Genomic DNA, 144179 nt, shown 5'->3' with positions numbered 1-144179 from the left:
AAACCACTGATATTGTTGGTGAGAGGCAGACTTTGCTTCCAAAAAGCTTTTGTTCTCACTTTGAGTGAAATTGTTGATAGCATTTTAAATGTGAACTACAAACTAACAGTTTCTCCTTAGCAACTGCTGTTTCTGCCAGTGCATGAGCTGTATTCTGAGATTTGAATATGCAAAAGACTAGGTCAGACTGTCTTGAGGATATAAAAAAATATTGGATGAAGTAAAACTTTGTCTGAAATTAAATTTGCGGAAAATCAAATATCTGTTGTTTGGTTCTAAGCAGATGTTGAGAAGGTTTTTCCTGGATGCCATCCTTATTGATAGTATGTCTTTTGATCTGAAGCCAAATAAGAAATCTGGATGTTAGTCTGGATTTGGAAATTTTCTTTAAATAAACATATTAGTTAAGTATGTAAATCTGCTTATCATCACTTAAGGAGCCTTGCCAGAGTAAGAAACATCTGGAGCTTGGTATCAGCTAACTTATTAATGCACTTATTTTAGTATGTTTCATCCAGAATATTGTAGGGTTTTTTTATCTCAATTGCTTAAATCAGCTTTATCTGAAACACCATTAGCTGTACATTCTGGTGTTTACAGTTGGACTTGTATAAAACCCACCCAGTACAGCTTTATGGGCCTAGTTACTCAGTTTTCCAGACTTGTTCAGAAGTAGGCCAATACACATTGTTGTACAAGAACATCAGAGATAAAACAATCGTGGCTTTGGAACACCAGTTCTTTCTTTCACAGGAGATGGATTCCAAAAATTAATTGTTACCATTTAGGATTATGAATTTCACGGTCTGGTTTATTTATCTGAACTCATCACTGTGTAATTCCATGAAAGGACTATTTGAGCTGTTCTTGATAAGGACGTAAGTACAGATATCAAACAGCTTTCTGCCATAAAGCCTCCTCAGCTTAACCTCCGTAAGGTTAGAAAAGGTTCTCAGTCTCATTCAACTCCTAAACCTACAGCAAACTGTAGATGTGGATGTTAGGATTTTCAAAGCTACTGGATGCTGAATGTGTTACAGGATGCTTTTGCTAACACAGGTAATAGGCTTCATCAACCCATGACATACATCCTGCTAATCATTGAAGTGAGAATGGCTAATGGTTGAACCTGTACATGTGAAAAGCCTAGTAAATTAAGGGAACATACTGTTTAAGGAAATATTACTTGTTGGAGAAAAAATACTATAAATCTTTGCATGTTGAAACTATGAGTCAAAACCTTAGAGCTACACAAGCAAGTAAGGAATTTGCACTTCTGTATCATTATTACGGCTCACACACTGCGGCTGGCTGGGCAGCTAAGATGAACAAAAAGCTGTATAAATTTATCTGTGTGTGAATTGCCTGCACATAATTCTTGTTACTTAGAAATACTTATTTTAAGAATAAATATCCCTTTGTTTAATTTTTCAAGGAGGCTTAATAACTGTATTATTGCAAAACTCTGCAGACTTGCTGGAATTTAGGAGGTGCATGAGCTCCAGTTAATATCCTAAACAGGTCTAGCCCTTTCCAAAAACTTGGTAACAATGTAAGATAGTTCAGGTTTGTGCATGTTAAACTTAAAGGCTGTTTTAGCTAACTACTTTCACTATTTATGCCTTTATTCCCCCAGAGGAGGAGTTAGGCTCATACCAAGGCATTTTATGAATTCACTTTTCTCAAGTACTGTATTTCAGTGAAGTCAGCCCATAATTATAGATCAGAAGTGTTGATCTCGTGTCCTTGCGCAGATTATATAACAATTTATGATTGCTCGATATGGTATCTGCTGATTAAATGCAGTCTTACAGACAGACCGTAACGATCAGTATTACTATTTTTAATAACTTGATTATGTGTGATGTCTTTGGAGCAAGGATTACTTAGCTGTTGTTTGTACAAGTCACTCTGCAAGCAAATACTGATTCAGACTTTGATTTCCTTGGGGCTGCCATAAACTGAAAGCTAAATAACAATATTTACAATAATTTGGAAATATAAGTCAGTTAGTGTTTTGGTTTCTTTTTAAGTTTCTAGAGATGATTTTCTGTCTTGTTCTCATTGCTGTTCTGAAGATGGACAGTTATAGGAGGGGAAAAAGTTCACCGGTTTTTGATATACAAAAAGGAAATCTGAAATATGGGGAATACATGAAAGAATTTTAATATTAAATGAGCAAACAGAGCTCATGGGGGAATACTTTTGTTATTGTTTAAATGATAATTATATTTCTATCTTTAAATAAGTGAAAGTTGTGCCACAATGCGCCTACCCTGTGAATGAAACTGTTCCAAATCTTTTTTCTGACTCAAATCAATTAAGAATATGGTGTTGGAGAATATGATTGTTTATGTACTTGTAAATACAGTTGCAGTCTCCCTCTAGAGAGTTTACATTAGAAGAGAAATTTTCTCATAAGAATAGAAAAAAATAGAACTGGAGGGCAAGAAATTACTAACAGTGTTGAAAAATTGTTTCCTACAGTAAACACAAAAATTATTAATTTGTACCATATCCAGTAATTATTTATTACATTACTGAGAATGACATGTACCTACTTGTTTTATTTCTTTCTAATAGTCTGTGCTTCTATATAATAGATAAGAATTTTCCACCAGTCAAGATGAAAAAACAGGGGGAATATAATAATCTTAAACAAAAGCAATTTTTCCTTGTACAGAAATTTCTAACCACTTATTTTTCAAAGGAATCTCAGTGTTGGAGTGAAAGAAGCCTATCTCATGTTATTTAAAAACCTTTCACTTGCATCTTGACATCAGAAAAAGCAGTAGAGTCAGAGTAATCTTCATACTGTCTTCTTATGTACAGAAAGAATATATTTAGCAAGGAGCATTACTGCCATTTTCTGTTGTGATTTCATTTAATTAATGTTATTTCACCTGTGTACAGATGACATACTGGTTGGGCTCATAATAAGTGTCAGTTATTGTGAATCCATTACCTTCAGGTGATACTGATACAGCAGTATGCACAAGCTGAAACCTGTTCTTTAATCAAATTACACCCACACATAAGCCTATTTGTATTTATGTTAGTTTGGACTCTCTCCTCTTTCTCCTGTCTTCTATTTCTTAAAATACGAGGATGCTTACCCAAACTATAGGGGAAAGCTAATAAATATTGTGTAAAGGGGCTGTTACCTGGAAACAAAGAAATCTGTGATGTGGTGAGTAGTTTTTCATCCACTTTGGGTGAAAGACATGAACTGACTGGTGTTCTCCTTCCCTTACTTGTACTTCTGGAAAGATCATGATAGGAGAATGTGAGTCATTAGTATGTTATATGAAAAAGCAGCTCAGTAGTATGCTCTCTTTTTGATGTAGACTTACTGAAAAACAAGACTTACTGTTAGGAAAATACTATCACATAGGCAGTGAAAGGTCTAAGAATACTTTTCCAGCCCCTAAATGATCAACTGTGTGTGTGTGTAAATGATTGCCAATGTAGAGCTTTTAGCCTGAAAAGTTTTGACAAAGGTGTTCTAACAACTTCCATGGAGCACTGCAAAGACAAATATTCTTCTTAATGTCTTTGTGGGATACAGATTGCTATTTGCTGAATGAAAATTAAAACATTTTTACTTGCACAGAACACAGAATTTCATCACATTCATATATCTTGAATAAGCTGTTGAAAAGGGTGATATTTACTGGAATTCAGAAAGAATTTTCTGGAGTTCTTATGGTGATAATAGGCCCTCTTTCTTTGATGCATCACTCAGCAGATGTCAGCACTGAAAACGAGGGCCTAAAATTTTGGCATGGAGATTTTGCTGTTATATTATTATTATTTTTTAGAATAATAAATAGTGTTTTTCTATTGAATCCAAGAAAGAAATTTGTGGAGTATGTAGAATGTGATTCTGTAGAGGAACAATGTGTAGTAGTAAATAGCCAATGAATCATACTTCCCAAACAAAAAACAGTATATAAAAAAGATCAAGGTTTATTATGCCTCACTTACCATCAAAGAAAAATGTACTGGCAGATGCAATGTTAGCAAATTCATGGTGCACTGTTCACTGTTCCACAGCAGATGAATGGCTGTCATTGACAGACTGGTCAGACAGACTAGAACAAAATCACATTTATCTTCTGTAGATCAAGGATTCACCTGCTTTCATTTCCAAGAAAAGCATGAATGCTGGAATAAAGTTTTATTGGAAGTGACACACCTGCATTGTCAATAGCAGACAAATGAGTAGTGGAGTGGCAGAAGGTAAACTAAAGTGTTTGTATTTAATATTTTGGAGATAAAAGGCATGGAATTCTTATGAGTCACTCATATTCTTAAGAGCAAGATTGAGCAAGTCTCACTGTTCTCTACCAAGTGATGAGGCCATATGATTTTTCAAAATTTACTTCATGGAACAAAATCTCTGAACTGCTCGCTGTATCTTGGGGTGTGTATCATGGACTCAGCAATACGACTGGAAAATCACTGTGAAGTCCTTCTTCCCTACCATCTTTTCTTTTTTGTGTTGGATTAATATCAGGCATTTGTCTTTATTAGTATACCTGTATTCTTTTGGTGGATATTCTTCCATTTGGTTAAAATGTTCTTGAAAACCACAGCTTGTCTTTGTATGTTGGAGACAAAGAACCTGCCCATATCAGTACAAAATATTTTTGTTTGTTTTTTCTTTCTCAGATTAAACTGTACCTTTTTAGTACAGTAGGAATACCATAGTAAAATATTAGTGTAACACTGGATATTGTGGACTTTCTCTTCCCATCTCTCAATTTTCTTGACATAAAGATACTCAGCCTACATAATGTACTGCTTCAGAGAAGATCAAAAACAAGATGATTTATAAAAATAAAAATCAGAGAGCTAGATCTCTGTTATGGCTTAATTACAGAAAAAGTTTTGTTTGTTTGTTTTAAATCTTTGAGTTCCTGTTGTGCAGACTAACTCATCCTGTTCACATTGGTGCCTTTGTTTTACAATATTAAATGTAAACAAGTGTTGGAGAACTGAATCCAGTGAGTGCTCGAATGGATGTTCACCATATTTGTAGAAGAAAGAGGAAATAATTTAAATCTATTTGAAACAAGAAGGAAATAGGGTTGGTGGTTTTATAGATCTAGTTCTATCCAAAGATTTCCAATTCAAACAACAACTTACAGAACAAAACATTCTTTAAACAAATAACCATTTAAAAAATAAAAAAATAATAATATAAAAAAAAGGAAGTTAATATATGAGGGGAAAAGACTTTGCTTGCTGCCACGCTAACGAAAGTGCATGGCCTTGGCAATGAAGTTATTCAGTATACAAAGCAACTTTTCTGATGAGAGCTTGAATAAACAATAAGCTAATTGTGTTTCATTTGCAAATTATTAAATTAATGACAACCCTATTTAAACACCATGATTCTAATTTGTACTTATCTGATATAGTTCTTTCAGTATGGCCACATCCTTTCAATATGTGTTGTCACATCTCTGATAAAATGGGGATAAGAGTGATGACAAAACCAGAAACATCTGGGAAATGAGAGCAGAGAAGCTAAGTGTCAGATAGCAATCAACGGATCACTTAGGGCAATTATGCTTAGGAAGTGAAAGTAGTTCCTGTGATGCAATTTGCAAATGATCAGGCTGGTGAAGGGAGTCAGTGCTGCTTCCCTAAGGCTGTAAGGGAGATGTCTGTGCAGATGTCTGTCCCAGAAATGCCACACATTCAGGAGAAGCTGTCAACTCCCTGAGGTGCTACCCACTTGAGACGAGATAGAAGAGGGCACATGCCCTGTGGCAGTGCAATCCATTAGAACGATCTCTGTAAGCTATGCTGCAAAGAAATGAGCAAACTGGAACAGAAAGCAATGTGAATTGTAAACCTCAGAGCTCTCCTTCCAGTCACTTTAAGCTTCCTGGCTCACTCCAGCCTCAACACCTCTCCAGTGAGACATAACTTACTCTGTTTTGCCAGGTCTGTCTTTTCCCATTTGTCCAAGTTTACTTTTTTGTCATTTCAACTTAGCCTGTTCTCCTTCTATATGTTTTCTAGTGCAGTTAATTGAGTGATTTCACCCCCTTGCTTTCCAGATCATGTCAACTAATTGCTTTCCTGTATTTCTCCTGTCTCAGTTGGGCTAACGTTTCTCCTATGCAACAATTCAGCTTTATGCTCCCCTCCTCTCCATCCCCCCATCATTATTTATTGATGGATTGTACAAGACTTCACCAAGAACCTTGACTTATCTTAAAGACATTCAATAATTACACCTCACAATGAGTCTATGAAGGATGCAATTATGTTATCTATTTACCAGATGGCTAACCAGGAACAGACAGAAGTTAGGTAAATTGCCCTGGGTTAAAAGTTGGGGAAAGGCAGCACTGGGAATAGAATCCAGAGTCAGTTGAGTTTCTTTGCCAAAAGCTTGTAGTACTACAAAGTATATGTACCAGCTGTTGGCAAATCACTGTGCTGGCCCAGAATCGTCCTTCTCTAGCTTAGAGCATAAGATCTATTATTGAATAGGTTTTCAAGCTCTGGCCTTGCCCTTTTCTTTCCTAAAGGGACAATGGAAACATGAATTTGTGAACTTAAAATAAAAGCTTGTGTATGTTTTCAGGTCACTCCTGTGCTAGTTCTATAGATTATTAAGGTCTGTGCATACCTTGGTGTTTTATTCTGAAGTGTGTATTACCAGCAAAACTATATCAAGAAGAGAAGGTCATTGTCTGTCTGTCTGTCAATCTATCTATCTATCTTGGTGTGAGCCAGTCAGACAGCCTGTCCATAGCATCAAAAAGCCAAGCTAGATTTGTTAGCTGTGCTACCATCTGGACTACATACTGAATTATCTGTCACCATTAAACAGATGAATCACACTTTGTAAATAGTGACTTTAAGTTTTTTTTTTTTTTTTTTTCTCTAGAGTTACTTGTTTTGCAAGGCTGGAAAATTCTTAAGCAGTCTTTGTAAGATTAGGTCTCTATGTCCATCCTATTATCACACATCCGAACCTGTTCAATATGCAGGGTATTGAACAGAAAACAACCTGTAGAATATTCCAGTTGAAGGGTTGCCAGCACATTTATGGAAGCATTGACATGGCTCTTTAACTATTTTCATGAAATGTTTTAAGCCTTCTGTGAGTAATTGTTGAACTGCAGACTCATAGTCATTGCATGATCAATTAATACACTGTGATCTTTAAATCTTATTTGATAGTAGACAATATTGACACTGTGAGTTAATCTACACATGATAATTCTTATGAAGTACTCATCCCTCTGCTGCAAGAGCTGCAGGCCAAAGCATAATCACTTCTGTAAGGTTGCTCCATCCATCACCAGGCATCATGTTCCATCTCTCATCATCCTGAAGTGCATCATACCTGTGAGGGAGAGCTGGTGTGCAAAATGTTTTCATTATTCAGTTATAACCATGAAAAAATGCCCTATGGTTGTTTCGCCTTCTGGTTTCTTGCGCCTGACCTGGGATATTTGTGGGTTGCTTTCAGGTATGAACACCAAGGGCAGTAGACTCCAAGAGGTTGGCATCTGTAGCATACTGCCAAATCCCCAGAATTTGTGCTCAAGGCAGCACCTTGCAGTAGGGCTGGTTGTAGTACCTGCATAAACTCAGTGGGGTTGCAGAAGATCTTTTGGGGCCATTTGAGGTTTTGGCATGAGAAAGATTGAATGCTGCAAAGTAGATAGCCTTTTTATTTTGTGGAGGGAAAAAAAAAAAAAAAAGCCCATCCATATGAAATTGTGCTCATTACTGAGGAAAATAAATTCCTGTCTGTCAAGCAAATGGCCAGCCTTTAGAACTGGTTAGGCTTCCACATCAATTACTACGGAAAAACAACACCTGTGTACACTAATTATTTCTTTAATGGAAGGTTTTCGGATACAGGGTCAAATTCTCTACTTTCATCAATAGTATGCCAGAAAAATTCCATTGTTGTCAGTGGAATAACTCCTGATTTTCCCTGGTACGTGTTAGAGTAAATTAGGTGAACAGTATGTTATGGCACACAACAGGAATGTTGTGACAGTTTTAACTTGTAAATATATATTTTATATATTCTTACGTGATCAGTGTCCCTTTAAATACTGTTTGATTTAAATTGAGTAGTTTTGTTTCTTGTCTGTCTCATGTTTATTGACTTTTTACTATCCTTATTTCTGTCAAAAACATTTTGATGCTATAAATAAGAGAATAGATTAAATACATTCTTTGTGACAAGCAATGTGCACTGTACTCACTTCTTTCTTCTAGAAGATACATTATTCTTTTTATTATTTTGAATCTGTACGGTTCCATTATTCTGAAGATCAGTAGAAGTACATCTGAGACCCAGTTATGAAAAAAATAATGTCTGTGTATACACACACACACAAATATATATCCTGCTTGTGACAGATGTATGCCTGGACCTAAAAATATCCAGTCATACAAAGTACAATTTCAATAAAGTTGCAGACTTTATTTTCTTATTCTTTTTATTGTTATTATTTTTTTTAATTTATGAAATGAACATATGCTGTGATGCAAAACCTTGAGCTATGAGATTGTATATGATTAATCGGATGAATCAGTTAGTCTTGAAGTTTTCCTTCTGGCTTAAACAGTAGGTGTAGGAGAACAAAACCTGAGAGGTCATCATGCGTTGGTTGTACCTCCCTGTGCCCAAGTACTTGGGGAGTTGTGTCCTAATTCCCACTGCAGCCAAGAATTCTACAACAAGTCTGATGTTCAGGCAGGGTTTGTTTGATTTACACAGATGTGGCCAAATCTTTTGCAGGTGTAAGCTGACTTGAGTGAAGCTGTGTCTGCATTAAAGGAAAGCTTCACCCGTGGTGTGTGTTGTACCCACTGTGCAGGGAGACTGGTGCTTTTTGAAAATCTGACCTTGTCACTCTCTGCAGTGCATGGTACAATGGGAATTCACTTTAAATAAAACTGAGACACACACAGGAGGAAATATCAAGGACGGTTAGGTTTACATTTTAGGTGCAGATAGCAGACATTGTTATATATTTTCAAGTTGCATATTTGCACAGAATACCATGTTAGGCCAGTGATTTGCAGGCAGGAGAAAGATTCTTTCTCTGTTAAGTGTCCCATAGCTTGCAGAAGTCCAGTGACTGTGAAGTCTAGTCCAATCTCAAGCAATTTTAGTTTGTATTTGTCTTAATTATTGAGCATGCTTCACGTTCTCTTCTTCAGCTCACTGCAGCTTCATTTTTCCACTTTATGTATCAGGAAACTGGATGAAGTCAGCTCAACTGGCGGCAGGATTTATTATTAAGTCAGAAATCATCTCACTCAGTAATCTGGAAAGATGGTGAGAATTTGTGGGTTTGGCATGATAGTCTTTTTAAATTTCTGTGGATTTCTGTTCTTATACATTTCCCTGCAGTATAGCATCTAGTTATGAACTTGCAACATGAGTGTCAAACTCCCCTCTAGTGGTTGCTCTACACAGAGGATAAACATTAATTTAGCTCGATGACAAGTATTTAACTCTGGACTGAATAAGATGACAGTTCGCATGAGATTCCGATGATTGCGCATGGCACATTTATTTAGTTTTTATTTTTTTCTTTCTCCCTCTTTTTAATTATTTAGTTACTTCACATGTTGAAATACTGTAATTAAAACATGAATCATTGTAAAAGCAAACAAACAAACAAAAACAAACAAACAAAAAGAACTGTGACACTATTCTCTGCAAAATGCAAATGTGCCACCTATTGGTGATGGCTTTGCACTTCTTGATCGCTCCTTCCAACAGGTCAGCAGCAATGTCACGACGAACAATGTCATTTGTGCCGCATGATACAATAGATCCACGCACAGCTCTGCGCAGAGCTGTATTAAAACAGTACCAGTACTGCCATAATATAAAAGCAAGAATTGAGCAATAAGTGTGAAATAAAGAACTGAGTGTTAAAAATGTGCAAAGAATAGAGTGATTCATTAAGTGTCATTAAGATTAAAGAGTTCCATTTCTTGCTAACAGAGTTCTCAGCAGCAGATTGTGAAACCAGAAATATACTCTACAAGGCAGAAGTTTTTTGCTATGTGTGAAGAAGAAAGATATGGTGAACTTGTATGTTTCTCAGCCATCTGAGCTGTAAATTTGCACCTCTACAATCCTCTCAGAGAATCTGTTAATAACTTTTTGGAAGCCATTCTGCTAGAATCTTATAAGGCAGGAAGATTGGACCCTGCCTGCACAGGGTCTGTGTGTGGAAAGGAAAAAGCCTCAGGACATCTGACTTTGCAAACTCTTTTGTGAAGGTTTTATTCTCCTGTTTGAAAAGGAGCCCTCATTCACCCTTTGTGTGTATTCAGTACAGTAGATTTGTTCATCATGTTTTACACAGGTACCTCTGGTCTTCTGTAAGTGCCAGTAATTACATTTGTATGTGCGGAAGTGGAGGTTATATTTTAAAACTGTAGTTCTTCTAATTTAATTTTCTTATGGTTTACATAGCAGTTAACAATTTTGCCTGCTCACCAGGAAAGCATTAGATTACTGCTTGTGGTACAGTATCACCTTGACTTCATCTTATTTAGTAGAGAAAATTGTAGTGGTTATGTTAATAGTTTCCTCACCCTTATAAAAAAAAAAAAAAAAAAAAAAGGCACATTTGTTGACGATTTTTGAAGCATGCTTTTGCTCATAATCTTGCTGCTTCCTTAGTGCTTAGCTTTGGTTGGTGTTTTTGTTGTTGTTTTTCTTTTGCATGGCTCAGCTTAGTGAAAGGACAGAGTCAACCCTGGCTGGCTGCAATAAGCTAAGCACTGGTGTGTGACATTAAATGTACACACGAGAATGTAAGATGTCAATGAAAACAAAACCAGGTTTGGAGAGATAAGGTAATAACAATAGCTAGCTTACTGCAGTCCTGGTTAAAATACACCATATTGCAATATTTGACTAATAGTTTAAAAGTATTGGTTTTCCTCAAATTTAAGATTTTCCAGAATAAGACAAGCCAGCAACCTAGATAAAACTTGGAATGAGGAACTAGAAAAGCACATTTGAAAATATGGGGTATGTTGTTAAACCCATAAAGATCATAAAGCAATAGCTGTGTCAGGTCCTCTTAAAAATAATATGCTTTCATCTTATGTCTTAATGTAAGACTGTCTTTTATAGCAGATGTTCTGGGAGCGCTCCCTCCCTTACGCAATGACAGAAGCATACCAATGCTCCTAGAGAGGTTTACCTTTCAGAACTGACAAGTGTTAAAAGAAAAGAGGGGTGTGAACAGGTTTACAATCTACATCACAGATATGTGGGAAAGGGTTTTAAAATATACTGTGTAAGAGAGGAGAAAAATCAGACACATTAAATAAAATCTATATAAATAGTAACAGTGAAGTCATACAATGATCTTTAGCAAAATAAGCCCCACTAAAGCGGGCCATGAGCAGTGAGAGCCTGCTATTTCTTATGGGATGCAGTGATAAAGAAATTACATACTTATTTGAGAGGAACATAAATAAAGATTAATAGGTTAATGAGTTATTTTCCTTTCATTACTATACTATTGTACTTTATTATAATTGCTTTGCACTCATTTAATTAAATTTGAACTAGGGCCAACACAAGATAATTTGTTTTCCCTGTACTAAACAATGAGTATGCAGATTGGAAGTACTGAAGCAGTAATCAGCCCTCTGTTTGCAACACTTTTCTACTCTGAGTAGACATTATAATTGATAATTTGATTGTTGCAGCACTCCGTGCAATATATTTTAAAGCAACATTAACATAATGGAAATTATGTTGTGTGCCTAATCCGAGCTTTTTACTGTGTAAGTATATGAATCCCATTCTGTAATAAATTAGGGCACTATCCACTAAACGTTTGTACAACCTTTACGTGCCTCATTTTGGAATAGAGCTATCTGCTTCTAGTCTCCATTCAGTGCCTTCTCTATCAGGTTCTATCGCTTAAATTGTGCACAAAAAGAGCAAGAGTCACAACCTAAAACAGCTAAGCTTTTCAGTAAAACTAGATTTATTGACTTATATCTTTCATTAAAATTAAGTAGTTTTTGTATAGTTCCTTTATAATTCTTGTATTATTTTAAGGGAAGATGCTAGTCCAGTTCATTAGAATTTAATTTTCCATTGTCTCTTTCCAGCTGCTGAGAAACCTGGTAGCAATTGACCTAAATAGTGAAAAAATAATGGTGTGACTCAGCTATGGAGGTAGGACTTTTCAATGTCTGTAATGTAAGCAAAATTACTGCAGGCTCTCTTTTTTATATTTTTAAATATATAGGGGTCATATAAGAAAAAGAGTAGTATCATTTGTGTGTGATCTACCTAGAGGAAAAAAAAAAAAAAAGGCTGGGCTTTGTTTGACCTTCTCTTTATTCCAAGCATGTGCCCAACATGCAACGTGCCTTGCTTTCTGTTGCCACCAGTACCTGCTGAGGTGCTGAGGAGTTGGCTTCCATATGTCCTGACCCAATGAAGTCCTGAGGGCTGTGGGACAGTTTTGAGCAGCTGCGTGGGACCTCAGCAGTCACCAAGGTTACCTTGCCTTTCAAGTTTGGGTTGTGAAAAAGAAGTGGAAAAACAAAGTGAAGTGTGATGGATTATAAAACTCTGCCAACAGTGAACTTTGTTTTCTGACAAAATAAGAGTGGTTTTGCTTGCGTAAATGTTTGAGTCACCTCACTTAATATTTGCCTATTTACTTTTATGGACTGAAGTGTCCCTGTACTAAAAAAGCGAGTTGTGGGTTTGCAAAATAAATTCAACTTGTTTGAGAAAAGCATTGTAGAGAGTCCTTTAGGACTGAGTCTGCAAAGCCTCCTGTGATCTTCATTGTGGAAGGGATCCTGCTGAAAATAATCACATGATTAGTATTTGAGAGAAGATGTGCTGAGGTTAAATGCGCACGTTGGTCTGGATGGAGGATGCTGCCAGTGAGCATGGGGTGGTCCAGGCTGCCTGCAGAGGCAGGAGACATGATGATAGGCTTGACTTGAGGAGATTTCTAGGATCCACACAGGTTGCTTGAGCCATTTGCTTAGGAGAACGGCTGGTTTACACCTGAAGCAGAGCAGCAGAAGAGAAATCCAAGTTAGAAGACCAAAAGCCTATGGGTGGGTTTCTTTCACACAGATAGGAGCAGAAAGCAGAGGACTAACCAAAAAGTTATTTATAAAGGTTGCAATTGTCCTCAGTGAGGTTCAGTATTGCAATAAGGGCTGGTGCATCTCAGTCACTTATGAGTTTCCCAATAACAGACTTTGCCCGAGTGAGAAGACATGAAGATGGGGCATCATTCAGCCTTCCTCTTGGGGAGCAGTGTTTTTTTTGTTTGTTTGTTTGTTTTTGTACTACCTTGGAATTAGCTACAGTGGGTTATGTCTTCAGAAAAACTAATTTATATGCCTCAAGTAGAAAGTGGATCTTAAGTGCTCTCTCTTTTTATACAGAGCCACTGCTATCAGCCCACAAGGCAAATCTAGGGAGGTTTCTGTTTTCCATTTATCGTACTTTTCAATTGATTGGTCAGTGGTGTGTATCCTTTTTCAGTTTCCTTATTCCCTCTCTTTCAGACTTGGAATATCACTGCCTGAAATCCTGAGGGTAACATTATAGATTTCTTTTTCTTTCACACAGAGAACTTTAAACACACAACATACCTGAATTGCCATTCCATCTGGCTTTAATTCAGTCTGGGTGTGTAGCCCAAATCACAAATTGAACACTGTAATATTGCTTCTTTACGCAATTTAAAAGGATACACTAAAAAGGAAACAATCCTCATCATAGATGTGCATAATAAATATAGCATGACAAGAGATGTAAGAATGTGAAAATATATTGATATAAGGTGTTACAAGCAAGTTAGATTTATAATTAAAAATTGCATGAAGAAAGAAACTATATAAAGCAAGAGGATCATGGCAAGGTATATATGGGAAAATAAAATTGGAGTATTCAAATACAAAGTTTTGTAGCTGGAGAATTATACCTGGTATACCAAAGATATTTATTTGGGATAAATAAAAGAGCAGTTGAGACTGTTGAAGTGCATGTATCAATCATCTGTAAAATAAAGCTGGTTGGGAAGATTGAAAGATTAGAGAACAAAGTGAAGGGTGTAAGCAAAAAGGTACAAAATAAGTCTGTGCAAAGGGGTAGGATAAAAGATTTTCTGAATACAAAAAGAAACAAGGTCAACGGAGAAAGCAGCAGAGTTTCAAACATAACAAAGGTAACTTACAGAAATGTATTTCAGATGTTAAACATTTTGACTCAGTTTTCTCAATGAAGATAAGGATAATACAAATAAAGGAGACACAGAAACAGGAAAAAAAAATAAGGAGTTATTGTAGTTTCTGAATACTGACAAAATCCAGGACATTAAAAGATCAACTCAGATTTCTGGGAGAAGTTAAAACATGCAGGGGGAGACGTGAAGATGCTGAGCATGTCATGGGAAACAGTGGCTTGCTGGAAATGCCTGATGACTTGAAATATAGTTGAAGTCTTCTAATTCTTGGCAGATTTTAAGTCATGACGTGTTTCATATAGTCTGTGGTTACAAGAGCATAGTTATGCCTCCTCAGTTTCGGACGAAGCAGTTTCCATTATCCTTGTGCACTACGTTCTTTTTCCTAGTTTGTTGTAGAGAGAAGGGCACAAAAATGGGACTGAGTTACGGCTGGTGCAGAGGTGTATTGAGGGAGAGGACACATCCTCATTGCTTCTAAGTGGAATACTTAATGACAAATTTAACAAGTCAAGCAGTCCAAAAGGAGAAAGATTCTGCCAAACAAGATCACCCAGTGCTTTGTTAGTGCTCATAGTGTTGTGTTCATTGCATTCATTGTGCCATACATAATCTAGCCCATATTCTTCCATTGTAAAAAAAAAATAAAAAAAAAATCAGACATATGGAATTTCTGTACAGGCAATTTTGGATTGTATAAACTGTTTACTGATTTATATCCTATGATCCCGTACAGTTTTCCATATAGTCGATATATGTTAATCTTCCCTAAGAAAGAACACAAAGATATGTACAATTACTTTTTTTTTTTTATGAGTAATTTTCAGAAGCTGAAAGAAGACACACTGAACAGTACTTTAGAGGACAGAAAAGACCATGACCTCACAATTAAGTAAAGAAAGTATAAAATATGTTTTTGGAGACCAGGCAAACCAACTGGCAGATGTAAGGCTGAATAATTCTCAACAACAATAAAAACAAATAATGTAGAATCAGGGCAAATCATGAAATGCAAATAAAGAGGCTTCACCTCTTTTGTAGTTTGTTATCAGTGAGAAATGACAGTATTGTGATAATACTGAAGAGACCAGTCTCCTATTCTAGTTGTTAAAATATAAAAATAATAAATCGTACAAACAGCCAAGGTTCAAAACTGGTACTAGTATGATGCAAGGGCAGAGAGACCTTTGTTGTTTGTTGAAGTTAGAGAAAGCAGGTCTGTAAATTAAGAGGTCATCTCATTGAGCCAAAGATAATTCTGAAAGGAACTGGCAGAATAAATGCTACTAGGCTACTTGAACTCTTCTGAGATGCAAGAACAAGGGAGTGTGAACTAAGAAATGTCTGTCAAAAATATTTATTTGGAATTTCTTACACAAACAGGGAACAAGTACAGATATAAAATAATTCACTAATGACAGCAAGAGGAAGAAATAATTAAAGCAATACTTTAAAGGTTTAAGGTACCTACATTTTAAATATAATGACTTTTAACATTTGCAGTTCCAGTGAGCTGTTATCTTTGTAAAAAATTATGCATGTATATATGTATTTGCAGTACAGCTCTATTTTAAGAATTAGTAAAAGAAGGGAGAACAACTTTGGGATAGGGATTTTAATTTAAAGGTGGTCATAATTCTGGATTTTGGACATTTTCCTGCCACAAATTCACTAGCCACACAAATGTGTTGCGTGGAAAGAGGGAGTAAAAATGGCTTTTTGCATCTACTATCTACCCTGCTTGAAAACATTTATAGCAAAAGGGATTACGTGATGTCTGGGTCATCAGATTATTTATTTGTTCTTTTTAAATTTGAAGTCACACGTCTGTGCATACAAGTACACAAATGCACACACCCACTAAAACACAACCCAGGAATTTGCCTGTTGTACCTCTGAGGAAAAATGTGCAAGCACTTCAGAGAGGGGTGCTTCCTGAGAGCCGCCCTGTTTAACACTTTGCTTCAGCTGTTGTTCTCTTTGGTAGCACAGTCCTTACTGGAAAAGTACTGACTGACATTTGAAATAAAAAGGGAGACATATGTTAATCATATAAGAGCAACAGACAAACTCCTGTTTAAATGACAAAATGGAGAATTCTGTCTGTATTTGCCACAGACTGATATGTGTGGTATTTGTTGTTACACTCAGGAGATGATCAGAAGCTCAGATGAAGCAATAGCATCTTGCCTGGCAATGGGAGCCTTTCCACCACACTGACAATGGATCATCAGATTCAGTTTTTTAGAAATCTTGCTTTTGAATAACTGAAGCTCAGGTATTGTGGAAGACCACTTCTGTTCATCCAAAGATGAACGTTAGCATAGAAGCTGTCAGCAGAGGTCCCTACGGTCTGCTGAAACCTGCATCTTCCATTTTTCTTGTCCTTGAGGATATGAAGATGGGCAAAAATGTAAGTTAATAGCAAATTACAAAACAAACTGAAGAGTGGAGAGTGGCGTGTTGTTGTAAAGATGAATTAATATTGAATTGTTTTACATTGATGTAGTTTGGAGCGATGATTACTGTTGGTTTTAAATGTTAGAGGGAGGGGCATCCAGTACTCAGGACCTGTGCTTCTAGTATGTTTGCCTGAAAAATGAAATAAATGTGCATAACCCTAGAAAACAAAACAAAACAAAATGAAAAACATAGACTCAAAGCCATTCCTGAAGCATGCGTGGTCTGGGTTCTGCTCCACTAAACTCAAAGAAAAGATAGGGTTCTCCCTCCTCTTGCTTCTCAGGCAAAGTGGGCCCCAAATTGGTTCAAATCCTGGGAATCCAGCCTGAAGAACTAAATATTCCTGAAAAAAAGGGGTATGCTGCCTACTATCCCAGTGCTATCCCAGGGGCTGCCGCTTGTACAGGCACATCCAAGCTGGCTTTAAATTAGGTTGCTCAGCCAGTAATGTAGCCACAGCAGCACAGAGCCAGTACAGGGCAAGCTGTTTACCCAGTTTTTCAGCCATGGAACAACATTCACATCAGTGAATGCAGCGAAGACATACCCAGAATAAGAATGTGATTTATTCTTTCAATGTGAGAAGCAGCTATATGTTCAACAAAGGCTTTCCTGAGACTAATGGCCAAAGTAGGCCCCAGTGCAGCTCCTCTATAGAACGAGAAGAAAGGATTGTTTGTTGAGGCCCAACTGTCCCCAAAAAATAGTCTGCTTAGTGGATTCCGTCATGTATGAGTTCTCTGCTCGCTTCATTGTCAAGGGTGTTTCCGCAAGTTTGCCATGCACAGCATAACTGGGGAATTTACTATAGCAGTAGCTGATAGAGCAAATAATTCAAAGTCCTGTCACATCTTGAAAAGAACAGATGACTACTATAAACCAGTTTAATATATATAAGATATTGTTTACCGATAGAATACACTACAATGTGATTTTCTGTAAAACCTCTCCTTCTCAAGGAATGGCAAAGCATTTAATGAAGGAGTGAGTTAGAGTTGTGGTTGTTCCGGCCACAGCATGGCTGGTTTAGCGTTTCAATGCAAAAATCATTGTGTGCTCGGCAGTGGCTGTGGCTGGTAAGGGCCGTCGTGCTGAGCCAGGGGACACTGGCCCTGACACTGTCTTTGTCCTCTTGAACTGTTCGTGGTATTGCTTACCCTCTGCTTTGATGGGAACCAGAGAAAAGAAGGAAACTTGTTAATTCTTAGCATTTCCCTAATACTAGTGGTGGTAACTTTGTTAGTATAGCACCTTTAATGCGTAATTGCAAGGGCAGAAATCGGCTGAGCCCCGGTTTCTATGTAGGAACTCTGTTCTCCAGAACTATTTTCTTGGTCAACATGTGCCTCCTGTATGTTTGTGAAACACGTATGTGCTCTCCTGCTCCAGTGCAGGATGCTACCTTTCCTGTGTGTAGTTGAAGCAAAGAAGTGGTAATAGTACGCAATGTTTTTCCTGGGGGACCTGACTTCAGACAAATTTGAAAGGCATTTATGCATCTAATTCATGCAAACTAATGCTCCTGAAAATTGCTGCTTTTTAAACCAAGTTTATAATATCACTCATTTTGGACGCTAATCATTTCCAACCATTTGGAATGCTGTTTTTATTTGCATATCTCCATGTATGCATGCTGATCATGACTAGCATTGATTCTTGGATGTAATACTGCTGTGTTCTTTGCCTGCCTTAATATTCAGTTTACTGTTACAGAAAAGCCAGACCACTCTTCCGAGCAATGAGGTGTGTCTCACCGATGTAATGCAAGGACATTCAAGTAAGTGGTGCAGAGCAAGAGCTGTGCTTGCACAACCAGCTTGCATGTCTGAACTGCACATTTAACATGGTTTTGGTGCTTGCACAATCTGCAGTGTGCTTGTCTGCGGGTGTAGGATGGGAGTAATTTGTCTAAAATAAGGGTGATCAGCTGAAGAAGGCAGCACAAATCTGGGAAGCTTGCAGAAGAGAAAAAATGCATGTACTGTTGTATTGGGTGAAGCCTGGTTCTAAAGCACAGGCAAGAGCATAGCGCAGTGCAAAAAGGGGTAGAGCTGCTGAGCCAGATCACACTGCTTATGTGTAACATGGAAAATGACTTTGCTCTCTTCTACTGCCTGCCATCTCTAAATAGCCCATGCAAGTTTTCCACTAGTGTGGAAACTTTATTTAGTTGGACTAACATTGTTATTCTTCTGTCTGTAAATAATATCAAGGTGGCACTGAAGTTATTGGGTTTAGCCTTTGGGATCTATGTGGCTTGAAAATAATGGAAATCGCTTTTTTTCCTGTGCTGCTGGTATCAGGGACACTCAAATCACTCTCCTTAGCCTGTGATAGACTGGATAGTTTTTATAAGACTCTGGGAGACTGAACCACTGCGGTGTGGGTTCAGCAAAGCCTACCTAAGCCTGGCTGAGCAGATGCACAGCCTTGCATGTGGCAGGCAGTGTGGCAGAGTATCTGTGTGCATTTAGCCACGGGATGTCCCTGTAAGGGCAGCTTGGCTTTCTGTTGGCAGCATGCTGTAGGGAGGTGAATGTTGGGTTTCAAATGGAGGTGGCTGGAGGCAGAGTTTCAGTCCAGAATGCTCTGCAGCTTCTTGTAGTTGCTATGGTCTTAGTGAATTATTAATTAGTGCAGTATCAGTTTTCTGGTAATTGTTTAAATACAAACTAAAAAAAAAAAAAGAAAATGCTCCATTCTGCTTTTTCTAACGCTTCTACTCACTGATCTTTCAGGCAGTTTGCAGGTATCGTGGAGCTTTGTCTTGAACAAATACATAACAATATAGTATTTACAATATTCTTTTACTCGTTTAAATCATCATATATTGAGGTTGTAATAAAGGAAATGTGGGGGAGCTAATAGACTTCTGTTAAGAGCCCTGAATTTGTTCTGCCAGGAATGAAATGCTTTTTAAGCTCAACTTCCACAAATGCTTCAATGAGTAAGTTTGAGGACAGATACTAAACATGTAAATTTAAAGCTGCTTGTTGGAGAATATTCATCTAGAGTTTATTCTGAATGGCTAAATGTGAGACTTTGCAGAAGTCAATCGTTTCCACTTATCCCTCACAAAGAGGAGGTGACTACTGAAGTCATTAAAAGCCAACAAAAGGAACCCAATCTAGGCTTTTCACGATAGACAGTCATATGAATATTCACAATTTATAGGTCAACAAGGTCTCATACCTTCAGCACGAGTCACGTTAATGGATCCCCAACTTTGCTCTCACCATCCTTGTACACGTGTGCTGGTGGCTGGGATGGAGCCACAGCCCTGCTCCACTTGCAGGCCCACATGTGCTAGCCCATGGGGTGGGGGCTCCAGGCTCCACAAACCAGAATTTCTCCTGGCTTTCACCAGCTCTCAGGGTTGGTGTGCAGGTTCTCTTCCTCCTCCTGGTTTGCCACGCAGGGCCTCACAGGTCAGGGTTTAGAAATGTGAGTGGTCTGGTTTCGATCCATGGGGGCAGATCCAGGTTTATTGAGGAGACCATACTTGTAAGTGCTCTGATGCAATCAAACGTTTGTGCATATCCCTACCTTCAGCCATGTGGGCCATTTAGTTTTAATAATCCATACATTTAAAAAAAACACAAGCTGTTCATGACGCTTCGTGAGCACAAAGTGAGGCAGTGTTCATCAACTATTTTTCTGCTGGAAATTATTCATTTAGGTCAACCTTTTACTGTAAAAGTATGGGAACAGGCGAGCTGCTGAATCAGTACAGGTGTGGAGTTGCTCCATGGCATACGGAGCCTCTCCTGTGTAGTCCAGGGGAATGGCTGGGAGGAAATGAGCTGCTCCATCCTTGCAGCACGGAGTCCACATTAACATGCTCCCATTGCTGGCCTGGTGGAAGAGACTGACCTCACTGTACCTCTCTGACATTTTTGCCTGCCTTCCCTGTGCTGTCCCATGACACCAGCAGCCCTCGGTGCTGCCCTGCGGGTACTGCAGGTGGAGCTGCCCTCCTCAGCCCCCTGCCCCATGCACTTCGCTGGGAGCAGAAGGGACATTTGTAGAGCTGAGGTCCTAATTGGCATGAAGGGTCTTGCAGCGTGCGTCAGCAGCTGGATGGATGTCATGGAAAGTGAGAAAAGGGGGGGAAAAAAAAGGCAAACAAGTTTTGGAAAAATCCTTGTCAAACAATACCTGTTGTGGGCACTGCTTTCAGTGAGATGCAAATGCGTTATCCTTTCATTTCTGCAACGGTTCTGAGTTGCATCATTAATAACAGACTTGTTTTAGAGAGTGACAAGATGGGAACCAGCACTATAATTACACACTGTTCTTTTTGCGAGGACTGCCACAAAAACAACTGTATGGTCTCATTACCTCCAAAGACAAGCAGTGAAACAAATTTCTAACACCTTGCCCTCCATTACAGCTGGACACTGTTCCACAATGACATGAATCATTCAAAAGTGAAAATGTAGCCCATAGAAATGTTATTCAGTAGACTTTGTACAAAAGAAGGTATTTCTGCTTGCCTAATCAAAGGATAATGATTTTTTTTTTTCCTGTAGTAGTTGTGGAAGTACATTACTTTTTTATCAAGTCAGATCATCATAGCACAAAGGTTTTGCAAAGGAAAAATGCTTCCTTGTCTTGGAATTGGGTAATTAAATGCTTTTTTCCTGACCACTTCACTGAACACCGAAGAAGACATTTTCCATGTCTCTTTAGTACCTGGAATTCCATTTTTTTTTCCAGTGGAAAAGCCGTAATATAGTGAACTAACACACACACGACTTACCTGTGCTCTTTAAATAAAGCAGTGATAATCTTTATCATCGCACTCTTGACTTTGTTTCAACATGCTTTTTAATGCAAATTTCCTAATCTAACTTGTAAAACATTTAATATTTAGAATATACTCCTTTAAAATCCATCAAAAGAGGCAAAGCTGCATAACAATGCCTGGTGCTGGCGCATTGTGAGCCTGCTACAAAGGAATGAGGTGATTCTTTCTTTCAGGTCAGAAGGTCAGGCTTCACTGCATTAATTTTGCTGAGTCTCTTTGTTATTTATAACAAACAAGGTCATTTATTTTCATTTCCTTGTTTCTAATTGCATGCATCTCCTTTGGAGTATGAACTCAGTAAACAGGTGGCTGAAATGCTGGGGAAAATGCTTGAAGCTGTTCCAGAAAAAAGGGCATGTCCCACACTGGTAAAGCAATTTGATGAGTTAGAGATTTAGTCATAGCAGGATGTGCACCTGCTTGAAAGCAAACACGCTTCTCTTTGGCACACACAGATACATGCAAATTAAAAGAGATTATTTTATTCTGAATAGTGGGTTGATATTTGATCAAATTTAACATTGTATATTTTAAATAAAGCCTTGGTGTATATTAGTGAAACACAATCTCTTTTCAGCTGCTTTTGATTTTTTTCCACTTCTCTTTGATGAGTATTACAAATGAATGATATTTCTTCACTAGCTGAGCCTACAAAAAGAGTACGTCTCCAGAGGAGAACTTTATCAGAGAATCTTTATGATGAGAACTAACTCTGTGCACTGAAAAACGGAATAATGAAAAGCTGCGATGTTTGACTGACAAGGAATAAACCAGACCTTAAATTTTTAATTCTAAAATGAATTCCCACAAATTAAAGGGCATTCTACTGGTGTGAAAGTAATATGTCTTTTTAATCCAGTAAGAGCTACGTTTCCCAAACAGAAACCCTAAATATATTCACGGGCAGCTTTTGCATAGGTAGTTACTGATTTGGCATTAGAAAATACAGGCCCTGTAGAGATAAACTCGTGCTGCTTTGTCCTGAAAGATGAGATAGATTATGGACTACCTTGATTTCAGTGGCAGTTGAGAATATAGCAGGAAGCAGTAATTGTCTGGCATGACTGAGCTTTTGTTGGTGGTAGTTGAAAATGGGACCAGGGCTGAATCCACAAGGGAAACAGAGGGAGCTTTTTTAGCAAGATCTGTTTCCCCAGAGAAGGGGGGACACTGTGCCCAATGTCCATAGGCTTTGCACAGAGCTCTGGGGCTTAAGAAACTCCCCCTGAGGAAGGGAAAAATGTGGGAGGAAAGCTGGAGAGGTGGACGTGCCACTCCACAGGACAATTGTTTTGTCCATTTTGCAAGATTGGGCGTTGGGGGGGGCTGGGGGGGGGAGTTTGGAGGAGGCTCTGCAAGGTCACGAATCCCCCTGCTCTCCCTGTCATTTGTCTGCAGATTATTTCCTAAGAGTGGGGCAGGGAAGGCAATTTGGTTGTAAGGATTATGCTAGAGCTTTCATTGTTTAGGATGCATACTGTAGCCTTTCTATGAGAAGATTACTGTCCCAGGTTTCTCTTTCCATGCATATGAAAATACACTTTGTAATTTCAGGGAGAAAATGTCTTTAAAAGGTACGTTGAAGGAAGAAAAATATTTTGTATCTCTAAAAACAGATAAAAATCCCAAACCTTTCTTTGAGCAAAATATTTGTTTTTTGAATGTAATTATAAATGTCATTGTACATTCTTCCTGACTTAGATGCTTATCTTGAAGAGTTCAGTGAAAATAAATTGTTTTCATGAAAGCAGAGAAGCCATTTGATAAACACTCTGTCTCAGAAAATTGTTCCTGAAGCAGAGGTCGTTCTCTCACTTTAGAAGAAAGAGAATATGTTTTAGAAAACAAGCAAGGCAGCAGAAATAAACATTTTTTGTTTCAGTCAATTCATTTTAAAAAGCAATGTGTAAATCACATGGAAAATTCCGCATTGATTATTTCGACTGCTGTAGAACCCTGGAATAAATGGAGTTGAAATGGACATATATTAAAGAACATTGTATTCAGCACCAAGTTGGAGTGTTATTTTAGTACTCCTTTGTAGATTTGGTTTTGTGATCAGATCTTTTATTAAATATTATTCATTCATGGCAATGAGGGCTGATTCTTTAAGAATCAGGTTGGTACACAGCATTTATGAGCTTGGGGAAATAGTCTAAAGAACTGGATGAAATCTGTTTTTCAGCCTTTGACTGCTGAAAACCTCATCCATGGAAGCATCAAAAAAGGGAGTTCAGCTCTGTAAACTGAGCTTAAGTCTCCTGAATAAAAGCATAGCAGTTCTTTTTGGAGATGATGGTGTGGTCCCTAGATCATACTTGTAGGAATCTGTTTGTTAATTTTTAATCTGATGAATTTATGTATGTGTCTATCATTAAGTCCCAAACTCTATTGTACAAGTACTTACAAAAATGTTTTATTTTCTAATTCTCAGCTAGAATCATGCTGCTGTAAATACTGGAGTTACTAATGCACTCTCAGAACACTACATTAATTAGGAGACCTGGAGGACAACTTACAAGTCCTTTGAAAGACTAGTTCCAGTTATTGTATGGATCTGATCCATGCCAGGAAAGCTGTATGTCTGCAGTCCTATCAAATGTAGGTAAATGTTTGTATATCTTCACATGTTCTCTAGCACTGGTCACTAATTACACGTAATTACTAATTACGTGTGCTGGTGAAAGGTGACGTGAATATCATGATAAGGCAGTGTCACATTAGAAAGGGACATGAGATCAGCAGCCTTACATTTGTTACTTCTTCCTACAACACAGGAAGGAAATAATTATATATTATTGGGGCAGGAAATAATTATGGGGAGAACGAGATGATAGCAAATGTCCATTCCTGCCTAAAAAAAGTCCGTGAGACATGTCATCCCTCTCTTTCCTAACAATGTTGGGGCTCAGCATCTCACAGCACCTTGTTTTTATCTGCAGCACTCCCTACTTGCCTTTTAACATAATGACTTTTATTTTTAAGGAATGACCTCGCCTTTTATGCTGAATCTGAGCAGTGTCTCATCGAGTCCTTCAGTGGCTTCCAAGTGATGACCAAAAGCCCAACTCTTCCCCACCTATCAGCAAAAGATGCGAAATGTGGTCACTGAGAGTATATGCACCTGCTTCCAGGAGACAACCAGGGCACAAGCTTCTCACATCTCCCCAGGGTCCATGCAGGATCTTAAGGGTAAGTTTGCCCTCTTTTGGGGGCTACTGTATGGGAGTTATAGTATTTTTGCATCAAACCCACAAAAACACCAAAAGCTGTTCTCTCAGTTGTTCCAGGCACTCCAGCATCCTTGTTTAGTTGCTTTATAATGAAATGTGTACACCTGAAAATATATTTTGGGTCATATGCTGTATTTTTCAACTAATTACCTAATAGAACATTGGATGAAATTAAAACTGAAAAATATGTATGAGCAAATCTGGTGCAGAGACAAGGATTAAATGTAACCTTTGTCATTGGGAAATACTGTTCACAGTATCTCACCAAGACTTTTCAGATAAGTTTCATTAAAATAATTCTTTCAGTAATTAGATTTGGTTCTACTGTCAAATGAAAGTTTCTGTCTGACAAATTCCTTTAGATTAATGCAGAAATTCAAAGAAGAATTTGAGTTGCTTTTGATGAGCATCTATATTTTTCTGTTGATGTTGTACTCGTATATTCCCTTTATAAAGTGGATGCCAGAAGCCTTTTTTCCCCTCTTTTAATAAATCTTTTAGTTTAAATTCAAAAAGTATATGAATGTGAAGTTGGCCAGAGGGGAAAAAAGAAACCAAACCACCCTCCCTCCCCTCCAAAAAAAAAAAAAAAAAAAAAAAAAAAAACACAACAAAATAATAATACTAATAAAAAAACAACACACACACACACACAAAAAAAAAAAAAAAAAAAAAAGAGAGACACATACCAACAGCTTGATATCAACAGGTGATACAAATGAAAAACATACATACAGAACCATCTCTAACCATTTTTTTCCATTTTGCTTAAAAGTGGTATCCCAAAAAGAAAGAAATATTTTGCAGCATTCTCTTAGTTTCAGTTAAAGCTTTTATTTTTTAATGCTTATTCTAGAAATTACACTGTTTCTGCCATTGTAGTCTTAATTTTTATATTACTGGACATTTCCTTTTCTGTTTTCAGTACTGCAATCAGTTTGTTTTTCAACGTGGTCTTTATCTCACAATAGCTGTATACTAGTATGTCAGGATACTGTAGCTCTGCAGTCAATAGCAACAGGATATTCATGCTGCCAAAAAGTAATCCTATATTATCCATTACACACAGGTTATTTTGGAGGGTTGAGGAATACTTTCTTTAAAGCGACAGAAGCCTTTTTGCTTTTGCACTTCAGCAGCATTAGTGGTTGTCCTTGCTCTGTAAATGGCTAATAAATTTAAATACTTATTTTTCTGTTAGAATAAGGTTAAATTTGTTAGATATGAGTTGAGGTGGTAAAATACTTAAGGTAAAATGAGACTTCAGTAATGCACAGAAATATCAAATCAGGTACATGTAAATGTCTGAAAAGCTTAATCATTTTGTTTTTCCCTTTTTCATAAAGTCCTGTGTTTCCTGACTTGGGCCCAAAAGAAATCAAATTTTCACAAACCAAGAACTTTCATTTTTGATTTTTTTTTTTTCCTGCAGCACTCCATGTTTGTATTGTTAAATAATAATTTGTATTTTTAAGGAATGACTATAAAAATAGATTTTTCTTTGTTATTATTCTTTGATCTATAGTTTTCTAGCTGTGGCAACTGAGACAAAGAGAAGGTAAACGATCAGCTGGCAGACAAGTATGAAACTCCAGCTTCCCAGATTACTTGGCTGCTCCCATCTGCTGGCTGACATTCTTTCCTTTACTGCAGGAAACATGGTCAGTGACTAATAAGTATTTATTGATCTCTGCTGGAGATACTTGCTGAGAAATGTAGATATCAATGAATATTTGATCTGAATTAATGCTAACAACAACAGTTTTTCCTTTATTGCCTCATTTATGTAGGACATTCATGCCTGCATGATCACTTGTAAACAGTAGCTGACCCTACAATCTGAGGAGAAGGGTATATCAGTGGGATAAACTCTAATGAATTAAAATGCATTGCACTATTTCTTAGCCAAAAGTTACCATTGTAGTTGTTGTTTGAGGGGCAAGTCAAAATATTATTGATTCTCAGCAGCTGTACTTGATAAGTAGAATATAGGTCTAATTCAAAGCCCATTGCAATCAATTAAAGGGACTTCCTATTGATTGTAGGAGGCTTTAGATTCTTTTCTAAACCAGACCTGCTTGCTGCTCTATCTCTTTCTCCTTCTGTGTTCCATTCTTTTTGTTTCGTGCCCTTTCATTCTCCACAGCTGCTCTGGTGGGAAGGAACCAAGGCAGTGTTCCTTAGGAGGTAACATTAAGGATGCTGTGCTCTCCCACCTCATCTTGTTCCTCCCAGTTCTCCGAGGAGCCATCAGATGTGGAGCCTGCACCCTGAAAATGAGTGGTGGTGCTTTATTTGTGTTGATTCCTCTGACTGAAGGATCTCAGTCTAACCTTTGTTCATCCCACCACCTCTCCCCTTATTCCTCATTTTTCTGTCCCCTCTCATGTTTGTTGTCTGTGTCTGCCAGCGTTACTACTACTGGTTGCTGCTATACTAGTACTTGTGGCACACTTCAGGGGCTATCTGAATGTTTGGATGTAAGGGTGCTGGTGTGTCTGCTCTTCTCTCTAGGGTTACTTCCCAGCTCTGCTGTTTGGAGGAGTAAATCTCATCCCAGTGCTTTTGGCTTCTCTGTAGTAAAAAGAAAGAAAATATTACTGAGTCTGTGGTGCTGTATCTGTATTACATCCTGGGAGCCTGACACAGGGTTTGCAAAGTAGTTTGCAGAGGTTTTAAGGGTAATAGCTGAAGATCACTGGATAAAGCAATTCAACCATAACCATTGAACACATTCCCTTCCTATGTCCTGGTCCTTAGAAAAGGACATGCCAGGCCTGTATGGAAATTAGCAAGACCTGAAATGTTGGTATTTACCTATGCAAGTTGAAAGGTTTCTGGGCAGCAGTGAGAATTTGTGCATGCACATTTTCAAGTTTGTATATGACTGATTCACTCCAATACAATTTCTGCTCTTACATCAGAAAAGCAGCTTGAGTGTTCTTAATGGCTTTTAAAATTGAATTGTGATGATGACTCAGAAGAGAGTATAGCTGAAGATGGAACAAAGTCACAGTTTGTGTGTTACTGCCTGAATCATAATTGTTGGCATTAGTAGGCATACATTCAAATCTTTATGGAACAGGGCTTTTCAAAAAGTTTCTTCAAAATCAAGGCTACCAAGGAAACTATTGGAATACTGCATGTATAGTAGGTAGGTGCTTACTTTTATTAAATCAACAGAAAAGAAGGGAATACTTAAAGTTGAAAATACTTCATTTTTCCAACTGCCCTGAAAGAAAAAACAAAAGTAGAATTCCAAAGCCATAGTTTTATTGAAAGATCTGCAAGTGAATAGCTTGAGAGAAGAAATTGTTGGATTCCTTTCAAGTGATATGTACAGAAAGATATACATTCTTTGGCTCCTATTCCATCTTTAATGTACTCCTGAGATAAATACATCGTTATTAACAACCAGATTTGACGTCATGTATATGGATTTAAAGTGTAGCAGAGATTACTCAAGTTTACTGATTTAATAAACTACGTTGAAGAGGTTTCAAGAAAAGCAAACACGCTTGCCTGATTTTTTAGATTGTAAAATTCCCTCTGGTGCATTATCACATCGAACACAATATTTTGTTTAAAAAGAAAAAAACAAATTAGCACATATATCCCAGTTTCACTTCTGTTCCTTTTCAAATCACTCTTTAATTTCACTGCAGTCTTATTACTTTTGCGAAAGACTGAATTTTGGCACTTGGCAGAGATCTCAATTATGGTCAGGAGAAGGAATTTTTTTTTAGTTGGAAAAATCACTAAATTTTTACATTTTAGTTTCATAATTGTAAAAATAGCCAGTATTTCAAAGCCCTTCACCGAGTAATATTTTGGAGATACCATGCTGGAATTAAAAAAGCAAATAAATACATCTTTTCTTCATTTCAATTTTATATGAACTCCCTGCTCCAGCGAGGACAAGATGGAATATTTTGGGTTTTTCCTCCTGTGCTTGTTCTTTTAGTTCCTGAAGAAACTGTGCTGGGAACAGCATATTGCACTGCAATACTTCGATTCATCCTTTACCATCATCTGCTTAGCTCCTGAATGAAGCCTTATAACCTGAAGACCGCCTGCTGCCCTGTGTGCTCCTTTTTCTGCCTTCGTGTCAGGGGCATGGGATGGGAGAGAGGAGCTAAGCTGTTCAGACTGGGTAGCACCTTGGGGGGCACCCAAAGCACCCCTCACCAGCCACACCTGGAGTCCTGCAGCAGCCTGAGTGCTTTAGAGGTTATGAGTAGCCCAGGAGCCATAGGCTGTGTAGGGCTGCAGCCCTTCAGGACCTCCTTTCAGTAAGACAACGGGATCAAGTCCTAAACTTGCAACCATTTGCTGTTTGTTCCTTGCTCAATTCCCCTCTGAATTCTAAGGGAGCGTGCTTTCAGATTGCATTAAAAGAGTAGAGAACCAGAGCAAGGCAGTCTGGAAATGCCTGTATTTATGTAGCGGAGCACATCAGGACTCAGTGCCAATAATTTCTTCCTGTACCTGAGAATCTGCTTATTCTAACTTGTACACTTGATTTCAGAAATGTTTGCCACCCAATGAATAAAACAAAGCAAGTATTACTTTATTAACCTCAGCTGGAATGTCAAAAGGAGTTTGCTGTGCCTGTACATTACCGCTTTTCTGCCACTGCTGTTGGAGGAAAGCAAAGTTGTGTTCTGATATGGATTCAGTGCTGGGCTGTCTTTATTTCTGAACAATTTCTTTCTCTAAGAAGTATAAATAATTTTTGCCATAGGTATGGGATGTGCCTGCAAGAACGCTCTGAAGTGTGTGCTCCTCAACTGTTCCCCTTCTAGCAACAGAGTCGATTTCTGCAGTTTTCCCCTTTGGTTAGAAATGGTTGACAGTGAATGAATATGAAATTGGATTAAGTATCTAGCTGAATATGCCTGCTTTCTTTTCTACTTAGGCATTTACCAGTTCATACACATTTTTCTAGAAAGCTAGATTATAAATACTCCATGTAAATACAGATGTACATCCACGCTATGTTTAATTCTGCTCTTAGAGCAAAATGTCACTTCAGAGATCTTTCCTGGCTTCAAACTACGACACTTGGGTACCAACACCCTGAACAAAGGCATTACTGATTCTGCGATCTGGCGCCTCCTGTGCCAGCAGGAACCTGCCACAATATTTGTGCCACAAAAATCTGCAAGACTTCTAGGAACGGAGTTGGGAAGATGTTCCCTTTCTCCACACGTTGTGATTGTTGACTTGGAGTGTGCTCCCCCACCTATCTACCCAGTGCAAACTCTCGCGGGGCAGGGCAGTGCAGGGTGTTAAGCCCCTGGGGCAGGTTTTGGGCAGAGGTGGGACTGCAGCGTTGGTCCCTGGCCCCTGTTGCCACAGCAGAAATGTGGGCAAACAGCCTTCGGAGGTCTTGCTGGTGTTATTCAGCTAAACCTGGTATAGTTCTGTTGTCGTTGGTGTTTTGGAGTAAACCAGAGACAGTCGAGGTTGGGACACAGCCCTGGGCCCAAAGGACAGGTCTCTCCCCAGCACAGAACTTTTGAAGCCTTGACTCAAGGGCGCTTCCATCCTTTTTCTCCCTCGCCCCTTGTTTGCGGGGCACGGGTGCGAGGCCAAACAGCCTTTCCTCCTGCCTTAGCGGTTCTCTCAAAAGTTCTGCCGCAAGATGCCGGGACTGGGCAGCCCGGCGGCTAAACAAACGTGGCTCCTCGGTGCATGTTTTGCACGGGCACCCACCGACTTGGCGCCTTCGGGACGGTGCCCGCAGCCCGCTACAAAGCTCTCCTCCGCGCCCCCCGCCCCGCCGGGCAGCGGGACCGATCGATAAGGCGCCTTACGGAGAGCCCGAAGGAGGGCAGGGAGCCGGCAGCGGGGCACATCTCCGCCTCACCGCCCAGCCAGGACGGCCATGGGCAGCGGCTCCGGGGCTCGGGGCTCCGGCACCGGCCGCGGGGGGCGGCAGCGGGCGGGCGGCGGGAGGGGCGGCGGCGGGGCGGGGAGGGGCGCGGGGCCCGGCCGCTCCTCCCGGGGAGCGCTGCCAGCGCCCAGCCGGCTCCTCCGGCACTTCGCACCCGCGCAGCCCCCGCTGCATCCAACTCCGGGGGCGCTGCCCCTCTTTCTCCCCCTCCTTTCCCCAGCCCGCATCGCGTTCCCTCTGTTCTCCCCCCGCCCCTCCCCGTTCCCCTCCGGTTGGAGCCGCTGGGGAGGTCCGTGTGGCTGGCTGGCTGTGTGTCTGTCCGGCCGGCCGTCGGTCGGTGCTGGGCGCGTGGCTCCTTTGTGTACGGCAGCTGCTCCTGAATGCGGAGGCAAAGCCTGTGGCTTGGCACCGGGCTCTCCCAAAGCAGCAGCCCTCCTCCCGGCCGCCCCGGCGGACGGGCACCCACCTGGGCTCCGCGCCCGCCACCCCTGCTCCCCGCTCCTCTCCTCTTCTTCCTCCTCCTCCTCCTCCTCCCCGTTTACCTGCACTTTGCCGCCGCCTCTCCCCCTCGCAGCCCCCTGCCGCCCCCCGTCCGTGCCCGCTGCCGGCGAAGGCACCTGAAGGTGGATCTATCAAAGCCCCCGGCGCTCTCTCCAAGTGCACTTCTGGGACCAAAGCACCGGCATGGATGTAAGATTTTACCCGGCTGCGGCGGGCAGCTCGCTTCCCGGAGACCCCTCCAACCTGGACTTTGCCCAGTGCTTGGGTTACTACAGCTACAACAAGGTGATTATGCCCGCGGTCGTTAATTGCCCGTGTCCCGCCGGGCCGGGGATGCTCTGGGGGCTCCCGGCGGTGGGGAGGGCTCGGGGGGCGGCAGGGACCCTCCCGGGCGCCCCGCTGGGCTGCGGAGCCCGGCCCCGGCCCGCCGGCAACTTTGGGGTGCCGCAGCCCGGGGGACACGGGCAGGGGCTTCCCGGGCCGGGCATTGCATGGCTTGTCCCGGGCTGCCGTCCGGGTCCGGCAGAGCCCCGGCGGAGCTTGGGCGACCCCGGCAGGGATCGAAGGGGGCGGCTGCCCCCGCTCCGCACCTCCGGGTAGCTCCATCTCTGCCCCGGCCAGCCCCTAACCCCAGCGGAGCGGAGGGTGGGATGTCTGGAGGGGCACCGGCTGCTAGCACCCAAGGGTAACGAGCGCTTTAATTCCGCCAGGGCTGTCGAAGAAGTTGCAGTCCCACTTGTGTTTATTCACACCTTCTCTGCGGCGCGTGTAGTTTATGGAGCAAACGTTACAGTCAGGCGCTAGGCATTCCCCGGTGGCTACCTTCATTTACAGAAAATATGTTTTAATAATATGGAGATGATTTGTTCCACAAATTACCCAAATCTGGGAAAGGCGAAGTTAAGAATGACACTGTGACTCATGCTATTTTGAAAAAGCCTTAGCTGTTTGCACTGTGATGTGTCAATAGCACATTGAGCTATTAGCACTGGGCCCTCACACATGCACATAAAGATCCCTTTCACACTGTGTTTTTCCTGGTGCTATGTTTGTCCAACCTCTGGGGCCTTTTGTGAGGCACTGTATGAGATGCTGGGGAACAGAAGGGTGCTGCACAAAGTCTAAGCTTATGTTAAAATCAGTTTTGTTTTGTTTTGTTTGTTTTTAAGAATCCTTTCCAAATACCTAGATAAAGTTTGCTGAAACGCAAAGATCATGTTCAGAGAGAGAAATAACGTGGGTTCAAGTAAAGAGGTTTAGTAGCTGAACAAAACTTTCTCCCAGATAAATTGTTTTCAAGTAGAAGTCACGAGTGTCCTTCTCTGTTGTTATTTACGATCATCTTTATGATCATCTTGGTCTCAGCTGCTGCAACGTTCAAGTTTGTCAGTAGTGACTTAGAGCCTGCCTCCCTTTCCAAAATGCACAGATCTACTCTCAGCAGAGATGCAGAGCCGTGCTCCCGTGGAGTGTGCACAGCCGAGCCCTGCGCATGCTCTGTGCGGAGGCTATTAGCATGCTGCTTTGTTAGTAGTTAATATAGAAAGACACGGGAGCATGAATTAAAGATGAAATGTCAACCTTAACTTCGAATGCTGCTAAGGACTTCAAGAGCTCTAAAACACGCAGTAAATATTCACTGTTGTCTGATATGCCAACTAATTTAGGAAACTTACAACACTTACTGACAAACAGCATGCTTACTGTAAATTTCACTTATTCGGTAACTTTATTGTTATGCATGGTATGTATTTATTTCAGGAGCCGTTACAGTTTGCTGTACAGGTTCTTTCTGATTTTCTTTTTTTACATCCAAAATGTGAATGGTTGCAAAACCAGAAGTTTATTTTGACCACTAACTTGCAGCAAATGCATAGAGTTAGATATAACCTTTTGACTGTATTTCCCTTCCTCATACAATGAGAACAGAGCACACATTCAGAAGTCAGAAGTAACTAACTTTTGACCTATTCAAAAATGCAATTCAGTTTCTGTGCTCCTGAACATAATTTTGGCAAGTATCTTGTAGGCCAGGCTTCCAGTGTGTGGCAGAAAATATTTTAATTAACAGAGTACAGCTCATAATGCATGTGGCTTATAATAGATGTCTTTGCATGTGGAAGGCCTGATCCTGAGCAGGCTGCCACAGGCGAAGCTGTGTTGCTGTTGCTGTGCTCAGTCAGGAAACCAGAGTGTGGTGTACAGGTGTTTCAAGGACAGAAGGGGAATCTGCAAGTGAGTTCCTAGAAAGATTCTCAGCTACATTGATCTAACCTCTTCTTCTGTATTGCTTATAATCTGTAACTGTAGCAATTATTGTTAGGCTTGTTTTTTTTTTTATCCACAAAAAGAAGAATACATTTATTTTGAAATAATCTTCCCTCTCTCCCTGCTTTCTTCCCTCCCTCACTTTCCATCCATTCTCTCCTTTTCCTATGTTCCTAAGAAAAAATAAATGATTACTCTGGTCGGCACTGAGACGACCAGAAGGCACAGAAAAAAGAGCTGAAATATTTACTCCACTGAAGTAAATGGGAGAACTGTTATTGATTTCACTGGGGACAGTATTTCACCTCAAGTCTTTCTGAAACTCATTTGAGTATCCTGCCCGCTCATCCATGCCCGCCTCATCGTTACACTCCGAATCCATATTCTTCTTGTGACAGTGACATCGCCTGTGACGAGTGCCGGGCAGCAGGAAGCATGATGGCACGAGTAAATGTGTTGCCTGTTTGTGTACATATGCAAAACCACAATTGTTTATCTGAAAACGTTCTTGGGATCATCAAGACGTAGAGTTGGTGGCACGTGGTCTACCTCTGGAAAACTGCATGCTATATTCAATTGTCTAAAAATACTGAATGTGAGGCCTTTTGATATCACCGCCCTGCACCCTATGAATCAATTCTGCCTTCCAGCTGCCTTCTGGTTTTCCTAGGACTGCCCCATTTGTGCCTTAGGGGCTGCAGCCCCCCAGCAGGGTGCAGTCCCACCTGGGCACCCCGGCCAGGCCTGGCCTCTGACAGTGCTGGGATGGGAACAGGCCCAGTGACCGCAGGACGTGGGGACCTGTCCGAGCCCTTGTGCAGGTATCCTGCAGCCGGGGTCCCTCCCCAACGCATGTTCTTAAACTCAAAGTTATGATTTTGAGGTCTCTTGTCAGTACTGGATAAGTACACCTAAGGGTAGGGGATGTCATTGTGATTTTGGGGGGGAACGTTACTTCCAAGCATGTGGTAAGCAGTTGAAAAGGGGCCAGAAGGAAGTATCCCTGACATTATTTGCAGCACAGTATTTTCCAGAAGATTCCAGATTGGGATTATTTTTGTCTAGATAGTGTGCAATGCCGTAAACATGCAGAAAGTGCGAAAGAGGAAATAGAAAGACAGCGATTTGTCCAAGGTTACGCAGTCGGTCACTGACATAATCAGGGCTGCAACCAAGGTATTCTGAGACTCAGCCCAGTGGTTTATGCTGAATCTCATTTGCTCTAATAGGATTACTTACATGTTTAAAGTAAAGCATGTGCTTAAGTGCTTTGCTGGATCAGGGCCATACTTGATAAGTTTTCAGAGCTGGTGTGAGAGTACAGAACTTGACCCCGCGTGTGTCTGGCTGGTGGTGGTTTGGGATAGCAGCGATCCACCTCTGTTTCAGAGTTGCATGAGCGAGATCACGGTCTGCCTGTTTCTAGAACTGCCTGCTGCTCTGTATACAAAACAAACAACAAAAAAAGCCACCATCAAGAAGTAGCTATAAAAATTACAAAAGTTGAAAGAGAGCAGCTGTTGTAAAACATCCTGCTTCTGTTTTGAGCCCTTCTATGGTTCTGCTGATGGAAAGTAATTTTGGACATTTGCTATAGTTTAGTAGTGGTGTGTTGTTTTTTTTTTGTTTTTTTTTTTTTTTTCCTAAACAAACTTTTTCACTTATTGAGTAAATTACTTGTCTTGTACTAAAAATATTTGAGAACTTCTATTCATCATAGCAAACACATTTCTTTTTTGTTAGAGTAACCATCATTTTCATAATGCAATTTGCAAAAGGAAAAAGAAATCTCCAAACCCTAAACACATACAGCTCAGTGCTTGAGTTATCATTATATTAAATTCCAGAATCTTTACTTCATTATTTAGCTGTCTACATTTTATAATGTTTATCTCTTCTGCACAGATTGTCCTTGAAGGATACAAATTTCAAACATCCATACCTTAATTTAGGCACCAGCATACATATGTGAATGTCAGAGCTTGAAGTTTTTGGCTGAAATATTTTGCATTTTACAAAGGAAGCTCCGGAAGGTTATCTTGTTCTTCCAGAGGTAAAGCATAGATAGCAGTAGTTTAGTAGTATGCTAAACTGGGCTATAAGCCATTCCTATTAGTGTGTGTTAGTAGGAAAAATGGATTAGAGTTATGCAAAGGATTGAGAATTACTCTTCTCGCAAATTTAGAGTGGCTATATATGCATAGGTTTTTCTTTCATATAGCAGATGGTGAGAGACAATGGGTGCATGTATGCTGTTAAGACAGAAAACTGCGCACTCACTCATCATCTGCTCTGCATATATGCTGCTTCACATCTGGGCTCTGCTGTGGTGCAGACGGGGTGGTTTTTCTTCTGATGAAACCAGGCTGTGAGCTGGAAGCTGATGCATGTACCTCCAGTCTGACCCTGGCAAGGCTGGCCCTCGCAGTTAGGGTTCTTGCTGGAGGCAGTGTAACCAAGGGATTGGGAACTTGCTGTTGTTTTGAGTATCAGCTTAGTAAATGCCATTTTACCTTCGCTATTTCCCATTGATCTTCTGGCGCACGTGACAAGTGTGCTGACCTGATTCTTTCTCAGAACTGCCCTCCCCTGCCTCTCGTATCTCAGAACCTCAGGACTATACAAGCAACTACTGCTGGCAGAGGAAAAAGCTCTCCAAATATTTGGCTGTCCATTCCAGCACTAAAAATGTTGGATATATGATTCCCTGTGCTTGCAAGAGGAAGTGTAATGATGCGATGACTATATCTGCAAGAACACAAATTACCCTTTGTATCATCATCACTGCTTGCGTTATGCTGTTTTACAGAGGCAGTCATCCCACAGGTTTTGTGACGTAGCTCTCTTGAAGAGCTTGCTTTGAAAGGAAACCCATGTATGCCAAGGGCAGCGATCGTGCAAGAACCCACATTGTCTAGAATGAGATCGTATAATGGAAAAACAAATTGGATTGTGCAGTGCAACTTGTCCGTTGTTCTAATACTGCAGATATGGTCCTGATTGCACCTTTTTGTTATCAAGACATGAGGAGAAATTGGATGTGTATGAAGTTTACTTAGGGGAAGCCATTTCATCCTGGTGATTAAAAAAAAAAATTTAGCTGCTTTCTTTACGATGGATTATAATTGTATTAGGGAGATACTTGTACTAATATACAGCAATAGCAATCTGTTGGAAGAGTTTGAGCTTAATGCTTAGAGGTAATCTAAGCATTTGTACTTTTGGTAGGTGTGGAAATAAGTGTGGGTATTCTTAAAATAATGATAACTTTTAGCAACAGCAATTCTGAAGCATGCATGTCAGGGACAGGGGCAGCTGCTCACACCTCTGGCTCTAGAGCAATAAAATACTCAGCAAATCCTCTGAGATGAGCACAGCCTCATTCCCACAGCTCTGCCTGCACCCAGCACCGTGCATTGTATGAGGTACCACGTCTAGCCTGAGCCTATAATGAATTATCATGAATTTGTAATAAAATCTAAAATAGAAACAGGGGAAATAACAGCTTACATTCTTTGGCAGATACTTGAAGTGAGAGTAGGTCACATAGAATCCAAGTTCTCTGTGACTCATTTGTCACAGTTTCGTACAGTGTCTAGCAAAGCGAGGCCCATCAAATTGTGACCTTTGGGTTGTGCTGCAGGCTTTTATTAAATTTACGGTTAATACATGCCTATGTATTTGTCGAATTCCGACACTCCCAAAATACCTAACTAATGCTATTGAGTGATGATAATCTAATTTAAGAGGAAAAGAATTTGTACAGCACTAATCCTACCTTTTTATCTGTAATCACATTTCTCCTGCCATAAAATTGAGTACTGTTATACAGACCTAATGGCAGGGTTGAATTCTCAAATGCTTCAAACTCTTATCTGATAGCCGTCTTCTATACTGTTACCTGTCTGTATGATGTATTTATAGAGTGCCAGTCACCATAGTATCTTTGCGATGATTGCTACCAAAATTGAGAACTCTGAGGTGAAAATCTAATCAGGACTTTAGATAACAATGTCACACAAGAGCCTTCTGGTCTTTGCCACTGTGCTGTGTTAAGATGAAGACTTTGATGAGATCATGCTTGCAGCCACGTTTTTCATTATTTATTTTAGTAACAAGATTACTATTTCATATCTTCTCCACTGCGTGTTAGCACCTGTCAAACCGATCTAAATTCTGTTTTGAGTGCATTCTCTGTTTGTACCTGAAACAATATATTGAAAACCATAAGTGTTTACAGGACTGCTGAACTGGCAGAAACAAAAGGGGAGGCTGTCATTTCTGAGTGGCTTCTGAAATATGCACCTTGGGTATCTGAATAGCTGTTTTCATGAACTTTTTCAGATGTGTCATGCTAATGGGCAAGCAGGCTGAAAATATGGACTGTTTTCATCACATTAAAAATAACTGAGTTTTCTGAGCAGAGTACTGTAGATACGACTGACCATGGCTGCAGCCTCGGTTCTGTTTGAAAAGGTGCTCTACTGAAAGTAGCAAATATTGGTTTGTTATTGAAAATGAGAAATGTTTTAAACAAACAGTTCTTTCAGTTTGTTGTTTGTTTGTGTAGTTCATGTGCCAGCTATTGACATCGATGTTCTCCATTTCCTCCTCCATGGCCAGTTTGCCCAGCAGCCTGTGTTCTGTTGAAAATCCCTGTATAAATATCAAGAGGGAAAAGAAAAAAAAAATCTTTAGAAAGATGAAGAAGCCTCCAAATTGTCATCTATACTTGAGGATATGCTATCAAAACAAAACAAGATTTTTAAAGCAAGTCATTCTCAAAAACAGACACTTGAGAGTATGTCTTAATGTCTTCTAAGCTTGATTTAAAAAATAAAAATCTTGGATAGAAATTATTCTTTCTTTCTTTCTGTCACTTGTTTCTCGGTTTTGTTTATGCTCATTGGAGATCGAATCAATGTGGACATCTTTCATTTACTTATATGGACATTAGATCAGGCCAACCCTTGGCATTTAATGGGGGAAACTGTTAGCAATTCAACACTTTATTTTTGCTATTGTGAAGTTGTAATCATTCTTACTGTCTGGGTCACTGTGACCATATATTATCGCTCCTGGCCACAGGCTTGTGAGAGCTAAGACTAAATCTTAAGCAGAGGAGTGAGTTGTGACATAGCGAAGGCAAAAATGAAAAGGCCAGGATTAGGACTGTCAACCTCTGAAGCAAGGGATCTGATTGTCTTCAGATTTTTTTTTTTAATTTTTTTTTGGCATGACATTGTTTATTACAGGCAAAGAAACTGGAGATGAGTGAAAGCTGCAGAAGCACAGCTATCTCCTCACTTTCCTGTTTGGTTTTATGAAGTATGCAATTGGTGATGATGAAATAAATCATTAGTTAAAGCGGAATATTGCTTTCAGAGAGACACTTGCATTTGAATTTTCTGTAGATTTAGCATTGTAATGAGTTCAGATCAACTGGACAACCTAATAAGAGCTTGCAAGTATGTAAAATTACCAATAGGGTAGGATTTCTGGAAGATGAAGACTACATTTAGATGATTTGGGTCACTTGAAGTAAGTTGCCTTCATCTGTATGTAAAAGATCAACCCCCAGATTTTGGAATGATTACCTTCTAATTTTTCAAGAGTCCTTCAGCATTGAACTTTGTTGGAGTTATTACTGTGATTCGGTAGACTTGAGTTCCACAAAATTTATAGCAATAAAAGTAAGGTGCAGTTTTCAATCTGAAAAAATCTTTTCCACATCTTCATTGTGATATTGCCTTCTGAGAACTGATGCCAAGGTGACATCTCCCCATTTCGTTTTCTGAACAGAAAGAGAAACTTTGAAACATTGAAAACAACATAATTTACACTACAATTCTGTAAGCAGGAAATACTGGAGAAATCAGATAGGGATTAAAGAATGAAATAATTTGTTAGATATGTAAATTATTATTGGCTTCTTGAGGTTTGTTTTGTTTTGTTATTGCAAGGAACCCATGCATGGAAACAACCTGAGCTGTGTGAAGCATCCTTTCTGTCCCAATGGGGCAACTCTTATATTTAGTCAGTGAATTATGTAAGGGTTTGTAGGTTCAGGACATATTTAAACACCTCCGTATTGATTAGCTGTCTAATTTTGATATGAAAAATTGTGTTAAAACCATGCAAAAATCAATTGCTGCATAGTGGAGTAGCTTATTTTCAGAGCAGATCATATTTATCTCCAGTTCTGCTTTTTATACTACTCTTCATAGTCTTTAGGCTTATACAAATAGATGAATTTTGAATGGTTTTGGGGACTGTATTTCGGTATTATTGTTATTCACAGAAGTGCATTTTTTTAAGCTGTACTTTTATCAAACTGATCAAGAGTTAGCAATCCTCTGTATTTTTTTTTAGCAATTTGTTTTATTAAATAAATAAAAATTTGATTAGGCATAAGAAAATAGTCATTCTGTTTGCTTTAGTAGGTTACTACAGTTACTTTTGTGGGTTCTTAGTAAATGTGTGGATGAAATGATTATATTAGGTGGCCATGTAAATACGGGGATATCATACTGTTGATTTGTTCAAGTGAAAAACTTTGATAGCTGTGGTTTCTTACCACAACCCAATGGGGCTCTTTTTCTTCTATTGTTTTTCTTGATATGGTTAGAAATACACTAACCTTACAGTTAAAAAAAAAAAAAAAAAAAAAAAAAAAAGGGGGGTGGTGGTGGTGGTGGTGGAGGAGGGCAGCTCTAAACATGAGGCAAAATAAATAGAATTTTACAATGATTTTTCTGCACTTTTTCCACAGGGGAGCTATAGGTAAAAATAAGGTTGGTTTCAAGGCTGTACACTGAATGTACCATAAAGCTAAGCATATTATGAGGTGCAAACATGAGAAGTTTATTTAGATGCACAAGTGAAAACATTTGTACTAAAAGTAATCATTGAACCAAACAATGTGTTTGTGTGCACGACTTCGCGTTTGCGATTTTCTAAGTGTCCAGTAACTGTATTTCACATGATAAATCGATACAAGTTGCTTCATTTTATTCTGTTCTGCCAAATAATTTACAAGTGCAAGATATATATATATTTTTTTAAATAAACGTATTGATCAGATGCTTTGTGCTGAGGTCTTGGATGCTGCTGCTGTAATGTGCACAGGTATAGTATGGCTTGTTGAAAATAGGTAATTGTTGTTTCAAGGATTTGACAAGCCATATGGACATACTTTCTCTGTGCTCAGTTTTGGATGGTTTTCATACTTTGGTCTTTTAAAAATGTTTGAGTCAAATGTGCGCGTCAGTGGCTTCCATGAAGTGTGATAGTACCCCATGCTCTCCCACTAGTCATGTCATGAGATGACGACTTGCTTCAGAGATTTGGCCTTTGTGGGATCAGCTTTGTGGGTGCCTTTTCTGTGAGAGCATCCCTGGAGCTTGCTCAGTCAGCACATTCCTGGGGCTGCTTTCTTGTGCCCCCTTGGCTCTGCTGCCTGCTTTGGCTTGGACTGGCTGGCTCAAGTCATTGGAGCCACCCACAACAGCTGACGTGCAGTGAAAGGTAGGCAGTGTAATCTAGGGCTAAACATAGCTCAATGAAAGGAAAACATCAGTTCTGTTCATTAAATGCATGCTTGAGTAGACAAAACAATAGTGCTTCAGAATTTTGCATACACAGATTTGTGTTATGCCCAGTGTACAGTTTAGTGATGAATACTGCTCTTTTTACCTGTAATTCTGCTTAAAAAAAAGGCAAAACCAAAACAACAACAACAAAAAACACCAAAAAAAAAAAAAAGCTATTAACTTGTATTGTAAGATCCTGTGCATATTTTGTCTCAATCTGCAGCCATAGTTTACCCACTTTAAGTAGCAAATTATTTTTTCTAAATTTAGTCAGCAAACAACTTGTGGAAGGATAGCAGCCTTTTTTTTTGTCTTCTCTGTTAGAAAATGTTTGAGAAAGGATGGCGAGGCTTGGCTTTGAATTCTATCAGCACAAATATATTACTGGCGATAACATATCACGCAAGTGTGCTGCCTATCTTCCTGTATTCTCATCTCTAGTAAATAGCAGCTTTTTCAGGGAAGGTCTGAGAATTTGCCCTTTTGTTAATAGTCTGGTGGAGAGTTTACATACCAGAAAATAATCCTGATTCTTTACTTGATAATGTAGTAAAGAGGTTTTGTGAGCTTTGTATTGGTTTTTGTAAAGAAAATTTGGCAGCTGTTACTTGTCATACATGTAACTAATAAACATTGAATCGAAAATGTGACTCTTGTACAGCCACACATTTTTAAAACATAGACAACAAGTATTGGTCTGAATCAGTTGTAACAATCTTCCACTGCTAGAAAAAAGGTGGGAAGAGGCTTTTTGTTACTGTCCAGGATGTATACATCAGGATACGTGCCATGCGTCTACTGTTGAGGTCATGGGTCTCCTTGTCATTGCTTCTGCTTTCACTAATTAACTGAATTCTGCTATCACCGTCTCTGCATCGTGTACCATGTTGTTTGACTGTATGCTTATGCAAAATTACTTATAAACAAAATTTTTTAAGGTTATCCTATCACAAGAAGTAAGTGAGAGACAGTGGTGATAAAGAGCTTGATTCATATTATGACTAACTGCAGGTGAACATTATGTTGTTATGCCTCACTCTGTTTCTGTGACTCAAAAATGATATTAAACTCCATTAACATCTCATGACATCAATAGAGTAATTAAAATGCATAGGAAAGGATAAAGTCTAGAAATCATAAGAACATAATGGCTTTCTATAAAATTTTAGACTATATCAAGTATTTATAGGGCTTTTGAGTTTCATTTATACTCTGCATGGGAAGGAACTGATACCAAACATACACCTTGCTCTCTGCCCCCCAGGTGTAACCTTTTTCTTTTAAAATAAATGTGAAAGTAAAAAAGACAGAAGAATTTCAATGGAGGAAAATCAGTCCTGGTCCTTCAGAATCATGAACTCAGGTTGATTCTTTGCAGCTGCAGTGAGTACGAGCAATGCACAGCATAGCCCTGGCACAGAATTTTAACAGTGAAAAATTGTCCATCCTACTTCATTTTAACTACATCTTTTCAATTTATTCTTATTTAGATGAATCTTCATTCCACACTGCTATGGTAGGAAGCAGTCATTGCATTCTCTGGTGCCAGAGGAAGTAACCGTTTGTTAATTTAGGCAGGGAAGAGGGAAGAAATGCATGCTCTTTCATTTAAAGATTTCCTAAAAGCTTTGGAGAACTGATCTTTGGTCCTCATTTGGTTAAAAAAGTGAGATTCTTCTCTTACTTTCCCCTTCCACTGCCTTATGGTATCCAAGTGAAGGATCTATCTCCTATCTGCAGCCTTTTTCTGATGCTCCAGTTGCCTGGGATCTTTGAATGTAGAAAGAAGAAATAACAAGATTTTAGATGATGAATCTCAGTATGAATGCTAGAAAGAGGGCAGTTGCTTTATTGATCCCAGCTGCTGAAATTTTCCCTGTGAAGATGATTTATGTTTATCTTAAATAAATAAATAAATAAAAATCAATGAGAAAAACAAGCAAACTGAACTTCATATAAGAACTGATTTGAAACATACTCAACATTTTCTTTCTCATCCTACTTTCCAAAACCTTCTATAGATTCAAAGAAGCGGGTGCAGTCCTGCTCTTGCACATACCCTCTTTGAAGAAGAGAGATGTTTCTGCTTCTCAGTTGAGCTTCATAAACTTGCTGGAGAAAATTCAGCTTAGCGGATGTGTTTTGAAGTCGTAGTTTCTTGGGCACTGAACCATTCATTTCCTAAAAGGATAAAGTCAATTCTTTGTACCTGCTGACAAAACAAAAGAAGCAATTCTAATAATATGTTATGTGTGGATGGGCTGTAGCATTGGTAAGTGTTCCTCTGGCTGCTAAAAAGCACCAGCTTTATCCAGCCTCTCGTCTTTACCAGAAGAAGCATCTGCCTCACTAGAAAGCATAAAAATGGTCTCCAGTTGGTTTTGTCTGCATTTTTACTAAACAAATGAATCATCATGATGTTTTCCTCCAGCTTAGATACCGACTGAAAATGAAGCTACATTCAGCTGCCTCAAGTTGGGAAGGTGTAGATAATCTTCATCTCTGAAGTGTGAAAGAACTGACACATAAAATTGCAGGTCTGGCAGCAAAGATTTATTTATTTATTTTTTAAATAAATACCTTACAATTGGAGAATCGATTTTCCTTAAGAAAAGAAGACATAAGAGACCCAAAGTATCAATGCTTTAACAGTAATACTGGTAACATAGCAAAGTGAGAGGGAAGACAGTGTTATTACAGGCATACCTGTAAAAATGCCGGCTGTGAGCTTAGGCTGGGAATGAGGGGGAAAAAAACCTTTCACTTCTGGAGTACGATGGTGAAGCAGCCTTCCCATCCGAGTGGGAATAGATAAAGGAATGGCAGGTACTTCTAAGGCTCTGAGTTAATGCTAAATGTTATGTGGTGTGGTTGGCTGAAAGAAAGAGGGACCCTGAGGTTGTCTGTACTTTCAACCTTGTTCAACATGGTTCTTTTAGATTCCCTGCTTATGTTCTTGTCCATATGATATAGAAGTTTTGTTATGCACTCTGATCTGAAGTGTGCCTCTGAGTTGGACAAAGCAGCCATAGATGTGATAGTTAGAGTCAGCAAAGATTTTGGAGTAATGCATGACAGCTAAATAATACTTGTCTGAAGTCTAATTTGGCAGTGGAAAAGTGTTATTTCTGAGATTTAGGCTGGGGAATTATCCAGTATCTGTGAGCATGGGGGAACCACTTGTTTATTCCATGAGGAATGCTTTTTCCTTGCTTGCATGAGGAATGCCTGCTTTTCCTTGGTGGTGGTAGGGATGCTGTGTAGGGGAGGAAAAGGCCTTTATGCATCTGGAAGAGGTGATGGAAAACTCGCATCTAAAAGTTTGACAGACTGTACAAACGTGATATCAAGTTATCGGATGATTTGTCTCAGTGTGAGTGTTTGCAAAGCATGTGTCAGATAATCATCTCCTTCCTTACCTCCATGCTCTGGTAACTGCTGCACTTCCAAGGTTCTGAAAAATAATCTGGTCTTAGGGGTCTGAGTGAGAACTTCATTGTTGTTTGGACAATGGGGCTAAGCAGCCCTTCAGATAGGTATGCAGAATGCTGGCAAAATTTTGCAGCCTGTCCTAGCATCCAGTTGTGTTCACGAACAAGTCTGTTTCTCTTCTCTAGCGGGCATAAAAACTGAGACTGATCATAGTTGGTATCTGTGGTTTTCCTCTAGACTGTGAATGAAGCCAAGGTATGGCTTCTTGTCTGTATAAAAAGTGCCATCTGCTATCACCATTGTAAATATTCCAGCCTTGCAAGAGCAGCTAGTACAACCAAGGGGTTCTTCGAAGCTCTGCTCCTTCCTTTCCACCCCACAAGTTGGGACACTGAATTCCTCATAACCTGACCTGGCTGGTTTGTGTGGCAAAGGCTCAGATTCCCTAATGTAGTCAGTAGTTTCTGCCATTGCAGAACATAGCCTCTACATTTTTAAAATGAAGCAAAACTGTTGACAGTACCAGATGTTTTTACTGTAATTCCACTTTCATCATATCTATAGAGTAAATAAAGGATTAGAGGTAAATTATAGATCAGTGGTTAATATCAAAGGTACATAGGAGCAGCATAATTCCATTCTTTTGATCTTTCCTTGAAAAGTCCAGTTTATAATCCTATTTAGGTAGGAAATTGATGCATTTTATATGACTCTTTATATCATTTTATACAGTATTTGTGCTTGCAACCGTAGTGATGAAATGCATGTTTTTGGCTGGAGTTGCAAATTGCAAGGGTCCTTCTATCTTAGTTTGATTTCACTAAATAAGTATGTTAATTGAAAAGGAATTCAGTTCAAGAAGAGCCTTTGTATCATTTTTCTGCAAGCAAATCTGAAGTTTTTCATAGTGCAGCGTTCTCATGAAATATGCTTTATCCTATAATGTTCATTTGCATCTGTTTTTAGTACAGTGTACAAAAATAACAACATAATTTCTTACCCATATAGGAAAATTTCTTCTGTCCTCTGTGATTATTAATATGTCCTTCTAATCACTCTTAGGATTTTTTTTTTTTTTTTTTTTTTTGGCATATTTCCATTCCTGGCCCATTATTTGATAGAAAAATATAGGTGGCATATTTGTTCATTTTAAACTGAGATTATCTGATGACTTCCTGAGAGGGTCACCTGGTTGGAGTATATAAAATGAACTTCTTCCAGTAACTTTCTTTGAAAAGATGCACTAAATAAACGTAAAGTTGAGCTGAACTTCAGTGTTTACAAAAAGTATCTTGACAATTCACCAGGGGTGGGATTAGTTTAGTTATTGTTTAGAAAAAAGGTGGATTGAATGTCTGGTACAATAGTCTACAACACAGGTAAAAGGCCTGGTAAATCATAGTTCTCTTGACACCTTCTTATCTGTAGCACTGCATTCGGTAGCTAATTTTTTTTTTTTTTTGTACACAAACATTTGTTTTTAGCTGGTTTTGGGTCTCAGACTCCAGAATTCTGGAGAGAAATTTAAGAAGTCCAGAACAATTTAAGCAGCAGCACATATCCACTAGCTCTGAGTTTTTAAGGATTGGCTGGTCTTCCAGTAGCCTAGTTTTTCAGGGTGCTGATTATTTGCAGCTGCAGCACGATTTCCTGGGAGTTACTGAACTCTGAAATGTACTTTGATGATCTGCTGTTATAAGTCAGTTTGGGTGTAAAAGTCTTATTTTCAAGTTTTATTGCTGTTATTTCTTAATATGTCTTGGGACAGGTACATAATTTTGTGCAATTAAAGTGTCAGTAAGTATACTTTGTAAAAATAGGGTTCCAGGTTTGTCACTTGTCTGAATTGTGTTGTTCGTTTGTTGCTGGAGTTAAGCTTAGAAGCAGGTGGCTATAGCTGGTGTAAAAGTTTTCTTCAAAGCCTCAATTACCCAAAGTAATGGTTCTTCCTACTTTTGTTGCTTAATAATAACAGTATGATTTTATTTGCTTACTCTCGCATGTCAAATTGGGAATTAAGTATTTTCTATGGAGGAAAAAATAATTTGTTTCTTTTTCTTGTAAGGCAGACCTTAAAAAACAAACAAAAACCAAAACCAAAACAAAAAAGGCCTGTGAGATCTGTGAGAGCTCTTGAGGGTCGTAGAACACTAAGGTCCTGTGTCAGTGCTTCCCTTCTCTTTGTTGATTATGTAGGGTGCTTGTACTCCAAAATTATGTCCTCTGCTTCACAAGTACATTAAATGCCCAAGGAAATGTCTTTCAATGGTGGTATTACCCCTCATAGGCTTGCACGTTTATCCTTAGCCTAATGTATCAAAACCCTTCCATGGTATATTGGTTTGATACGGGCTGGGGTCTGACTGGCTGGTGAGCAGACCTGTTGAGGAGCGCAGGCAGGTGCTAGTGGCTAGTTGGCTGAATAAACTGTCCAGAGCAAGTTCGTGGAGGGCCAGCAACATGGGCAGTGTCTGGAGCACTTGCTCTGCGAGGAGAAGCTCAGGGAGTGGGACTGAATTCAATGCTGCCTGTGCTCTGAGCAGAGGTTGGATTGGAGATCTCCCTATTTCCTTTCCAACCTGAACGACTCAAAGATTGCACAAAGTGAATAGGTAACTGAGATTAACTTGCTCCTCCCTGTACTAGGAAAAAACAGATCTGTAGCAGGAAAACACAGATCTGGAAGAGTGGCAGTGTTTCAGCCTTCAATTGGAAGGTCCATGCAGTGTGAAACCAGTGCTTGGTTTTCTCATTCTGGATAGCTATCCAAACGCTGTTGGTAAAAGAGTTGGTTTCCAAGTTAAAGAATGAGGATGGGAATCCCATTCTGCAGGTTGTGCATGTATTGGTGCAAGTGAGTCCATAATTATGACCTGTCTAAAGCATATGGATTTAATACAGCCAGCTGGATAGCACTGCCTTTGTAGTTGTGTCTTAACTTGTGACATCCTAAAAGCAATGATTTTTGTTTAGCTCCACATCATCTTGGTTTAAGGGATTGCTAGTTGGAGCCCATCAGTTTGAGCTGGCAGATGTAACAGTGTAGAAAATGACAATGTGTAAAGCCTGTATCTGTCAAACTCCAATCTGGAATGCATGTCCCTGGTACCTGTTAACTGTTTGTATGTGACTGTTGCTTCTGTAATTAAGTTTTAGAGTTTCTTCCTTCTTTTTCAGAATTGTAGTCATGTGGTAATGCAATTTCTATTCTCATAGTACTATTTAGAAAATTTCATCCAGAGCAAGGCAGTTCAAGCAACAAAATTTTCTGGAAACTGTTACTTTTTACACACAGAAGAATAAATCACAGTGGTTTAGCAAAAATTTGGAGATGCAAAGTAGTTCTAGAAAATAAAACTGTTTGTTGTGCACAACATTTGTGGAAGAAAGTGTTCTGAATGGAGCTTTGAACTTACATGAGCACTAATTACTGCATTCTTCTTCTCTAATTTGGTGCCAGTCTCTGGTCGCATAGAGGCTTAAGTGCCCTTGGGTGAGAGGAATGGGGAGTATGGTGACCTTTCAAATTAGTGACTGAATAAATTGATACCTTTTCACATCCTAATTCCAAATTAAATCTTTGTGGTACCTAATGCTACTGAGGTGTGGTACCACAAATGACTGCATATGTTAGGGTATTTTGGATTCTGTGTTTACAACACTAGGAATTTATCCGATTTTTCAGAGAACTAGATGTTACAGTTATGAAAGTGAAACACTTGAAAATGAAAAATGTCTGTGGCCCGCTCCTCCCCAGCCTCTCGTCACCCTCTCTGTGGTAATAAACTAAGCGTTGACCATTTAGTGCAGTCTGTAAATAGGAGGTGGTAGTGATTCAGGTCCCTTATTGCAAGAGTGTAACCACGTTGCTTTATTTGGGCGAGGGGGAACCCAAACAGTAAAACTGAAAAGAAATTGTCATTTGTCTTCCAAAACCAAAGTCATGGAAATCTACTTCAAACATTTAAAGGAGCAGTAGGTTGGAAAGAAACTATTACCACTTTTATTTCTTAGTATGTTTCAAATCAGCTTCTTAATTCGTACTAAAGTATTTTATAGTCACATCCATTTAATCAGAAATAATGAGCATTTCCAGATATAATAGACTTCAGTTACAGAAGTCCTATATGTATCAGGTTTTCTTACATCTGGCAGAAACATGGCACTACCTTTCTGGAAACGGAGCTTTCCTTGTGTTCTTTTGTATTAGTTAATAGAAACCCTCCTTGAAAAAGGATACTCATCAAAGAATGTTTTATGAAACAGAAAACAGTGCTCATAAACCCCATTGGATTCCAAGAGTTATTACATTTTACATCATATACGGTTTATTTTTCCAGATGCCACAGTTCAAAATAATGTATTTTTAATACTACTTGCAGAATTCTACAGATTCATAATAGCACATGACATGTTAATATCCTCTGTGACATCCTACTGGTCATATCCAACTGTGATAAACAGTTGTATATGCTGTAAAAATGACATCTATTATAAAAATAAAGATAATGCAAAAGGATACAAACAATCCCTTAAATTTGTAAAGACTGTTACAAATCTTGAATGTTAATTTGAAGAAAAAAAGTACATGCTAATGCTAAGTTTATGCCTTCAGTTAATAATCCTTTATTCCTTCAGGAAAAAAAAATCAAGCAGCTATGCTTTAAATGAATTTAATGAACTGCAAAGACTGACATTTTCACTATAAAAGTCACACTTCATTTAATGAAGTAGTTAAATATTGATGCTATATTAAAATACAGGCCGAATAAAAATGGCAATATGGTTTTCAAAATAGGAATGTGAACTGTTTTGTTTTTTTTTTCTTGTTATATTGAAAATTTCATGAACTGAGAAAAGGGAAATATAGCAGAATATTTCCATAATAAACACAAAGCACTGTTGAAATAACATTAAAGTTGAGAGACACAAACCCATAAAAGCAAGGAAATTAAGTCACTCTTACCTCAGTGGTCTTTGTGCTTAAGCACTGAATCTCTTAAATGAATGGAACCAACACTCAATGTTCAATATTTCCTAAAATTCACAAAAATGAAGACAGATTGTAACCCTGTAGTACAGGTGGCACATAAAAGAGCTAGCCATGTGTCCACCTAGGGTGACTACTTATGCCATGGTATAGTGTGACCTTAATTCAAGTAATTGTGTTTTAAATACTGTGATTTTGCTGGCAGTATTCTGGCATGTTGACTGTGGTTTGCATATGCTTCCATTGATATAATTTGGATTTTTAACTTCCTTTCTATTCCTGCACTGTAACTGTAACAATATAATATTGATAATGGATAAAGGAACATTGGTGATGAACATGCCTGAGGTTTTTCTCAGGTCAAACACCTATGTGATGATGATGGGAAAATAAAGCAAGTGTCTTATAGATGTGGGTGGGAGCCACAACTGAGTGATGGCATGATCGGCTTCCCTGTGATGAATTGAACTACGTTGTATTGTACTTCGTAAAGCTGTACTAATTCTGACATCAGGCCTCCGTGTATAGTAAAATACTGAGAATGACATCTTTGGCCCATTGAAGTCAATGGCAAAACTCACATTAATTTCAGCAGTCTGTGATTTCATCCTCAGTGGCTGACTTGTAAAACAATGGTAAATTGATTTAGCACATTTTTTTTTTCCCTTGGGAAAGATCTCTGCTTCATGTAAAATGACTTGTCTTTTGACTTATATGCTCTTACTGTGAAAATGTGAATTTTAATTCAAGATAAATATAGTCTGATTTTTTTCCCCACACCTATCATTATTTAAGTATCAAAAAAATGGGAGAAAATGGAGCTACTTTGAAAGTGGTAGGTTGTATGCACAGTTCTATACACAATTACTAGCAGAAACCAAAGATAAGGAATGCAGACTTCTTAATGAAGACTAATGAATCACTTCTGTAAGTATCAGCTGTCAAGTATGGTCTCTGTGTGCATCATTCGAAATGTGTGTTTGTTTTTTTTCTCATGCAGAGTGTCTCTTTAAAGCAAACAACAACAACAACAAAAACACATTGGAATCTGAAGAAATAATTGTATAATGTATATATGCATTTAGAAGACATGTCATATTCCTAGTGGTCCTCCAAATTCTGTATAACGTGGCAAGATCACCATCTTTTTGTGTAGTCATGTCTCCTGGTATTTTGCCACAGTAAGCATGAAAATGATCTACTTAGTAGAACATACAATTTCGTAGGGTGTTATGGAGGCTCACCAGAATTTATCTAGAATTAATAGAGCATCGAAGAATTTCTTCCTTTCCCTGCCATCAGAAGTAAGAAGATGGATGCCAAGTCTATGTTCATGCTAACTGTGGTCTGAAGTGAGTTCTGGTTGCACAATGGCAGTGGCCCCATTGACTACAAAGGATCAGGGGTAACCCTAGAGAAACTGTTGGTGGCATGTTTAGCGATATGTGCCCTCGAGTGGGTTCATTTTTAAACAATTACAAAAGGTACCTGAAAAGGTGTTTGTATACTTGTAACATTCAGTAGTTAGATATCAGAATGCCAGACCAATGTTCCCAATCAGAATTGAAACCATAGCAGTGCTGCTATCTCCAACAGTAGTATAGGGAAAAATGTTTTATTAAACACTAATTTCACTTGTTATTTAAGAAGTAGCTGGCTTTGCACACATTAATCTCTTTTTCTTTTTAATTCAAGGTTGATGGTCTAGGTCTTAGACATTGTATTTATGAATAGGGCACTCAATAACTATGCAAAATATCTATTTCTCCCATGGGAATTTGTGCTTTGATATATTCTGATCCTTATTAAATTTAAACAGGATCAAATTTATACAGCTTTGGCAGAGATTTATTAAAATACACTGAGTGGACAGCTTGTGGGAGTGCAGTGTGCTGTAATAACATATGCCTCTTACCAGAGAATAGTAATTATTGAGAATCAAATAAATCTGTAGGAGGTTAAGTATATATGGAAAAGATATCAATTGTAGTTTTCTACAGCTAGACAGAAGTACTGTCTGAAGATTTGTTGCCGTATAAAGAAATGAACCACATCCTTTTAAAACCCTAAATATTCAATGTCCTTTACTAACAAAGCCAATATTCATTCAGTCTTCAATAAAAAAAAAAGGCATTTGCTCAGTAACATTAAATTAATTGTTTAGTGCTTTTCATCTACATAAGGACTTATTTACATTTATACCAAAGGTTTAATAAAAATAGATGAATTTATTAAATGAAAAATGTTTGCTTTAAAGTTTTGTAAATTAATCAGAATCATCCTATCCTTGGAAAGGACAACCCAAGTAATGCATGCAGATTAACCAGAGAATTTTTCTAAAATTACAAATAGACTGTATAACATCCATTATTCATCCAAGTTTCAGCAGTGGTCTGTGGTGGTTCAGCAGTGGCCTTTAACCTTTTAGTTGATTGTATGTAGTAATTTCACTAGGATAAGAATTGAAAAAATGATAGTTGAGTCAGTAAAAGCCATACCTTCTGGAATAGTTGTGGTTTGGATGAAGCTTCTGTATTTTGTGATAAAATTCTTTGGGCTTTCAAAGCTTGAGACATGTAAAAATGGTAATTTTGTCACTGAACACAGAATAAGGACAAACAGTATGTATCTTATCCCTTTCTTCACTGCTCCTGATAAAAAGATTCAGAGTTATTTGTTAAGACAGGAGGACTTAAAGGCAAGTGTTCAAGTTTGTAAGTCTTGAGGTTGTCCTATGCCCTCAGGGAACTTATCAGAAACATTGAGGTGGTTTGGGGTCTTTAATGGTTTGGATATTTCACATTTTCTTTGGAAAGCCAAAAGACACCATAGTATTTATTTATTTATTTATTTATTTCAGTTGTGTGGATTTCACTGCCTTGTTTTTCCATCTGAGTCTTCCCTAATGACAATGTCAATGTAGAACAGATTTCTTTGAGAAGTAGTAGTTGAAAATCTGTAATTTTGCTTCTGTAGTAATATGTAATAAGCCATTATTACCATTTTTAAGGGTTAAGAATCTTTCAAAATTAGTAGTATCCATGTAGACTATGTGGTATGTTTGAGCCTGTGTATGATTCAGCACTGATGTGACCTTCGGGCTCTGGCTTTGCTGGAGACTGTAAGCAGAACAAGGAGGACTATATGATATGCACTTCTCCTTGTCTTATGAAAGGAACAAGTCATTTCAGCAGGAAATGTATTTCTCAGGGCTTCTTATATTAAGAAAATGATCTTTGTTTATTTTTAAAAAGAAAATGTGTTTAGATTATGATTGTAGTTAACTTAAAATTAGTATCAGAATATGTCTGCATTTTATCATGAATATCTCATGAAAGCTGTCTACTTCTTGCTAAGCAGTGTAGAAGATATTTATTTTGGTGCTAATGCTTAGGCAATTATATCCTTAATTAAAAAAAAATGCACTGATTCACATTGCTCTGAATGTGATTCAAATCCATTTCACTCTTTATCACTTTGGTGGTGGATTGACTTTATTAGTAGCCTCAACCTTCTTTCATCCTACAGTTCTAAAATAGTTCTAGATTTTTTTTTTTGAAATAAACTAATATAACCTGATTATTTCAAGTTAGCAAGAGTATTCTCTTAAAATAATAGATATTCTTAAAATAATAGATGTTCTGTTTCTGTCCTTTATTCTAACAGAAGAAACACTTTGTATTTGTTAAAATAAAAGTCAGGGTGTTTGGGTTCCAATCCCATTTTGGTTATTACACTTCTGTATGACCTTGGGCAAGTTGTTTATTGTGCCTGTCCCTTGCTGATTTTTTTTCTATGAAAATAGAGATGATAATATATAGGGACCTCTTGGTAATGCTCAACCTTAATTCATTGCTGTCTGTGGAGGGCTCTGGGAGACCTGTCTAAGGCACTACTGCAGACGTTTCTATCCATACGTGCATATTATGACAGCTCATAATATGTATTTTTAGATATGAAGTAGATATGAATATATAATGTGTATCAGCATGTTTGACTACTCTCCTGTATAATTACAGTTTATATTAATGAGTCATGCTGTGACACTACTGATGATTTTGTTCCCATTCATGACTGTAGTAGAAAGAGATGTTCAAAGCAGGAACTAATTCTTTTCTTTAGGATCACAGGTGTTTTAACTCAGAATGTCTGTTTCTGTGGGGTTTCAGGATCTCTTTTGGTACATGTAAAAATATATACATAGATCTTAATGTATACTGGGTTAATAAAAACTGACTAATTTTGCTGAAAAGAAGAATTGCAAAGTAAAATCACTAGAATAAGTCTACTTACAGTGTGATATTATTTACATGTAGATAACAAAGCTATCTAGGTAGGTATCCGCCCAAGTACCCTACATTTTTGGATTTAGGGCTGTGTAGAATCAAGTAATTGGAATGAAACTCAGATTATGACGTACTGCAGTTCAAAGAAAATCTTCATCTCATCTGTTAAATATTTCTAGGTCATACTTCTCATTTTCTCTGAAGCAATTCAAGAAAATCCAGTGTTTTGCAACTGATTTCTGTTTCTGTGTTGTCTTGGAAATAGACTAATTTTCTTTGGTGTAATATAGATTAAGGAGTCCTTTGCTTATAAACAGACATAAAGCAGTTCCTAGTTTAAGCATGGAAAATTTATCATTAAGTAGATAGTTTTATTTGTTGATGCAGACTACATAATGTGTCTGCATTATGCTGTTTTGTATTTACTTTTATTAATTCTTTTATTCTTCTTTTATTATTTAATTCTTCTTTAATTTTAATTATTCTTTTTTATTACATTTATTACTCTTAATATTTTATTATTGTTAATTATTCTGAGTAATAGTACAATTGTATATATTTGTGTTTTTTAAAGTATTTAATAAGGACACATCTTTTGAAATTATTTTCTCTTTTAACTTCTCATATCAAGTGTTGTGACAAGCTATTAGGTAACAAATTTATTCATCCATCACAGCAAATCAAGTTGGCACAGTGGCTTATAAACGATCATCATCTGTACTGATATCTTCAGGGTAAAGCAGTCAGATCACTTCTTACCTTTAGCTGGTGCTACTGCTTGTGAACTTTGCTACAGGCCCTCATAGAAGAATATTCTTGAGTGTATCGAGGGAATTATTAAGGATTTTTAAAAATACCTATACATTTGCTCTTTCACTATTTTTTTCTTTACTGATGTACTTTGATATTTTTGTGTAGGGCAAGGAAGAATTGTTTTAGATGCAAAAAGCATGTTTGTAATATTTATTTATTTATTTATTTATTTATTTTGTGCAAGGACAGTGTAAGCTGAAGGTAACATTTATTATTTGAAGGAAGCTAAATAACTGCTCTAAAATGTCAGTGGCTGTGACATTCTAAAAACACTGACTTTCTCTTGAATGATGTCTGTTCCCTCTTAGAGCTGCATTGATTAATTAATATGGCTCACACAGTAAAAGTTTTAATTTGAAGATAACATATGAGGTACAAGATATTAATTGCACCAAAGATAACATGCTAATTAAAAGGTTCATGCACAGTTGTCTGAGGTTAACAGCATGTATTGAAATACTTGGAACAGAAACCTAATTATAATCTAGTATCTGCTGTATTTTTGCAAAGGTAACATCTTTTGTATTTCTCAATTCTCTTTTTCCAGGGAAGAATTCTTTGTGTGATGTTCCTTTTGTAGTGAAGCTAGATCAGTAAGAAAACAAGCATTGTAAGCCAGTGATTTAGAGCAATGTAAATAATTCTGCATTGAGCGGTAGTTCCAAATGCTGTTGCAAAGATTGTGTCAAAACAAATGCATTTGAGCTTTAGAGGAGAAACAAAATGCAAACTTCTCACCTCTATAAAGCGAGGAAGCTGTTTTTACCTATTAAGTATTCTTTTTTTAGGTGGGCGAATAGTACGTGGTGCCAGGAAGCTTGTTGATAAAAGTCTTAGATATTAGTGCCTACAGTTTATGTGGCAATCTGGAGTCAGTCTCCTGGGCCAACCTCTGTCACATTCTCTTAGCAAAAATGGAAAGGAGAAAAATGCAACTCCTGTGGCTCTCCTATGATTTATTCTGTTGCAGTGCAATTTTCCAGCACAGCAGTTTCTACATTTCCTTCCTCTGTCCTCAGCAACCTTTTGGAAGTTTCAGTGTCACCTTATCTAGCTCACAGGAGCGAAGCAAAAGCTTCTAGCTCTGGAAAGCATTGGCCTTCATCTACGAGAAGGCTGCATGTCAGTGCTGGCTTCAGGTTCAATGAGATGTCTGCTACTTCTGTTGTGTGTAATATAAATAAATAGAGTATGTAATGCAAATGTCATAGTTTAAGATACAAAGATTATCTCACATTGAAAATTCATGACTTTTCTTATGTGTTCTCCACTCAGGGCAATGCAGAGGAAATGCACCTTTATGTACTCCCTAGATTAAAATAAAAACAACTTCACACCATAATGAAACCTGATTAAATGGTAGTGAAGTGGCTTCTGAATCTTTACCTATGTGAAGGAATGGCTCCAGACATTGACTGTGATCTCACGCCAGTATTAGCATCGATTGTTTGTTGGCTCTGAGGGAGCAGCCGTTCTTCAGCTTTATAAACCGTTCATAACATTCATTAACTCAAAATGCAGAGGAACTACCACTTATATTTTAAATCACCAAAGGGGGGCGGGGGGGGAACACTGCCTCTCTGTGCAGTATAATTAAGCAAATATTTAAAGAACATTGGTCTTAAGTCTTGTTTCGGTGCTGCCATAGAGAGCAGCAGTTGCTGCTCAGTGTAGTTATGTTCATATGTAGGGGGAGGTATTGAGTTGCACAAGAATAGTATGTGTACAGCTGAAATAGCTTCGTAACACTAATATTCTGCATTGTACAGTCATTCTTGTGCTAGGAAAAAATAAGTCTTTAAATTATTTGACTCAGCTAGCTGAGTTACCAGAATAAAATCCATCAGTCACTTCTTAGGAGTGGTTGTTTCATTATGTGGTTCTGCAGGACCAAGAACTAATTCAACAAGTAATATTTCTGTCATTTCAAAACCTAAATAGTTTAGAAGCCTATAGCCTGGTGCATAGGTCTAAGGTCTAGACAGAAAATGTCTAAATCCTGAAGTATGAGGTTTAAAAATGCCTGCTTCGGTGTTCGTTTCCCTAAAGCCCGTATGAACCTGAGCTTTTCTCAGAAGTGTTAAATACACAGAAAAAATTTCCCTTGTTTCTGCAGGTAGCCAACAATACCAAAATTTTGCAGAGAGCCTGGAAAAGAGAAGACCATAGGTTGATAAGACCTAGATCAAAGATAAACTTTAAGATTCTGAATCCTGGCTTCGTTCAGGGCTGCAGCCTCTGCTCTTAACTCGAATGCCTAAAAGCTATGTGCAGGCAAGATTCAAAGCACAGTCCTTTGGTGATCTAGCCCTCAGCCAATAAATGGGGACCAAATGTTTTTAATTTGGCACTGTTACACTTACAGAGTTAACAAATGCCAGGATATCTCCAAAGGAAGACCACTATGTATTATCTCAGGCTGTGTCTGGACTTCTGCTGTTATTTTTGGTTGCTTAACAAACTCTAGGAGGAGGTAGAAGCAAATACAGAGAATTTGTTTCTAACCATCAATTTTCTCTAAATTGAGGCAGGATGAATATTATTGCCTTTTTTTTTTTTTTTCCTCCTAATTTAATACTCAACTGGATATTAGCATATGGCCTGATTAAATTTTGAAGCCTGATGTAGCCTTTATCCTTAGGTTTTCCTGCTTTCGGAGCAACAATCCTTTAAATTTTCTTGTTTATACTCCTGTGTTACCTAAAAATCTATTCCCTGTGGGGCAACATGCTTTTTACTCTCATTAGATGCTCAGAACTAAGAGCTCTAACGTTAAGTAACTTAACCAAGGTCACACAGACTGAACTTGCAGAATTGTCTTGCGTGTGTTTTATCTTGGCTGTAATGCCATAGAATGGGTTGGGTTGGAAGGAACCTTAAAGATTATCTACTTCCAACTCCTCTGCCATCCTTCCTTTCCTAGTAAGTGTTTCCTAGCAAGATGCAGAAGCCCGTAGGTAACTCCCATGGGACTGTTCCATGCGCATCAGTGGCTCCCAGGAAAGAAGTTGAAAAGCTGCATTGGGCTGGAATCAGTAAGCCTCCCAGGCTGGTTTCGGTTCTCTTGGCACATGGGATTGCACTGTGGCATCAAAAACAATTCCCCTCCACCCCTTTGGCACAGGTCGGGTTTTCCTGGGATATCCCATTTGTGTGACTGAGGCCTCCCTAACTCTTTGGGGAATTAAGCTAACGAAATAAGTGACAGAGTCTGTCTTCCCAGAGTAGTGTTTCCAAATCAACTAGCAGATGTGAAGATAACTTCTTGTGCCAGAAAAATAAAGAATTCAGGAATATGTTCCAACAGGAATATGTTCCTGTTGGTTATTGCTCAGGGATAGACAATTTCAGATTTGATCTCAACTTAAATGACACATACCATTGTTCAAAAAAAAGCTCAAAATGAAGATTTGGCTTTCAGCTATGAGTTCAACCAAAGCTCCTGCACAAAGCATACACAGATACAAGTTAGCAGGTTTTTGTTTGTTTGTTGTCCATAGGGTATTTGTACTTTTAGTAATGTGCTTTTACTTGAACTGGGCATTGTCTCAGTGCTTTTCATTTTCTTTTTTCTTCTACTTTCAAGAACAGACCTTACCATCCACTAAGATGCAAATTAATTTATTTCAAAATAAAAAGATATCTGAGCTACCAGTTATTTACCTAAGTAATGAAAGACCCTTTGGAAATCTATGTTTTTGCTCATGTGTTTTCTTATGTATATTTTAAAATACACAAAGCTCTCTCTTTAAAAATAAATAAATAAAAAAAATATTTTCCTGAAAAGTACTGAAATACGTGTTCTGCATCACACAAAATTCAATCATTTTCTTATCATTCCAATTACTGGTTTTGTTTTTCTTTTCCAAGACAGTTCATTTGTAGTGCTGGGGTTTTTGAACATAAAGAATCCATGTTTCATAGGCAATAACATCACAGGCCTCACCAGCCTGTGGATAAGTGGGTAGCAAAAACATGGTGAGGCTTGTGCTTCATTTCAGCAGCTGCCAGAATTCTTCACTGCTCATGATTTATTTATTTATTTTTAATTATTGTCATTCATTGTATGAAGGTGCTCTTCTGTAGAGAGTGCTTACCATCTTCCCTACAGAACTGAGTTTAACATTCTTTGAAAGAGACTTCAGAAAGAGTTTATTTGAGTGTAAGAGGCCGACTTGTCCTATCATATCTAGCAAGTGATGTTCAGCATGTTTCCCAATGGTGTGACAGCTTGAAGGCTTAGAAAAGACAGCCTTTAGGGCAGTTTGTCTAACTGCGGTAACAGCAGCAGTTAAGGCAGTTATCTAAAAGCTCTGTCTTTAAATATTTCACAGAGGTTATTATTTTGCCATCATTGCTATTATTCCAGAGATCATCATTTTGTTATAACAGAGGTTCACATCAGCAAATCTGAAAGAAGATACTTCCAGCAGTTCTGATCCTGGCAAGTCATAAATGGATGTTTCATTTCAAAGCTGGTGAGACACCAGTTAAATTTCACGTGAGAGAATATTGAGGGGGCAACAGGAAAAGGACCTTTTGCAGCACCTTTTGATCGGCTGCCTCTGAAAAGAAATGTTGTTACAAGTACTACTGAAAACAATGTGTCCTAGAAGTGGTCATCAGCAACTCCTAGCACAGCAAATTATGTCAGAAGTAATACAGACAGTGTAGTAGGTATTAGCTACAAAAACTGTCTGAGAACAGTTTAAACAAGCTGTAACAACAACAGCAGATAAAGCTACTACACCAAATGGGAAAGAGGTGCTGAATGAAATCCTGAGGACATTGGGGTCAGATGCAAATATATTACTGCCTCTAAAGGAAAGCAGATTTATTTTATTTCAGTTTTAAAATTTGCATAACTGTTATATAAATTTGACATAACTAACTGGATTGGCAATTCAAGGGTGATTATTGGGGTGAGGAAAAGAACTTGAACTGTAGTATCCTACTTGTAGCACGGCTGCACAGAAGACAGAAGCTGCATCATCTGTGTCTGATGCAGTCATTGCTCCTCTTGAGGTTACAGCACTGTTCCCGTGGAAGTGGCTGAAATAGTGGACAAACACTTGTCAAAATCTGCGCTTGTCTAACAAAATCTGGGCTTATCTAAATGATACCTGTAAACGAGGCTGATGCAGACTGCTTGAAGGTCAGGAGAATTCCTTTTCCTCCATAGCTAAAGTTGTTCCAAGCATACTGAATGTAACTTGGAAAGAATTCCTCCTTCTGCAGGAACTGGAGGTGTACACTTCTGCTAGTAAAGCTCTCAAAGAAGTCAGTGAGTTGTTAAGCATGATGTTGTGACGTGTGTAAATTTTGAACCTAGGCATTGAGTCTTTCCTTGCAGGCTCTTCTATTGATGCAGATTTCATAACTGAATGGGTTCAGTGTCACAATTCAGTGTCATTGGATTTGGTGAAAGAGTTGGTGTGTAAAAGTCCAATTTTGAACAAGGGAAGGCTGTAGCTGTGCATGCATAATGGTTTGAAAGTCCAAGCCTGCATTGTATGTGCAGTCTACTCTGACAGCAAGTGTTATTGTTCACTGGGTAATTAGTCAGCCTTATACCTTGCATGTACTACTTATTCTTTTTAATGTTATAGTTACTATTAAATGTACTCCTGATCGGTATTTTTTGATGCCCTGCTAATATAGCACTAGTATATTCAATTTAAATTATAAATGTATTTCTTTTTGTTTTTCTCCTGTAATATCACCTGGTGTGTCACAAAGTGGGGGGGGAGAGAAGAGAAAAGCTGTGATAGCTTATATTTTCTACTACTTTGTATTGTACAGTGCTTAAAAAGTATTCCAAAAAGGACAAAAAAAGGCGTTGCAATGAAAACATGTTCCTCTATATTTATATGTTTGAATTTCTATTGAAATAACTGCATCAAGAGGGAAGAACAAGGGTCTTAATTTTTAATATATTTTCCTATGGTAAAAATACTTCTCTTCAGATTTTCTGAAGTTATTGTAATATCTTCAGATGCTGCATTAAATTTCAGATTTTTCCCATTGTTATAAGCTCTGCTAATGAAAATGTCCATTAAAGTGCCACGAATATTTTAAATACATATTCATGCTGTGCTTGGAATCTTGCACATCATTTTCTAAGCTAAGCCATTAGCATCGAGATAGATACTGTTATTTTGCAAGTCTTCACTTCAGCAATTTGTACATGTCAAATTTAACCACTGCACAATACCTATATAGAGTAATAAAAACATTTGAGTTTAGTGCTGTCTGTACACACAGCTCTCACTATCTCTTTTGATGGTTGATAATAATCATGCTGCTAGATGTTTTTCACTGTATAATGCAGAACACAGGTCACTGTTGGTAAACCTATTCTAATCATGGCTTCTCAGAACACAAATCCATTAACCTATGGTGATAACCCTGCTGCAGAGATTTGACACAAACAATGCTGCACTATAAATGATAGAGTTCATGACTGAACTGCATTTGAAAGAGCATTCTGAATAAAGTTAAGAAAGTAATGTAGAAGAAAAGTTAATGAAATTTAAGATGTCATCTTCTGTCTGTGTACAACTGCTCACTGAGGTTTCTGCTCAGAGGAAGGCTAATTCCAAATAGGATATTGCACTGATGTATGCATAGCCTAATTCAATCCATGTAGAGTTTTTTGTTGTTGTGTTGGTTGTTTGTTTTTTAAAGGTGCTTAGCAAATACTTTTTCTGGTTGCTTTGGAGTTGCTCAGTCTTGAAGAAGTGAAGAACTTCTATCATCAAGAGCTATAGAATAGTCCTGGCATGACAGATAATGGTGGTGGTAGAGCTGACATTATCGTAACACATCATCATCACTTTTGATGAAACATTTCACAGCAAACATCAGCTAGCTGAGGTGAAAATCTGCATCTCTTCTTGTGTGACGCCACTTCTTGGAATATCTACTGTTTGCTTGTCTTTTTCCTCTTAGCTGTAGCATATAGGGCAATAGAGATATTCTTTCTCTAATATGGCTTCTTGGAAGCAGGGGAAATTACATTTTTTTTTCTTTTTTCTTCCCCCTTAGTCAGGTCTCCTGAAACCTGAGGGTAGTTTCCCTGACATACCTTCTTAGACCTGTAAAGTTACATCTCTTGCTATGCATGGGATCATCTCCGGAGCTGTGCTGAGATCTTTAATACCTTAACACCTTAACACCTCCCCCCCCCCCCCCCCCAGGCCCCTTGAAAACTGCCTCAGGCCTCTCTTTTTCATTGTGTAGTGTTTTCTCACTTTAGACCTTGGCAAAACTCTTGTTTTAATCTTGTTGGAATCAGGTTTCATTCACAAACTGAATTTTGTATAACACTAAAAAGTCTTTGTCATATTGTATCTGGAAATTCAGTTTAGGGCAGTTTGTTTCATTATTAACTTAGGTATTAATCTTATGGCAGAAGTCAGCTCAGACAAACTGAAGTGGTAGATGATGGACATGTGGCCTATTTTGAGAACCACTGGATCCAAAAGCTGATCTTTAGAGGATGCTTTATGTTGAGAATAAACTGCTGCAGCTGTAGACTGACCCACACCTGAAAACCACTTGTGAGGTTTTTTATTCTCTCTGTCATCGCAGAGACATTCATTCATTCTTGAGAAGAATCCCTTTGTATGAAGAAAATGGCCAAGGCCTGTGTTGTCAGCAGTGAAGAAAACATGACACACTTTGAACTTGGAATCAGTGTAGAGGGCCTGAAATCTTCAGCATCTCAGACAAGCAAGTAAGAGAGAACCCATTTTGTTCACTTCCAGAAAGGCTCAGATACCAATGCAGATAATACTACTACAGCAAGATGCTGGATTGGCTCAGGTGAAACCTACTGCCACGGATGGCGTTCTTGTGAATCGTTCATTGTCTTGTAAAAGCCTGATGAAAATGTTGCCAGTGATTGTTATGTGACTGCTTTAATGCAGATGTGAGAACATATAATTATATGATTACAAAGAGAATTGGATCAACATTTAAGCTCATAGACCAGCATTTATTGTGTTGTGCAGGAAAGCGCACCATGTTATTAGTTAATACTTCCTTACTACCTGTAACAGTTGCTGTAGTCAAGAAATTATTCATCTATACCAGATCTTGATCTTAAATTTTACGTCATGTTAATAAATTTTCTTGGCCATGCTTTCAGAAACGTACTCAGTATTTCAGCACAGTCTTTGATATTGCAGAGATCTGTAAAGTAATGACAGAAAATAAGATGTGTTCTTTGTTTTCCCTTGAAGTCAGTTGCAATCTGAATGCATTTAAACAGAAAAGTAAAAATTTTAGTGCAATAAATCCAGTCTAGCATAACGGAAATATCCATTCATGAAAGGACTGTTTGGTTTGCATAGAAGTCATCTCTGTTCATTTTCTGGTGATCACAGTGAAATCCATCTTACCTCTATCTATCATACTTTCATGTTTTCTGTTTGACTCTGCAGTCTTTACTTGTATTCAGTGATGTTTTCCTGGATGAGTAAGTCCCTGGTGTGCTTAGCAGCTGTATGGAACCACTCATGTAAGACCTGATCAACATGAAAAAGGGTTGAAGAACTTAATGCCTAAAAGGAATCTATGTGGGTGTATTTTAATTGCTACATTACCATGACAGTCTGCACTATTTATAATTCTAAAGACTTCTTTAAAAAAGAAAGATAAGAGGCTTGTGTGCTATAGAAAAACATAGTTAATACATCAGATGTTTGTCAGATAAGCATTGTAGATCTACCCTAACTAAGGTATTGCAACTGCATGAATGCTTGAGATGGTTTTAATGTCAAAAGCTTAATGCTTTTTGGTGCCTTCAGCCTTTCTGATTTCCCTAAGTGATCATAAAGTTATAAACAGTCTTTCTAGGAGGTCTCTAAGAATCCTGTTAGGAGCTTTTTATTATACTGGCAAATTCATATTGAATTGGTATTCATTTTCACTATTACAGAATAATCAAATCAGTGCTGCTATTATTGTACTGTTGAAAAAGAAAATAATGGGAATGTAATGTAAAACTGCTAATGTGATGAAATGCTCTTATTATGGTAGGTTAAGAATGCTATGGCTGCTTGTTCCAGCTTGCTTCAAACAGTGATTGAGTGAGGAAATGGAGGGTGTTTCATTTGTGGCAAGAGGTTATGTACAGTCTCATTTGAATGTGTAATTGTCTTTCGATGGCCAAAAGGGTGATTTGCTTTTGCCTATTTGTGGTTTCTTCTAGGCTGTGCATTGGTTTTGGACTTCTAAGAACACTACTGTGCATACTGTCGCATGTACAGTCCTGTGATTTCTTTTTTTAAATCATGACTAACATCTGATGGTTCTCTCTCCAGAAAAAAAATGGCTCTCATACTCTTTCATGTTCATCTGAGCCTTTTTTCCAAAAGGGAACGGAGCTTTTAGAGTACATTGTTAGAAAGTACAACCAGCCCCCTGAAGGTTCAAATTTGACAGGGATGTTAGGAGGCAGGTCAAGTGACTGCCTAATGAAGATGAATGGAGAAAATTGCTGGTACAAGAATCACGTGGTGGGCGCTTAGCCCAGGTTGCTGAAAGTGTGATGGAATCTCACAGCTTCATTTATCAGTGTCATATTTGGGCTAAAAGTGAGCAGTATTGTTCTCATTTCTTCCAGATGGATAGGTCAACTTTAATATTTATTGCTCTTGTAGAACATTTGTTTGATGTATTTCCATTAGCTAGGCAATAATAGAAAAGCAGTGGAGAGAAACATAAAGCAGCTCCCTTCCTCTTCAGCTGAAATATGGCGTACAGTAACGTGTAAATATTTCTAAGACTGTCACTGACTTTTTTCCTTTTTTAATTTGATGACACGATCACATATATTAAAAGAGTTTTGTAGAAATAATGGGAAACATCATCAAGGAAATATAAAATATTTGGCTTCTGGTGTGTAATTTTTAACCTCTTCATAAGCTTGTTGTGCCTTTCAGGAGTGGCTTTTGCATAAGAATGTCAACTTTTACTGTGATACACTATGACACAGTAACACTGTATTTGAATGACTGTTAAAGGAAGAGAAGCACGTTTTAGCAAAATCAACATACTGTTCTGGATTGCTTAAGTGGAATATAATGATGGTTGTTTCTGTCATCTTTTTTTTCCTTCAGTTCTGTTGTTGCCAATTACTTTTACTATGATGGGAAAAGACAAGTTGATGTGGTTTGATGTTAAAACTTAAAATAAATAAGGGACCTAGCCATTACAGAATGGTGGCTTTGAGCTAATAGTGGTAACCTCTGGTTAATGTTTATTAACTGATTTTTCCCATTTATAGGAATCAGATTTAAGGTGTTTGACATGTATTATTTTATACTGTGGAAGGAAATTTAGCTGTTTGTGAAGCAGGTGTTGTGTTAAGTGCAGTGCAAACATCCTAGCCATATGTTTCTATAATTTAAATTAATTTGGTACAGTCATACTGTTAATCTTTAGTGACTTGTTGATTGGCATTTTGCAGACATATTTCTGGAAGGCACCCAATACCATTTTCTGTAGCCTTTCTGGCAGTAGCAGAGAGTAACATTTCCACAAATTGGAATCTTGTACAGCTCTGGGAAGTGAGCCAAGATTTAAATTAGACAATAACCTCTGCTCTGTATATAGCTTCTATTCTTCAGCTGTAGGGAAAGTGATTTGTTTAATACAGTCAGCTCTGTAGCATATAATAGACTGATATATGAGTCACTCCTTGGCAATGTGTGTTTCTTAAATTTATATAGATTGAACAACTAGTTGGTAATGTACTTAGTTACAGTTGTGCAAACAATAACTATTAGCAGAGCTGAGCAGACCTAAAAAAAAAAAAAAAAAGCAACCTGCATTTGGTTGGTGTTTGTTAAGGATTCTGCAGAGTTTTAGAACAATACTTCTCTTCAGGTGAAGAAGAAAATTTTGTAAACATGACTACTCTTAGAGTCTTAGAAAATCAATAATAGCACTTTCATATCATAGCTTTATATTTATTATGCTTTGCACATGGACGTACATGTAGGTACACAATGTTTCTTAAAAATTAACCTTAGCATCAATCTGTGTTGTAGCTACACAATTAGGTTGTGGCTCTTTTTGTTTTGCCCTTGTATATTTTTTTTCTCTCTTCATGTTAAAATGTGTTGCTGTCAATTGATATCTGTGAATGTGAAGAATGCTTTTCTTTCCAAACTGCAAAGATCTTTTCTTAAAAGGGAGCTCTTTACACCATTTGGTTCATGTTTATTTAAAAGCTTAAAATCATTAGACCAAATCTCACTTTTTGTCCAACAGAAAATTGATTTTGCTAGCAAAAATGGTGTGGGCCTGAAAGAGAATATTCAGAAATATGCAAATAAGCAGAGATAGAAATCTGTTTGAGCAGCTGAACAAAGCAATCATATTTTTTCCGTTGAAAGTTTATTTAGCTTCACCGTGAACATTTTTGAACAGAATTATCAACTGCTGTTAGTGAAATACTTCTTTTTATAGGGAAAAGGGGATTCTTTTTAAACAGAACTATTTTAATACTCAACTTTTTTACTTTTTTTTTTTTTTTTTTTTCTTTGGCCAGGTCTTATATTTACAAAATAAAGCACACTGTAAATATTGAACAATACACAGATATATTTCCTAACAGTTTCTAGTACGCTGCATATTCTGGATGGGTTCCAAGCAGTAGTTAGTATAAATGATATGCCAATCAAAATTATTTTTGCAACTATAACCTGTTATAATGCAGTCTCTTATCTGAAGCGTCAACTTGATATAAGCCAGATCTCTTTTCTTAAGCTTTAACTCTTACGTGTATAATTTTCCTTGTCCTGAACTAATCCTGCTTCTGTTCCATAAGCTTCTTGGTAGTGCATGATAGCAAAGGATAATTTATCTACTTGTTACATAAATTTTAATCATTGCTGCTTCCATTAGGCCATATGCATTTTATTCCTTAGTAGGAGTGAATTGTGTATAGAATATCTGATATATTTTAATGAGTGAGTAAGTTTTGTAAGTGTCCAGCATCTCCCTTCAAGGCAAGTTTTCTCATAATTCAGCTTCTGTATAGAATCTGACTTTTTCAAAAAACCTCCATGTAGTCAGCAAGTTGGTTACTGAAAATTTGACCATTTGCATCGGTAAGTAAATATGTGGTTTCATGATACAAAAGATTTGTCTTTATAGCTCGCCTAAGCTAAGGAGTTCGTTCCTCAGCTCTTTATTCATGCTGTATGTTAAATCGCATTTACCCCCAAATCCCAATGAGTTTAGTGTTTCATTTTGCAGTGTGACCTCAGCAAAAGTTGTAATGGCATAAGCAAGGGTTTATGAATTACAGAGAGAACAGAAAATGCACAGGAGGTTTGAAGCATGATGCAAGATACGAACCTCTTGGAACCTGGGGTCACTTAACAACATGGTAGCAGGTTCCAGCGCTGACATTGTAGTCACTAGAATGTCCTTTAGTTTGGTCGTCATTGCTGCTGATAGCTGAAATCAAACCTCACATATAACCAGTTTTTGGAAGCTGGAGATAGGTTGTAAATCTCATTCACTGTTGTTGATGCTGAGTTTAAATGTTGAAGGTTGTTTAGACGACTTGGGAACTTCTGGTGTGAGAGGGGTGTGTGAAAATGCCGGTTTTTAAGATCCTGATAATAAAAGTATCCATTAATGAGGCTGAAGTACTGTGAGATTCACAAACTGAATACCATTCTATATCTCTGAAGAAGACAGGTTATGGAGCCAGCAACATGAGTCTTGCTTCAGAGAGGAGGAAGGGAGCAGAAAGGGGCCTGACTTCCCCAAATCTGTATTTATGGAGCAAAACATAAGAAGAGTGAACACAGCAGAAAGAGAATTAGCATTTGAGAATGCTGCAGGGTTTATATAGGGAGCGTAAGACTTGCCGTATAACAGAGACAGGCTTTCAATTTAGCATTCTTTTTATGAAGCATTTAGTGTATACGTCTGTAAGGAATGTAATCAATACATGCACACTCACTCCTCATCCCCCTTTCACACATGCATAGTTAAATATTACAACATGGCAGAAACTTATCCTTTTCCCAGAAGGTAAAATATTTATATGTCAACATGAAAATTGATAGCCCTTTTATTTTTCTTATAGTAGCTAGTTAGATACAGATGATATTCCACTTACTGGAATATAGTGCACAACCACCACCATCTGAATCAAATCGAAAAGCTGGATTCATGCTGGCAAATAACCTTTCACCATTTTTCTCCCTGGTAAAGTACCACTACAGAGCTCTTGTTTTCCTACTGTTCCTTGGTTTCCTAGATAACCCTTACACAAATTTCTGTTTGCTTAAAAACAAACAAACAAAAACTTCACCATAATGTTGCACAACACAAACAATGAGGGTTAATTTATATCGAATGGAGAGAGCCTGCTCTTGTCAAATATCCCAGGGGTGCACAGCATAGAAGTGGAGGTGTTTCTTATAACCAATAGTTTGTATATGTGATTGGATGAAAGTGAGATTATAGCACTGAAAGACATTCCGGTCTCCCTTGTAACCTACCTGGCCTGGGTTCAGTATTAGTAAGGACAGGTCAGCAGACAGAGATGTGTGAAGGACTATCATGGATATGCTACCCAGAATTTTCTCTGTGCTTGAGCACAAGGTTCCAAGGTTGCGAGGAGGTGAAAATATATAATGTATGTACAGGTATATGTATAAATAAGAGATATGTACTGGAGATGAAAGAAAAACACATTTTTCTTTACAAGTTCTAGTTGTCTGGAATTAGCAGATTAGTTTAGGTTTCTATTCAGTGTTACAAGCTGTACATTCTTTCAAATTATAAAAAAAAACCCACAACATTCATATGAAAGTGTATGAATGCTTTGAATTGCTTCTAAATGCTTTCAAAATCATTTCTTTTACAACATATCACGAACTGCTGTTTTTCTTTTAATTTTGAATGCTGAACTGTCCTTTGCTGTGAATTAATTTCCTCAAAGTTTTTCATTCCTTTGTTCTTACTATTTTCAAGTTTCTTTTCTTATCTTCCTGCTAAGCTAATTTTTATTAACCTGTTTTGATAACCATTGTCTCACTGTACCTTTGTGTGCCTCTCTTCCAACCTTTGTCTGCTTTCAGCACTTGTACAGCATCTTATAGCAGTGCTGTAACATTCCTCTCAAAAGCAGGCTATATGTGTATATATGTATATATATATATATATATATATATATATATATATATAATATTTCACAACTCAGTTCTCCCATTAAAAATATGTATATATTTTATGTTATTCTTAACAAATTCTGGAAGAACCACTGAGAAATCTTGTTTTGATCAGCAAAGGAAATGTCTTACTGGGGAACTGTACTGATGATTCCAGGACAGATCAGGCAAAGCAATTAGCTTGAGGATGTTGGTTTTTTTTTTTAATTATTTTATAAGACATTTTGTGTGCGTGTGTGTGTGGTGGTGGTGTTTTAAGTTTTAAGATCACTGGACAATGATATTACCAGAAATGATTGTAGATGCTTGTACAAAATAAGAGAAAATAATTATTTATAATAATACTCGTTTTTTACTGTGACCAGATAGGTGTTGCTTGGTTGGTGTTTTCTTCTTGTAGTGGTGAGAGAACTACCAGAGCATCATATTCTATTCCTCTGCTTCTGCCTTTTCCTTTGCATTCATACTGATGCTGTACAGTGTCTTTCAAGTCAGGTCAAAACCAAACAAACAAATAACAACAAAAACTGGGTAGTGCAAAATCTCCCATTTTGCAGACAAGGAAGCAACCAACCTTTGTGGATTTACTGTGATTTGTTCTTACTGTGAACTCATTAAGCAGTGTTTATGTTTCATGCTCCCTTGCATTGTTTAGCATTATTTCACTTGCTCACCAGAACTGGACGTTGGAATAGTAGTTCTCAACTCTTATGCAAGGTAAGAGTTTGATATCAGGGAAACATAATCTGACTGTCAAAAAAAAAAAAAAAAAAAAAAAAAAAAAAAAAAAAAAGGGGTGGGGGTTAAAGTTATTATATGAGGCAAAATATAATAAGGTAATGAGACAGTTTTTGCCATGGGGAAAAAAAAAAAGAAAAAAGTTATATGTAGGACTTTTCCAGGAGTGCACTCAGAGCAAGTCTCCTTTTCCTTTACAAAATTTTCTGATGTCTGGGCAATTGAAAGTGGGATCAAAATGGAAGAGAAATGTGAGAGAACTCCTGGTCTTTTTTAGCTAGTTGTAGCAGACTACTGTCTGCCAGAAGCATGCTGTTATGGCCCAAGGTATTTTTCTGTTCTCATCAGAATGTGAAGAAGATACTGTCTTGGAGACACAAATGTTTCTGTAGAGTTCAGATCACCATCAGGTAATGAGGAACAGCGAGGAGTGCTACGTGAGTATAAGCTTGGGAGTTCTCCCATTTGACCTCCAGTTATTTGACCTGACATGTATTTAACAGGTATTCCTAGGAATATTTGTCATAACTTCAACATTCAGGCAAGGCAGGTTCATATAAATCTCATGGCAAGATTTCAGCTAATTTTGTAGATACAGTTTGAATTCATACTAAAATTAAATCTGATGATTTTAAATTCAACTAAGAAATATTCAACTTTTTTCACATCTTTAGTGTGAATAGCATAAGACACTGAAATGTCTCAGTCCGCTAAACTAGGAGAATATTTTCAGAGCATGAGTTGTGAGCTGTGGAACAACTCTGCAGAGGAAATGCCACTGTGATCTGGTGTCTCTTATACTTCAAGAAAAGAAACTCAAAAATGTACATGTATCGAAGTTCAGATTTACTTATATCAAGACATTAAGAGAAGCACTTGACTGTTCAAGAGAGCTTTTATTACCATTTTTGGTCTTATATAGCAACCAATGTTTTTTCTCTGGCATCTGAGAATTATGAGGCCAAAATACATTACTCAGATGCCTGGTGTGCTACTTAATATGCTCTTTAATGCTAATTAGTGGTTAGCATTCTGAAACACTGGAGCTGAGTATCACCTGAAAACTCGCAAGGCCTAGCTTTTGTGTGGTGCAGCACACTCCCAGCCTGTGCGGGTGAGGCCATCAGTCAGGATGCATTTTAGATAAGATTATAAACAGAATCACCTGAATTTTCCTAACTGGCATTGACCTGTATAATATATACTGTTAATATTTCAATGTTAGGAATTTTCATGTTCGTTTCGTTGGTTTGGTTGTTTGTTTATTATTACCGGAAGTGGAGGCTTTGAGGGAAACTGGAATCTTTTCACAAGTCATAAATGGAGTTCGCAGTGTGTCCTCATCTCTCAGCAGAACCTCAGGGGCTGCAATCAATATCAGAAGTAATTTCTGTGCCCACTTATAAGAAGAAATAGTGACCCAATTAAGTGAAGAAAATGCTAGACTTTTAGTAGTGGATGAAAATGCAATTAAAGTAGGTTACTCACCTACAAAATAAGTTTGTGCTGCCCAAAACATTGCCTTTAGGATGGAATGGAACAGTGGGAAGCTAAAGATAGATAAATTAAGCCTGATTAGTCTCAGTGGCATAAATTAAGAATACAAGCTAGCATGAGGGATTATTCCACTCTTAAATTTAATTCTCCTCTACTGTTATTGCAGAGCATTGCATCCAATTCAATCTTGCATGTTTAAATAAAGTTAGTTGTTGCTGAAGACTCTCCAGAGGCCTCCCTGCTGTGGGATTTGTAATCCAGCCCCAACTAAAAGCAGTGGAGAGATCTACCAGGTTTAAGGTTGATATAAGATGAAGAAACAGGAGCAAGTGATGTTATATTCCTGTTTCAAACATGCACCTATATCGATACTATATCGACACATAATTTTTGCAAAACTGGAAAACCTCTTTACCTCAGCAAAATTCCTGAATCTTTTGACTGGCATTCAGTTTCTTGTACAGCCACTTCATGCTTTCTCTTATGAGATTATCATAGGAAATCCCTGGGCCTCATCTGTGCTTTCCTGTTTGTTCCACATAGAGCGGCACTGTTATTACATACTGCAGCATAGAGGGGTGACACTCCCCCTAGTTTTAACACAGCTTGGCCTGGGTATTGCAAGCAGCCGAGTTATCACTGAGCAGAGCTTCACGAGAGATGACAACCTGGTGTTTCCCAGGTCTGCCTGGTAAACGGAACAGGCTTTATGTACTTATTATTATTTTATTATATATACTTTTTTTTGCTGTTGTTTCTTCTTCTTTTTCCTGTATCTGCTTGTGAGATGATTCTTAATTTATGAGGCCTACAAAACAGGGATCATCACTTTTTCAGAGCTTAGAAAACATTTGTCATGTAAAGAATGCTTTGGAAATCAGTAATAAATAATCAAGTGAGAAATCTCCCTTAGGAAGCTTATGAAGGGACAAAGAAACCAAGTGTAAAATTCCCTTGCTGCCACCAACCCCATCGTGGCTGAGGGTAACAACCACTGGAACAATTGGTTGGAACCACTGGTGTATTTCTGGGTGGCTTTTCTCCAGTTCTCATTCAGAGAGTGAGAGCAATGTTGCATTTTTCAGGCTGTCTTTGCAATAGATGGTATTGCTTTGTACAGCCTTGCATATAATGAGTAGAATTAATACTTTTTAAAATGCTTTTTGTGTGTGTGTGTGCTGTTTGATTTTAGTTATATTTTCTAAAGTGGAAAGTGTTTAGTCTCAGAAAAAAATGCTTGAACCAGGGGTATCAACATGGCTGCAAGTTGAGATACTTATGAATTCATGCATGTACTGACTTTATCCTGAAAGTGTCTTGAATAATCCTCCATTATGATTATTATAAAATGTCTGCATCTGCTTCACCCTTTCTCTATCAATTTTATATTTAAAACCTGATATAATTTGCTAATGTAGTAGAGCTGAATCACAGTCTAGAATGGAATTTATGATTTTTGCTGGAGTGAGTGAAATTTGATATAAGATTCAAAGAAAAGCTACTTATAGCCCAATTGCAGTATAATCACATCACTTTAAATTTCGTGTGAGAAAATGTTACAGTAATCTTGAATATAGTGATATAAAACTATTTCTTAGGATTCTAAGAATAAAATGTTGTCATTATGTTAAGAAATGCTTAGATTCAATGCTTAGACAGCTTATATGAAATAAATATGGGGGTAGACATGATTAACACATTGGCTGTATGAACTCAATGCCTGAAAGAAGAAGGTGAAACAGAAATGTTCATATGGCAAAACCAGTTTTGTATTTGTGAATTCTCCATCCCCTCTCCCCCTATAAAAGTATTCCTTACAGCAGTTAAACTCAAGCTGTTGGGTAGAGAAAGGGACTCAGTGGTGTAGCATGGTTTCATATCCCTGCTGGGGGGAGTTAAAGAAGGACCCTTAATGTTGTGTTTTGGGACAGGAGGAGGATGTGGCTGCTCTCCCTTCAGTCCCCAGTGTGCCAGCGGGCTCCTGTCCCTTAGAAGGACACAAGGTATGGGCCTCTATCCATGAACCAGGAGCCAGCACCAGTGCTGCTATTGCAGTCTTGGGGCATGTGGGAAGGTAGTCTGGCGGGAAAGTCCCAAAATTTGGTTCACAGATTTCATTTGGGTCTTCCTGGCAAGCTATTTTGTCCACGTTTGAGGCCATTCTGAGAGGCTGTTGATCTCCTCCCGTTTGGTAAATGTCATGGAATATAGAGACATTTCAACTGTCTCACAGGGCCGTGGAAAGGGAGCAATTATGCTTTAATCTTGCTGTGGTTCTTTAGAGCAGTTGTGGAAAAAAATGTAATTCATCTTCCTTCTAGCCTCTGATGTTATCAGAAATGAGATCTTATGTATAATGTGAGCTGTTTAGATAATTGTAACTCATAAAATACATACATTGAATAGATGCTCTGAAACTGCATGTTTGATGAGACCTTTTTCATTTGAAATCGAAATTGCTACAAAGTAGTAAAAATTAAACAAAAAATACACATATATATGTAGAAGCAAGAGACATACCTCTATAAGTAAGTTCTTTTTGCATTTTAGCAATATATTCCTTCCATGGTATTTGCATCTGATCTGGTTTAATTCAGCAACATGTATGCAATCATGAAAATAATTTCATAGCTTACCACCACAAACAACTCTAGGTTAAAAAGCAAAGAAAAAAAAGTAATATAGTTTTTAGCAAATACTTAAAATTACATTTGCCTCTCCTTGCCTTTGTTAATGGTTGTAGTTATCTTAACATTCGGACTCTTGTATTTTTAACCTTCAGGCAACAACAGGGTACGGTGATAGTGATTGCACATCAGAACTCTTTGAAGTAACATCTGTAGATCTTGTGGAGCTCTTTTTTTTTTCGTGGAAATTAGTGGGTTGGTCTAAACTTGATATTTTTATTAGCCTTCTACAGAGGAAAAATAGTCTGAATATATGTAGGTGGATACAGAGAGATACCCAGAATCCACGTATAATTCTCAGTTTTACTTTCTTTGAACCAAGGTGGGTGGAATGGAAAATACATCCTTGTCTACAACTTGCTAACATGGTAAATTGGAGCTCTGAACATGTGACAGCAAAGCATTTGGTATGTTTGTCTTGGAGAGAAATGTCAAGATTCAAACTAATTTTATAACACCTTAATCTTGTATGAATATTAGGGCCAGTACTGCACTTTAGACCACCTTTTAATATTTATGCATTTAAATATGGAATAAGTAGCATTAAGAGTCTGGAATAAATTGAATTACCCTGACTGTCAGTCAACAGAATAATAATATCGTGTATATTCATACAAAGTTATTTCTTGCATATAAAAACTTTTATAGACTGTATCCTTCTTAAGAGATCTGAAAATGTCTAACATGAGACCATTAAATATTCCTTTCATTACTGTTCCTAAGATTGCACAGTATCACACTTGGCAAAATATCATTCAGTTACTGCTTTTGGCCATGGAATTCACTGAAGGAATTCATATTAAAGAGTTTGGCTGGAATTAGAGAGATTAAGTCAGTGCTTTTTATTGTTATTGTTGAAGTTTTTATTTGTTGGCTGAAAGCTTTTAAAGTAATTTCAAATATTTTCATTCTAATTGCTTTCCTAAAACTTTTAAATCTGTAATATTTGCAAACAGTGTGTGTGATGGAGATTTGAGGATATATGAATAAAATATAAATGTCTGTTTTCTTTAGGATCTTGCTCAAGTATTTCATCCCACTGATTTTTTTATATATATATATATTTTTTTTTTTTCTGGTGGTAAGCAAACAGTACAAGTGTGTGTATACATACATTCATATGTTTATGTGTAAAAACACACATATATGAAAATTAGTGTGGCAGGTGTTTAAGACTCAAATCAAATTTGAATGGTTGCCTGAATTAAAGGTTTTTAAGAATTAAATATCAAAAGACTGTCAAATATATGATGGTACAAACACTTATGTAGAGATTCAGTAATTAACGAACCACTAATGAGATTATTCATTTGCCCAAAATTCAACATTGGAGATGTGATTTCAAAACTGGGTACTAAAAATATTCATTCTAATATTTTGTGTTCCTGTTTGTTGTTGGTTGCTCATCAGCAATGTGTTCGTAAGCAAACGAAGCTTCTAGAAACACTGTAGGAACTCCTTTTGTTTTCAGTGGGACCTGCGTTTCCTCGTAAGTATTAAGCAGTTGATTAAAGGTTAGGAATCTGATGTGGTGTTTTAGGGAATCTTTAGGAGTTGGAAAATAATAGAAATATCTGTAGTGTAGTAAGTTCTGGTGGGTGAAGTCACTAAACCTAGCACTTCCCAGGTAGTTTTTCACACATGCACTAGGATCTTTCCTAGAAAATTTATAGCAGAACGTAGCAGGAATTGAGCCTACTTCCAGAAGGTACTTCTGGAAATCTTCTGAAAAAGTCTGGAAATAAGCAGAATGTAGTAAGCTGATTTTTATTGTGCTATTTTACAGTAATCACTGATCATAATTTTGCTGTAAGAATATGAATGCAAAGGCTCAAGTATGAATGTGGCATATTAACAAGTGGCCCACTACATCATGATATTCATCTGAAAGTGTAGCTTTTATGTATTGTGTCTGTGCATATATAAATACCCTATGCACACACACCTAGTGACTTGTTCTTTAATGTAGTTGTGGTACCTCATCTACTTAGGCATTTGGTCAAACGCTGACCCAAATGCAAGGCCTTTTGCCTGCATCTGGTCAAACTGGCCATCTCTTTTCAACTCAGTGAATCAGCACAACCTCCAATGCCTACAACTCCAGTAGCTACTTGTTGGCTGTGGTAAATAATACATTTTGTAATTGGCAGAAAGTGGTGTTCAAAAACATTAGAGTTGTGCCAGAGAAGTTCAGATATTTCTAAGCATAGCTATGTAGCATCAAAATTGAGTATACCATTTTGTATCCCTTCTGAGGTAAAATTAGTTCTCATCTATTTACAAGGTTTTAAATTTCATGTTTTAAGAGATGCTTCATTCATTTATGAGTATAAATCCCTAGTAGATTTAGTGATGTTACATCTGTGAACCAGCCTTATAGTTACTAGTAGCAAAAATAAAATAGAGTACTTGTATTTTATAAAATAATATGAATGCCACCTACTGTTTCTGAAGTATTGAAACTGTCGTGAAGGACTTGCTCTTCCAGAAAAGAACACTCTGCTCCTGCTATGAACGCATCACAGTTAAAAGTAAAGCCTCTACAGAGATTAGCTGGAAATCTATCCAGAATAGAAATGTTATTTTTACTTTCACTAAGAAAATAAATTGTGTTTCCTGAGGACAAAAACCAGTATTTAATGTAATGCATCTGATGAAACACTTGTTTGTAGATGCTGATAGCTGATGATTTAACCCCTTCCCCCCCCCCCCAAAAAAAAAAAAAAAAAAAAGCTTCCTCCCACTCCATCTACTTCTGTTGCCAGAATAATTTTAGTGTATATTGTTTTGTTTGGAGTAATCAGGCTGAAGTAGCATTAGTCCAGCTTCTCATCTTTTAATTACAGACAGTTTATTGTCTATGCTGTCCCACTTTCTGCATGGTTCCCCACCAGTCAGCTAGACTTAGCAATCTCCATTAATTTAATTTGGCATTTCATTCAATCAGACGGGCTGTGAACATGATGATTTTTTTTTTTTTTTTTTAAATAACACAATGCTCATTCTTAATTGATGTCCTTATCAGGCATTGTATTTGCCAGAGCTGTAATTATTGGTCAGGCAGCAAAATCAAATCTGCCCAAATGCAGTGAGGATGTTCTCTGGTGAAATTATTAAGATACAGTACTTAGACCTGCAAAGTAATTTAGTTTTGGTCTGTAATTACATCTTTTGGGATCGTTATCTTTCTTTTCACTCATAAGGATAGTGTAACCTCTGAGGAATTAATTTGCCAAATCTGAAGATAGAACTGAGATTCTTGCCATAATATATATTTGTGCAAGTAGATATTATTCTATATAAAATATATATGTTCACACCATAAAAGAATGATTTGTATTAATGGCTGTATTTAAAAAACAAAAAATATGTCTCTTAATATTATTGCAGAACTGCTGGAAATGTGATCAGTTGAGTCTCCTGTTTTCCTTAAGCAATAAATTGACATTAAAAATGATAGAATTCAGGTGTGCAACTATCTAAAATACATATCCAAGTGAATATGTAGTGCTGTGACATAACTAATTTAGCACTAGTTCTTCAAGCAGGAGTTGAACATCAAGCCACTGAGAATTTTTGTCTGAAGATACTATCCTGAGAAACTTTAAAATATTTGTTTTGACTAAACATTAACTAATAATTATGTAAGGATTCTTAGAGTCATGGTAGCCAGGTCCGAGTTCTGTTTTGAAGTAAGGGTTGGGATAAGGCTTTATTTAAAAAACAAAACAAAATAACAAACCCAAAAACTACAGGGGGAGGAGGGGAAATCTGTAATCATTTATAATGAATCTTTTACTTATTCTCAGATTTATGATTTGTAATCTTTGAGTAAGGAATTACAATCTCAATATTGAGTAAGGAATTTAATCTCAATATTTTATAAATCTCCTGGTATGTTCTGAGAAGACAAAATGTGTTTCATTTGTGTGTTCTGTAAATATTTTGGTTGTTTTTTTTTCTTTTGTTCATTTGGAACATTTATTCACATTCTATGGTTTTGCTCTTATTCTGTGCTGGAACAATAACCCATCCAATGGTTTCTTTTTGATTGCATTATTAAAATAACTAGCATTATTATGAAAGGAGTTATTTAGAAAATGTTTTGTAGTTGCCCAATGAATCTAATTTTACTGTGAAGCATAAAATAGCAGTTCTATAAAAATTCTTGTTTGTTCCATTGAGATGCTCTGGGCTCCTGTATGTTTTAAGTTCCATAGGTATTTCTCTATTTGCCTTGTTTTGGTAATGAGTAGCGGGGCTCTAATGTTTTTCAAATTAGAGTAGCATCACAATTGGGTTGACTTAAAGGCAGAAATGTACAAAGCTTAAATAAACAATACTGATTAAATATTGCAAGTAAAATAATCCCTCCATTAAAATTAGTGGCAAAATTCCCATTAACTTTTATAGGTTCATAATGTTATTCTGTGTGTCCATAACATCTTCAGAATTAGTTATTAGCTTTAGTCTTTATACTTCTGTTTATTGTGGCTTTGTGATGTAAACTTCTGTTGCCTATTTCTTGCTGTGGCTTTTGACTCATCAAAGTTGCAAAAGGACAAGAACTCAGATAGTAGCTCCTATTTAACCTTTTGGGATTTGTCTGAAGATATTTTTTGGCAGTCATTAAATGTCCACAGAGTCTGAGTTCCTGATCTGTATCTCCAGCTGCCAAGGCTTTTTTTTAATGAAGCCCACCATCAGGTTTCTTTCTTAAAACATTGGTTCCTTGATTCATGTGAATTCATTAGTCTCAGAGCTTTCATAACCAAACAATTTTTATGCTCTGGTAGCTACAGAGGGTAGCTTGGAAACCCAAGTAGCATTCTACTTTGATTAAACATGCTTAATTCCTTGATTCACAAACAGGAGTCATAATGTCTGGCCTATGTTTGGTCAAAGAAAATGTGCAGTTTGCTGAAGTGGGGCAGTGATGTGCTTTTTAAAGCTTGGCCAGAAGTTGTTTTGGTCTTCATTTGGGCATGTGATAGAATAGAGGGCATGAATTCTCTTTTGGCATTACAAATACAGACCCTTCCTACAAAAGAGGTCTAGATGTTGGACTTTGGTTTGGGTAGTCAAAGCTAACAGAAGAGCTTCAACAAGTGATTTTAGAATCAATCAGCTTTCTTGACATTCTTTATACAAGGTGTTAGTAAGCAAACACTTGGTCTCTCATAACAGCCTTCTTGTTAGTGCTTACAGATTTCAGCAGAGACAGTTCAAGGGCCTTTCAAAGAGTATAGGACTGAACTGTCATACTTTTAGTGCAACAATTTTCATGAACAGCAAAAGCTGTATATCAGAACAAGTTCAGAAGAGTATTCATTTGTTTGCAGTCTATTTTGTGCAATCAGCATGTGTGTATGGTTCGCATTGATTTGCTGCAGCAGAAAGTTATGGTACTCAGGTTTAGTATGTTTATTGAAACTTAAGATAGAGTCTGTTGAATTCCTAGAAACAAAGGAAACGAGTAGTTTCTTAGCGCCTCATTTTTGTTGATGTTGCAGATATTACTTGAAAGGCCAAAGCTACTTTTGTATAAATGGGTTGATGGTATATGTTGCCAGAGGAAGACGGAAAAAAAAAGTCTGCTTTTGTAGTTACAGACCTGGGATGCTCTAGGATCTTTAGATACAAAAGTTTATGCAAAACCTTGCTCATAACTCATTTAACTAACTCATTTGCAAAACATCACAAAGCCAGCATGAAATTAAAAGATAGCTGGACTACGTACTGCATCTTAATCTTGTTCTGTCCCAAGGAAACACAAGAGATGGAACCCCACAGGACTGTACCTGGGCAGACCCAGTAATTGGGGGATCTAGCCTTTAATTTGGATGTCCGCTGTCAAGTGTCGGAATGCGCCGTCATGTTTATGAGGGGTCTGGGCAAGTGATCCTTCAGAAAATAAATGGAGAAAAGTGTTGATTGTAACAAGAGTCATTTCACAGAAAACATCTTTCCCAAATTATTTTACTAAAATAGACAAGAACCCTTTGTTCTATTTAGAATGATTTATAACTGTTCCCAGCTGATCACAAAGTGTTTCTAAATTAAAAGCCATTAATTATAGCCTTATATAGATACAAAGATATGCAAGGGGTGCTTTGTAATTCCAGCTCCGCACTTCAGGTGAGAGCTTTTTAAATTACTTGGACCATTGGAGCCACCTGCTTGACTAAATGCTGAGGGCCCTGTGTTTCAGTACTCATCAGTGCATTGCAGTGTTAACATTGTTACTGATTTTTCTCATTTCTCCAGGGCAAATACTAATTAATGGATACAATTCACAGCTGATTAGCTGTAGTTTCTTCAGTAATTACATTCGCAGACTAACTGTTCAGAAGAGGATTTCTAACCCAGTTCTTATTTCACTCTAAGCTTAATTTGTTTTTTGAATTGTTTAGGTCCTTAAGATAATAACCATTTTATTTTCTTTTGTTGTTATAGGTACCATTAGATAATAAGGAAGTTTAATCTTAGCAATACTCACTGATAATTGTTGTGTGCCTTAAATGGATTTCTAGTTCAGAGAGAAAAAATAAATTTCAGTGATATTAGTTGGGACCCACACTAACAAAAGCTTAAATGTGCCAGGCTCTGACATCAGTGCCTGAGTCATATACAATAGAGTCCTAAATATTGTACTCCAATAACAGAGTGAATTTAAGGGCATATAGTTGCAACTTCTAGCTATGACATTCCTCATTATATAATTTGCCTCCACAGCCTTAATAAAATGGAAAAGTATGCTGTCATAAGTTAAAAATGGTTGGCATTCAAACCAGCAGCAGTTGTGATGTGAGGAACACATGTAGATCAAAACATTATAGAAGTTTACCCTCTGAGGTAAAAAATAAAAAATAAATAAAAATCAGCTGCATTCCCATTTTGAGGTTCTGGAGTCCCTAAGACTCTAAGCTCATGAAAATAGGATTGGGTTTGTTCCAATTTATTTATCCAGTATTAGAGCTAGTGCAGGTTATGCCTTTGCATTTGGGTATTATTTGAAAAAAATAATATATATTTCTTGTTACTGTAGAAAGAACAGCTCTACTGGAACCATTGGTGTGCCTTCTTAGTTTGCCACTGTCTGACATGAAAAAATCTATCCTGTCAACCTCTGTGTTGAGCTGACGTAGTATATCTTTGTGCCCCAAATCCACACACACGCATCCTTCCATGCCAAGACAGTAACTTCAATATGCAATTTCTTTTTTTTTTTTTTTTTTAATTCTCCCCAAAATGGGTGACATCTGGGCTTTTAAAGGTGGATGACATTATTTCAGTAGCTGAGGATAACAGTTTAAATAATTATGAGGCAGCCTACTTATCATTTTAAGGCCTCTGTTGCTTTAATGCGTGATACAGGTTGAAAGAATCAGCATTTTAAGCATATATTAAGTATGGAATTTGATAGAACTTGATCTCTTCGGTTTTGTTGATCAGGACTCAAAGACAGTATATTCGCAAGGGACGTGAGGCTCCAGTTCTGTGTGTCCACGTTCCTTTTTTCATCCTCTGTCATTACAGTTTCCTCAACTTCTCTTTTTTCATTCATTTGGCTTTTAGTCTTATTTTGTGAAATGGATTTTGGAGTTTTCAGGGAAAGAACCTCTCTTGAAAGGATCACTCTCTGGCCCCCCACTGCTCCAGGATGCTGCAGGAACTGGAGAGAGTCACGGTCTGAAACATTTCCCTGCTAAAAACAGTCAGGCATCAAGCACTACAAGAGCAAATTGAGCTGGAGCAAAGTGGTTTTCCTTTCAGGACAGGTTCACCTGCTCTGGGAGCACAACAGGGTTTCTTGCTTGGAAAGAAAAACAATCTCTGCAAGTGTATGGTTACCAATCATCAAGTACTTGTTGCAGAGCTTCTGCTGCTGCTGGTACTCTTTGCTGTTGTACTTAGTTGTTGTCCTTTGTTTGGTTTGGGTGGGGGGAGTTGTGATTTTTTGTGATTGGTATTGTTTTCTCTGGCAAGGGCTGGCAAGATAAAAACCTCCGAAAAAGTTTGCTTTACAGAAGTAAAAAATGAGAGCTTAGGGAAGAATGCTTAGTGTGGTTCAGCAGCAGTAAAACACGGTAGGGCACTGTAGCAGCAGCACTTTGCTCTCATTTGATGCTCTTGCAATGTGCCTGACACTAGAAATTTGAAAATGCAAAAAATTTAATTTAGTGTCTTATATGGTAGCTGCATGACATGCATGGTGTCTGTTCCTTGAAGCAAGGACTTGAGGCACCTGCTTGCCTTTGGAAGTGCCATTTAAGGGAATAAGGCACGCTAACTACCAATTAACCAAATGCTGATAATCTCTTCCTTTCTGTGCTCAGTCTGTAGAAGAAAAAGTACTTATCCACATCCACAAATGTTCATACTTGGGCGTTTGGAGGAAATGACTTAATGGCATCTGTGAGGATCCTTTCTGATCACTCATTTGGGAGAGGAGTTGTACCCCAGCAGGAGCAAGTGGTCACCCAGCCCGGGTAGATCTTGGAGTCTCCATGTGATGCCATTCCTCTGATGTGAAAAATCCTCAGCAAAGTCTTCTGGCCTTAAAGATCAGTGGGGGTGGGAGCTCAACTGGAATGAAGGATAGACAAAGGGGGATTGTTTGGCTTTTTAATTTTATGGAAAGAATGGGATTTTAAAAGCAATGCTGCAGATGCTCTTTCTTCTCCTTCTTACCTTCATCTCTTTTAAGCCAGCTCTGCTTGGAACAGTAATACAAAAGCTACTTCTAGCTACAGCTGTCCCCAAGATCAAGATCATCTGCAGAAATATAATTATGTGTGTCAGGAGAAGTGTAGCAGATTTGAAATGCCTTTTCTGGGAAATAGTCTATTTGTAATGGGCACTTAATTTCCAGACATCCCTAGGCCTGTGGGATGGCTTTGTGACACAGAAAGTTGAAAAGGTATGCTTGGAGATCGTCCACGTACAGACCTGGGGATGCAGAAGATATAATAATAATAATGTTAAATAATAATGTTCTGACTTCAAAGAACACCTGCAAAATCACATCTTATCTGTTTTGCTTTTCTTAAACTTTTCTATGCTGATGATGGGGTAAAGAAAAGTTTATTGTGGCATGCATTAAAATCTGAATATTTATTTTTCTTTCAGTTTGGAAACAATAACAACTACATGAACATGGCAGAGGCAAATAATGCATTTCTTGCTGCAAATGAGGTAGATGTTTTTCTTTTTTTTTTTTTTTTTTTTTATCTATGCTCATATTCCGCTGTTTGCTTTGATAATTTAACAGACTTGGAATGGATGAAGAGTGAAGTGCTGAATTTCTGTGTGTTTTATGGAGCACAAAATAAAGACTTTAATGAGAAAGAAAATAACCTGACAGCTCTCCATTACTAGTCAATTTAGCTGTCCATAAGGCTGTTACTTACATAGCATGTCAATAGAAACAAATCTGCTTTACGTATGAAAAAAAAGTCATAAACAGAAGGAAACAAATAAAAGGCACAGTAGGTGTACATTTTCAAAACAAGCTTAGTACTAGTCAATAGCAGCTAATGTGCTAATTTCTATTATAGATACAAATATTTTGATTTGGGTTCTTAATGCTCATATAAGTTAGAAAAGCAAAGCCAACTTTGTTGCCTAAAGTGTGCTGGGTGAGGGAAATGTCTGATCAGGATTAAGAGCAAACCTGGGCATTGGGCTGGTGGAGGCTGGCTGGGCTGTAGAGGTGATGGATTTGAGCACTGGCTTTTCAAAGGGAAACAGGATAAAGGTACGGCAGCTGCAGTCTGTGTATTTGTTGTTACAGTGGTGCCTTCTTCCAGCCAGTTAATAGACTATCAACATGCTAATATTGACCCCAGCTCCAGTTAGAAACACCTTTTGCTTGTCACTAAAAATCAACAGCTTTTATTCCAAAGGGAGTGGGAAGGATGGAAAATGCATGATGCACTGCCTAGCAGTGTGTGTGGCAATATAAAGAAAAAGAACTCAATATTTATATCAGGTGTATGCCATAAATGATCTTCCAGACATAAGAAAAGGTTAAAACCTGGGCAGCTTTGACTTTACATATTGTAAGCGGTGATTCAGCCAGAGGTATTCTTATGCACTTTTAAAAAAATGATCTTGGAGAAAATAAGTAGAAAGGTGTAACAATAAATACGAAGGTTAGAATTAGGAGTCATATTTTATGAATCATTTATACAATGGTCACCATCTCTTTTTACCCAGCAAGACTGCTTAGATAAGGGAATATTGTTTGGCACTAGCTCCAGTGTTATTTGTGATAATGAACACAAACCCCATCTGTAATGACAACATGATGTTTCTTTCTGTAGAATTTCTTTCCTACATTTGAATCAAACATTGATGAAAGCTCTGCTGCCAGCAGCTGTTCAGAGACAATTTAATTCCAGCTGTGATAATTCACCGTGTCAGACATTGGCTGTTATATGTTGATACAACAGTTCTCCAGATTTGCATTTTTATCAAAAGGAACAAATGTTTTGAACATTTCAGTACAGATGGCATTTAACTGTGCACACAGTTTTGTTTTTTTTTTTTTTTTAAACATGTAAGATATAAATATTTGAAAAGTTAATAACTTAAAAAAATATATATGATTGGTAAGATAAATCCCACAAATGTTAGACCATCTCTTGGTCATAACAGCACCTTTCTGCAATCCCAAATTGCATACTATTCAGACCATTTCTGCAGGCTGAATAGCTCAGTGATTTGGATTTAAGACTACTTCACTAAGGGGCTTTCTTTTTTCTTAGATTACGTCTATTTCATCTTCGTTCTTAGGCCCTTGATATGTTTTTAAAAAAGATATACACACACTTGGAAAAGTTATATTGTAAGAATTAAATCTACATTTAAAAAATGTTATGTTATACATCAATTTGCTCTTCCATTTGTAGTAAGCCATGACTATTAAGATGAGTGGGGCTTCTCTAAATAAAATATTGTATTATCGTGCAACTGTGTTATATATTTATACAGATGCCCTAGATTTATTGTTAGATGAGGAAAGAAGATCCAATTCTTTTAATTACTACTATCTTATAAACACAAGTAAAGAGAGGTTGAAGCGCACTGTAATAATACTGATTTCACTGACCCCCTTTGCTTGAACAAGGAATAGAAATATCATTAAGTGTTACTGCTTGCATTAAAGCATGAACCTAACTTTGCAATTACTGCATTACAATGTATTTAATTATAGTGTTTTTACATTAACACGAATGTAGCTTTCCTGCTAGGATTTTGGGCATGATCACTGCTGAGCTAGAAGCCCATTTTATTCCTGTAAATAATGCCTTAAGAGAGTAATCCTAGAGCACATTCAGGCTAAGAAGCCACACATTTGCTTTATGTTTTCTGTCTCTATGTCATGATTACCACGACCCATTTTAAAGCACCTTAAATATTTATTGAAATAATATTTCAAGTGTTAATTACAGTGGTAATGAAAACAGCCAAATGCCACATATCAAGAATGAGTGTTTATCCGTATTGTTAATGTGATATGTTAGATTTCATTAAGCAGTAATGGGGTAGCAAATGAGTCACAAATTACAGTTGCATCTGTTACTAGACCACATTAGTGCCAAAATAACTGCAAATGCAGCCATAGGGTTATGTTCATTAGCCAACCACTTCTCGTGGCCAATCCATCCTTTGTGTTTGTGAACTAAGGGATACACAGGAATCAAAATGTACACCTTTTGTGATATAGCAGAGGGGAAGTCAAATGGCTCCCTGTCACTGGCCCAGCTTTCAGGTCCAGAATTAAGTTACAGTATTGCACCTCGTGTCTCGGCAGACTGACAGTAGTGCAGACTGCAGCAGTCTGGGACCTCATCATTTCTGGTGTGAGACCAATAATGACAGCTGACAGGTTCTATATGCAAGCAAAGGTTTTACTTGTGTTTCAGTTTCCATCTTTTCTCAAGCGGTTATTAATTTGTATCATCATTAACAGTTTGAAGGATGACAATTTGCAGCAGTTAATGAGATCTTTCACTGAACATATCATTTTTAAATTAACTGGCATTAAGTCACTCTTTCAAACAATGTAAATAATATATAAAACAATTTCCCCTGCTCTCAACTAGGATCCTGAACTAATGCAAACAAACAAATCCCAGAGCAGTGTTGCATGTCCAGAACAAGACAGAGTGCCTATTTTGGGATTGCCAACTGCCTGACTTGATCAAGACTGTCCTGATTTGGGTACATTTAAAATGGCCTAATTTCAAGCACTGGATTTCTATTATTAAGTAGCAGTGGAGCCGAAATAATATATGAAAGTTAATTTGACTCACAAGAAATTTGAATCAGCACAGCTCATTTGTTTCCCAAATAAATATCGGCAGTGTTGAAGCCAGATACAGACTCTACTTGAATAAAGATCTCTGACAGACACATGCACACGTACAAACACGCACAGACCCTGAAGATAACTGGCAGTAAACGTTTTGCTCAAGGCATCTTAACAGGTGTTTAGTTCGTAACAAACCTACTGTTCAAACAAAGCTGGCTGGCTTTAAAAAGCACTGGAAGCTGCTGTAATCACCCACACTCCTTTGTACATTTCTCTTCTCCAAATTATAACGCCTATATAGAAGGATGCATTGTACTTTGGGGATGGAAAAGAAAAGAAATAAAGACCAGAATTATAGTATTTCATGTTTATTAGTGGATAAAATGGAAACAAAAGATGTGAAATGGTCAGTGCTGAATTAATGTTGTGTGTGTGATACAAAATTGTTAGTATTTTATGAAGCATGAGAGTAATATAAGCTGTTTGTGCTATTTTACTAACATATCAATAAAGTGGTAATTTGTTATACAGCCAAATCCAATGTAGCTGATATTCAGACTAACAACAAAGACAGATGTTGCTAATTAAGTACGCATTAAAAAACTGTTAATACTGATACTCCATTAAAGCCATATGATAATGAGACTTAAATCTTTAATCAGTATGTATCAGTATACAAACTCCTTTAGTATATGAAACTTTTTTTTTTATTTATTAATATATAGAGTTTGCATTTGAGAACAAAGCAAGATTTGGATGGCAGGTCCAAAGATGACTTTGGAGAACAGTGTGCCCTAACATGGTGCATGTTGTCCTGTCCTTTTTTAGCAGACGTTCCACACACCGAGCCTTGGGGATGAGGAGTTTGAAATCCCACCCATTACGCCCCCACCGGAATCAGACCCTGCACTAGGGATGGCAGATATACTGCTGCCCTTTCAGGGCCTTGGCGACCAGCTGCCTGCACAAGGAAATGAATTTACGCCTCAGTTTCCCCCACAGAGTTTGGATCTTCCCTCTATTACGATATCCCGAAATCTTGTGGAGCAAGATGGCATCATCCACAACAATGGATTGCATATGGTAGGTGCAGTTCTTTTTGTGTTTTGGTTGCAAAATATCGTTTGTCAAAGCATAGTAACGTAGATTTGTGTCGTGTATCAGTTTTAATTGACTTCTCCAAAGATGTGTGCCATTTCTTGGTATTATGGTCCGACCAAGCATTTGCCAATGTTCTGCATTATGTGCAGCCATATTCTGTTTGAATGATGACACATGTTGTCAGTGTTGCACAGCGAACAATGATATGTTATTATTTAGTTCCCTAAGGCAGTTGGCAAATGTTTAAGGGTTTAATATTGGTGGATTCAGGAAGATAAACATGGTTGTTAATGTACAGTGCAATGCTATACTGTGTGTAAACAGATCTCTTGTAAAAAAGCAGTCAGGCTTTATAAACATAGAATTTTAATTTTGGGAACAGAGTTGGAAGCCCATGTCATTGGCATCACGTGAATCCTGACTGGTGTTAGATTTCAAGAAATTGTTGTACAGTTGATAATGGGCAGCATGAGTTGAAGCACCATGGTGTTGGCCAGGGTGAACTATGGCATTTAGAAGGAATTGTTTGACCACATTTCACGTATAGGACCCACACTTGACGGCCTGCAGGATATTCTGAAAGCACATTATTGAAAGTAGTTCAGAAAGGGATCCAGACACCTTATACCAGCAGTAGTATACATATATATTTCTGTTTTCTTTATACTTCATGGGCTAGATCTTTATAATTATTATTATTTTTTAACTACTAACAGAGTGGTGGGGATTAATTAACTGGACATATACTCAGAAATACAGGGCCATAAAAAGACTTGTCCAGTGCTCCTGTTGACCCGAGACTGTGGCAGGTTGAGCCTCACTTCTGTGTTCCTGTGACATTTTGGAGCCCCCCAGAAAGGGGAGGAATGATCTGACTGTGGGGAAGAGATGAGGGATGGGGCTACTAGGCCAATTTCAGTGATAGTTCCTGGCAATTAGAGCACTAAAAACCAAGGCTGTATTAAGTCATCTCCAGAATCTGTTCACACTGTGTGGCTGCAATTGTGGTGGGAGAGTATATGGGGCAGTTTCCACTTTCTTGGTGCATTACCCTTTCAGCTTTGGAGGGTCTCCCCACCTTTGGAGAGTCTTCTTTTGTGAGTTTCTCTAAGGTTCGTGCAGTAACATTCCTACTCCCAGGCATGAGACATAGCTGTGAGTCAGTTTATCATACTTAGCATTTTAAACTCAATGGTTGCCATTAGAATTAGTTTCTGTATTGCATATTAAAGCCAGGGTGGATGTTTAGCTTCAACAGTTAAGTTATTCTGTTTCATAGACCTTTTGCTAAACTTGTTGAAATGAAAATACAAATTTACTGCTGGACTATAATAAAGCCCACTATGTTATTATAATTTCATGTACTTTTTTTTTTTTTCTTCCTTTTTATTATTCTGGCGAGTGACAATTAATTAAAGAATTACAAATCAACACACGGCAAATTTCTCAGGATTTTTCCAGGCTTCTGGCTCCATCGCAATGTTTAATATTTCCTTTGAGGTAATGCAGAGTAGCTAGCCCTAATACAGAAATAAACACAAACTGCTCACTCTTTAGGAGGTACAGAGTTCAGTAATTCCACAGGCACAAAGCAGGGACTGCCTGAAACAAGCCTTGAAGGATATGATACTTCTTTTCAGATCTCATTATGCATGGGCTTTTGTATGCCCTGGCCATGTTGGGTGACGTACTGAGTGCCAAACACAGAAAAAAAATAATAAAACTTTAGAGTCGGGAATGTATTGCCTGAAAACTAAAGCAGTGGAGTGCATGTGTGCTGAATGCAAAGGAACTTGTTCAGAAATATGTAATAAATACCATAAGCTGGATCAGTCTTGTGTTACATGAGAGAGTCCCCCCAGTGTTACCAAGTGGTTTGTAACCTGACCTTGAGTTGCCTTGTCATTTTGCATATTTTCACTGAATGCCATTCTTCCATTAAATCAAGGTTTACATTAACTGCAATGGTAAGAATTTCTTCCCATAGCGGTCAAAGGGAAGACGTAGAGAAGCTCCAGCCTTCATATCCCAATAATCCAGTGATATTTTCGAGGGTGACTGCCAATTCAAAGCTGTGGGTTTGGGACTTGTGAGCAGTTTTGTCAAAGAGAATTGATGAGGAATGGGGGGATTTGATACAGAGGAGCCACGCGGGGAGGTTCATGTGTCAGACACTTCCTGACAACTGCTAGATTTGTTTTGTACTGTGAGATGGAGTGACCCCTACCACTGCATTTTAGTCAGTGATCTTTTTCTCCTCTGCTCATAAATGCTGGGTGACATCAGGAACTTTAAAAATACTAACAGAGGGTCCATGCATAGGTTTCCCCTGAACTCATATAATGCTCCTTAGTTCTCAAATTTTCCAGCCATTAATCTGTATTTTAAAAATAGAAAATGAAAACAGTACATCATATTTTAGGTGAAAAATGTGCACTTTATTAGACTGGTAAATATTTATTAATAATATTAGAATTCATCTTTAAATTAGACATTTCATGAATTACCTTGCCTTGGAGCTATAAAAACTTTATTGCAGCAATAAAAAAAATGTAAAGGAGGCATTTTGACTATGAAATTTCATTTCATGGTCAATTGAATTTACTATATCAGAAAGAACTAAAGATGAGGCTGTAAAATAATTATGATGTTCGTATACACTTATAGAACAATGTTCTTATCCAGCGATACTAGGATAGTCTTATTTAAAGACTGTATTAATAATGTATTGCTAATCACTAAAGCTTCTTTAGCTGAATACAAACTTAATTTTTTTTTTTTTTTAATATGAACTGCATTGAGTTTATTGGTTATCTTGTGAAGCATTAGAGAGCTTTACTGTAAGCCATATTTAATTTAGATAAATGTAGTCCTACCCTGTTGAAAAGTCCAGTAGAAGAATTTCACCTTGAAGAAATGTCATGAGATTTTAAATCACAAATGTTGAAAAAATAAAATGGGCTCGGACAGAATTATGATTAATACTGTGTGTCTTTGGCTTTTTGCTATGTACTACCTGACATGTTCACCTATAAACTTGAATGCAGAATCACCAGAGGCATGGTTAAAAATAGGTTATGTCAAGGTTTTCCTATGTCTCCCTTAGGGTATGGAGTTGGCTAGCTACTTCATAATACTTCTGCAAGTATCTCACATATTTCCCACAGGAAGACAGACAAAAAAAAAATAATAATTCTTTTTTAACATATTCTTTGTGCATTGTTATATTGAAAAATTCATTCACAGTGCAAGGAAGATATTTATTCACTGTATAAAAATGTGTCCTAGCAATTATTAAAAGCTTGTATTGATGAATTAACAATTGCTCATACTGTTAAGAACAAGGCAGTTCTGGACACAGAGAAGCTGGATCCAGGCATGCTGAATTATACTGTGGAAGGAGTGTCAATTTGTCACAATGCTGATTAACTTCATTATTATTGGCAACAAACACAACACATTTATCTTACTTAACATCATTTTTTTTACGTTTAAAAACAGACAACAGCAAGAAAAAGAAAGGTGGAAAATGGAGGAAGGTAGATTCGTTTTCATATTTTAATAACATACAAAAAAATCCTTATATTCAAAAAAAATCGCTGAAAAGTGAAGTGCTGATGTACGTTTGACTCCAAAGAACATACGGATTTAAATGATGCAAATATTATTCTTGTAAATGCTTGAATATAAGTAAATAGAAATCAACAGGAATATCCTCATTAAAAATCAACCCCCAGTATTTTATATTAATGCTCTGTTTTCTGTTGAGCTGACCATAGAAAAATTATTTTAATCTGCAAACTGTGGCAATTCTATATAACTACAACTTGTGCTCCTGAGGGTTCCTTTTTTTTTAACACCTCTCTATAATCTGCCCAGCCTGCTGAGTAGCATTGACATCAGTAGTACATCAATTTCAGAAAGTGGATTATTTTTACTAGACAGCTATTGTGACATATTGGGTCAGTCATAAATGAAAGATATTCATGCAAGCATGCAATACTTGTAATGAAGTCTCACTCTGACCTTCTGTATGATTGATTCTGTAATTTAGTTTTCTCAGGCAGTGCCTGAAATGAAATGAAATCATGTTGAACAAGTTTTGAATACCCACAGTGCACCAGGAGAAGAAAAATCTGCAGCCCCAGAGGCTTGAGAGAGAGCAGCTGAACGATTTATCTCCATGCTATTATAGCCTTTGCCAGCATTCAACATTTCTTTTTTTTTTTCTTTTCTTTTTTTTTTTTCTTATTTGGCTTAAGTACTTAATTCTGCAGGTAGCTGTAAATGGGAAAATAAAATGCTGTTCAGATTTAAAATGACAGGACAGGAGTATGTGCAGGGGACTGATAAAATATCTTGAATAGAACTGACCTTTCATGTAGCTGAAAGTTACTGGGGGATTCATCCTCATAATTACCATATAGATTATTTTTATTTCTTTCCTGCAATGAAACATTTCAGAGAGCAGTAGTGCTGATTGAATGAAAATTGAACTTGTTAACATTCTTTTCAGCTTAGCCTGTTGTACATAACAGAAGGTTAGCTTTGATGAATTTCAAAATTCTCTTTCTGGTATCTAAGAAACAGTAAAAAAAAAAAAAAAGACAGTAAAATAATTGTCTCTTTTCAGTCTGATTTTTCTCTTTTATTCAAAAAAGTACAGATGTTACAAAAACAGACTGATAATTTTATATGTATTGCTCCCTATATTCCTTATGCTGCTGGAGAAAATGTGTTTCCTATTTGATGAAGATTTGAGCCTGTTTATATTTTATAATTGTTGCAATGCTTTCAGGGCATTCAGGATTCTGCACAGATAAGGCTAATTCATAGTGGAATAAGCTCATCTTTAATTACATTACTACTTAAGAGTGGCGCTGTGCTCAAACTAAAGGCATGATGGTGGCTATTGCTTTTATTTCAAGAAGACTTTTTAAGTAAACAGCACAATGATGTGGCTTTAAAGATCCAAGTTGCAAATTTCAGCTTATTAAAGGCTGCATAAAACAGAAATATTATTAATGTTTCAAAATAGTGGTACCTTTTATGTAAAGGTCAAAATCTTACAGAGTTTATTCCCAGATTATTAATTTAACTTTTCAAGGAACAGATTAACAGAAGATTAAAAATTGCTTTCCAGATAATTATTTCACTACTCACCTTCATGGCTTTAATTTATATGTTTAATTTTCCTATTACAAATAAACTAGTTTGTAAATCTCTCTTCTAATATCCAGTCTGTAATCTTATATTTAGAGAGAATGCAGTTGGTTTTCAATTAATACAACATTATAACAACATTGTTTAATGTGTTGCAGATGAAGCAGTTGTTTCATGGGTCATTAATGTGTTTAAGGCCTGGAACAGTCTTTTAAAACAAGCGCTTGTTATTGTTATGAACGTGTTTATTGTCATCCCTAATCCAAAACATACAACTGATTCTGGGAGGTTAAAATTATTCATTTATAGGAATAGCAGCTATTCTTACTAGGAATTATCTTCAGTTTTCTCATCTGTGTTTGTCCTTTGAGAAAGGTGGGCTACTGAACTTAAATTCCAGATTAACATCATAAATCTGGTTTGCATTGGACTTTGTGGCTGTTTAATAATTTGTGGTACCAGGAAAAAATAATCTCAAGACTAGGTAGTCATAAATTAAATGATGTTTTCTTGGCTCAGATAGGTGACATTTGGTCATATACAGAATCTTTCAAATGGTGGCTCATGCTTCATGAAATTAGGTTGTTAGGGCTCATTTGGGATTTTGTAACTCCGGTGCCTGTTACCAGGCAGGAAGTGTGTCCCTCTGTCTTCTGCCTGCAGATCTGGGCTATGGGCATCACTGATGAGCTTTCAAGTCTTTACAGAGATTTTTATTTATTTATTTATTTATTAAAATTTGTATGTGGTTAAATATTTTGCATCTAATGACATAGCTGTGCATTTTTAGTCACTGTTCAGAGAGCATGTATGCCCACTTCACAGGGCCCCGGGGGAGGTGGACAATGGGCTGCAGCCCCGGAGGCCGTAGGCAGCAGTTGTTTCTGTACAGAAACTGCTACAACTTCCATGGGATATGAAGACAGCACAGCCTAATGATATATTGAATAATAGAGTTTTTAATAGTGTGTAGATTCTTGTGTCCTCGGTGACATTGTAATGCTTAGAGTAGATAATATAGTCACTTTTCTGTGAGACGTGCTCTTTCCTCCTATCTCATCGATACGGAGACAATAGGCCATCTGTTAATGAGCTGCTATGGTTGGAGAAGGAAACGGATTCTCGCGTTCTTTTCAAAAGTTGGCAATTCAAAGCAGAACAAAATCCTTAACCGAATCTTTATTCGTCGTCTGTTGGTCTGTGTAAACTATTTCCTGTCCGAGTAACCACGAGAAAGGACCTGTCCGTAGGAAACAGCGGCAGCCATTCCCAAAGATACCTGTCTGAATAGCAGGTGCTACGGATGCTGGGGGGAAAAGTAATGGAAGCAGGTTATTAACCTACCCAGCTAAGAGGGACTTCCACGTGGAAATAGAAAAATACACAAATATTGGCAGAAGAGTCTGGGGAAAAAAGACCATGCCTGCGTGATATTCATAATACCTACATCAGGATCCATTAACTCAACAAGATACTGGGAGGTGCCAAATGAAGGCATGGAAAGTGCTGCATCCACCAGGAAGCTGTCAGGAACTGGCGATATGCCTAAGAAGTGAGCTCAGAAGGAGTGTGGACATACCTGACTGTGGGCACCAGCTGTGTTTTAAGCCTGGGCCATGGCTTTGAACTCTTCTGCCTCCCGTGCTTCAAGTCAGGTGTGAGCAAACCCTGACCTGCTGCTTCCTGAAGTCAACCAGATGAGGCAGGTGCTGGTGCTGCTCTGCTGCATGTGTTGTACCTGGACAAAGGCTGCATTGGGTCCAGCTGCCCTCATTCTTGGGTCAGTTGAAAACTGCCTTTGCAATTCCTCCTGTTCTCTATTGTTACCAGCCACGTTTTCTCATGGACAGCTTACCCAATCCTCAGCTTTCACCTCCAGTTCTCAAGCCATAAAGAAATATAGAGTCTTTGTAGAGTTTTAGATTGTATTCTGTGTTGCCAGGTGGCTGGAAAAAAAAAAAAAGGGAAAAAAAAAAAGAAAAGAAAAAAAAAGCTTGGTTCTGATAATATGGAAAATAATGAGACCTACTTTTATGATTTGCTTAAAAAAAAAAACAACAAGCAGAAGACAAAAAAAATCCCAAAGACAAAAGCACAACACATCAGTACCAGCACTTGCAGCAGTGTTAAACAAATGTCACCCAACACCTGAGTGTGTCATTTGTCCCTCCCTGCCCCCCTCCCCACCCCACATTTCTCGCACAATTTATGTTACCTTTGGTAATGCTTTGGTAATGTTTGTTGGTTGTCATGCTTCCTTGCAGTCTCTCCTGATGATGCTTTCTGCATAATAAGGACCTTTGAAGTCTGCCTTTGATTTGGTAGCTGAAGCACCTGGAGTTGCAGGGGTTGTAACAAAACTGCTACAGCACTTACCTGACATTACAGGACTTCATTTCAACTCTCCACTGTTTGTTTGCAATGTGCCTTCACTGTTTGCATACAGCAGACCTAAGCTTGTACTGCTAATTTGGATAGAAGCTCCTCGTGCCAACAGACTGATCAGATCAGAGCCCAGATCTGTGATCTGAGTCACATGCGCCTTGTGATCATGCTGTTGGATCCCCTGTCCAAAAGGAGTGTGATTCAGAATGGCTTAAAGAATGGTAGGCAGCTGGGGGGGAGGGGATATGGGGGAAGCAGCAGGGTACCTGCTTTTAAAAGTGTCTGCAAAGTTGTGTAAAACTTGAACTATGAGTAAGTTGTGAATGAGGTGATGCTAAAGCATCAGTCAGTGGTGGCCGCTGTGGGTGGATTCAGGGCTATAGCAAGCCCAAGTGTCAGCCATCTGCAAGAGCAGAGGCCCTTTCAGAACAGAAAGGCTCAACATGCAGCTGACACAACCAAGAAGAATTGGTCCCCTTCAGCCCACTTTGGGGACTGTAAGAGGAACATTTCAGGTCATTTTCAGACAGATGCGGTTCGACAGGAAAGTAGATGGGTGAGAACAAGTCTCCCAAACCGCAAGAGCTCTGTGCCAGGCTGGCTGGGTGACCTGCTTAAGCATTATGAGCATTATGAGGAAAGTTTTTTATTGCTTGCTTTGGTTGTGTGATTTTGCCCAGCTGTGAGCGTTTAGTGATTCCTCACCAGGTAATGCAGGTAACGTTAGAGATACTTGAGGCTGTTGTGAACAAGCTGGTACTGGTGGGGGCACAGAGCAGCAGGGCAGGGGGAGCCAGAGCTGGGGCTCAGGGCCATGTCGGTGTGGCAGGCGCCCAGGCTGCTTGGCTCCATCTCTTGGCTCCAGCTGCATCTCTGAGGTGGTGCTGCACCACCTGGCATAGGTGTGCTCCTCCTGCCTGCTCCCTGAACATCATTCCATAGAAGGAATCATTTTAACTTGTCTTTTGGTGGTCTCTCAGCATTGTAACCACCCGACACCATGGGTCAGGCTGTCTGCTGAGAAAGAAGTTCTGCAGTGCCCAGGGGTAGAACAAACACCAGCCACAGGAGAGGTCACTGACCTGAAAGAAAAAAAGGTGGGGGGGGGGGGGGGAAGAAAATCAAGGGACAGCAGATGAGAAAGATTCAAAGAAAACATGGTAAATTAGCTTGGAGGTGGTAGCTATAGAAGAAAATCATATAGGAAAAATTTATTTCTAGACAGAGGAATTTCTACAGACATCTGAGACTCGCAGATAAAAAGGAGATGCTCAGTTTTGAGGAATGATTCAGTGGGCCCTAATGTTATTATTTTTTTTTCTCTTTCGTGCCCCTTCTCTGGGTTATGTGCTCTTTCTGTGTGTACAGAACACAGTAATTTCTGATGTATTGGGACTGGGGGAGCGCACAGACCAGGAGATTGCATGCTCCTCATGTCTTTCAAGCAGCACAATGTGCGTAAGCCTCCTGTCACCAACCAATCTTTCAAATCCATCTGCAGATATCATTTTTTTTCTCTGACATGTACCGTGTGTTGTTGTAGCCTTTATTTGGGAATTAAATTAGGTAAGGTTTACTTTACTACAGAGACACAAAGGAAAACCTAGTAGTGTTCTCATTGCTAGAAAAAAAGAAGCTGCTGCTTGTAGTGGATCTCCTGATAACTGTAGTTTGACAAATCATCACTGATCACAGTATCTGAAGGGGGGAGAGGAAGGACACTTCTGCAGTGGTGGCATTACCAAGTGCAACTGTTTTATACTCTATTAAGTAAGGATTTAATCTCTGACAGAGAAAAGCATCCTGTTAGTTTGATTTGTTTTGACTGGCAGTGAATTCCAATCTTGTAAAAATTTAGATTAATGGATTCTTTTATCTCTATTTTGCTCATGGAGAAAAAGAGTATTGAGAATTTCTTCTGGAGATATGCTGACTTGCCCAAAACTAAAGGGAGTAATTTACAGACAAGCACAACTGAGGATTCCACTCTTTACATTGAAGTGCATTTGCTTCAACTCGAATACTTCAAAGTATTACATCAGCTTATGTTACATTGACAGTGACAAATTCCTAAGGCAAAAGAATATATAATGTTTTAAGTCAACTTCCAAAACCAGGGCACAGTGAGCATGAACATAAATGTTAGCTTTTGTGTAGTTATTTTTACTGGCAGATTTACCACAGACTTGACCACTTTTCTTAAAAACCTGGCTCATCTAGTATAGGGTCAGATCGCAGCCCTACATCTTGGTGGAGGTGTTGCCTATTTGCATGATTGAATATTGTAGACATTGATTTTAATTGAGACACCATTATTACACAAAATGGTCTAAAAAACATTTTCCTAGTTATATTTCATATATCCTGTTGAATGTTTGTGGAGTTCAAAATTTTGTTGGTGTAGAAATTATCTGCAAACAATTCTCAAAATGCAGGAAAAGTGGAAATTATGTCATCTCTAGAAGTCATGGCTGGACCTCTGTACCATTTATCTATCAAAATAAATACTAGCTCTGTTAGTGGCTCTATTATCTACTGGATGCCTAATGACTTGGTATCAGAACAAGTAACTATCCTTTATTACCATAGTTTTTCCCTTTATTCTCAGGGGTATGCTTCACTTTGGCTGGATGAGGTACAGAATTTATTGAAAAACACCTTTAACTGTATACACTGTATAAATTAAAGTACTAGAGTTCACACCTTAATTTAAAGTCTCATTACTCTGTTTGCTTTATTGGCTGTAGAGGAATTGATTTTTATCAAATTTTGAGAACCTAATACTTCTGCAGATCAAACTAAAATAATCTACATATTTTGCATATGCTGTGAGATGTCCTTTGGCATGACTTCTAAATATGACTAAATAGGACTTCTTTGACGTGACTCTAAATAGATTAGAATAGTTGAAAGTAGGATAATTTGTTGGATAGGTAACCTCACGATGCCTTTGATGTCTTCAACACATCAAATGATAAAACTCTTCATAACGGGTGCTATTGGAGCTATTCAGGAGTGATGACAGAAAGCCAATTAATTTTCAGAGGGACCATTAATTTTCAGTTTTGGACCATATTTTGCTTTTATTTAATAAATTTATCTAAACCATATTTTTTTGCAGTGCTATGTAGGATTATGATAGAGATCTGAGATAGTCACTTCAGTCTGTAGGGGAATCACACAAGTCATTTCTCTTTGGTTTTCCATTTCATCCATTAAGTCCTTTTTTGATTGTTAAACTGAGTAAAGTTTTGCATAACTTCAGTCCAAAACAGTACAGCATATCAGGTTCACTCAACACTTCCTTCTGTTCACTTGAGGAGTCCATGATTATTATTTTTTTTTTTTTTCAGAACTAATCTGTCATTTCTGCATTATGTGATGAAAATCCTGAATGCTTATGATGCTCATAAGCAGTACTGGCGATTGGGGGAGGTCCCAGTTGACTGGCGGCTAGCAAATGTGATGCCCATCTACAAGAAGGGCCAGAGGGCAGACCCGGGAAACTACAGGCCTGTCAGTTTGACCTCAGTGCCAGGGAAGCTCATGGAGCAGATCTTCCTGAGAGTCATCACGCAGCACTTGCAGGGCAAGCAGGCGATCAGGCCCAGTCAGCATGGGTTTATGAAAGGCAGATCCTGCTTGACGAACCTGATCTTCTATGACAAAGTGACGTGCTGGGTGGATGAGGGAAAGGCTGCGGATGTGGTCTACCTTGACTTCAGCAAGGCTTTTGACACCGTCTCCCACAGCATTCTCCTCAAGAAACTGGCTGCTCTTGGCTTGGACTGGCGCACGCTTCGTTGGGTTAGAAACTGGCTGGATAGCCGGGCCCAAAGAGTCGTGGTGAATGGAGCCAAGTCCAGTTGGAGGCCAGTCACTAGTGGCATCCCCCAGGGCTCGGTGCTGGGGCCAGTTCTCTTTAATATCTTCATCGATGATCTGGACGAGGGCATTGAGTGCACCCTCAGTAAGTTTGCAGATGACACCAAGTTAGGTGCGTGTGTCAATCTGCTCGAGGGTAGGAAGGCTCTGCAGGAGGATCTGGATAGGCTGCACCGATGGGCTGAGGTCAACTGCATGAAGTTCAACAAGGCCAAGTGCCGGGTCCTGCACCTGGGGCACAATAACCCCAAGCAGAGCTACAGGCTAGGATAGGAATGGTTGGAGAGCTGCCAGGCAGAGAAGGACCTGGGAGTGATGGTGGATAGTCGGCTGAATATGAGCCAGCAGTGTGCTCAGGTGGCCAAGAAGGCCAACGGCATCCTGGCTTGTATCAGGAACAGTGTGACCAGCAGGGCTAGGGAGGTGATCGTCCCCCTGTACTCAGCTCTGGTGAGGCCGCACCTCGAGTACTGTGTTCAGTTTTGGGCCCCTCGCTACAAGAAGGACATGGAGGTGCTTGAGCGGGTGCAGAGAAGGGCGACGAAGCTGGTGAGGGGCCTGGAGAACAAGTCCTACGAGGAGCGGCTGAGGAAGCTGGGCTTGTTCAGCCTGGAGAAGAGGAGGCTCAGGGGCGACCTTATTGCTCTCTATAGGTACCTTCAAGGAGGCTGTAGCAAGGTGGGGGTTGGTCTGTTCTCCCACGTGCCTGGTGACAGGACGAGGGGGAATGGGCTTAAGTTGAGCCAGGGGAGTTTTAGGTTAGATGTTAGGAAGAACTTCTTCACTGAAAGGGTTGTGAGGCATTGGAACAGGCTGCCCAGGGAAGTGGTGGAGTCACCATCCCTGGAAGTCTTCAAAAGACGCTTAGATGTAGAGCTTAGGGATATGGTTTAGTGGGGACTGTTAGCGTTAGGTCAGAGGTTGGACTCGATGATCTTGAGGTCTCTTCCAACCTAGAAATTCTGTGAAATTCTGTGAAATTCATAATGCTTACACACTGCTTCTACTTCTATTTAAGTTTATATAAGAAATGAGCATGTGTTACTCTCTAAAATTTTCACAGTATTCTCAGTGGATTATTTTAAATGCACAAGCTTTGCCTTTTCAATTTTTATGTAGTAATATAATTAGGGTGTCTTGTGGATGTTTTACTGTAATAGTACTTCCATGCATTCTCTTGATATAAGATGTTTTTTGTTGTTGTTAAACATTTCTTTGTTTAACATTTCATGCATAATGAAATGCTGATCCTTTTGTTTCAATACTGGTCTTCATAAAATATGGGAAAAAAATAAGAGGTGAGATAACTGATGGAAAACTTGCTTTCTTGAGTATATACTCCTCCTTAGATAGATTTTGTTTACTCAGAATTTATATACAAATGCTGTGAACCTCGTTGTTACTATTGACCACCCTGCTTTCTTGCTACATACCAAACCACTGTATAGCCATAAACAATGGCTTATGCTTCCTTGTCTGAAAGCTCCTCTGCAGATACCAGAGACTATTGAGGCCCACAACACCAAACCGCAAAATAAAAATGAGATTCCCATTCCATTATTTTTTATTAATTAGCCACATAACTTTAATTCTAAGTGCAGAAAACAGATGAATTCCTGGTTATCATATGCACATAGGATGTAATGAGAAATGATTGGAAATGTTATGAAATATCTTCTTTTATATAGTAAGTCTTACCTGCTTGGTGCTAGAGAGCCAATTACAAGATATTGTTGTTCCTAATTTTAGCTTCTAGTGAAGTTTTTAAAGATTAAAAATTGGGAAGAGGTATAGAAGAGAAAAACAGGAATTAAATAAGTTGATGAAAAAACACAGAAGCATCAAATAGCCTCAGAAGTAGTCTCAGAAGAAGTGACAGTTAAGAATTCATGGGCTTTTGTATAAAATTAGATTCTGGGTCAATGCAAGTCAAGAGAATTTAGTCTCAATAAAATCGTACATGCAACTGAAATGACAAGACTTAGAGTAAATCGTTTGTAACCCATGTCATCATATTTCGTTGCCTTGGTGTAAAGGCCCAAAAGGCCTGTTTTGTGTAACAATAGAGAGAGAGCAAAGGCTAGCCTTTTAGGCCATAGAACAGCCCTACGAAAGTACTGCCTGCAATATAATGAAGAAAGTTGCTTTTTATGAGAGAAGGTAATTTGAAGATCTCCACCTTTGCTTTAACAACACATTTTTTCTTCTTAATGCAATAAAGCAATGTCTGTAAACTAGAAAAGAATGGAGTAATATGCAGAAAGTGATATCCTTTTAAAAAGACTTCATATGACTTCCAGATGCCGCTGCCAATACAATTCTGAATCAAAATGACCCTCTAGTTAACGGTCGTAAATTTTCACAGAAAGGTGCCCTGAAGCAAATGGGTATTTCAGTCAGTAAGTCTGATGTTTTGATCTTTCTGTATCAGTGCTTCACTTCTGGCACATGCATTCATCTCTAAGGAACTGTGCTCCTTTACTGAAAATATTAAAAGACCCCAAGAGGTAGGAAAAGCAGCATGGTCCAGTATGGATGATGAACCGAGGGGCAATGGCTTGGCAAGTAGGGAGAAAATGAAGATGAGACCTAGTAGATAGGACCTGGATCATGAGCATGTGGAGTTAACTTCATCTATACTGGGTCCAGGTGCAACACAATACGCGTGCTTTTATGCTACAAAGTCTTTCTTTTCTATATCTGGGTTTCAGCAGAAAGACACAGGCATGCCAAATTCAGAATTAATAAGTTATTGCTATAAGGAAGTGGTGTGCTGCAGCATAAGATAGATGAGGCAAGATGGATGAGGCAAGGGGAAGCTTCTTCTTTAAGAAGTGCATTGCTTCTTTGCACTACTGCACTTGTCCCAGATAAGAGGTTTCCAGAAGAACAGAGCCCACTGCCTCCACTGGGAAAGAGTAAGAGCAAAGTCACTTGGGATAAACCTCAGTGTTGATGCAGATTTTTGAACACCTATCTGAGCTTATACAAACTTAATAAGAGAGCACTGGAAAAGTCGAAATCTGCTGTGGAAGTCAGGTGGGCTCTATGCTGGGCTCTCAAGCATTGCAGTTTTGCTTAGTGGCATTTCATTAAAGATCACTGTACCTGCTACTAATTAGGTTATTAATAACGTGGGTTATTAATAATGAGGGAGTTTTCAAAATCTAGTGTACTTGTCATGGTTGTGTCTGTTTGAACAATGGCTATAGATTGGTCAAGTTGCTAAATCAATTTGTGAGCTATTTATTTTCTTCACTTACTAATTGGTTTTAAAATCTTCTATTTAAATGTTCCCTTATTGTGTATTGGTCTGTGTATGGTTAAAAAAATAACAAAACTGAGTTGTTCATAGTCAGATTCCAGTTGACTTTTACCTTTGGGGTCTGACTTCCTTTTATTTACAACTGTGATAAGTGTTGTGTAGATGAAGAAGGCAACTTAGTTTTTGCCCTCAAGAAACAGTAGAGACAAAAACATGCAAGCACTTGAGTTTCCAAGACATGAAGTACAAGAAAAATAAACTGGTGATTGGTGCATAGCTTGCTACTTCCACATGTGTTTGATTGTTGGATTAAAGATAAAAACGTATCATTTTGTATGTTGTTGGCAAAAAAAGGATTTTTAGGAGTGATTAGGATTACTTGAACAGTCTTCTAGAGTGCTGCTGTGTCTGCACTCAAGATGTGGCAGGGCGATGTTCTTTGTCTGAAGGGGATTTAAAAGTTATTTTAAACAGGGTTGTTTTATACCTACTGCTGTTACTGGTAACAGCTATGAATAATTGAATGTCAGTATAGGAAGATGCTTTTCTCTCCACACTCCCTCTCTGTTTTGTTTGCTTTCTGCATTTGACAGCAGTTTGTCTACTCAGTTGCAATGTTTTCCCTGTGTCATCAGTCAGCCAGTTGTTTATGTGGGTATTTCACATGGCATCAAGAGAAAAACTGTTTAAAAATGGGGAAATACAATTTTTATTACCCCCAGAAAATGACTGGGGGAGAAGCAAAGTCTGAAGCAAGTGTGGCAACTGTTGCTGTGTTTCATTTATTAAAAATGTATTTAATTTGTTAAAAACAAACAAACAAACAAACAAACCACAAGCAGACAGTTTCAGTTGTGTGAGCCTGTAAAAATAACTTTACTTGCTAATGCTATAATGGTCACTGTTAATGACTAAATACTGTTTCAATCTCTTTCAGGATCAGAGTCACACACAAGTTTCTCAGTACCGCCAAGACCATTCTTTGATTATGAGATCCATTGTCCACATGACTGATGCTGCTCATTCAGGAATTATGCCTCCCTCTCAGCTTACCACCATTAACCAGTCTCAGCTAAGCGCACAGCTGGGGCTAAATTTAGGAGGCACTAACTTGCCACACACTTCTCCCTCCCCTCCTGCAAGTAAATCAGCCACTCCTTCCCCATCCAGCTCTATAAATGAAGAAGACGCAGATGAATCAAATAGAGTAAGTTATTCTCTGCTTTGTAGTGAGTAAGCTTTACATGTCTGTATTCTGTGTTTTCATGAATGTGGCGATGTCATCCCTGCTGCAGTGTGGTCATATAAAACACACACTTTACTGTATTGTGGGATATGTGACCCATTTGCTGTTTAGCTTCTTAGGAAGTTTCCATGACACCTCCAAGATAGCAGAGGTCGGAATATGCTTATCTATCTATTTTCAGCTGAATACATTAATAATCCATTTTAGATTTATAGATCTGGTGAATCTCTTTGCTCATCAGCTTTGGACAGTTTTGTCATATCACTGTTCACTGGAGTCATTTAAAATATGGTGTGTTCAGAAGGAAATAAAATAAGCTTTCTTCTATCTGAAAGTGTAGTTAATTTACAGTTTAACTTATTAGAAATGGAAAAAAAAATATCAACAAAATAGAGCAAAAATCTTATTATAGCAGTATATTTAAATGGTTAACTTAGACTGTTCTGTGATAGGTTTTCTCATTAAGTTAATGGAAAGAATATTGTACAGGATCCTGAAAATATCAAAGTAAAAGGACTGTGAGAGGTATATTTAGAGCCACATTATCCATTTGCTGTCATAAGTCATTCACCAGAATTGGGTATGGGACATGAGGTGCAACGAGGACTGGAGGTACCCCCATCCTTGGGGTGCTACTCCAGGTTCCTGTGTTCTGTGTGGGCTACTCCAGGTCCTGTGTGGGCAGGAGGAGGTGTTAGGTGTGGGGGACCCCCCTGCTGGGGGTAGGTGGTGGGCGCAGGGCGTGTTCGCTGCAGGTGGAGAGAAAGTGCAGAGCTGCTGCTGCTGCTTCTTGCCTCAAGGGTAAGGTTTTTTTAACCCTTGACCTGTGTCAAAGCTGGCAGCCATAGGTCTGGAAGCCAGGAAATGCCTCCAAGCTCTTGTCTTTTGAGTCTGTGCTGCAGGAATTGCATCTTATTGGAAAAACATAGATCGCCTATTCAAAACACACTATAGATTTTTTTTTTTTTTTTTTTTTAATAGAAATTCAGGATGTCAAGGTGTACTTTTTCAGGTCAAGCTTGTACGATTGATTCTGAGCCATGCTTACGATAGGTGGTAGCTCTTTAGGCATTTAGTTCCAATACATCTGATGAGAATAACTGAGAGTAATGCTATTTGGTAGGAGAAAGGCTTGCACAACAGGACTCTCTAAAACGTTGCCTACACAGTGGTTTTATCCATATACTATTAAGCCAGACCATCAATAATTTTTCAGTATTCTTATATTTCATGCATATATAGACTGTTATTGTTCCTGCTGTTTCTCAGGCTACTGGAGAAAAAAGAGCTGCCCCAGATTCTGGCAAGAAGCCCAAGACTCCAAAGAAGAAGAAAAAGAAAGATCCCAACGAGCCACAAAAGCCAGTGTCAGCATATGCCCTTTTCTTCAGAGATACGCAAGCTGCAATTAAAGGGCAGAACCCGAATGCTACGTTTGGAGAGGTTTCAAAAATAGTGGCATCAATGTGGGACAGTTTAGGAGAAGAACAAAAACAGGTAAAAACAAACAAACAAACAAAAAAAAAACAGGTGCAGGGATGTCTTACAAGAAGTAATATAGTAATCCTTGTAAAGAATCCTCCTACCTCTGCTCTGAGGGAAAGACTGCTTGCTGATGTAGACCTCTTACTCTATAGAGCTGCATTGATTTTTTTGAACCTGCTGAAGATCTGGCATCTAAAAAGCATTTTGTTATAAGAGCCAGTAGGTAATATCGAATGGATGCATTTGTCTTTAAATTTTAAAAGGCAGTTTGTAAAAAGCTCAGGTGATACTGTCCTGGAGTCCTGTTAAGACAATCTTTTGATGATTCCTATTTCAAAGCTCTTGTTTCCTATTAATCAGACGTTAGAATAGGAAAGGGGAAGGTACAGCACATTTACCTTTTCCTTTGATCTGCCTTATGAATTTGTTACAAAGCGTGTTGATTTCAAACCTTTGAAGCCAATCCTCTGTGCCTCATTACAATGTCGTGTGTGAAATGTTATCTCCAACTCAAACTTGGTACAGAATGATGAGTTTTGTTCTTCCTTGAGGGTTATTCTTCTTACTATACACATATAACTCCTACACATGGATTGGAAAAAAAATCCTTTGGGGCTCTTTGCCTGTTGATATGCAGCTTCTAGTCATACTTAATAGTCTGACAGATGATGATCATTTAACAGATGATGAACATGATTTAAGGATGAACTTTAAATTTTCTGATGATCAGAGATATAGATTTATTCAATTTTTGCTTAACTGTTTTTCTTAAGCTCTGTGGGATTCTTTAATACTGACTTTGGGGAAACTGAATTGTCAAAACTCTGTGAACCACGTTTTCTAAATGTATGATTTTTTAAAGTGCAGTTTGAATACTTTTCAAACAAAATTACTGCTTAGGTGCCCCCTTTTTTTTTTTCTACTTTATACTACTGCAGATACTTTTCAGCATCTGAAACACTCAGTGTCAGTAAAATATCATTTCCTAGGGAGGTGAAGTGTGCATAGCTGGTCTTGTCAAACAGTCGGCTGCTTGAGCAGGTTTTTTCCTTCATGATAAATTGACATAAATTGTGGTGAAAGTCCAGCAAATAGACCTGGAAGTCTGTGGCCACCTGCAAAAATATTTAATATTACATGGGGTTTTTCTTCCCACGGAGCATTTTCTGTTTTTTAATCTGAGCTGTTTGTTTCTTTGCAAGTGATTCTGGGAACATTCTGGCAAAAATTTCTTAATAACTGAAGTTGGTGAAATTGTGGTCTCTTTTAATAGGTTTATAAAAGAAAAACTGAAGCTGCCAAAAAAGAATACCTAAAGGCACTCGCAGCCTATAGAGCAAGCCTTGTTTCCAAGGTAAGCCTAATAATGTCTTCAATATAATGCAAGTTAGCTTTTGGCAATCTTGTTTTAAATATGGAGGCAGGGGTGTGCTGTTATGCAGAACAAAAGTAGAATCCTAGGATTTCTGTAATACAGTTCTGAAACTCATTGTGCTGCTGCTTGAACCCTGCAACAGAAATTTAATCTCTCTAATGGCACAATAATGATTACCAAACAATAAGTTTGCAAATGTACATCATCCATTATCTTTGGAAGCAAAATAATGCACTTCACAATAGAAGTAAAATTTAGTCATGAAAAATACAGCGACCTTTTGACATTAAGATTTACAGGGTATTCACAGAGGTTTTTTTTCCTTTCCTCAAGTGCTACTTCTCCAAAGACAAACTTGTTTGGCATGGATTTGGAGAGCAGTTACTGTATGACAAAGCTTAAGTATTTCTTGCAGGTGAGGGGGAAAAATAATAAGTCTTGTGGCTCTGAATTTGGAGAGTACTTACAAATGGACTAGCTGGCAGTGAGCCACACTAAATATTGCAGCGGATCCCTAGTTAATATAAAACTCATGTGAAGAAAACAAAGCTCTGTTGTCTTATTTGACAATTTACCTTTTTAGCTGCCAGCACTAGGTTGATTGTATATCTGTTGCTTCTGAATATTGTAAATAGAAGTATGTTTATGTCCATCTGATATATGTATGGAAATCAAGATGGCTATTTCTCATGTAATACTTTGTAAAGATCAACTACAAAAATATCCTTGATCACTAGAAAGCAATAAACTAAACTGATGAGATCCACCTCCTGAGAATGAAGAATACTTATTTGAATACACAACTGCAGAGCATTAGTAAGTTGTATAGAAAGTTTCTGTGTATTTTAATTAATGCTTAGAAATACAACAACAGAAATTAGGCATACATAGCTGTGTTTTTCTGTTGTCTCTAGGACTTAGATAATATTCACAAAGTTTTTAATAATGCAATGCTAAGTGAAATGGCAGCTGGAATTCTAAATACCTTTGAAGGAATTTATCTTGTCAGTCCTAAAGTCGCTTTTAAAAAACATCCGAAATCGTATTTTCTCCTTAAATCTGTAAAACCTGGGTTGCTGAGTGACTTGCAAGAAGATAGGAAGATAGGGTGGAAAGTCCAGAATTCATCTGTCCTTACTTATGACATCCTTGCTATAGCTTTGCTACTGAAGGTTCTTGTTGAGAGTAGGGACAGTACAGGCATTTCTGAGGCAAGTTTTGACACATTCTAAGGTAAATGTCTAAAATAGATCAATTAATTGTACTGGAAGAGAGTTTTTCTCTCCATTGTCTTTAAAGGGATTCTAGGCAACTAGGTTACATACTGTGTACAATGCAGATGTATAAAACTGTGCAAGATGAATCCTACTTGTTGGAGCTTTAGTCTGTAAGCAGTATTTTGAGAAGTTGGGTGTTTGTACACTGTTCTTATACCATGATAATTGGTGCATAGGGGTATGCTTCTGTTTGGATTTGTCTCCCAAAGAACAGCGTTGTTTTGTTGTTGTTGTTTTTAAGCATATAGAGAGTGTTGGGCTCTTTCAGCCCAAAGATCTACTGTGAATTTCTGGTGTTGAACCAGGGCGTACATGCATGTTTTTTTTTTTGTTTGTTTGTTTGTTTTTGTCCAATAAAGAATTGGCATTCAGGTAAGAACTGGAGGTACTGTGTACAGAGACAGACGAAGGTGTGATGTAATGGATCAGTGGATCAGTGGCCTTTCTCAGACTGCTGATTAATGCTTCCCGATAGAAAACTGAAGATGAAAGTCTCCCTGAGTAGCTGTAGCTTTTCTTTCCCTGTAACTGTTTACTTTCTGTAAACAGAAACAAAGTTTTCTCTTTAAAAAGGCAGGATAACTTAAACTGATCAGGTCATACTGAGCCAGGATCTGTACCTTTCTAAATACCTTAAGTGCAAGCAGATAGATTTAAGTATTGAAAGAGGACAAGCAAGAAACAAGGTGGTAAAAGCTTGTAATGGGTGAATAAAGTGGGCAACTCAGAGGATGTTCTGAACTGTGTTTCCTAAATGGACCATTACAATAATTGGATAAACTCTCAAGGCGAAGTCTTCCCCCTTCCCACTGAACTACGTACATTGAAGGAAGAGAGAGCAGGAGGGGATTTTGATAATTTTTTTAAGTTTTATAGGGGATGATGTCTGTTTTTACCAATACAAGTTTTTGAATTCCTTTTCCAAACACAGGCTGCTGCAGAGTCTGCTGAGGCCCAGACAATTCGTTCTGTCCAGCAAACATTGGCATCCACAAATTTGTCTTCCTCCCTTATTCTGAATACTTCCCTCTCTCAACATGCAACAGTATCGGCATCTCCTCAAAGTCTTCAACAGTCCCTTCCCAGAGCAATTGCTCCAAAACCTCTAACCATGAGACTGCCAATGAATCAGATTGTAGCATCTGTTACCATTGCACCAAACATGCCAACAAACATTGCAGCTCCATTGATAAGCTCTATGGGAACAAATATGGTGGCAACACCATCTTCATCTCAAGTAAGTCCCTCAATGCAAAGCCAGCAGCACCAGATACAGCAGCTCCAGCAGCAACAGATGCAGCAGATGCAGCAACAGCAGCTACATCAGCATCAAATGCATCAGCAAATACAACAACAAATGCAACAGCAGCATTTCCAGCACCACATGCAACAACATTTGCAGCAGCAGCATCTTCAGCAGCAAATTAATCAACAGCAAATGCAACAGCAGCTTCAGCACATACAGCTTCAGCAAATGCAGCAGCAGCAAATGCAGCATATGCAACACCAGTCACAGCCTTCTCCTCAGCAGCACTCTCCAGTAGCCTCTCAGATCACATCTCCAATCCCTGCCATTGGGAGCCCTCAGCCAGCACCTCAGCAGCACCAGTCACAAATACAATCCCAGACACAGACTCAAGTATTATCACAGGTCAGTATTTTCTGAAGATAAATGATCTTGCAGCATCGCTTTGTGTTGATGGAGGGGGTAGGGGTAAACCACATTTGGCTGAAAACTGTAAATTGTTGATGGTAGTTATGCAGGGATGCATAACAGATCAAATGATCCTCTAAAGTGTCTATTAGATAGGCAATAAAGAACTACAATGTAGCTGTGTATCATCTTTTAGCTGACTATAAATCATTTTGTTTAAAAAAAAAAAAAAAAAGCTGTGCTCTTTTTCATGTGATGCCTTTTTAATTTATTTAAGCTTTACCTACAATATGTGAATCAAATGGCCTGATACATACCTGGACCTTATGACTGCAAAATGGCCTTTCAGAGTTATATGATACAACCCTTCTTTCTCTAAAAGTGAATAATGCACTTCAAGGCAGTACGAACTCATGAAGCCCTTAAAGCACAGTTGTAACTACCTGTAAAATGATGATGATTGGTTTTCATACAATCATACTTGTATGACATGAGTTAGGTGATGGCATTTTTTGTCATGAAAAGAAATAGAGTAAATCACAGATTTTTTGCCAAAGCTCTTAATTTTCTGTCCTAAATATCTTCAGAAAAACAAATGCAAGTAACTGAACTTAAATGTTTGATCCATCCTTTCACTACATTTCTCCAAATAAACGTACCATAGTTTGTAACAAAAAATATATATTGACAGTTACCCTATTACGTTAATTCCAATTACAGAACAAATGTGAATATTATATTCTGTGTCGAAGTGATGAGTTTCAGATTTAATACACTGTATTTTTAAAAGGGAAATGCACTTAAATAAAACTGTTATTACAAAAAGCTAAGATGAAAAATGCAAGAGTTTTTAATATGCTGTAAAACCGGTAGAATATTTAAAAGAAACTCCACAGCTGAATAATCAATGTAAATATTTTCTTTAAAAGTTGTAAGTTTTCATATCATGTGTTGTAAAGTTTTCATAAATGAGGCTTTAATGTAAACACTGGTAACATGAATTATTAATTGCTACATTGCTTATTGTGTTTTTATGCTGTTTTATACTTTTTTATGAGTTACGATAGCAGCAATTAAGTTGTTTGTATTTTGCTTATCTAAAATAAATGCTTTTATCTTGCTATAGAATAAACACATTTCAGTAAAACTGATGGGCCACAAGTCTTTGATAGAAAAAATAAAACCATCAATATTTCCTTATAAAAACACATTCTTAGAAACTTTAGTTAACTTTTTGGATTTTTATTTTCTCAGCCACTGTGTGTAGATGGGTACTGATCTGGATCAGGGTTGCAATCAGCTCCTGTGTCCATAAATGCACAAGGCTGAAGAGTCCCACACAACTTCTTTGAGGTTTCTGTCACTTCAGAGAGAGAAAATGGGTGGTGGAGTTATAAAGCAGTCATCCTGCCCTGTGATACATATGTCAGCAGGAACAGGATAGGGAACCTGTTTGAGCTGTGGTGGTCACAGATGAAAATAAACACAAATTGTGGTTTTCTTCAAATTGCTTTTCAGTTGCAAACGTAGCCATTGCCCTGGGCCTCCTGCCTCTGAACCCCTGGCTCTGGCTGGTCCAGGCTATCTGATTTGTATTTTATTGTGGAGGTAGGAAGTGATGGAGAGGGAGATATTTCATGGGAAAGATTTGGTAACATTTGCATCCAGCATGTTGTCAAGATGTTAGTGCTGTTTGTACATTTTTACTCTTGACAGAGGGGAGAAATCCTTTTTCTTTGCCTGCAATAGCTGTGCTGTGGGTGCAGTCTGACCACTATCCCCAGTTGTCTTGCATGATTAATTACAGCATCTGTCCTGTCAGAAGCTATAATGAAGAGGTCTTGATAAAAATTGCAAATTACCACTGGCAACAATCTTAAACTGCTTATGATAAAATGAAAATTAAAAACAGCAAGTGTCAAACCTGAGCAGAATCCTAATCCTGTTTCAGGCCGTGTCCATGGCTACCATGCTCGGGCCACAACCAAAAAATAATGGAATATAGATTCCCCAAAAGTTGCAGCCAGACTCGTGGGTGGAGGTACTATACAGTGTGAGTTTATTAATAATGAATTCAGCTTTCAATATTTCATAATCCTCAGGTACTGTTTATTATGTACAAATATTGAACAGCGAGAGATTCTAATTAGAAATGTATAGATTTCTTGGAGCAGAAAAAAACGTGTATAAATTGAAGCTTTTCATAATAGGTGTTAGTTGACAGCTACCCATGCTCATAATAGCCTTAGTATGATATCTAATCATGTCTGGGGTGGAGGGTGTTTATTCCAGGAGCGAGGAAGCCTGCGTGCATTAGAAATGGCACAGCAGAGGCTGGCTGTGAGGGATGGTTTTGTGTGTCAGTTTTAAGCAATGTTACATAACAAAAGGAACCATTTTATAGTCTTTTTGAAACCTTTAGACAACTGTCTTCAGAAATAATTGCTAAACTGCATGTGACAGTAATTGTGTATTAGTTCTGTAATTGTCATTTTGAAGACCTATGAAGTATCGTTGGAAAAATGTCACTAATGATAAGAGTTAATTACAACTGAAGTCTGTTTTCAACTATTTGCAGCGAGAAGCAGGTGTTATTACACTCATTTAATGATTTAATAAATCCTGAGTTTTATCACGTTTGATTAAGAGCTGCTGAACTACTGATGGTCAATTCCAGGAAAAATAGTTTTAATTACTCCAGCTAAAAAAAAATTAATCATCGAGCAGGACTACATTTTATATATCGAAATCTGAATCATGAAAAACTGCAGCATCCCCCTCCTTGCTACAAAATTATATTTTATATTACCCACAATAGCATATTGCAGAACATCTTGTGTTTCAAACTGCAAGTTGGTGTTCATATTCTCTACGTCTAAGTGAATAACTTTGCTATCAGAGGTCATAAATAAAACTGTTAATTTAAATCACTTAATATGCAATTTATACAGGGAAAATGCAGTATCCATATGATTTCAGTGTCATACACATTTTAGAGAATGTTTTCCTTCATATCATTTACAAGTACTTAACTGCTCCCTTCTTTTCCCAAGGTTTCAGATGCTTTATCACCCCGGTTAACCACATTCTACTTTCACATTAACCCAGGTTGACACATGATGAAAGAACATAAGGAGGTTTAATTTTTAGCTGACACAGGGTCATTAGTTTCTAACTTGGAGAACAAAGGCTTTAAATACCACTATGCAACATAATCTCAATTTTATATTATCACCTGACCATTGTGGTTTGCAGGACAGATGGATTAAATATCTCAAGTTTAACCAGAAGTCTTGCACTGACTCTTTTCAATGGGGATTGGACGTTTGAATGGCTCCTTTTCCATTTCTCACTTCATGGAGTATTTTGCAGCACTGGACTTCATTCTAACCTTTCCCTCCCCCCTTTGTTTGGCTTTTGTTTTGCAACAGCTGTTATTATCGTTTTTGGTCAGCTGTGATTGCTGGAGGCAAAATAGGACCAGATGGTGTTTTGCTATGCATGAATGGAGAGTTAGAGGAGTTTAGATTGAATAGGCCAAGTTTGAATGGTGTCTATGCACCACCTGCCCTCTTCAGCAGCAGCATACACATCATAGGAGCATGATCTGTCTCAGACCTACTAGAATTGGATGGGAATGGAGAGAGCCTTGTTGGATTTTCTCCATATTTATTGATCTTCCATGCACTAACAGCATAATGCAGTACACAGTCAATTTGAGTTAATTGGATATGACACAGCATGTACATGTAATCTATCACTGTAGTCTCTGGGTACACTTTAGTTTTTGCTGCCACGAGAACATGCAGTATTAGCCTGCATTAATAGGCTAAGTGGATGGAAGTAAAACAGGATCATTGTGCTGTTTGATTTAAAAAAAGTACCAGAATCCTAAAACAATGTCCTTAAAACTGCTGGAGATGCAGTGAGATACAAACGTTTCTGATTTGATAGGGCGGACTGGGTATTCTGGCACAGAAAAAAAAAGGATACCTCATTCCCATACTTTTCTAAGAGGTTTGCCAGGGAAATTTAAATGAACAGTTCACTAAAAGGATAGCATCATTAAAGATGAGCCTGTGCAGCTCAGGAAGGACTGTGTGTTTATGTGGAGGAATCTATTTCAGGGCAGAATAGACATTATATTAAGCCAATTCTGATTACCATCCCCTAAAACACAGAAAATAAAATGAGGCATCCAAATCAGCTTTAGAGTAGCAAAGGGCTTTTTTGGTGTCCTAGAACTGGCCATTGAAGTAGAATTTAAATGCTACAAAAATGTAAGATCTGTTGTACCTGCCATTAAGGTTGATTGAAAGACATCCGGTGCGCAAGAGCTGTGTTTGGATGTTTTGGGATAAAGGACATGGGCACTTGTACACATAAATTGCTTGAATTGTTGCAGCAATTGGAGGTTTAAAAGCTGACCTACGTATGTGACTGGGGGGAGATTGCGCTCTGCCGAAGTTGGCAGTAGCTGCTTGCTTGGTGTCTTTGTCTGTGGTGTCAGGTAGCCAAGTGAGCTACTTTATTATGAAAATTGCATTCAACTGAAAAAATGCTAAATATTTTCAAGTGCCTGTGGGAAAAGCTAGGTTTGTATTAAAGGATTTGGTTCTTAAAGTCACCAAGAAACTAATGCTTCTCAGGTGCATCTGAGGGAGAGAATTTTCGATTATAATACTAAAATCTTTCAGAAGAGAATGTATGACTTTGAATGAGCTGTTCTGACACTTCAATAGGCTACGCTGGAGATTTATAATGTACTCTGTTTACCACTGTTAAAAAGTAGAAGTGGTATTTTAAATCATGGTTTTATCCAAGTTCCTGCAGTGTTAACTTCTTCAGCTTCTACACAAACTGAAGTAGTGCGGAGTTTTGTTACAAGGTTTGAAACGAAATGCAGTTTAATCTTTTAGGGAAAAAAAGTTGAACTGATAATAGTATTTGATGTAGAGTAGTTATATGGGTGCTTAATACAGGTCTCATATATTCTCCTTCCCTTCTGGAATATCTATATTGATACAGATACCTTTGGTCTGTTATTTTCTCCAAACTGGATATGTTACATTACTTTAACTCTGCTGCTCTAATTGAAAAAGAAAGGCTTTGATCCAGCAAATCACTTAAAATGAGTGGATAATTCATGTATATAAGTAGTAATTTCATTAAAGTGACTACTCGTATGCTTACAGTTGTACAGTTGCTCAAGTGCTTTCATAGATCAGGGGTCTAATTGCAAAAATGTTGTATTTGTTTTCCAAGCAATTCCAAACAGCAGTAATGACAACCTAAAACTAACATAACCAAACTTACATTTTCTGCATTGCCGTTTATTAAATTCTACTCTGAACAAACCACAGGTCTGATTTTCAAGTACAGGTATCTAACCTTTGTGCTGGTTCACTGACTGCACATCATCATAGATGTGTAAAGAATTAACCACCTGATTGGTAATTTGCATACTCAGTCGTTTAGATGTGTTTCTACTGTGCACAGGTCTGAAAATGTGCACCTGGATCAGCAGTCACAGTTCTTGACTAAGCAGATGCCTTGACCAAATATTTGTATTTACAAAACAGAGAAGTAAATGCAGGCAAACAAAGCAGCATTATACCTATTGGCAATATTTGTGAAACCTAAAGGGTATAGTTACTTGAGACTGGTTTATTTTTAATGCTAGATCCCAGAGTGTACTGATAACAAACGTACACATTGCATTAACACAAAGCAAATAAATAATAAATCCCATGTGTTGTACTTCTCTTACTGGTGGTTATAGGTACTTAATTTTGAAATTGCTGTTCTATGCATCATGATGACCACACAACATGGATATTTAAAATTGATAAGTAACATTGCTTAATTTCTTTCTTACTCCCGATTTCTGGGAATACTAAATATTCAGCATCTGAAAATCAGAGGTTCCTTTTGAAAATTCTGCCTCATCAGCTGTTGACCGGGTGATTCTCACTGCTGCACCATATGTATGCGTGCATATGTAAGTTGGATATGCAAGCAATCCATCGATGTGTTCCAGGCCTAAATGTGTGTTCCATTACTAACAAGCATTGTGCTATTGACTTCAGTGATATGGGACCAAACATCTGTGGAGCTGCACTGTGGCATCAACCAAATTGTATCCCCCCAGCCTCGTCTCTCTTATTGTCCCTTGCCACATTCCTCTCTGCTCTGCTAATCACAGGAGCAGCCAGTGGTGGAATCTCCTCCTGAAGAGCTTCTCCTCTTCCTTACCCCTTCTTGTCCCTCCTGTTCCTCATAGTCACGAGAAAATGAATAATAGGCAGCCCAAATGTGATAGGTGTTTAAATGGAGAGATGTCCAGATATGTACATAACACATGTAAAAATTAGGCATACATTTAGGGATCTTGGGGGTAATTTTCTAGGTGCTTTGTAGCAAGGGCTACTGTAGGATTTGGTTACTACTTAGCACACTGAGGCATTGGCAGAATATAGATGATGACAAATATAATTTTATAAACATAGTTTTCTCCTTTACAGTGTTGTGGCAGATAAATCTAAGTGTTTGGGCCTTTTACAGCAGATAGTGTATTAAGGAAGCTCTTGAGCTTCAGGTGAAATCCATGTAATTCTGAGCGTCAATTTACAGATACTTGTGCTTCTATAAGGAATCAGCAGGTTTTGTTTTGTTTTGTTTTGTTTTGTTTTGTTTTGTGTGTGTATGTGTGTGTGCGCTTTTTTGTTTTGTTTTGTTTTATCCGAATGCAAATAAAATCCTTATCCTTCACTGCAGAAAACAGACAGAGCTTGCTAGCAGCTTTGGACAAATTAAACGTCTTTGAACAAAAATAGTAGTGAAAATCTAGTCAAAATCATGTTCAGTTCTGTTTAAGTCTGCTGAAGCTATACTTGGCTTTAAATCCAGGCTGAATTTGTTCAGATAAATTAATTCCATTTTCAAAGCTGCTGATCAGCAAAAATTAATTGATCCATGATTGTGCATCTCTGGCAGTCCAGCTGCACTCACAGATACCCTCTGGGAACCTGTGCCAGGAGCAGCGTCCACTGGATGGCTGTGAGATGCTGCAGGTGGTGAGTCCAGCCCCATCAGCACAGGCTCCATTCTCAACTCGCCTCTGTTTAGTGTTAAAAACCAAAGCAAGATTTTTCCCCTGACAATTCCAAAGAGAGAAAGAGCAGCCAGTCTTGGACTACTCTATCTCCTTGGCCCTGTCACAGTTGGTGGCATGGCTGCAGTCACTTCAGTGGGACAGGATTTCACTTCTATGCTATTAGGCCAAATTCTCTGCATAAGTGACTCCACTGAGCAATTTTTAATATCCTATTAAAAATTAGAACCAGCTTTGTAGCAACCTTGGGGATAAATAAGAGGTCATGAAGTCAGGAGAAATAATCCCGGTGATTTGAGGGGACTTTGGGTCAGGGCTTAGCTGAAGATGGGCACAGAAATGCAGCTATCACAAGCAGGCTTATTATTTTCTCCAATGATGTTGGAATGAGTCTTGTACAAAGAGAGATAATTCTAAGGAGAGGGAGGGACAGCAATTTTCCTCCTGAATTGAGAAAATGAAAACTGTTGGGTATGTGTTGCTATCACAGCAAAGTGTTTCTATCCACGCTCAGTGCTTCAGCATGTAAACAACTTCCACTGAAATCTGCAAAGTGACTGTGCAGAGCATCTGGGAGACCAGTCATGATTTAAATGCATTAAGAAAAATGATAATGTTATTTGACTTTGGTTAATCAATAACAGAGGAGAAATGTAACACTTTAGTTTGATTAACCTTCTGCCATACAACACAAAGTCAATGAAATCAGAAATACTTTTTCTTTTTTTTTAAAGTTTGCATCACTTACAGTGGGGGTTTCACTTCTGGGAGGGTCTTTTTTATTTCCTGACATTATCTGTGTGTTTTATCTGAGGTTTGTTTGTTGCTTTAGAACAACATATTCATCCTGTGTAGACAAAATATGCACTTTGTTCAATGCCTTAGTCGAGGTCAAATTCTCTTGAGGAGAACAAGTGTAGCTGTCAAAAGAGGTTTTAGTGCTTGACCCTAAGAAGCATTGAAAGCCCGGATCTCTTTTTTTATTGCTTTTCATTTTCATTGTTTGCACTTTATACTTAAGATGGGGCCTCTGCAGAGGGAAAAGACCCTGCTTTGGTATTCACTGCGAGCAGCCTTCTGCTGAAACACCTCAAAAGCACTGCAAGAATTTGGAAACTATCACCCTGTACCTACCTCAGGTGCACTATTGTAACTGTGCACTGAGGGTGCGGGCAGAGCATGGTGGGGCAGGCACAGAATGGAGCCAAGGGAAGACCCCGTGGAAGCAGGGTCACAGACACGAGGTATCTGCACGGAGCATTGTGCAGCGAGCAGAAGTCCTTCAGGTGAGTAAGCATGAATGCAAAGAAGCAGGACCTTGAATAGAAAAGGGTAAGTTGTTGAATGAAGGTAGTCTAGAGGAAGATGCAACCAATAACTTTAACTGGGTGCTCACTGGAAAGTTGGTGATACAGTTTTACATAGCTGTGCCTTACATTTCCTACAGATGGTGCTTATACAGTGAATGCAAACTCAGTGTTAGAACGAGCCATAAAAAAGCCTGAGGTTTTTGTTTAATTATTCACAATTTCTATTGTGTAATTGGAAAGTGCAAGTACTATATTACATTTTATTTTATAGAATTACAGTGCAATTATCCTTGGTAACAGTTGTTAACAATATGAGGTGCCTCTTTTGTAAAAAATGCAAGATGCATGTAGTGTTCTAACTGAACGTGAGTTTTATCTAACATATATCTGTAGTAAAGGTGGATTTCAAGTCCTTTCCATCCCACTTGGCAAGACTGCTGGCCTTATCTGCTTTATCTCCAGCAGTAGCTCCTAGCTCTCCAGGGCCATTCCAGGGGAGCCAGGAGCACAAGAGGACAGCACAAACAGATGGGCTGCGATAACACAGACCCAGGCAGCAGAGGAAGGTCACCTCTTGGAAGTTACACAGCCCTTGGTCCAGCCTTCCCATGACAGGGGTTGCTCTTGGCACTGCCTGCATGGGGCTCGAGGGCATCATGGGGAGGGGACGACACCAGCCCTTACCCCTGCTAGTGAGGGCACAGCACAGGAGTGAGCCCAGGAGAAAGAACCAAGTGTGTATTGCCTCCTCTACACGTCTTGGGATAGACTATGTACAGTATATTTTCTGGGATAGATTGCACCCTTAAGAGACCCTAACAAGGAACAGTTGCTGCCCTACCCAGAGCAGAGACTGCAAATAAGCATTTGTAGGGGCTTGCCTGGCTTTAATTACACAAATCACCAGCTAGGGTTCAGTAGCCAAGGAAATATAAGGGTAGCACACTGTGGCAGCATCGTCTGGTTTAGCAAACCAGAAGCATTTCACATGGCAGCATCTCAGCTGAGCACTCAGGCAAATAAAAGTTGAATAAGCCAAGAAACCATATAGAGAAGTAGCTTTCAGGTTCCTTGAAAATACCAGAAACCCAAACTTTCCTTTTGCTCTCAAAATTATGAGCTTTTATGTGCAGCAAGAATTCCTCCAGAATTGTGTTTGGTGCTCATAAAACTCAGAATAAACATGACAGACTCAAGGAGTCCCTGCAGGGTACAACGCACATGTAGGCACTATCCAAGCTACGTTCTTGGGGGCAAATGTTACTTTGTGGTTATTCCTGTTGGTTCAGCGCTCTCATTCTTTATGCAGACTTGAGGCCATATCATCAGTCTCTGATGCCTGTTTTCAGCAAGCAGACGGTCCCAACCAGGCAATGTGGATGGCAAAGTGATTTTCAAGATCATCCCAGGAAGTCCCTGAGACACAAACAACCCTCACGTGTGAAACAGGGAGGGTAGGCTGCATGCTGGCCCTGCGCTGAGTCAGTCCTGGTGGCATGTTGGCTGCTGGCTGAGTCAGGTGTGTAAAAGTAGGAAGGAGCTGGGAGCTGCACCTGCTTTGCAGGTCTCCACTGAGCACTTCAGCTTGGGAGCTCATTTAAAGGTTCCTGTCCATCTGCTTGGAAGTGTCATGTGAGCAGGGTAACATAGGGAAAAGAAGAAAAAAGAAAAAAAAAAAGAAGAGCTGTCCTGAGTTGGAACGCTGTGTGTTGAGCTGCTGCTTGCAGTGTTTGCAGCCTCTGGGGACCGTCATTTGAGGAGGGGAGCTGGCTGTGGCTGTGAGCCCAACCCAAGGCAGCAAAGCACCACAAAGCATGTAAGCTGCATGGCAGCATCCTTGGGCAAGCAGAAAACCAGGTGGTGGCTGGCTGTTTTTTGCCTTCAGACACGTCCACTGGAGGATCCAGATCTATGAATTTATTGGAAAGGACTAGTTCAATGCACATGCAAAAAAATATTTTTTGTCTTCTGCAGGATTAAAAGCCTTGGGAGGAGAAGGAAGGGACAGGAGAGGTGTGCTGTTTAGCCTGGAATCCTGCATTCTTGAAAACGTGGGCTGGTTGATGTTTTTTCTATTTCTGTTGCGGATCGTTAGCTGTTTGAATTGCAGTGTCTTTGGGTCATGGGCAGTCTTTTCTGGAGACGGTGCGTCCTGTGGTGTGGCACAGATCTGTCCTGGGGCCTTTGGATGTTACTGAAAAAATAAAGGGAAACAAACGTGGAAAAAGGCAGCTACTGAGTGTAATTGATTGGAAATGTCTAGAAAAAGGCAACAGATCACAGCCAACTTCCCTGGTGGTGTATTTGGATCAGTGAGAAGAAGGGTGTAGCTAACAGGCACGTTCTGCTGGCTGATTTTGTGACGGAAGTGGGGATTGGGGTTGAGGATGGGACGCTAACCTCTGCAGGCTGGCGTAATTACATCTGAGCCCTTTTTGTACAGTGCAAAAGCATATGTTCAGGCCTATTGATATTGATTTGACATGAGTTTATGAGTACAAGTCTGCTTGAATTTCATAGACTTTATTGAAGAAAAACTGCAGACATTAATAAAAGCCCACACCTCATCTAAGTTATCTAAATATTTCACGGGCACCAGTGGCCTCAGGTGCTTTTTCAACCTGGGGAGAAGTGAATGCTGTCTGTAGCTCACTAAGAGACCATTTCTGGTGTCCTGCATCCTGACCCTACCTTCTGCTTCTTGGATTCAATGATTCTTAAGTACGTGCTTAAAGTTAAGCTGCTTATAAAGTATGTTCCTGAACAGGAAAGATAATTAAGATTTGGGAACAGTAGAGAAGCCTGTAACTGCTCATAATCCATCACATCTTCCTTCAGGCCTTGGGAACAGAAATAATGAGAATTCCCAAAGGATTTATGTTTTATTTAGGTTTTTGATACTGCTAAAGATTTTGCTCCATGAAAGTGAAGTGTGAAGGCAAGTTTGTTGATTTTTATTTATTTATTTATTTATTATTTTTTTTGTTAAAACTGAAGCAGCAGATTAAACAGGTGACTTCATGAACAGCTGAACCAGGTTGCTGTTATTCTTGGTGATTAATTAGAGTTTGGGGTGTTTATGTGCTGATAACTCCACCTGTTTCTTTAAAAATGCCCTCCTGGGTTTCATGTGGGGAAAAGCAGAGGGTGAATGGTGAATCCCCTGCAGCTTGGGCAGGTATAGCTGGGAGTGAGATTTGCTGGTCAGGTATGGAGAGGAACTCAGTCCTTGAAGCAGTTCTGCTAACGTGAAACATTGATAGATGATTCCTCTGGGAGTTAAACAGCAAGTGAATTACTTATATTGTATTCATTAACTCGTTATGGTGTCACATAGAGCATTTCTGTCTTATAGTTTAGCGCCAGTGGCATTTTAGCCCTCACCTCCTGATATTCAGTGTAAAGCCCTCGGTGGCTCTGGTGCTACCGGACCAAATCCTGACAGAGGGGCTCTGCTATCTTTATGAAATAGAAGAATTACCCTAACTTGGAGCTGTGCCTCAGTAAGGCTCAGGCTCCTCTGGCTGGGAGCCTGATGCTGTCTGGGGATGTGTTAGGAGGGCTTGGGTGCTCCTGCCCTGCTCTGCACCCACTGCGTGCAGCACTGCAGCCCTGCACCTTTGCAGCTCTGCTTAGCCTTGCAGCCCTGCCTGGATGGTAGTTAGCAATGTTGGACATGGAGAAAATGTGAGGATGTGGTTGGTGCTGAAAGAGCTGATGTCTCAACATTGTTTCCTCCAGAAGCATGGTTTGATTCACATCTTGGTATGCGTGGTGCCTCATGTTCTGAGGCAGTTAAGCAGCTATTCGTTACAAAAAGGACACTGTCCCGGTATTTGGTCACAAAGCCAAATCAATCTTGCTATGTTTTTGTCCAGTGAACCCCTCTCTTCCTCCTGGTGGCATTGCCCCAGCACACCTAGTGCTGTAGAGCCCTTCCTGTGCCTCTTCACGTTGCTGTGGCATTCAGCTTTCCCTACTCCTGTTCTTACTTTTAGTCCACATTCAGCTCTCTAAAGCAATACAGGTTTGCTTAAAAACAAAACAAAACAAAAAACTAAAACCACCAGCAGCATGAAACAAAAACAACTGTGTTCATTGAAGTGTTTTGTACATCATAGATGCTGCTTACCATTTTTATTCAACTTGCATTTATAGAGAGAGCCTATCTTGGTATCTTGAAGGCACTTTTAATGAGTACACATCATGAATTTTCCAACTGCTTTTAGATTGAGAATGATTTGCCTTCTATTCGTCACAGAATCGTGTTACTTTACATTTAAAAAGGTTCTTGCACACCTCCCTGGCACCTGGGTTGTAAGTGATTATTGTAAGTGATTATTGGCCATTGTAGTTTGAAGATGGAAGTTGGCAGAATTTGCCTCAAGCCTGTTGAACTAAAAAAAAAAGTTAACTTCTGCTCCAAAAAAAAAAAAAAAAAAAAAAAAAAAAAAAAAAAAAAAAGGCAAGAAAGAGAAGAAAACTTCCAAATAGCTACTTGTACTCTCAACTGAAGACCTGTAATGACATATTTATGAGCAAGGTCAAATCCTGCACTACTTGTCTGTAAAGCACCTCTGACTGCCATCCCATTGTGCTTTGCAGAATATGTTCTTAAACTGCTGGACTCCTCCTGCACGATGCTGGAAGTGTATGTGGGTTCAAAGGGTGTACTGGTCAGACTTCTCAAGGAAAATGATTGTTTCCTCATTCAATACAAAGATGAAATTTCTGGCTTGGGAAGCCTCTAGAAGAGATTTGTTACATTCTGGAAGGCAATCTGGTAAAATGTCATGTTGTGATTGTCTTCTGCTTCCCACGCTGTCGCAGCCTGTTTTGGACACTGGAGAATGGGCCAGGTAAACCTTTGCCATGACTATTTGTAGATCTGAAGTTTGGAGGACTCAATTTAAAACCACTGCAAAATTTAAATGAACTGAAGCACAACAATTGAAATGACAATGACCAAAATCCTTTCGCGTATCTCGTAGCTCACTCTGGGCTAGGCCTTGGGTAGTTATTGATACTTTTATGATATCTTCCTCTTCATCTTCCTGTTTGTATGATGGCCCAGCCACTGTGGAGTAGCTATCATGTCATCATCTTCCTCCCCCATCTGAGTAGGAGTTCCTCTGCATTCTAAACAACCTGACTTTCTCATCCGTTGTTTCGTCTTGGTTACAGAGACAGCTTGCACTGCTACAGTCTGTTTCCCTGACCCAGCCGCAGGGCCTGTCACTGGGGTTGCAACAGCCACAGGTCCTGTCACGGGGTTGGAACAGACACAGGGCCAGACACAGGTGTTGGCAGAGCCAAAGTGCCCAACAAAGGGGTTAGAACAGCCACAGGGCCTGTCACGGGTTGGAAGGGCTACTGGGCCTCTCACAGGGGTTGCAACAGCCAAAGGCCTTGTCACAGGGGTTGGAATGACCATTGAGTATGTCACAGAGGTTGGAACAGCTGTAGGGCCTGTCACAGGGGTTGGAACAGCTGCAGGGCCCATCATGGCATAGAACAGCTACAGGGCCCAATACAGGGGTTGTAACAGCCTCAGGGCCTGTCACAGAGTTTGGAACAGGCACAGGGCCTGTCACAGGGGTTGGAACAGCCACTGGGACCGTCACAGGGGTCGGAACAGCCGTAGAGCCCAACACAGGGTTTGGAACAGCCACAAGGCCCAATACAGGGGTTGTAATAGCCGCAGGGCCTGTCACAGGGGGTTGGAATAGCCACAGGGCCCAATACAGGAGTTGGAACAGGCACAGGGCCTGTCACAGGGGTTGGAATGACCACTGGGACCGTTACAGTGGTCGGAACAGCCACTGGGACCGTCACAGGGACTGGAGTGACCGCAGGGTCCATGGTAGGGGTTGGAGTGGCCATTGGGCCTATCACAGGACTTGTAGTACGTGCAGGGTCTGTCACTAGGGTTATAGTGCCATCGATTGCAGCTCGATAGGCATAGGCCAGTCCCTGGCACATTGCAGTGTCTCTCTGGTATTGCCAGGTTGATGATACACCTTTTTCAAGCATTCTAACAGGTTTTTTTTTTTTTTTTTTTTTTTTTTTTTTTTTTTTTTTTTTTTTTTTTCGGTTGTTCAGGGGTGAATTTTCAAAGCACTGAAGGTGCCCACAGCTCTGTATGCCTGCCCATATCCTTCCACACTCCCTGCCACTCGTAACTATCCTGCCTCAGGACAGATCTCTGGATGGCATTCCTAAGTAGTTGTTTAACCTTAAACAAAATCAGAAGTGCAGTCAGGAGACATAGCAATAACAACATGCTGCTGAAACCACAACATGAACAAATTCTATAGGCAAAATCTGTGAAAATGGGAGTTGAAGAAGATGTGAAAATGTACTCATCTGAATTACATTAGTCTCTTCTGAACAATAAGTCCAGTTGCCAAGCACTGACCAGCAGCTAGTCACCTCAAATTGGATGATTTTAGTGACCTTCACACATCAGAGTAAGACAATTTTGGTCATAACCCTGTAAAATTTTAGTTGTATTTTAAAATATTTGGAGTCAATTATTCCAAGAACAGGAATAATTGACTTCTGCTATCCACATTAAATAGATTAATTAGGAATATGAATATTAAGAAAACAAGTTTAATGTGCTGCCGACGGATTTGTTGCAAGTTACTGTGAATAAGCTTGCAAGGAGGAAAACAAGCTTACAATTTAAACATTATAATTAAATGGGTTAGAATTTGTACTGTTTCCCATTCTCATTACATTAGCGGGAATAAAGGACTTCTGTCACACATTCTTTAACAATTACTAGGGTAAAAGACTTATTTTTTCAGTTGATGATATTTTGATGATCATACAATCAAAGACAGAAAGCAGCCAAAGCTTTTTTATTTTTATTTTTATTTTTATTTTTATTTTTATTTTTATTTTTATTTTTATTTTTATTTTTATTTTTATTTTTATTTTTATTTAATGTAGGTTAATGGCATGCTTTATTGTCTGGACATGTATATTGTCATATACATGGCATACAGTTGTAAGAACCACGTCCCGTGGATGGGTATGTGATGGATATATGAAACGAAAACTCCCTTAAATGATATACAGAAATTAAAGAAGAAATCTTCTGGATGCTTCCCACCACAACCCCGGGGAAGGCAAATACTTGCAGCATGGTGGGGCTGACATAATTAATGGCTCCTGGGTTTCTGTGGTGTGGTTCTCCACACTTTGAGCACTTCTCAAGCATTCCCACTCTGAATCAATTTGGGCGGATTTGTGGTCAGACCACTAACAGTGGCCTTTGAATGGGTTCCTTGAAATCGGGGGCTTGGCAGACTGCTGGCTGTTCTTCGGTCTTAGGCAATGCAAGCCTGACGCCTGATGCCCAGGATCTAACGTGCAGTCTGCTCTGTGTTCATATTTAAGGACAAATGTGCAGACAGGGAGCAGCGAAATGACTTGTTTTTTAGCTAGCTATCACATATGGCTGTTCAGTTTTTGTGTGAGGTCTTTGCACAGAGATCTAAGACTTGTTTTCCAAAACTCACCAGCTGAGAATATGATGGCAGTTCTTATTAGGAAACAAACACAGCTCTATTTATGCAGAAAAGCTGTCTGTTCGTTAATGATCTTATGTAGGTAATAGCTAGCAGTAGTGATGGTAATTTATTGCTTGGAACACATTTACCCAACATACTTATATTTATTTTCAGAGAGGATGACATATACTGACTTGTTCAATACAGCTATAAAGAAATATCTGTTGTGTTTTACAGAACAACTGTCTTTATTCTCTCTTCTCCTTTGTCCCTTGAGCTTTAGAGTATGACTATTTAATTAAAGATTGAATGAGAGACCAAGTTTAATTTTTTTCTAAACAATAAACTCCAACATATTCAACAATGTCTCATGCCTTCCTGGCATTTTGACGTACGCCTGCAGCAGAGAGTCTATTGAATTTGGTATGTGACTAAAATCTAACAAAGAACACTGTCTACTGAACTCTAAATCTGCTTGGTTAAATCATTCAATGTGCTGTACAAGTTGTACAGCTGAAACTGAAAATAAGCAGAGCCCTTACAACACACAGCCAAGAAGAAGCTTGGCTAAAATTCTCTAGACATGAGTTAAAAGCTTTGGGGTAGTTTTGACAGGACAAAAACAAACTGAAGTTGTTACTTTATATGAATTCATCTTCTTTCTTTTCCTTTTTGCTTTCCACTACTTAAATTAAAACTGGGAGAAATATGTTTTGTTGGATGCTTGCAACCGATTTCCACAGTGGTTGTAATCTTGGTAAGTACATTATTGTAGTAAGAACCTTGTTTGAGTGAGACATGGAATTAGCCCAGTATTGACATCTGTGCAGTTAGACAATAAATCTTTATTGTGCAAGATGTAAATAAATAAAAGGAAAAAAAAAAAAAAGGGGGGGGGGGGGGGAACAAGAAAGAAAGCTCTACTGAAAAATAAAGTCTTTTTTTTTTTTTTCTTTTTTTTTTTTTTTTTTCACCTCCAGTACATCTGTCTGACTGTACTTTGCAGGGAACACATTTCCATACATTGACACAACACAAATAATACATAAAAATGACAATAGGATTGTATGTTATCACATTTAAATAGTAAAAAAAGAAAATAGGAAGAAAAATCCATGAAACTTTGAGAGATCTATAAAGACTGCATTTCATACTAAATAGGGCCTAAAGGAATTGGAAGCAAAGAAACAAATACAAAAGGAGATGAATCTTCTAGTAACATGGTGAAACACTTTGTTATAAATCCAGAGCTAAGTATTCTTCTTTGGTCAAACTCTGTTGGAATCAGTCATTGGAAATAAAAGGTGAGGACATTTATGAGCTGTTTAATATGATAATCTGAAGCCATGTTAAACCTAAATGACCTGTTCCACATAGAGATTGCACCCTGAATTATTTTGGGGCAGTTATAATGAAAATAGCAGGTGTCATACTGTTTTTTTTGGTCAATTACCATAGTTAATGAATGAAGCGATTTTTTTTTATTACAATTTAATTACCCAAGATTGTTCAGCTCACTTTCAGCATCTGTTTTTCTGCAAGGGCCTACTTTTGACCCCCCTCCTTTTTTTTTTTTTTTTTTTTTTTTTTTTGCAAGTAGGTCATCTAGAGCACAAAGAGTTTGCTCAAGCACAGTGCATATGAACTTCTGTCCCTAGGAGGATAGGAGATGAGCCCAGAGGTCAGTGGCTGCATTTTCCATGTTTCAGGCTGAGACTATTGCATCCCCCTTAGAGCTGAAGTCTGAAGTCTTCCCACCTCCTCATTTTTGCCAAAGCTGTTTCTCAGAAGCGTTTCTTTCCGCCAATGACCGTGACTATGATGGGACATGGGATTAATATAAGTATGATCTGTGGTTTCTGGCATTTGTCTTAACCAGAAGTTTCCTCTTAACAACTCTTCTTTTTTTTTTTTTTTTCTTTTCCAGAATAACTCCTCACCACTGTCTGTGCTGCTGCACCCCATCTGAAATGCTGAAGCAAAGCTATGAGCCTGAGGGTTCCCAACCTGTTGTGACCCATCCCAAACCCAAGGAACCCAGAACTTAAAACAGGACACCTGAATACCACAAAAGTGCTTCACTACTTGACATATGCATTGCAAAGTATTCTTTGGGCTCACTGTGCAGTAAATACCTGTGGCACAGAGATGCACTCCTGTGAAGAGAAGGCATCAGCTTGATAAATTAATTATTGAGTAAAACTATGATCAGACTAGATAATCACAGTGATCCCTTCTGGCCTTAAAATCTATTATCTTAATTCTCATTTACCCTGAGGCTGTTTTACCTCTCTCTAGCTATATAAACGGACCTTAAGGTTTGAATATTTATATCCCCTTTGAGGTATCTTTATGTTGCCAGAGTGATGCCTCGGTAACCTTTGTGTGAATGAGAATGAGGAGCTCCACGGCCCTGGATTGCCAGGGTGGAAGCTGGCTCAGGGGCTGGGGTTCTGCTCATTTCTGTGGTTTTCCTTGTATGATCAATACATGTAGACTGTTTGGGAGTCCTTGTTTTAATATTTTATTACCATCCATTCACTTTGCTTATGCCTTTTGTGCTGAGGATTGACTAATTACTGACATAAGCCAATCCACCTGCATTTGGCTAAAATCAGGGTATACACGTTTCTCAGGTGTTATATGATATAGTACCCACCTGAGGAGTGAAAAGAAGTCATAGAGTAAACTGGTAAGGACTATAAGCTTGGAAATGAGTTCTAATGACCCACAGCTGGACATCGGTCAGCATCAGAGGACCATGTGCTGGGAGGTTGTTCCCAGTGCCTAGAAAAGTCTGTCCAGTCCAGTCAACGCTGCAGTACATAGTAAGGCTTATGTAACAGTAATCTGGCCCTTGTGTGATGGAAACCACACTTCGTAGTGACAGTAGTGAAATATATGACTCTGTAGTGCTAGTGACTCTCAGCTGGGGCACCAGGAGCTTGCTATGAAGGTAGAACAGCTTGATCCAGTGACTACCTTTTAATGGCATCGTGGCTGTGTTGCCAAGGTTGGGTTTTCTGCACTAGACCCTGCAGCAGGATGGCCCTGATGAGCAGCACAAGTGTGCATACTCTCATCACAGCTTCGTGGTGTAAACATGGTGTAATAATAAACAAAAATCATGGTGGGTACTTGGTTTAGAAGAACATCTGCTCACTAATCTGTTTTTAAACTGTGTAGTGGCTCTTCCCCATAAGCCTTTCACTTGGATGAAAAGATAGTAAAGGAGGAAAAAAACAAAACAAAACACAAAAGAGAACTTCAGATGCTCCAGATTCCTGCTGGATAAACACTGGCATTCATCGCTTCCTGGAGCACAGCACACTGCTCCCTGCATGGAGCCCTTCACACTGTTAAAGTTGACCCAAATGCCTCCTACAGAGAGGGGCTCTTTTTGTTTCGTTGGGTATTGAATGCAACGTTACAAGCCATGACTTATGGCAGGAGAAAAGCAGACACCCGAGGACAGATTCCTCTGTTGCATAATTCCGCAGCTGAGAAATGTGCCAGGGAATGCAGAATTATGACCGAGACTTTTCCAGCTTTCCTCCTTGTTGTCTTCATGGCCCAGCACAAAATTGTGACAGCTGTAAGTGAGGAAAAATGGAGCTTTATTGCTTTCTGGACTAGTCAGATGGCCCTTCTACAATTGTTGTAAGAAGTGAGAACTGGTGCTCTTAATGGATCTATAGCAAAGCCATTGACTTGGTCAGCCTATCTATAGTGATTGTTCTCCTAGCCTAGAAGTGCTCCCTGGGGCTCTCTGTAAATGCCTCCAGCATCTTCCCACTTGCAAATCAACAGTTGCCATGCCTTCCTGCAGAAGTCCAGACCATCGCTATGCCTTGTCGGTGCAAGTGAAAACAAACGGGACAAGCTAAACTTAAAACTACATGTCTGGTAAAGCACCAACCCAACAGGCAGAATTTATTCAAAGCAAACAGCAGGGAATAACTTCTGTTGATGCTATTAAATTATTATTTTTAAATATGAGAATTGCCAGCCAGACCGTGACAGGGCATGTGCCCATGGTGCTCCCTCCAGTCCCCCTGCCCAGGACTGCTGGGAAAGTGTTTGCAGTGTATTCTGGCCACCTTGTTTTGGAGACTGGTGCTGGGTCCATGCTGTCCCTTCCCAAATCAGGGTGCAGGGCTCGGCAGACCAGGATTATTGGTTGTGGCAGCACCCACTTCTGCTGCACAAGCACCTTAGTGAAGTGGTGGGCTTCTTCAAGCTTATTCCTTTAGATGTCGCCTCCTACTATGCTGCATGGAGCCCTAATGTGGTGTAACTTAATGTGGGATGATGTTACATGATGCACTGTGTGAGAAAAGCCAACTTGGCCTCTCCTGGCATCAACCACTTGCTGCCGGTTCCCACTGTGGCGGCACAGGTCAGCTTTCGGATGGCGAGCAGCAGCATAGGTGTTTGGAAGAACCAGGAAATTTCCATTAAGCAAGTCTAAATCCCATTAGCAAATTTTCATAAAGTGGTAACACAGGGGCAATATTAGCCTTATTAATCCAATATGAGAGTCGCTCTTATGACAGAGGAAAGTGCCAATAAAAGTCTTTTATTTTGTACAGGCTATGTTCACTTGTGTGCCCTTAGTGACGGGATGCAGAATTCTGTTCTCACAGAGTCAGTTCAAAGCTTTGGAGTACAGGGGATGAACATGAAGGTCATGGGCCTTGCTGACAAACCAGGGATCAGGGCTGTGGGGCTCTGTGGGCTCGGCCAGTCTTCAATCTGAATAGAAAAATGGGCTGCCACCTATTTCTGATTTCATCTTCAGATCTTAAAGCTTTTTATACGAAGATATATTATGAAATAAGCCCAAACATTTGTGCATTTTGCGAGCTACTGGCTTTCCTCTTGCTTGATTGCTTTGCTTGTGGTATAAAACTTGTTCTGTAGGCTGCACCACACGATCCCAGCTGAAATGGGAAGCCTCGCCTGGACAGACAGTGGGTTGCTGGAGCAGAGGGACTGTGTGTGGGGCAGCTCCCTGCCTGCCTATGTCTCACCACTGGCCCCATCCCAGTGGGTCACAGCAAGGGATCCAGCCCTGCCAGCAGGGAGCTGAACCCTCTACCACTGTGTGCTTCCCCCCGTTCTGATATCCTGCCATAAATTCAAGCTCATGTACAAGCAGACACCTTGAGGAAGGCATACAATGAACAGTATTCGAGACTCCAACCCACATTCTGCCCATGCACAGAGCATCAGCTGGTGCCAAGGCAGGGTTTGCTTTTTATTTTCTTTTATTTTCTTTTTAAAACCCAACTGCTGCAGTCATTAATTCCAGCAGTAGGTATTGCTGTGGAGGAGGACTTGTTAAATCCCAACAAATTTAATTAGGTGCTGGTTTCTCTTCACTGTTTCATCAATTAGTGCAAGCACATACTGGTTTGTAAAACAATCAATAGGGTGGGGTTTTAATCACTTAAGAACATTATTTATCCCATGGTCAGCCAGGTGGCTTGTGTTTATAAAAGGGACTTGAAAGCTGTAGGACTGCTTCTATAGAGCAGTGTGGCTGGTTCACCATGTGTCATGTAAGTAATGCTGCTCACGTGAGGACGTGCTATGCAGTTTTGTCAAGAGATGTAGATAAATGCTTCCTAGAAGTAATCAGTTTCCTTAGTTTTGTTCTGCATAAAGAGTTTCCAACTTTAAAGACTCTTTTCATGAACGGGAAAATATGAAATCAATTCCATTTATCTGAATGAATCTTTCAGCAAGCTCTGGATTTAGTGTGGGGGCACCGCAGGCAAAATGTAAAAAATGCAGTAGCATAAAAATGATTAAAACATGATGAGCAAGGTTATAGAGATAAAAAATGAGATGGAAGGAGTTGGAGAAGTGAAAACAAGAAATCTGTTTGATACTAAAGGGTTTGTCTATTTTTCATGTTTACTTCTTCTGTGTTCATAATTTCTTCTCCATCATCAATCATTGTCAATTTGAAAAAGTACTATACTTAGGGTCATTTATCCAGGGCTATTGGAGGCTAAAATTATGCAGTTTCAGTCAAATATACATGAATAAAGACTGTCATTTCTGATTAATGACATGTGACTTCAGTGTCTTACAGAATCATCTTGCCATCCAAGCTTTACAAAAAGGTTATTATGTAAGGCCTTTCCCATAATATTTCTACTTTTCCTCTAAGAACACTGAAAAAGCCATTTTGTTCATGTTAAAATCAGTGTTGATATCCCTTATTATTCTGGCAGTAATTGTTCCTCAGGCTTTGAGATTTATGCCAGTGTAAGTGTATTTTTGTGGGGCTTTAAATTGCATTACCGAGGATGGTCACCAAGCCTGTGCTGTTTCATAGTTTACTTTTATTTTAGTTATGAAAGATAGCTTGGTCTCTTGTTTGAGGGGAAAAAAATAATCCCTATAAGATACTGAATTCATGTAATGTGCTTAAAAAAAAGAAAAAGTACTGCATGTAACATTTTCACATTAATTGCTCTTTTTCGTGATTCGCCGTTTCCCTCAACCCTCTGTGCATACTGGTGCCCTTGCATGTGCTCATCTAAGAGAGGAGCAGGAATGTGAGTTTAGAAACTTGAAGGAAATGTCACAAAGGTGAAGAAACAGAGAGAAGAAGGGGCAAGGTGCTCTTGCCAGGGCTGCAAGTGCCTATGCCCAGGGAGCTGTGTGCGTGTTGGAGTTGCAGGGAGCACTTCGAGGTGCTGAGCATGCTGCATGGGCTGCTGCAGCCTCTCAGCTCCCTCCTGCTTTGTAAGAGGACTGTGTGTAGCAGCCATTGTACCAGCTCCCTCATTTCCAAGCAGTTTGTGCGCTGTAAGACAGACCATCCCTCTCACAGGAGGGCTATGCTTTGAAGATAAAGGAAAGCTTCTCTTTACTGTTTTGATACCCATAGCAGGAGAAAGGTTTATGGTTATGCTGGGGGCCCTGAAGTCTCCAGGCACCCCCAGACGATGCTGCAGAGGTCCCCCTGTACTGCTGCATTGCTGTGAGGCCCCTTCTTCAGCTCCTCCTGTTCCTATGAGTAGTGTTAGTGACTGCGGCCCTCCAAACTCCCATTTCTGGAGCAGCTGTGATAGTGGTCAGGATGCAGCTGTATTTATTAGCCATTGAAACCTCTTTTGTTTTTTCATGGTGCTGTTGCTGGTAACAAGTGCTGCTATATAAAAATATATAAGGGTTTCTTTTTTATTCTTTGAGTGCTGTTAGCAAGATGCACTCCTTCACTTGGGAAGCCAGAGAACAGGGGAAGACTGGGTGCAGGACAGAGGGGGTACCACAGGCACTGAGGTGCTTGCTCTCCCCCATTGCCCATGCAGCTGAGAACCCTTAGAATGACATTTTGTGCTCCCTGGTGCTCAGAGGAAAAAGTCCACTGAGGAAATACTCCTGTCCAGCACCTTCCCCTTGCCCTTCTTTTATCTCTATACCCTGACAGAGATGACTCGATGCTAGCCAATGGTATGATTGCAGGGTCTCTGTATTTGAGCTTGCATCTTCTAGAAGAATTTTCTGGTCTTAAGCCTCCAGTGTCAAAGCCCAGCAGAGCTGCAGGGAGCAGGCTCATAGGGCCCCTGATTGTGCTGCTGCCCCAGCTGCAACCCCTGCCCTGGGAGCCCAGGCTGCCCCTGTGTTCAACCTGCTGCTTGCTACCTGCTTGTGCGCACAGTAATAAAAACAGGCTCGGGATAATCCTGTAGAAAGGCCTAACAGCCAGGTGAATCAATATTTATCATATCATGGCTGAACAGAGCTATTGGCCCAGTTTTTTTTCCCTTGAAATCTCTTTATTTTATTATTATTTTTTTTACTACTTATTGCACTTTTTACTGTGGTTTATAAGATTGGAATTTGTAATTCATGTGAATTCCACATGTCAAATGCAAGGAATGACAAAAGCAGGGATTATAAAAGTAACTAACATGTGGAAAATAATAAAAAAAAAAAATCTCTCTAAGGCATAAAATCATATCTATATTTCTTAAGAAGATTAAGGCAGAGCTTGGTGTTATATAGATAGACAATAGATTTTACACTTGTATCCTTGTATTTTGTTTGTTCAGATTACTTCAACTTTATGGGAAACTCTTTTACTACAGCTAGGTATTGTCAATGAGCTAATTCAATAATCTCTTGCCATCTGAGATGTTACGAGAATTTGTTCATCCAGGTCCTTTACCATGTCATTCCATGATGTGTTGCTCTGCTGGTACATGTCTGTATCTATCTGTATAAGTGGACATGTGTTTCAGGAGATGGGCTACGTAGGAACTGCCTTGAGAGTTTGGATGCTGTCAACACAAATTTATGATTTCCTTGCAAATTAGCCTATGTGATGTACATAGAATCTCCACTTATTAATACATATACCTATATTAGCATCTGAAATGTGTATGCATGCACATACAAAATGTCTATTATGTGCATTAGCATTAAATTACAAGTGGTATTAATGCACAAATTTACCTGGTGGGAAAAAAACATAGTGCTTTAAATGTGAAGGTCTTGCTAGAAAAACAGAATACACAAAGGAAGAGGAAATAAAAACAAGGGGGAAAGGAGGAGGAAAACAGATCATGGGGCAAGGGAGAAAGATCTTGGTGATCAATAGACAACAATGGTAAGAGCAGTAAGGAATGTGCAAAACCTCCTATTTGCATTGCATAGTGCATCATTGTCCTATTTTATGTGACTTTTTTTCTCTGCAAATCAAATGTTATCTAGAATCATGGCGTGATATAGTTGAACCATCTCTCATCCATTATGTTTAAAGACCACAGCACAGGGCATCTGTAATATAAGGCTGTACATATTTCTTGTGCTTCTGATACTATTAAAGCTACTTAAGTGTCATGACGTGTTTATTTATGAGATCATCAAAGCCACTTAATAACTTTCTCTTGGTTACTTGTTTACATCTGTGTAATACAGAGCCAGATTGTGCAGCCCACAGTCACATCAGTGAGCACTTAGTCATGCAAGTTGTGCCACTGACATAAGGGTTTCCCAATCTGGCCCATAATGTATCAAAATACGTGAGGCCAAGATCTTATCACTTACAATCATGTAAATCTGGCTTTAATCCATTTAAGCTCTGAGTTAGGTACCTAGATATAAATCAGTGAAATTTCATTGGCTTCAGTGTTTGATTCACTGGAGCTATTCTGATTTACGCTGAGAAGATCAGGCCCATTAGATTTGCAATTTAGAAACGCATTTGCTCTGCTGCATGTATAAACGTTAGGATAGCTGAAATTAACATTGCCACAAAGAAGATTATTTTCAATACTAGCTATTTAAAATATCTCTTTGCACAATATAAACAAAGAATTGTGTTAGAGTTAGAAGCAAGGAGGTTTAAGAGTCACATATGTTTTAACCTTTACATTGGCTATGAGTACATCAGTTCCTACAAGATGAACTGCATTATAAAGTAAATAGATCTGCTTTAAAGAAAGGTCAGGACACATGTTCTGCTAAAATCTAATTTCAGTCTATTGCCCTATAACCTACTGCTCTCTGGAATACAACAGATATAATAGTAAAGAGACTGCATTTAATTATCTGTGATATAAAGCCTTGTTATGCCCCTGAGAATATTCACAAGAATAATAGAAGGTATTCTCAAAATACTGTATTTACTTCAGTATAATGATTGCATTCTGTTTTAACTTTCTTCTAACTGTCTTTCCTGCTTTCTGCAAATATTATTCTAGCACCCCTTGCATCCTTAATCCAATATTCTATTACTTTTATGCCATGAAAATGTGGATTGTTTTACAGAACCAAGCAAACTGCTTTGCATGCTATTAGCTGGTGGTAGGTTTCTGGGAGCTTATTAAGAGCAAGCGTTGCTCATCATACCTACGTATTAATTGTTTGCTGCTGTTTCTTTTTAAGAGGAATTATGTTAAGATTCAGCAACTCAATAATAACATTGTTTTTGCTTGATAAAATCCAGAACTTTAAACTGAAGGATACTTGCCACAATCTGTGTTAACCTGACAGAGAAACAACTAATGATAATTTGTAGACTTAAATAAAAGAATAATTAAGACAGGCTCAGTCATGTCACTAATGTGCATGCAGTACTAAATCAACATGTCATTTAGAAAGGAGATAAATGGTAAGTTAGCTTTTAATGGCAATCATTCAAGCACCTGCCTGAAATATTTAAACAATTTTTGGGACATGAGACAAACACCTGTCTAGGGCTCACATCTAAATGTGTAAATTTTTGTCTTGTGTCTGACACAGCATATATCATGGGAAACAGGCATGTACAAGCTATATTCTGAACTGATATCAACTGGCCTAATTACTGAAGAAATTAGAGCAACTCCCTCAAAGCACAATATGTGAGAATCAGGCCTGAACTAGCTGACTGTAGCAATCTATCTCACATGGTTCCCAGGCAGGGCTGTACTGGAGGATGTACAGAAAGTAAACTTGACCTCAGAATTAACATGTTAGCAGAGTTTAAAGGGCTTTAACTTGACTTTTGTGGATAGGAAAGGATCAATTCCCTATAGTTTGGCTCCAGAAAATGACCAAGCTGACCGCAATCATAGCGGACACTTCCACTTTTGCCCTTTGTTCATCACTAACTCCATTATCTTTAGGTGATTTTTCAGTATGTAGTTGAATTGAAACTTCATTTATTTATAAATATACTTCCCTGGAGTCTTTCCTGTGGAAGACAGCAATGGTCATTTAATGAAGTGTTTTGTCATCATTTGAAACCTGTCCTCCACGTTCAAGTCCAGGGTGTTCTGTGAAGAGAAGGAAAATGATGGGAAAGGAAGAGAAGAAAGAAGGGAAGAAAACAAGATGGCTCCTAAAGCTGTCCCAGGAAAATGAAGAGTCTGATTTTGTACACCTGTGAGTAACCTGGGAAAAGGATTGGACATGCCTACAGAAGTGTTGCACAAATTACATGAAATTCTTTCCCTATGAAACTTTTCACTGTACTGTTGACTCATTGGAACATGCTGCTTTGGTGTAGTTTATGGCAGAAACTCATGCAAAGGAGCCCTTTGCCTTTGCTACCATTGTGCAGATAGCGGATGTTAGATCCATTAAATTTGTCCCTCCTGCTGATCCCCCAGCAGCTGGAGTACTTGGAAAGTCTTGCAGGAACCCAAATGACTAAGTATTTTGCTACAGGTTCTGCCAGGCAAATGGTGATGAGCTTGATAGCTCTCTTAGAATCTTTCAAGGCATAGGAAAAAAATACCACAAAATAGTAAATACTTAACCTTACATCAACTGTTTCAGCCTTGCTGCCTTTGATAGCTTATTGAATTCCTGGCCACATCTCCAGAAGAACTTTACACTTGGTGAAATGCTGTACTACACAATGAGTTACTGGCTCACTTAAGATTTTTTTAAATTTTTTGGGATCACCATGGGGCACGCTTCCAGCCTGGCACAGCTCTAGCATGATTCCTTTATGGAGCAAAAGTGCTGAGATGACCCGGGGGAGGGGTAGGGGTGGGGGGGCTCTGAGTGACAGCCCCCCTTCCACCCCCATACCAAACAAAACAAGAGAATGCCCACAAGTGTAAGTCCATAAAGCTGTTGCAATCTGATGCACTTTAGACATATAAAAGATGTTAAGACATATGACTGTACTGGTGAAGTTGGTTTAATCGTACCCAGAGGAGAACAATCAATTCCACCTAGAAGCAAGAAAAATGCCTCTAATTCTCCTTTAGGGAGCATCTCTATAACTAACTTTCCTATTTCAGAGCAATGAGACCCAGAACTCTCTGCAGAGACTCATGGTTTTACTGTTCCAAGTTTTCTTAGAAACCTTAATGCTTCCACTCAGGAGAATTCCTTCTGGGACACAAAAACACAGATCCCTAGGACCTATCTTCTGTTTCTTGCAAAATTAATAGTAATTACCAAGAATGATTAGCAGGTTCAGTGCTTATTAGTCATCTTAAAATTCTGAAACATTTGTTTTTTCTTCCACTGTAACGGATCATTTTAATTTTCCTTCTTTGTAATAAAAATTGACGTTAAAAGATGCCTGAGGCAGTGTAATGAGAAAATGAAATTAGTTTTTCAGTTGACTGGTCAAAAGCATTTTATACATGATAATAAACAGTTTATTTTACTCTTTTGCTTATGACATAATAAATGATAAAAACATTTTCTTGAAATAGATATCGCCCACTCTGCTACAGAGAACTCAAGCTGGGATCTTTTCCATTCATGAGGTCATGTAACTCTGAGGAATGCTTGCTTTCTTCATCTGTTTTTCTCACTCTTTTTTTGAGTTGTTTGCAACAGTGGATCCCCAGACTGAATCAAAATTTTTAGTTTTTTCTTCCTTCTTGAAGTACTTGGAAACATAAGGTCAATTAAGCTGTGTAAACTAGGAACAAACCTGTGTCAAGGCATTTCTGAAGAGGTGCTCAGAATGTATATCATACCCTTGAAGCCAAACTAAACCCTGTATTTAAAGCAAATCATGCTGTTTCATACATTCAGTATGGGTGTGAGCCTGAACAGGAGTGCTGCTCTCAGCCAAGAAATCCCACTATGATGGATGAGCCTGTTTCTTCCCCCCTGTCTTTAAGTATGGGTGAAATCTGTGATTGCCAATGTTTTGCATAGATTTATTTTCAAACTATCTACTGATTTTGGAGACCACATTGGAAATGTTTGCTGATAAGGGGGAGAAAAGATGCTCAGATGGTTATTCTGAAGAACTGTTCAGGATTCAGGGAAAGTCTATATCCACTTAGGTAACTGGAACCAGGCAAATCTACCCCTGCATTCATGTTTTGTTTGAATTTTGAAAACTGTTTCTTCACAGAAGCTCTTTCTGAAGTGAACATATGAGACACTGAATTGTTTAGATTGGTTTAGATTGATTATAGCAGCTTCTTCAAAGCAAGAAATCAAAATAGGCTAGTGGTGAGATGAACACATAACATATTGATAAATGTAGTTACATATATGAACTGGGCAAGAAAAGGAAAAAAGTGGAGGTTTTTACGTATGATTCTTACAGTTCTTGACAGCTCAAACTCCCACATGCTTGACTAGTTCAATACTGGATTAGTGTGATGGCTGCTTGGCAGATCCTGTGGGGCATAGACTCAGCAAGAAACACATCATTCAGGATTTTGGGGACAGCTTGTAAACTATCCAACACTACTGGCAATCCCATTCCAATCAAAGTCAAACTTGAAGATGGAACAAGGGAGGAAAAGAGAAGCTCTCTTAAATTATGGGAGCATAAATATATTCTAAATCAAGTGTAGTCCATTTCTCTAGAATAGTGCTACTGAAAGATTGCTTAGTAAAATAATATCAACAGTATTGAGCAAGCTATAACATGCTTAATTACAAAAGCAAGAAGGAAAATCAGAATGGACGTGTAAGGACTGGACTGGAATTGTGATTATTTTTTGCTGAAGCCCATTGCAAAACTAACAGTGTCTTTAGTAAAGCCAGGGCATTAGCTATTAACATCAGGGCCTGATTTTTTTTTTTTTCCGTGCTTAGAGAAAAGGAATATATACAAGTACATACACAACTTGTTGTAAATGGCAGGCAGTTATTTCCTTTTGGTGGAGAAAACATTGTTTTTATTAGTGTTAGTAATACTAATATTCCTATTAACATGTTTATAGTACTACTTTTAATATCTGCTAAGTTAGTTTTCATTGGAATAATCAGGGTTTAAGAGCAAAGAACCAGTTTGCATAATCTTGTGGAAACTCTCCCATTGATACTGCTAGGGCTGTTCATGAAAGTGAGGAGTGTTTTTGGTAAGAGTACACTAAGGTAAGGAATGCTGTAACTGTATGATTTTTGAAAGTTTAAAACATAATATAGGTGTCAGTATATCAGCAGAGACCTGACACTATAAGGCTCACACAACCAGCAAACCAAACCAAGACATCCAGCAACAGCTGAACACCAAAATTTAAAATGAAGCATGACACAAGTTTATAGTGGAAAGATCCCTGAAGTGGTCACCTGGTCCAGTTATAAGGGCAGACACATAAGGCCAAGAGTTTAGTTTTTTCTTTCCCAACAGATGTTTTTGAATCTGTCCACAAAAACATTAGCAGGGAGAGCCATTGCATATTACTCTTAAGAGGCTAATTTTCCTTCTTGGAGTGAGTGGAATTTAAACCCAGCTGAGATGCCACATCTCAGCAGGATATAATAAGGATAATTAAAGAGCAGAAATGATTAACAAGATGCAGTAATCTGTCCATTCTTTAATGTCTTTAAATCACAGCATATCTCCAAGTATAGATGCAAACTGTGAATTACTGGGTGAGATTTAGTGGTCTCTGTTCTGCTCACAATTACAAAAATGAGTTTGGAAACCTTAGCTATAGCTGTTTCACAGCTTTTAGGAAGTAGTTTGCTTGTTATCCAGATAACTGTGTCACTCTTCAGATATATGTGTATAAAAATATATAAAAATATATAAAAATATATAAAAATATATAAAAATATATAAAAATATATAAAAATATATAAAAATATATAAAAATATATAAAAATATATAAAAATATATAAAAATATATAAAAATATATAAAAATATATAAAAATATATAAAAATATATAAAAATATATAAAAATATATAAAAATATATAAAAATATATAAAAATATATAAAAATATATAAATATATATATATATATGAGGAATCCCAAAGAACATGAAAAGGAATGCGACTCTTATGCCCGAGGTCCCTTTTCCATCTTGATAATGGGTATTCTGTTTTTTTGGTACATCTGTGCTGGGATGAGGCTGTGCAGAGTGGGACAACAGTTTTACTTCCTCTGCTCTAAATCCAAACCTGAACTGGTGATTTTTTGTCTTGGGCTCAGCATAGATCTAGAGATGGTGAAGGAAGTCAGGAACATGAAATATCAAGTGAAACTAATGCAGTAAAGAAGGCTGATTACCTAACTTATGCCTTTAAACTTACTCCATTAAACTCCAAATTAATTATCTTTTGTCATTCCAGATGTTTCCTGAGAGTGGTCTAATTTTGGAGGCAGTGAATTCTCCCTATTCTATTTCTGATAGCATAGATCACATAATTATTCAGGAGTTTCCTTTGGATAGTCAAAAAAACATTTTAGCAAAAGAACATGGCAGCAATAGCAACCTTGAACCCATACAGGGCTACAATTTAAATAGGGGTTGTTCCATAGATATTCTATATTTTTCACCAGTGGTGAAAGCTGAGTGAATTTCTGAAGGAAACATCACTCATGCTCTGTATTCTTTATTTTTGTAAGACCTTCAGTAAATCCCAAATTACTGAAGATCTTTTTCTAGGCAAAAAAAAAGAAGGCTAATTTTCCTGAAAATGATCAAATTGATATTGTTGGTAAAATGACATCTACCTATGCTAACCATTTAATATCAAAATATTATTACAGATATCCCCAAAATATTTTATTTCAGATGTTTGTTATAAGTGTTAGATGGAAAATTGAGTTAAGAATTGTACCTGGTTGCCCCTTCATAGGGTGTCTGAAAGAGGTCACACATCTCTGACTTCCAATAATTTTCCAGGATGCCTAAGGATGAGCAGAGTAACCTCCCTTTCATTTTGAAACTCAATTATAGGAAATAGAAATGTGGGAGGGAAAAACCCAACTTTTTTGGATGGGGATCAGCCACTTTTCAGCTCCTTTTCTGGATCAAGCCCCATGTGTGTGCGGTGTCCATATGGATGAGGTTTAAGGGTATATATGCTCTTCTAACATATCAAAATATTTACCTTGTGCATTTCAGTACAACATCATTCATTTTACTAACCTCCCGTTCTCTGTAAGTGCCAGCTGTCTTTGGGTTTCCAAGGCACTCGGATCTGATAAGTGAGCTCTTGTGTTAGCGCTGTGACGGTCAAAGGTCCATGTCAGGTCAGGACCTCTGCACTGTGGGAGAGAGAAACTGATTTAAAACTACTAGAGGAAACAGCTAAAGGGAAAAATGGAATTTATAAAGCTTATGAAATGTCATGAGACATGTTTCAGCCTTTCGGACAAATGCTGTATGCAGCCAACCTGGAAGAAAGAGGGGGAGATCAAAAGATCGCCTACTACTAGGAAAAGACCTGGTCCTAAAGATGTAATGAGATCTTTTTTAGCTGTATCAGCAATGATGCTTCGATTTCCTTGTAAGAGACTGGAAAGGTATAATTAGGAACATATTTTTCCTCTACAAATGTGTCTTGTGAGCTTTATTTTGTACAATAAAAAATCCAGAGGAATAAAACTATCTTATTTGAGTTTACTGTTTAATATTTATTAATATTTGTCTTTTTTTGGTTAAGTGGATAAATCATACAACTATTAAATACACATGATATAAGCCACAGTCAATTAAATGATTGACAAGGTACTGTGGCAGACCTGATTAAATTGGTGTGTTATTAAGATGATATACACACCATCTGTGGAACACCACAGGTATGGGCTGTGAAAGTGAAGAGGATGTTCGCAGAGGTACCAGACACCCAGACGTGGCTCCCCTATGTCAAATAAGGGCACTGCACCCTGGAACTACCTGGTCTGGTCTGAAAGGACCTGCAAGTTATCCCACTAACCGAGATGATCAGCATCTCCTTGTCATTATTTGTACCAGTTGCCACCAAGGGGAAGGGCAGGAGACCCAATTGCACCAAGCTTAGGTGCAGTTATTCCCCTTTCCTTCTCAAATGCAGCCAGATGTGGCCCTGCCTGGGAAAATGCTCACCGAAGTCAGGGAGATGATGAACCTTTAAAAGCAGTGCTTGCCTTATTGCAGAGCAAGATTTAGCCCTAGATGTTCAGGGGTTCACAAGCATGAGCACTGCTTCATCTCTCTATTTTCCCAAACAGGAAGCTCTCACAATAGAAGTTCAAATATAACTTTTAAAATCCTTATTCAAGTCCTGTACTTAAGGTACAATGGAAAGATTTATGCTGGTAATAGTGGATTTAATTTTTTTTTTTCAAACTGTCAAATCTGGAACAATATTAAATGTGTCACAGCAGAAATAGTATGATCTCTTCTCAAATTCTTTTCCTAAGGTTTTCTTGATGTGAACTAATGAAGATAGTGGGGAAAAGTGAAGTGATTAAGAAAAATCTAACTAAATTGTGGATAAATACTTGAATCAGAAATAAATTTTACACATCACAATAATAAAATCATAGCACCTTGTTCCAGTTTTGCACTTCGAGACTTCTGTTAACATCAGTAGGAGGCATTATAATTTGGTGTGGTATATCATTCTTGTGGGGTTTTGTCCACCAGAAAAAATGGATCAGAATAACATCATGTTTTCTTTTTGTCCTTTCCTAATAAAATTTTACATATTTGGATTAGTAGGAGACTGATTCTACAGAACCCAAGCTAATCAAATCTAAACAAAATGCTTTTGTTTGAAATTGTAACTAGATTGAGTGATATCATCAATTGCTTAGTCTTCAAGCATGTTCTGAGACATTTGAATATGATATTATAAACTTTAGAACATTTTCTTGAGTGAAAAAAGATTTTGATAGGTCCTTTACCCTTCCTAAGACATTTGCACAGGAGTAAAATTGCTGGAATAGAGGGAAATCTGCCCCAAGATTTCTGTAACTCACCGTTTCCAAAGCAGAAACAAGAACATCAGAGTTGCAGCATCTCCCCAGGTACAACACGCACGGATGGCTTTTGTTTCTGCTCTGCCAGCCTTTCCAGCATATACAAAGTAAAATTGCATTATCTTGGCACTTCCTATCTTAATTTCTGCATGGCTAGATTGCTTTTCTCCTCCATTTTTGTTAAGAGGGGATAGAATGGTGTAGAGTTCTGCTAAGCTTTGCCAGGAGATGTTTCTTGACTATCAAGAAAATTGGGCACAAGCGTGATCAGACAAGTGTGTTCATTTGCCATCTTGCTCTGCTCTTGCAGTGCTCACTGCTTTGTCAGTGATGATAACATCAGGGAGATGACCTTACAAGGTATGCCACACATTTATTTAGTCTCCAAGCTTTGCTAGCATGTTGGTTGAAGTATGATCTTTGTCAAGCTGGGAGATGTAGTTACCCTGAGAGTTAATGTTAATTGTTTTATTGAGTTTAATTGGACATAATTAAAAATACTGTTTTAATGCAGGAACTAAGACAATATATTTTTAAAGGAAGAATGATTATTGTAACTTTTTCATTTGTATATAACTTTAATTTAACTTATTTATTTATTTATTATTTTCCTTCACGTCCTGTATCTTGAATGAATACAGTCTACCACTAAGGTTATTTTATGTGGTCAAGCTCTATTTTTAGTTCTGCCTACTATTCTTGACCTTTTCTAAAGTTTTGGGTGAAGAACTTGATAAAATGTTTGATGATATCGCTGAGGTTAATTACAATTTCAGCTATGGCAAGAGACATGCTGTAAATGATTTAAAGAATAATAAAACTGTAGAGGTCAAAACAGCTGATAAAGGAGGTTTCAGTAGTCATAATGAATAATGAGTTGGAATAATTAGACAGTTTTAGTGATGATTATCAGAAATTAACATGTGATCTCACTGAAGAGTTTCAACTGCTCTTAGATGGGATTACTGATAAGGTTTTGAAAAAGGGGCAGTTAACAATTAATAAGGATATTTTTTTGACATTTGTGGGACTGCTGTTCAGTGTGGTATATATGACTTAAGGACACAAATGTAGGTTGTCCTAGATAAAGTTGGAGACAGTTTTGGTTTGGGATGTGTAAAGTAGGAAAGTGCCACCACTAGGGGGGCACTTTTTTGGAATTAAGACATCTGTTAAAAAGGTGTAATCCTTTTTTGGGGGCTCAGAGTAAAAATAATTTTCTAAAGCAGCAGTATCATATCTCAGGCAAATGGTTAGTTAGACAGCTACATTATAGCTGGGGAACTGAGATTCTGGGGAATTGTCCACGAAGTCCAACTCCTCTGTGCCAAGGAGAGACTTCAAAACAACCTATACTTTGTTCTGTTACTCTAACAGAAGGGAAAGAGTGACCTGCATGTCAGTCTATTTTGTTTCAGATAGGACAGGGCTAGACCAGAATCCTAAACCCCAGCTTTGCCCCAGGCTGCATTAGGGAAGACAACGGCGACTTCTTGCAGAGCACTCACTGCATTGGACTGCTTCTGCTGATTTCAAGTAATCTTCAGCCCTTTGGGGAATAAAATTTTGCAGGATTGGGTCCTGGTGTGGTAACCAGTGGAAGATGGGACATACTGAGCTTCCTCATTTTTCAGAATATATGATGCTGTAGCATAATAAAGATAAGGATCACAGAGTGTAAATCCTTTATAAAACTTAATTTAAGCTTTCTATTTAATATTAAAATTTTATTAGTATTTCATTCCTCTCTAAG

At 38.4% G+C, this 144179-nt stretch overlaps 1 protein-coding gene across 4 annotated transcripts; it reads left to right on the top strand.

Annotated features, from left to right (window-relative positions):
- Window positions 1-30846: 30846 nt before the first annotated feature.
- TOX3 (TOX high mobility group box family member 3) lies at window positions 30847-126998 on the top strand. Of its 4 annotated transcripts, none has more exons than XM_082770167.1 (8): window positions 30847-31455; window positions 82813-82878; window positions 86834-87085; window positions 102739-103008; window positions 104317-104544; window positions 105806-105886; window positions 108116-108835; window positions 126710-126998. In XM_082770167.1, the coding sequence occupies exons 1-8, from the start codon at window positions 31354-31356 to the stop codon at window positions 126749-126751; spliced, it is 1761 nt and encodes a 586-aa protein (XP_082626293.1). In that variant the 5' UTR covers window positions 30847-31353; the 3' UTR covers window positions 126752-126998. The 4 variants fall into 4 exon arrangements, with proteins under 4 accessions (XP_082626293.1, XP_082626292.1, XP_082626295.1 ...); XM_082770166.1 differs by having other exon boundaries at window positions 86831-87085; XM_082770169.1 differs by lacking the exon at window positions 126710-126998 and having other exon boundaries at window positions 108116-109945.
- The last annotated feature ends 17181 nt before the right edge of the window (window positions 126999-144179 follow it).

This window comes from Aythya marila, assembly GCF_965140915.1.
Source record: "Aythya marila genome assembly, chromosome: 12".
Lineage (NCBI taxonomy): Eukaryota > Metazoa > Chordata > Aves > Anseriformes > Anatidae > Aythya > Aythya marila.
The sequence above is the reverse complement of the archived record's forward strand: the minus strand, read 5'-3'. Positions and strand labels throughout refer to the sequence as shown.

Coding starts and splice junctions, on each gene's coding strand:
- TOX3 (XM_082770166.1), top strand. CDS start 31,354: ATGGATGTAAGATTTTACCCGGCTGCGGCGGGCAGCTCGCTTCCCGGA. Junction 103,009..104,316: donor ACGCAGATGAATCAAATAGA/GTAAGTTATTCT, acceptor GCTGTTTCTCAG/GCTACTGGAGAAAAAAGAGC. Junction 104,545..105,805: donor TAGGAGAAGAACAAAAACAG/GTAAAAACAAAC, acceptor CTCTTTTAATAG/GTTTATAAAAGAAAAACTGA.